The sequence below is a fragment of the Ochotona curzoniae genome, unplaced genomic scaffold, assembly GCF_017591425.1.
Source record: "Ochotona curzoniae isolate NIBS_2020 unplaced genomic scaffold, NIBS_Ocur_1.0 contig_2210, whole genome shotgun sequence".
NCBI lineage: Eukaryota > Metazoa > Chordata > Mammalia > Lagomorpha > Ochotonidae > Ochotona > Ochotona curzoniae.
In genome coordinates, this window is record NW_024465369.1 from 52,390,858 (window position 1) to 52,535,036 (window position 144,179).

The 144,179-nt window shown below is 40.3% G+C and overlaps 2 protein-coding genes and 1 pseudogene across 5 annotated transcripts in view; 1 reads left to right on the forward strand and 2 right to left on the reverse strand.

Moving 5' to 3' along the window:
- The first annotated feature begins 11,038 nt into the window (after positions 1-11,038).
- On the forward strand, positions 11,039-86,007 carry CCDC150 (coiled-coil domain containing 150). 3 transcript variants are annotated; one of them, XM_040971909.1, is made up of 26 exons: positions 11,039-11,196; positions 23,976-24,196; positions 24,327-24,505; positions 26,268-26,336; positions 33,283-33,399; positions 34,428-34,557; positions 34,985-35,028; positions 40,327-40,419; positions 45,563-45,670; positions 54,908-55,032; positions 55,260-55,437; positions 55,964-56,032; positions 61,755-61,868; positions 65,656-65,739; positions 68,446-68,553; positions 71,944-72,072; positions 72,681-72,850; positions 73,814-73,907; positions 74,752-74,921; positions 78,914-79,040; positions 81,610-81,804; positions 82,155-82,223; positions 82,314-82,475; positions 83,492-83,578; positions 85,220-85,339; positions 85,644-85,991. In XM_040971909.1, the coding sequence occupies exons 1-26, from the start codon at positions 11,039-11,041 to the stop codon at positions 85,758-85,760; spliced, it is 3,237 nt and encodes a 1,078-aa protein (XP_040827843.1). In that variant the 3' UTR covers positions 85,761-85,991. The 3 variants fall into 3 exon arrangements, with proteins under 3 accessions (XP_040827843.1, XP_040827845.1, XP_040827846.1); XM_040971911.1 differs by lacking the exons at positions 11,039-11,196; positions 23,976-24,196; positions 24,327-24,505; ... (11 more) ...; positions 68,446-68,553; positions 81,610-81,804 and adding an exon at positions 70,050-70,195 and having other exon boundaries at positions 71,944-72,076; positions 72,685-72,850; positions 85,644-86,007; XM_040971912.1 differs by lacking the exons at positions 11,039-11,196; positions 23,976-24,196; positions 24,327-24,505; ... (11 more) ...; positions 68,446-68,553; positions 81,610-81,804 and adding an exon at positions 70,106-70,195.
- Positions 86,008-98,780: 12,773 nt separating this feature from the next.
- Positions 98,781-144,179, reverse strand: part of GTF3C3 (general transcription factor IIIC subunit 3) — a 47,675-nt gene continuing 2,276 nt past the window's right edge. For both annotated transcript variants that reach the window (XM_040971913.1, XM_040971914.1), the window contains exons 3-18: positions 137,226-137,419; positions 136,104-136,227; positions 130,038-130,229; positions 129,400-129,565; positions 126,245-126,392; positions 125,750-125,822; positions 121,018-121,121; positions 119,972-120,143; positions 113,672-113,874; positions 113,301-113,402; positions 112,664-112,799; positions 111,074-111,311; positions 110,277-110,467; positions 108,507-108,631; positions 107,891-108,043; positions 98,781-101,654 (exon numbers count right to left, since the gene is read on the reverse strand). In XM_040971913.1, the coding sequence (XP_040827847.1) occupies positions 101,532-101,654; positions 107,891-108,043; positions 108,507-108,631; positions 110,277-110,467; positions 111,074-111,311; positions 112,664-112,799; positions 113,301-113,402; positions 113,672-113,874; positions 119,972-120,143; positions 121,018-121,121; positions 125,750-125,822; positions 126,245-126,392; positions 129,400-129,565; positions 130,038-130,229; positions 136,104-136,227; positions 137,226-137,419 (2,444 nt within the window). In that variant the 3' untranslated portion in view covers positions 98,781-101,531. The remainder of the gene's footprint in view (positions 101,655-107,890; positions 108,044-108,506; positions 108,632-110,276; positions 110,468-111,073; positions 111,312-112,663; positions 112,800-113,300; positions 113,403-113,671; positions 113,875-119,971; positions 120,144-121,017; positions 121,122-125,749; positions 125,823-126,244; positions 126,393-129,399; positions 129,566-130,037; positions 130,230-136,103; positions 136,228-137,225; positions 137,420-144,179) is intronic.
- Positions 105,815-105,950, reverse strand: LOC121150985 (annotated as a pseudogene).

Consider the following 144,179-nt stretch of genomic DNA (forward strand, 5'->3'; position numbering starts at 1 on the left):
TGAGTGCAGAGGAGGTTGCTGGGTTTACATGCATGTGTCAGCCATTGGTTCTTCCACATGTTCAATGGAAACCTTACAGTTCATTGCTGAAGGATGGTGTTCATAGTTTAATGTTGTTGCTGTTGTCGTTGTTGTTGTTGTTGTTGTTATTTTATGCTACAGTTCCATGGACTCTGGGAATTTCCATCCCCCTACTCAACTTTTTCCCCCTCCTACTGATTTCCCCTCTAGTATTACAGTGGGAAGTCCTTCATAAACAGTTGTAAGTCTATCCTTCTGCTGTTGAAGTGTTTCCCAACATTGTAGATACGACAATGTTAGAGAGTACAGTATCCTACTGTCAGTATACATTTAACAGTTTTACTGGGAGTCCATCTTTGGTCTGGATGCAGAAAGGCATACTATACTATCTCTCCACATTTGGATAGGTGTTCAGTAGTTTTAAGCAGAGGCCAAGGTAATCAGATATAGTTTTTAAGAAGTTTCCAGTAGTTGTATGAAGGCTGTATTGGAAAGGATGATAAAAACATAATTAAGAGACTGTTGTAGTGAGAAAGGTTATGGTTTCATGGAGTCTCCAGAACATCTATAGATTAAATGACTTGCTTTTCTGAACAGAACATTTTAAAATTACTCATCAGTTGAAAATCATGAAGGAAATCATTTTAAAAACATGTTTAGGTGCTTAAAATTATTAGACTTTGGATATAATAAATTTTCAGCTATTCAGACTAGTTCTCTGGTAGATGAATTAGTTTATTGGGAGATTTTAGTCTTTTTCTGACTTTGTAATTGGTTAATTTCTTACATTGGTTTTCCAGATTGCAGATAGGGGAAAAGAACTGAAAACCACCAAATACAGTAAATCTGGTTTTCCAGCTACTGTGTATCATAGGGATTTGAAAAGGTGAAAACCCTCATCATAGGTAGCACACAGCTCCTAATGCCACATGCAAATCAGGAGCGAATACAGGAAAGTGTGTGCAGACACAAAGGGCCTATTTGCTTGGGTTCTACCACTCATCAGCCTCATGAAGGAGTTCCTCAAAAGAAAGCTTATTAACTTGTGTTGAGTAACAAATAGTGGAGACACAAAACTCCTTAAGGACTTTACCTCCCGGAGAAGCAGTTTGCAAAGGCTTTCATCGCATCTCTCAGCAATGTGCAGGATGTGGGAATGATGCATGAAGGACCTTCCTGCTCAGCAGCATAGGTTTGTTGAAAATCTGAGTCAAGTTGGCTTCTTGCCTCTTTCCTTGTCTTGGTAGTTGGGTCCCCTCTGAGTATTGTGCTACAAGGTACGTTTTTCTGGAACTTTAAGAAACAAACTCATGTGAATAACCTGTTTGTTATTACCTGCCTCCTTTCATACATGCTTTCTTTCAAATCCTACACTCTTGGTTACAACAAAATAAAAACAACCGGAAACATTGAGTGTAATTGACTGTTTGCATTAATGCTTTAAGATACATTTCTACCTTTCCTATTCAAAGCATTTGCTGTTTTCAAGAGAATCGTGCAGCAGTTCACGTGTTCTTCATCAGGTCACTTATACTTTGATGAATGTATCTTACAGCTGTGGCTCAGCTAGCAGAAGCATCGGGATAGCCAGATCCCATGCAGTCAGGAATCGGCTCAGAAAATGAGGATCCACGTGCGGGCTCACTTGCAGGGCTGAAGGGGTTCCCAGCTGTGCCTCCTACATCGCCCTGGCAGTTAACTCCAGTCACCAAAACGCGGGGCCATGTTGTTTTTATCACAGAAAGCTTTTCATAAATGCAAATGCTCTTTAAGCCAAACTCACAAACGGCTGTAATTTTTGAAAATGATCTTTCTCATTTCATAGCTATTTCACTCAGATTTAGAAATGTCATTCACTGCAGTGGAGGAGCAAGAGCTCATTAAAGAAAGTGGATTTTGTGCTTTACTCTTCTTGTGTTCGTCGGGAATGACCAAGTGGTACTTGGTTTATCCTTTAGTGAGAAGAATGTTTGAGCTCTGTTTTGTTTGTTTGTTTGTTTGTTTGTTTTTACCATTGTTAAAGGATCATTAATAAAATCTGTTATTTTTCTGTTGTTTTCAAGTTACTGGATGCTTTAATCTTCTTACAGCTAAAAGACTTTCTAATCTTAGACTCTCACCGGCTGCAGGTGTTTGCCGAAACAAAAAACACCCCGGGGCCCGGCGCGGTGGCGCAAGTGGTTAAGTCCTCGCCTTGCACGCCCGGGATCCCATATGGGCGCCGGTTCTAGTCCCGGCAGCCCCGCTTCCCTTCCAGCTCCCTGCCTGTGGCCTGGGAAAGCAGTAAAGGACGGCCCGGGGCTTTGGGACCCTGCACCCGCGTGGGAGACCCGGAAGAGGCTCCTGGCTTCGGATCGGCATAGTATCGACCCGTTGCGGCTCACTTGGGGAGTGAATCATCGGATGGAGGATCTTCCTCTCTGTATCTCCTCTCTGTATATCCGCCTTTCCAATAAAAAATAATAAAAATAAATCTTTAAAAAAAAAAAAACACCCCGTTCTTTCAATAGGGAGAAATTGCTAAAATGAATATTACCGGGCTTCCAGCAGGTGAATATGCGGAAACTACAAATCCCGACGTGCCAAGCTCCAGAGCACAATGGAGAACTCTCGTTATCCGGGTCACTGGGGAGAACGCTTCAGCGAGTGGCTGGATTCCTGCTTGGATTTCCTTCTCCCTTAGCATCCTCGCCCCGCCCACCTCCAGGCACTTGGTCTGGGAAAACTTCAATTCCCAGCATGCCCTGCAGTGCTTGCGCCTGCGTACTGAAACGAACGCGCCAGGGAGCGGGTGGATTTGAAGCGCTGAAGCCAGCGGTCAGAGCCGCAGGCGGGTTGATGGACACTGGGGTGAGGCTGCTGGTCCCTGGTGGGTGCGCTGGGTGGAAGGCTTGGGGCAGAGTTGGTGGCTCAGGAGGGCCACCGTCAGGTGCCTCGGCCCCTTCTGTCTGTGGCGGAGCCCTGTCCGGCGCCCTGGACCTCGGGGCTCTGGGCTGGATGTCCTATTTGCATTGGTTTCTGGAGAAAGTCGTTTAGGAGCCTCGTTTACGGTGGCCTGACCTCACCTGGGCAGGGGAGGAGGGACGCTGGAGTTTCCCGATGAGCCCGGCACCATCTTTCTATGTTTGTACGTTTGGTTGGAAATGGTAGGTCCGTGGGGAGGCGGTTTGGGCGTTTTTATGTTTGTGTTTTTGTGCCGGCAGTTGTCCTCCCTGGGTTGCTTATTAGAAACATAACAACGAGCCGGCCTCCGCTGTTTCGCGGGACCTGGCGCCTGCATCCGCATGCAGTGTTGTTGAATGACCCGCGTTTGTTAGCCATCCTCGGGGCTCCGGGCTGCAGGTCTTTTAAATCTTTCTGTCCTTTGGTGTCTATCCTAATTGAAAACTCCAGAATGTGTGGCAACTGTCCACTTTCTTACCTGAACTCCATATTCACAAACTCAGTCGTGTGTTGGGCATCTCTCTCTCTCTTTTAAATTTAACACTGAAAACCGAAACAAAAACCTTTCAAACTATTCCTTGATGAGATTCTGCTGTCTCAATGATGGGACCACCTTCCTTGCAGTTGCTGAGGTCAGATGCCTTGGAATAATCCTGGCTGCTTCCCTTGAATCACATCACATTTAGCCCATCTATAAAGCGTACCTTTAAAATGTATCTGGACTTTGGCCTCTTACTGTTACATTGCCATCAGCCTGGATTTGTGTAGCGGCCCTCTCCCACTCCCCTCTTCCTTTTACCCTTGCCCTCATAGCCTCCGGGAGGAGGGGAGCTAGAGGTAAAAGGCAGGTTAGTACTCTTCAACTCTACACTTTGCAGTGACTGGGAGAAGAGCCAGATCTACACAGTGGTGCTTAAGGCGCCCTGTGATCTGTGCCGTTATGATCTCTGGTACCATCGCCCAGATGGTGTTTCTGCCTTCAATTGTTCAATTGTTTCTGCCTTCAATTGTTCCTTTCCACTCAAGCCAACCCGTTACTGTTCGTTCCCGTAAACATCAGGTGTTTTAGCTTAGGGTTTTGCCTCTGCTGTTAGCGCTTTCTGGAGCTTGCACCTGAGCTCTTTCGCGGACAAACCGTGGGTAACTCCGACTCTAACCACTCTTGAAAATGCAACCCTGTACCGGAGTCTCATGCCGTGCTGTTGGTCGTTTTGTTCTTTTCATGGCATCCGTGGATGGTGAAAAACACTAATTATACCTAAGGTTTCTCTTCAGCTGGAATAGTTCCGTGAGGGTAGTGAGTTTGGTCTGTTTGGTTCGCAGCTGTACTGCTCTCCAATCCCCAATAGTGTCTAGCTTGTGGTAAACGCTAAGGAAATGTTTTTGAAGTGAAGGTAGCATATAGACCAAACTATTTTTCTGGTATTTGTGATAAGCACTGTTGAATCTTTGCCCTTACTATTTTCAGAGTAATAGCATGTAGTTGTAACTGTTGCTGGATGTATAAATGGAGCAAGTGACCCATTCTCAAGGTCATAGGCTTTTATTAGCGTATTTCTTGTGACTTGGATCTTCCTCATGCTGTTTTCGTTAAGCTTCTGCCTGGAAAGTGTTGGAAAATTACCAGAAAATTGGATTTAGATTACTTTAATAGTGAAATATTTATGGAAATTAGTTGGTCATAATCTTTTTAAAAGATACAAATTTGTATCTTAGGAACTATGAAGATACAAATAATATCAAGCACCAGGACTTGGGTCCAAGGCAGCGTTCTGCGTTTGCTCCTTTATGCATACATCAAAACCACCCTGTCTGTGCTGGAGTCCTGGTCATTAGAGGCAGATTTCTTTCCTTGTGAGTCTAATACTTTGAATTCTTGAGCTGTGACTTGAGGAGAACTTGCCAAGTGGAATTGGTGGGGGGAGCACTGGGAGGATATTGATGTTTGTGTTACGCAGATGGGATGAGGCGCTTTTGACGTTGGGCCCTGTCTCAGCTGACTCATGCGGTTAACCCAAGTCCTTCCCTTGTACTTCTTTTAACATCTGTGTCAGTCCTCAGCGACTGTCTCTGGTGGCCAGTAGGACTATCTTCTTCACCACTGCTCTTGCTCTTGCTTTCCAGGACTCCCAGCCTTGCCTTTGCTGTCTGTCTTCTGTGATTGGGGTTAGGCAGGCAGGACTGGAGTTGGGATACAAGAGTGATTGTTTTATTTTGCGGTGGGAAACAGTTTTCACCTAATCCTGAGGTTTATTTTTAATACATTACACAAACTATTAGCATTCATGTCTGCTAACCATCAGCTTAAGGATGTGGCAGAGAAGCCATGATCTATTCACTTTCATGTTCTTAAAGGGGAAGACAGAGGTATGTATAGATATTAATGGGTGTCAGGATACACAAATTTGAGCAAGGGTCTTCTACATTTCTGGAGTAATGTCACTAATTGTATGGGTTGGGGAGAACACAAAGAGGTGAAAATGGAGAAATAGGTAACATAGGTTGACTCTGCATTCCATTTTATGTCACTTACTGTCACTGCTGACCTGGGAATAAACAGCCCTCGGTTGGGAAGAAAAAGGAAAATGTGAAGAGGGTCTGTGCAGGCCCCGACTCCTTTGTCTTCTGTCCAAGAGACTTTGAAAGCTCACATTGCAGTCTCCTTCATGGCTTGCACACCCATTTGACTCATCCTTGCCAACGAAGCTTTAGGCAAAAATTTGCAGAGACTTTTGACTGGATCTTGTTCTGATAATAGGAACAAAAGTGATTGCAGTGTCTTTTCCTACCCATTTCTCCAATACAGAAAGCTGACAGTTTGTGTCAGAAATGTAGTGATTCTGAGGAACATGAAAGACTTACTAATCAGAAGAACCATTATGTACATGAAAAAGAGAAGTCTGTTTTGGAGAAGTTAGAAGATTATTGTAATTCATTTTCCACTGCTATGGTTGTACCAGACTGGGTAATTTATAAAGAGTTTGGAGGCTTGTTTAGCTTACAGTTGAGAATGGAAGTTCTGAATCCATGGTATCAGGCCCCAGATAGGGCTTCATTGCTATTTCATTACGTGGCAGAGCATCACAGGGCAAGACAGAGCAAATTTGCTGGATCGGGTCTCATAAGATCAGGAGAGCCCACTTTGGGTCCTACCTGCTCCAGGCCTTGCTTTGAAATACTGTTAACATCTGATTTGGGGGAGTGAGTTTCCAGCATTTGAACTTGGGGGATGTCTTTAGCATATACCAAAAGTTAACTGAAGAGCTGTCTTAGGATAAAGAAGTGTCTTCAGTGAGTGAAACAGTATGTACTGACAAGAGGTTCAGTCTTTCCATACTGCCCATCTTGCTTTTTGCCCCGTTAAATCCTGCCACCAATCTTCCCACCTAATGATTTCTTGTTAAATTCTGCCAGTCCTTCCAATTTATGAGTTCCCGTTGGGTCCTAGGGACTAATTTCAGTGAGTTGGACTTGAGATAATCACCAATTTCGCTGGAAATTAACAGATAATTAGACACAAATGGATAGAAAGATGAATTCCTGACAAATCCCACTTCGGGTGTTTGTGAATACCCAATAGTTAATGTTTACAATTTGTGCACCAATGTCTAAATGGAATGGAGTTGCAGGAAATAAAGTTTTCCATCCTTGTCATTGAACATGATTGATTTTGCTGTTGAGGCCATTGTATAAGCTAAGTTTCCTTCTGTTGCTAATACCTTGAAAGAGTAGAATCACCATCATTATTTCTTTTTATCTACCATCATGATTTTATGTGGTATAGGTGACTTGAAAATAACTCATGTATTATGGAAGAGGATTATCAACTTCATTTTTGATGTGGTTTTTTTCCCTTTTAAAATTGACAATTGTACATACTTCAGAGTGCAATATGATAATGTGATACATTTATATAATGTACAATGTCCAAATCAGAATAATTAGCATTTCTATTCCCTAGGCATTTATCATTTTTTGTGTATTGACAGTCTTCAAAATCCTCTCCTAAAATACAGGTTTTGTGTATTATAGTCACTGTGCTGGAGAACTTCAGAATCTATTCTTGTAATGTACATGTAATTTCCTCAAACTTGTGGCCTAATATATGATCTGCTTTTGAAGAATGCACACTAAGCTGGTGAGGAGAATGTGTACTTGGCAACTGTTGGATGAAATGTTGTGTAAATGTCTGCTAGGTCTATTTGATTTTTTGTAACTACTTTTTTCTTTATACGAAGTGAGCAGATTTCATGTATTTCATGAACATAATGTTACTTCCAATGTTGCCTACCCCTGCTTGCATTCCCTACCCACCTGCCTCCTCTCATCCTTACCCCCTCCAATTTTGCAGTGAAATGCTTTCATTTCACTTCAGAATCACAGGCTTAATGCTCCATTAGGCAAAGATATTAACCCATTGCATGTAGAAAAAAAACCTACTATTAGGAGTAAGGCTATAAATAATAATCAGACCCTAGGGTGTAATTCCCACTTGTATATACTGCATTGTTTCTACACTCTGTATTAACACAGATAAGGCAAACGTGGTGTTTGTCATTTTTGGATTGGCTTATTCACTAAGCTGATGGTTTCCAGTTGAGTCTCTCTAGCTGCAGAAGAAAAGATTACATTCTTGTATTATGGTGCGGAATATTCGTGTGTGTTTGTGCCTGATCAGCAGATGATGAGCCTCTGGGTTGATCCCATACCTCAGCTCTTATGGCTGTGTTGCTATAGACATGGCAGTACTGATAAGTCTCTCATGAGCTTATTTCACTTGATTTGGATGAATTCCCAGGAGTGAGATGGCTGGGTCATATGGTAAATCTATTTTCAGATCTCTGAGAAGTCTCCACACTATCTTTCATAATGGTTGAACTGGTTTATATTCCAACTAACAGTGGAATAGGGTACCTTTCTCCTTACATCCTGGCCAGCATTTATTTTTTGATTTTGTGTGTAATAGTCATTTCAACTGGGGTGAGGCAAAACCTTACTATGGTTTTTATTTGAATTTTTATGATGGCTAGTAACCTGAGCATTTTTTTTTCATGTTTGTTAACCATTTGAATTTCATCCTTTGCAAAATACCTATTTATGTCCTTTGCCCATTTATTTGCTGGATTGTTCTGTTGTTGTTGAGTTTGTTGAGCTCTTTATATATCCTGAATATTAATTCTTTATCAGTTGAGAGTTTGCAAATATTTTTCTCCCATTTTCTTGTCTGCCTCTTTACTTTGTTGGTTTCCTTTGAAAAGTTTCTTAGCTTGATGTAATCACATTTGTTTATTTTTGCTTTTATTTCCTGTGCTTCTGGCATTTTTTCCAAGAAGTTTTTGTCTACACTTAAGTCTTGGTTTTCATTTATGATATCAGATTATAGATTTAGATCCTGTATCTATTTTAGAGTTGATTTTTCTTAATGAAGGGGTAAGATACTCATTCATCTTCATGTGTGTTTTTGTGCCAATTGTGGACTGTTATGATTATAGCTACCCTGAAATCTGGTATTATTACACCTCCAGGTTTGTTGTTATTGTTTAAGAAGATTGCTTCAGCTGTTGTTTCAAAATGAATTTTAGCACCATTTTATTTAGATCTGAGGAGAATGTCATATGTGCTTTTATTGGGATAGCAGTGAATCTAAATTGAATTTGGTACTGTTGTACCCAAGCAAGCTGATACAGAGGTGCTTGTTCACATCCTTTATTGCTATCTCTGGGTGCTCTGCCTTAGTAGCTCATAAGAGATAGGGGTGTTTACCACCCACTGCCAGGCCACCATTCTTGACTCAGTGTCAATGGGGAACATGTATTTAACCTTTCAACAAAACCACCAAATCGCTTGCACCTGCATGGAGCCAGATGTGTGTTGTGGCTACTGTAACCACTCAACCTTTGCTTATGCCAGTAATCATTCCTGGCACATGCACCATTCTCCAAATGGCAGCTTTTCCCACTGATCCAGGTATTTTGTAGATGGAAGAAGGGAGTGTGCTCCTCCCTGCAACTCCTCTCTCCCCCAGCACTCTGTCCTCTCTCTGGCTCATGTTCGGACTTAAGAGTTAGTGTGGCCACAGGTTTTACTAGAGATAGTGGCACCAGCATCTCTGGGCCCATGGTCTGGACCCACCTCTTTATCCAGATATGCTGTCTTCCCAGTCCCTGGCACGGTATCTTTCTTTAGGTGGTGAGTTGTGGCTCACTGATGACCGTTGGCTGCCCCTATGTGTGGCTGCAGGCACCATCTCAGCTCTGTCCTCTTATCCCATGAAGCTTTCACTGTTTTCTTTGCTTCTTCGCTGAAAGTTTCTGTCAGACTTCTGGAGATATGATCTTCCTTCATGCTTTTCACATCCCGGCACGGCTTAAATTGGCATGGCATCCCTGTAGTATATTTTACTCTGATGTTTCCTTGTTAATTTTGTTCACTGGTAAAACTAGACTTTGAAGTCCAGAAATATTGTTTGAAGTCTGTTCTTCAAGATCTAATAATGTTTGCTTTATATGGTTAGTTGTACTGGTGTTGGGTGCATATGTACAGGTATCTGAAAATAGATGTTTATGACCCTGCCATACCACTCTTGGGAATATATCCAAAATAAATGAAATCTGCATTACAAGAGTTACCTGTAATCTCATGTTTATAGCAACACAATTCACAATAGTCAGATAAGGAATCAAGCCAGCTGCCCATCAACAGATGAATGGGTCAATAGAATGTGGTACATTTACTTCGAGGAATATTATTCAGCCATGTAAAAGAATGAAATCTTACTGTTTCCAACAAAGTGGACCCAGATGAAAACTGTTATGCTTAGTGAAATAAGCCAGTCTCAAATATTGTAATTTCTGATATATGATGAGTAATACAGAGCATTAAAAAAGTAGAAATACTGTAAATTCTACAAAACAGATCAGCTTACTTGTATAACAATGAATACAGCTGAGTCCTAACTCTCAAGTAATAGTAGCATTCCCATTATTGTTTGTAATTATATTTTTATGTTATTTTCTTTTCCTATACTTGTCATTCCACGAACCTTTATAGATCAGCAAGTTAAACTTGTAACAGTGAAATGAATGATTGTGACATTGTTAAAACTAGGACAGTTTTTGGGAAAGGGTTAAAAAAAAGAGGGAGACATTTGTCCCATATTTTGAAGATCTGTATCATGGAAAAATAAATTGTTTTTAAACTGAAAATCCATTTAATCAGACTGAATCTTTGGGTAATTTAATATGTTAAATTAAAAAAAATTCTAATTATTACTGAAAAGGCAGATTTACAGAGAAGGAAAAACAGATCTTTCATCCATTGATTCACTTCCCAAGTGGCTGCAAGGGCCAGAGTTTTGCCAGCCCAAAGCCAGGAGCCAGAGTGCAGGGTCCCAAGACTTTGGGCCATCCTCTGCTGCTTTCCCAGGCCACAAACAGGGAACTAGATTGGAAGCACAGCGGCTGGGACACAAACCCTCTCCTCTGTGGGATCCCAGTGTTTGAAGGAGGAGGATTAGCCAGTAGAGCCACTGTTCTGGACCCTGATTAATTTTTGATTAATCTGGTGTGCTGAGGATAGGCACCTCTTGGTTTCTATAAGATGCACAGATGCCTTCTTGGTCATGAAAATGCCAGGAAATAAAAGAAGTAGTAACATCCTCATACAAATTGTAGGGCTTAGTATGTAGCAAATGGTAGCAAGTAGGGTAGTCTACATTATGATGCAATAAAAAACTACTCAACAATATCACTGACTTGCAAACTATGTTCATTACTCACTTATCCTATTCATATGTCACAGATGAGTCATGGCTCTATTACATGTCATCTTCATGTGGGACCCTGGCATATGGAGCAAACTGTACCTGAGTTGTAGTGGATCTCATGGAGAAGGGAAACAAATGATGAACAGGTTGGCACTTAAATCTTCCACCATTATTTAATTGACCAAAGCAGGACACATGACCATGCCTGAGTTCTACAGGGCTGTGATACATAGTCCTCACATTAGAAGGGACAAGGAATAATTTTGAACAACCTAGGACGTTCATTTTGTTGATTGATCTTAGGTGCTTATGGAAACTGCAGTGTGCAGACCAATCCTTTCTCCCACTCACATCAATGCTACAGCTTCTGAAGCATTCACGGTACTTCAGCAAAGGATGAGAATAGTGGAGGAACAGACCAGCTCTTTGAGGAATGATCTAATCATGTTGGACTATGATGACAAAAGGTAACAAAACTATAGTTTGAACATTTATTCTTTACTGCTTAATATAAGGAGTCAACAGTAGTTTAGCTGATGATACAGGTATTTATGAAAGAATTAAGCAGTTTCTATTTGAATGTTGATTAGTTAGAAAATATTTACAAGTTACAGTTGTCATATGTGGTATTTACCAGTGTTTTTACAAGCATGTAGTAACTGAAAGTACTGGAGTTCTTGTAAAATTAGTTAAGATGAAAAGAAACTGTTCCTTTATCATTGATTTGGCATTTGCAGTCTTCCCCCACATCCTTGCCAATATGTATTGTCTTTTGAATTCTGCATGATGGCCATTCTCATACAGAATGATGGAACCCTATTGTGGTTTTATTTACCTTTCCCAAATAGCTAGAGAACTTGAACATTTTTTCATGTCAGCTATTCAGATTTCACATTTTGAAAAGTCCCTGTCGATGTTGTTTTCCTGTTTAACTGGTTGGTTATTCTACTGTGTTTGAGTTTCTGGAGTTTTCTTTAGATCCTAAATGTGAGTCTTCTGTCTGTTGTGTAGTTCACTAGCATTTTCTCCCATTCTGTTGGCTGCTGCTTCACTTCATTGACAATTTCCTTTGCAATGCAGAAGCTGTCTATCTTGATGTAATCTCATTTGCTTACTTTTGTTTTAATTGCCTCAGGTTTTGGAGTCTTTCCATGAAGTCTGCCTGGGTCTGTGTCGTGCAGTGTTGTTGATCTTTTCCTCTAATAATTTGATGGTATTAAGTCATAGTTAGATACTTGATCCATTTAGAGTTGATTTTTGTGCAAGGTGAAAGGTGGGGATGTCTACATGTGTCTTCTGCACATGTAGATTCATTTTTTCCAGCACCGTTGGCTGAGGTGATTGTCCTTTCTCCCTGGATTGATTCTGATTTATTTTCAAAGAGAAATTGGTTGTAGATGTAGGGGTTCACTTCTGGGGTTTCTGTTCTGTTCTGTTCTGTTGATCATCATTTTTTTTTATGCCAGTATCAGGCTGTTTTGCTTGTCCTCTAGTACAAAGTCTGGTGTTGTGATGCCTTGACCTTTGTTTTTGTTATTAAACATTGCTTTAGTTACTCTTTGTGTCTCTTCTGTTTGCATATAAATTTTGGTATAGAACATCATAAGTGTTTTGGAATCTCACTTAATTGTGATTATTGTGCATAGTATGAACATTTTGATGGTACTGATTATGCTAATCCAGAAACATGTCAGGCTTTTCCATGCTTTGAAGTCTGTTTTTTAGTGTTTTGTAGTTTTCATATTAGAGATCCCTCACGTCCCTGGTTATGTTTCTTCTAAGATTTTGAAGTTTTTGCCACAGCTGTGAGTGGGACTGATCTGACAAGTTCTTTCTTGGCCATGGAGTTGTGTATACAAAAGCTGTTGATTTTTATGTGTTGATATTAAGTCCTGCAACCTTGCCAAACTCTACCATCAGTTCCAATAGTCTCTTGGTAGAATCTTTTGGTTCCCCTATATGAAGTATTATGTCATCTGTGAATAGGGATAACTTGACTTCCTCCTTTCCAATTTGTGTCCCTTTGATTTCTTGTCTAATCTCTGGTTAAAAATTCCAGGAATGTATTAAATATCAGTGGTGAGACTGGGCCACCTTTTTCCCATTCAGTGAGATGCTAGCATTGGGTTTTTCTTTGTGTTGAGGAACAATCCTTCCATTCCCAATTTGCTTTAAAATTTTTAGCATGAAAGCATGTTGTGTTTTATCAAATGTTTTCTCTGCATCTATGAGATAATGTTTTGTATTCCTCATTTTGCTAATGTGGATTATTATTTTTGTTCATTTACATATGTTGACCATGTTTACCAGGGATTAATCTCACCTGATCTGGGTTAATGATCTTTCTAATGCGTTGGATTTAATTAGCTAATACTTTGTTGAGCATTTTTGCATGCTTGTTCATCAGGAATAGTGACCAGTAATCCTCTTTTTTTGTATCTTTCTGACTTGAAATTAAGGTGATTGCCTCCCTTTCTATTTTGAATAGATTGTGAAGGATTTGGATTAGTTCTCCTTGAAAGGTTTGGTAGAATTTAGTGGTGAAGCCATCTGGTCCTGGAATTTTCTTAGTTAGAAAAAAATCTTTAATGTTGATTCAGTCTCTTTCCTAGCTAATTGTTTATTTAGGTTCTCAGTATTCTTTTGTCTCAGTTTTAGTAGATTGTGTGTATCCATAAATCCATTTGTTTTGGATTTTCTACCTTACTGGTGTTTGCAGTAATTTCTGACAATTCTTTGTATATATGTGCTATTAGTTATAGTTCCCTTTTCCTCTTGGATTTTATTGATGTTTGTATTTTTGTTGGGCCAAAGATGTATCAATTTTACTAATCTTTTCAAAAATTCAGCTCATTGATTCATTGATCTTATGTATCTTTTTTTGGTTTCAATTTTGTTCTCTATTTCTTATAATTTTGGGATTGTTTTGCTGTTGTATTTCTATTTCCTTGAGATATGATGATAGGTTGTTTATTTGATGTCTTTTCAGTTTCTTTATATAGCACGAATTGCTCTGAACCTCCCTCTTAGGACTACTACTGCTGTGTCCCATAAGTTTTGAGATGTTGTTTTGTCATCTTGATTTGTTTCTAGGAATTTTTCTATTTCCCTTCTGATTTCTTCTGTGATCCATTGTTTATTCAGAAGCATGTTGAATATTTTCTTCAGGGACACCTAAGATGTATAGGCTTGGTTGTTGGATGGTATCACGTAATTCTTGAACTTTGTTTTGTTTTACTCAATTATTCTTTTTGTCTGAGATTTTCCCCAGAATTATCTTCTAGCTCAAAGATTTTTTCTGCTTCAACTCAATCATTAAGGCTTTTCGCTGTATTTTTATTTGGAATACTGCCTTTTAAAAAAAATATTTCAGCTTGCTTTTTCTTCAGAATTTCAATCTCATACTAGAACATTTTATTCATGTTGTGTATAGGTTTTCTTAATTCCTGCGTCTGCTTCTCTTGGTTTTGAGTAGTCTATCATTTTAAAACTCATTTTCAGGAATTTCGTCAGTCTCTTCATATTGGCTTTAATATTGAGGGATTTTTATGCTCATTTTGGGGGAATCATAATGTCTTGTTTCTATGTTTATTTTTTGGTATCTCTGAAAATACTTGTTGGTTTTCTTCTCTGATGGTTTTATCATTAAGTTATAGTTCTGTGGTGGAGTGACCACTTTTTCGGTGAAAATCCAGAGAATCCAGGTTGAGGCTAGGGTATTCGTGCCAGTGCTCAAGTGTGGGATGAGAGCCCAGGGTGACATCTGGAGGGAGTGATCATGACTGTGAAGGTAGCCTCACCTCCTCTCGGTCCTGGTGATCAACACCCTGGGTCTCAGGCACATTGGGTGTCCAGAGACCCAGGTCATGCTGGAATTTCTGCAGACTTTGTGCTCCAGTCTCCTGGAGTCGCATGGAGAAGAGATGGCAATGTTTATTTTGATGCTCAGAGAGCAGAGCAATGTTTCTGGCACCAGCTTCTATGAGTGCTGTGCCTTGGGAAATTTCAACCCTAAGCCTATAGCAGTGTGAAGGGGTGTGTATACCTGCATCTCATGGATGTATAACCCTCAGCCAGTCTGCCAGCACAGAGTCTAAGTTCTCAGGGAGTGCCTTTTTGTCTATGAGAGAATTCCATAGTCACTTATATACACATATATTGGTGAGCACAACAGCCACCACTGACCTTCACTCATCTTTAGGTGACTTTAAAGCTCTGTTGGTCCATGAGGTTGGAGGGGAAGACAAAAGGGGTTCTCAGCCCCCCATGGTGATTTAGGAGCCCCTCACCTCCATCTAGCTGCCAGTCATGGGACCTTGAATTCTGTGATGGGCATTATTGCCTTCAGCACTGAAGATTGTGGTCGGCATGTGAAAATCTGCCATTCTGTCACTTGACTTGAAAATGGCACTGATTTCCTCCTTGGCCCAAGTGCTGAGGTTAGGCTTGCAGAAAGAGATGCTATTCCCTTGCCTCCCAAAGTTCTGGGTTGTTCTGCCACCTGCTGCCATGGCAGTAATCAAGCCAGAAGTTAGTGCTGTTTGCTAGATTCTATGCCAGAAAACATCTGGCCGAAACAACCTGTTCCCACCTGGCTCAGCAAGCTGCAGCCTCCCCCAGCTTTGCAGCGGGCAGCCCCCCAGGAGTTTGTGCTGTCTGCTGCATGACTGCTCTGTCCATATGTCTCCATGGTGTGACTCTGCTGTTGAAAATGTTTCCGCTGCTGGATTCTCCTGAATCTTTCCCTTGGAATGCACCTCCTCAGCCATTCTATCACCTGTTTTCCCTAGTCAATTTCTGCCTGTTTGCTCCCTGATCAGTCCTTTTGAAATTCCTCACACATGACCCTGTTAATTCTACCTAAATTTGTTTGGTACCCTTTAACCAGTTGCTCTGCTCCCCCATCCTTCACGCTTCTCAAACACTAGTGGTAATCTATTCAGAGTAACACTGACTTGCATATATGAGAGAGAAATGCAGTATTTGTTTCTGTCCCTGGTTTATTTCATTTAGCATAAAGGTCTCTACTCCACTAATTTTGTTGCAAATGTCAAGATTAGATGTCATTTTGAAAATTAATCCATTGTGTGAATGTGTGAATGTGTGTATGTGCATACCCCATACATACATAAATGTATACAACCGCGTATTTTCTTTATTCATTTGTTCATAAATGAACATCTAGGTTTTTCCATATCTTAACAGGCTGTGACTTGTAAATATAGGGGTATTAAGAATCTAATATATATGTATGTATATGTACATACATATACATTTATACATTTGGTATGCCCAGTGGGATAGCTGGTTTGTATGGTAGGTTCAGTATGGTAGTTTTCGATATTTTGAGAAATCTGTTTTACTACAGGCTGTACTAATTTGTATTCCCAGCAACAGTGTGTGCATAAGCATTTCATTTCTCCACATGCTCACCAGCATCTGTTATTTTTGTGTTTTTGGTTATAGCCATTCTAACTGTGGTTTGGAATTCCATTGTCTTGGTAGTGATATTGGCCACTTTTCATGTATTTCCTGTTTGTACTTCTACTTGAGAAATGTCTGTTGAGATATTATCCCATGATTTTTTCCTCAATACAGATTTATAAGCATAGAGAACCATCCCTCCCATTCCTGCTTTGCTATATCTGTCTCCTACTATTTGTTCCTAAGTTATTACAATGGTATAGTCATCCATTTCACCATTATAAGATTAACTCTGATATATAAGTGTATCATGATATGGCAAGTATAAGAAAAGGAAGAAAATAAAATAGCATGATATAAAAGTATAACTATAAATAATGGAATCCTACCATTATTCAGGAGTAAAGATATACGCTGTATATATCTATTATTTCCCAGTATGTTGATCACCCTTTTAGAGTGTTTTTCTTTTCTTGTGCTGTGTGCTGGTTATCACATATCAGAACATATGATATTGTCTTTCTGGGACTGACTTATTTCACTAAGCATTATTTGCAGCTTTGTCCATTTTGTTAAAAACCTTAAGATTTCATTCTTTCACATGGCTGAGTAATATTCCACAGAGTAAATGTCCTGCAATTTCTTTATCCATTCATCTGTTGATGGCATCTGGGTTGGTTTCATGTCTTACATATTATAAATTGTGCTGCTATAACTGTCGAGTATATAGCACATAACTGTTTCATATGCAGAAATCATTTGTTTTGGATATATTTCCAGGAGTGGGATGGCTGGGACACATGGTGGATATGGTTTCAGTTGTCTGAGGAATCTTATTCACTTCCATAAGTTTACATTCTCAGCAACAATGAATTAGGATACCTTTTCTCCTTACCATACTTGCCATTAATTATTGTTTATCAATTTCTGCATGTAGGCTGTTCTCACTGGAATTAAATGGAACCTCATTGTGTTTTTGTTCATGTTTCCCTGATAGCTAGGGAACGTGAGCATTTTTTGATGTCGGTTAGCCATTTGGATTTCTTATTTTGAAAAATATTTCATGTCATTTTCCAATTTCTTAACTGATTTCTTCTGCTGTTACTGGTTTCTGGAGTTCTTTATACATCTAGATATTACTCCCCTATCTGCTGTATAGTTTATAAATATTTTCTACCATTCTGTTGGTTGTCTTTTTAGTGACCATTTTTCTTACAGTAGAGAAGCGTCTTAGCTTGGGATTATCCCATTTGTTTTTGCTTTAATTGTTTGTGCTTTTGGTGCCTTTGTAAGAAGTCTGCCTACACCAATGTCTTGCAGAGTGTTCCCAGTGTTTTCCTCTAGTAATCTGATGGTGTTGGATAGCAGGTTTAGATCTTTGCTCCATTTAGAGATGATTTTCTATAAGGTAAAAGGTTTTGTGTTACTTCTGCAAGTATATAGCAAATCTTCCTGGCATCATTTGTAAAATGCACTATTCTTTCTCTGTGGGTTGATTTCAGTTTGCTTGTGAAAAATTAGCTGGCTGTGGATTTTTGGGTTCATTTCTGGGTTTTCTTTTCTGTTCTGTTGATCTTTGTATTTTTGTGCCAATATCAGGCTGTTCTGGTTACTTCTGCCATTTAGTATATCTTGAAATCTGGTGTAGTGATATCTCAGATGTTGTTTTCATTATTTAAAACTGCTTTAGTTCCCAGCGCAATAGCCTAGTGGCTAAATCCTTGCTTGCATGTGCTGATATCTGTATGTGGGTGCTGTACCACTTCTCATCCAGCTCTGTGCTTGTGGCCTGGAAAGCAATAGACAATAGCCCAAAGCCTTGGGACCTTGCACCCACTTGGGACACCCAGAGGAAGCTCCTGGCTCTTGGCTTTGGATCAGCTCAGCTCCAGCTGTTGTGGCCACTTGGGGAATGAATGAACCAGTAGGTGGAAGATCTTTCTGTCTTTCCTCTCTGTGTAGAGAGAATTAAAAACTGGTTTAGCTATTCAGGGTGTTTTGTGTTTCAATATGAATTTTAGCATTACTTTTCTTAGCTCTGAGAAGATTGTTGTTTAAATTTTGATTGGAATCCTGTTGAATTTGCAGATTACTTTCTATGATATGGATATTTTAATGATGTTTGTACCGGTCTACAAACTTGGCAGATTTCTTTTGGTGTTGAGAAGTCTTCTATTTATTTCTCAAATCTTTTGTAGTTTTTACTGTATAGATCCTGCACCTTCTTGGTTATGCTTATGCCAAGGTATTTAAGGTTATTTTTTCCTGCTATTGTGATTAGGCCTGATCTTAAGATATCTTTCTCAGCCATAGAATTATTGGTGATACTAAGGCCATTGATTTATGTGCCTTGAATTTTGTATCCTCGTTTTGAACTTGCCATGTTCTTTTAGGAGTTCAAGTAACCGCTTAGTAATTTTTCGATTCCCCTATGTAGAAAACCATGCCATGTGCAAGCAGGGATATTTTGACTTCTTCCTTTCCCATTTGTATTCTTCTGGTTTTTGTTCTGATAGCTCTGTCTAGGACTTCAGGTACTGTATTGAATAGCAGTGGTTAGAGTGACCGTCTTTGATTCCAAACCTAGTGGAAATGCCTCCAGCTTTCCCTCATTCAACATGATGCTGACATTGGCTTTTCCCTATTATTGCCTGGATTGTGTTGAGGAGTGATCCTTCTATGCATAATTTCCTTAGGGGTTTTAGCATGTTAGGATGTTGAATTTTTATGGAATGTTTTCTCTGCATCTACTGAGATAATCATGGTTTTTATTTATTTTGTTGATGTGGTGTTTCACATTTATTGATTTGCATGTGTTGGACCATCCCTGCATGCTTGGGCTACATGAATGATCTTTCTAGTATGTAAAATTCAGTTGACTAGTATTTTGTTCATTCTGAAGCATGCTCTTTAGTCGACCAAATGATTGTGTGTTTTCTGGTGTTTCTTGACTTGCTGGTTTCCAGCTTCATTCCTGGGTGATCTGAAAAGGCACCAAAAAAACAAAAACAAAAACAAAAAAAACAACAAAAAAAACCCTCTTTTTGAAGTGCTGAGGGTTATTTTATAGCCTTTTATGTGGACTATGCTGGAAAAACTTCCATGCACTGATGAAAAGAGTATTTTCTGTGTTTGTAAGATAAACTGTTCTGTAGATATTGATTGAATTAATTGGATCTATGGTGTAAGTTATCTCTATTGTTTGAGTTTCTGTCTGGTCAGTCTATCCGTTAACGATAGTAGTGTTGAGAACCCCCATCATTAGTGTATTTGAACAGTTGTCTCCTTTTAAATTCATTAATAATTGTTTTACAAGTGCCAAGTGTCCTGGCATTGGGTGCATATACATTTACAATAGGCATTTCTTCTTGTTTAATGTGTCCCTTGATCATTGTTGTGTCCTTACTAATTTCTTTTAATGCTTTTTGTGTTAAAGTCTAAATTATCCATTATTAGAGTGCTACAGCTGCTCATTTTTTCCTTTCAGTGGCCTGGGATATTCTTTTCCATCCTTTCACTTTCAGTCTATGTGTATCTTTGTCAGTGAGAGATATATTTCTTGTAGGCAGCAGATAGATTGATCTTGTTTTTTGACCCAGTTCACTAGTCTATCCTTTGCTTGGAGAGTTTTGACCACTTGCCTTCAGGGTTAGTATTAGAAGTTAGCCATTAGTCCTATCATTTTAACATAGATTTTTGCATTGTTTTACAATTCTTTTGCAGTTTTACTGAGATGCTCTCTACTTGTCTTCCTTAGTTAAGGTGGATGTCATTGTCATTTTCTATATGTAGCACAGCTTAAAGCATCATTTATTTATATGGCTGGTTGGTTAAAGGCCTATTCTTTCAATATCTGTTTTGGAAGGCCTTTATTTCTTTCTTATAAGAATGAAAGCTTTCTTGGGTTTGCGATTTCTTTGTTTTGAGACCTGGATTCTATCCCTCCATTTTCTCTGGCCTGTTGGATTTCTGTTGAAAGACCAGCTGGGAGTCAGATTGGAGATCCTCTCTGAGTTGTTGTTTCTAATGCACATTTAAGTATTTCACTGTAGAAAACTTGATATTTTTTACATCAAGTTGAGAGGATCATTTCTGGCTATGTCTGTTTGTGATTCTCTGCACTTCCTGTGTTTGGATACCCCTTTCTCCATATTATCATTTCATTGAATACACCTCCAAATCCAGTCTCTTTCCACATCTCCAGGAACTCCTAGGACATGTATATTTAGTCATTTGATGGGATCTTTTAATTTGTGAAGTATTTTTGTTTTAGTTTTACTTAATTCATTAGTTTTTTTTATCTAAGCTTTTTTTTTTTTCAAGAATTGCCTTCTAGATAAGAGATTCTTCTGCCTCACTTATTCTGTTAAGGCTTTCATTATATTTCTTATTTTTGATATTGAAATTGAATTCTTCATTTCTAATTTAGTTTGTGTTTATTTTGGTTTTCTTATTTTTGTGTGAGAGAGCATTCACTTCTTATGGATTTTCTTAATTCCTGCATCTGTTTCTCATTGTTTTTGAAAAGGTTTATAGTTTTTAAAATTACTTTTCTGGCATTTTCTCAATATCTTTATCTTCCTATTTCATGAGTGAAATAAGTTTTTGCTACTTTGGGGATGTTATGTTTACTTTCTTTTCCCTACTGTTTGTGTATCTTCTTTTACCTTGGACATCACAATACAGGTTAGTGGGTATTCTTAGGTTCATTTTATTTTTGAGCTACGTTGCTGTGATTCTAAGAGTAACTCATCCTTTAGAAGGGATATGGTGGTGGGTGCTTAGCGGGAACCTTGCAGTCGGGTTGGTTCTCTGAATGGTTCAAGTGCATGGGCGCCTATGTCCGTGTTGGAGACTCAGATGCAGTTCCTGACTCTGACTTCAATCTAACCCAGTCCGAGCCATTGCAGTTATCTGAGGAATGAGCCAGTGAATAAAAGATCTGTGTGTCTTCTTCAGTCTCTCTGTAACTACCTTTTTAAAGAATCTGTAAATATAAAAGGAATTCCCTAAAAGTGCCTTGTAACCTCTTCCTCTTGAAAATTTCATAATTCTTTATATTGTATTTTTGAGTGGGTGTAATGTGTTTTGGTGAAGATCTTCTCTGGTTATGTCTGCATGAGGTCATGTGGATCTCCTGGGATGTCCATTATTTCCTGCAAATTTGGGAAAAAATTTTAAGCTGGCTCCTAGTTTTGGTTTGGCCCTGCTCCAACTTCTGCAGCCACTTGGCAGTGAACCAGTGGCTGCATGATGTCTGTTTGTCCTCTCTTTGTAACTTTGCCTTTCAAATAAAAAAAAATCTTAAAGAATTTTCATTGTACAGATCTTCCTCATCATTAATTAGTTTCTAATATATTTTATGTGAATGTATGAGATAATTAATTTCCCTTGTTTTTCATTTTTTGAAAAACTACTAATTTGAAAGCCAGAGTTGGGCCCAGCAGCGTGGCCAAGCAGCTAAAGTCCTCACCTTAAACATGCCGGGATCCCATATGGGCGCCAGTTCTAATCCCGGCACTTTCGCTTCCCATCCAGCTCCCCACTGTGGCCTGGAAAAGCATTCAAGGATGGCCCAATGCTTTGGGATCCTGCACCTGTGTGGGAGACCTGGAGGAGGTTCCTGGCTCCTGGCTTTGGATCGGCGCAGCACCAACTGTCACACTCACTTGTGGAGTGAATCATCAAATGGAAAATCTTCCTCTCTTTCCTCCTTTCTATATATCTGCCTTTGTAATAAAAATAAATAAATCTTAAAAAAAAATTACAGAGAGGGCGAAAAAACCCACAAAGAGAGATTTTCCAAATACTTGTTCACTCTCCAGATAGGTGCATTGGCCAGACCCAGGCCAGGTTGAGTGAAAAAGCAAAGAATCAAGAGTCTCATCTGGATCTACCACATCAATTCAGAGTCCCAAGAACTTGGGCTATCCTCCATTGTTTTCCTAGGCCACTAGCAAGGGACTGTATTGGAAATGGAATAGCCAGAATCTGAATCTGTGCTCATATGGGATTGTCGCATCATAGGTGGTGGCTTTCTTATTTGCTGTGCTGTAGTACTTGTCCTATACATATAGCCTACAGTTGATAAAAGTTAATTTGTTCTTTTTTTCTTCATTTCTTTCTTTTTTGCTGCTTAACAAGCACAGCTGAGTGATGTGATGAGTATTGGCTTTTTATCCTGTGGCTTTACTAAATTTGTGCTAGTAGCTTTTAGTGGAGTCCTCAGGTTTTCTGTAAATTTATCTAGACAAGTGAGACAGTTGCATTTATTTAAATACATTCTTATTTCTTATATAATTGCTTAACTGAATGATGAGTGGAAGTAATGAGAGTAGTTATCTTTGCCTTGTTCCTAATCTTGCTGGAAAAGCTTTGATACTTTACCGTGGAATATGATAGTAGTTGTGGGCTTGTCACCTATGACCTTGATAGTTTTGAGGGACATTCCTTCTATATCTAATTTTAAAATTATTGTCATGAAAATTGTTGAATTTTTTCAAATTCATTTTCTGCTTTTGTTGAAACAATTGTATGTGTTTTACTTGTCAATGTTCTGAAGCAGATAAGATAGACAGCAGACTTTTAAATTGTGGTGTGGAGAGGTTGGGTTTTTAGATGTGTGTTTTGGTTCCTTCTATCCTCAGGATTAATCTAAGAGCAGGCATTTATTTCCTGCTGTCTTAGCACTAAGCCTGTACTTTGATTCATTCAGACTATACCTTCCTGGTGAAGGGGGCCAGGTGGAGGGACTGCTTGACTTTGTTTTCTGTGGTTCAGGGAGAGCAAAGAATGCAAAGCTCCATCAACATTAGAAGTGATTAAGTAAATATCCCTTTGCTTAGAACTACAAAAGTTGTGTCATTCCGTGTGTGGACAGACTTTTCAGGGAAGTTTTTTGGGACTGGAGCTATCACTGCAGTCAGCTACAGAAGGCCTGAGGAGTGCCTACCTCTCACCAGGCTGCTGAAGGTCTGTTGTTGCACCCAGTAACTGTTGTGCAAGAGAGTTCGAAGCCAGCATGTTAAAGAACCACTCAAGAATGTGTAGAAAAATCCCTTCAAGAGAGAATCTGGGTTGTGTGCAGTTTTAGCTGTTTCTCTGTACTGCCCCCCATGAGTGGAGTCACTGGAAATGCTTACACCTTTGGCTCAAGGGGTTAAGCCCCTGCTTGTGATGGGGTTTGAGTTGTGGCTCCGCTACTAATTTTAGCTTTCTGCTAATGTGTACCCTGAGAGGTAGCAGGTATTGGCTCCAGTAGTTGAGTCCATGCCACCCATGTGGGAGATGCAAGTTAAGTTTCTGGCTCCTGGTTTCAACCTGGTCCATCCCTGGCTGCTGTCAGCATTTAGGAAGGAAGCCAACAAATGGGAGATCTCTGTCTTTGTTTTTCAAATAAACGAAAGGGGAAAATCTACCATTTTGATCTGTGGTCTACAGAGATGCATATGCCTAATCCCTTTTACTCCTAGAGCTAGAGCTGGCATACTATTTGTACAGTCCAAACATTGTCTCAACCAGATGCCTAGTCTTGGGTTTCCTCCACAATTGTAGAGTTTAGTGCTTAGTGTGGAATATACCATATATGTTTCAGCTTTTCCTGCCATTTTGATGTAGGCTTTTGTTTCAGTTTTATGGTATGTTGACTTGTTTCTGACTTTGCCCTGGGGAATTGATTTGTGTGTTGGTAGTTATTTGCATTTGTTAGTGGAGGATTTTACTGATATCACTCCTCTAATTATTCTTATTAAGGTGAAATGGGTGAGATTGCCATAATGCAAGTCATATTGTGTAATATTTTTGTATTGGAATCTTTGTCTAGAGGCCAAATGGAAGCTCCAAGCTGTTCAGAAGACTCGACCAGCCAGAGAGTCATTACTCCTGTCCAGAACGAAGTAGTAAACTCAGGAAAAACAGATGTTTTATGGAAGAACTGTGAGTTTCTGGTCAATCGAATGTGTCATCTGGAAAGCCTCATCCAGTCCTTGAAGCTGAACATTTTTCGTATACAAACTGAAAAGGATTTAAATCCACAGAAAACAGGTACAGAGAGTACAGAATCATCATAAAGTTGGTTCTGTGGTACTGCTTCCTGAGCTTATGATTCTTTTTATTTCCTGACTACTTCCTCCCCACCCCCATCACTTGACACCGTTACTGTGTTGTCTGGCAGCTTTTCTGAAGGATCGATTAAATATAATACAGGAGGAGCATTCCAAAGACCTGAAGCTGTTGCATCTTGAAGTGATGAATTTGCGCCAGCAACTGAGAAGTGTGAAAGAAGAAGAAGACAAGGCACAAGATGAAGTACAGAGGTTGACTGCCACTCTGGAGATTGCCTCGGAAACAAAGGTTTGAGTCTAGAGTTCTGAAGTACAAACCCACTTGCTAGGTATTATTCAGCAGTTGTCAGATTGGGAAAAAACTGACTCTTGAAATGAGGTTATGTTGATGTGAGCAGTTTTGGAATTTGATATATATCTGTGTTAATAACCTATACTGCTGGATGCTATTAGAAGATTGCTTGGCCTGTATAAAGGATAAGGTTGCAGAGATATGAAATAGATCCCGGGCTCTCCAAGAGTTGATATGCTGAGAAATCAGGCTGTAGTTTGAGAAAAGAGGGGTGGGGGAAAGTAAGAGTATAGGAAATGTTGTAGGCTAATAAGAGAGTATTGCAGAGTAAGGGCTTTGTGTTCAGATGTATTTTGTGAGGGTGAGGATGCCAGCCAGTACAGATTTCATAGGCTTCAGTACATGTAAAAACAGATGAACTGACCTTTGAAAGGTGCAGTAGAGGGCTAAAAAAATTTTCAAGGAGGAGCCACAGAAGTGGCAAAGAAAGAATACGGGCTACTATAAAAGGAACTAACAATGTGGTTCTCCTTCTGTCAGCAAAACAGTGTATCAGGTGATTAAAGTAGGTTTCAAAAAATATCATTTGTTTTGAAGAAAGAGCCAGACAGACAAAATCTTCCATCTTCTGGTTCACTCCCCAAGGTCCAACGAGGGTTGGACAAGGCCAAAGCCAGGAGTTTGGAACTCAGGGTCTCCTACATGGATAGCAGATGCTCAAGTGCTTTCACCATCACCTGCTGCCTCCCAGGGTGTGCATTAACAGAAAGGTGGAATCAGCAGACTATCCAGAGCTCATACTAAGTGATTTTTTTAGTCTTTGTACCAAATGCTGAGCCACAAAGGGCTACTTTGCTTAATGATTGCAAAACCTATTAGGATATTATTGCCTCTATTTTTTAATTTATTTTTATTGAAAAGGCAAATTTACAGAGAAAAGGAGATACAGAAAGATCTTCTATCTGCTGGTTCACTTCGCAAGTGGCCACAAAAGCAGGAGCTGAGACAATCCAGATCCAGGAGCCAGGAGCTTCTTTAAGATCTCCCACATAGGATGCAGGACGGGCCATACTCTCCTGCTTTCCCAGGGGGGCTGGATGGTAAGTGAAGCAGCCAGGACATGAACTGATGCCCATGTGGGATCCTAGTGCATGCAAAGCAAGGATTTTGTCACTAGGTCATTGTGCTGGGCCCCTATTTTTAACAATAAAAGTACTGGGGCCAAAGAGAAAGTACTTCTCCTAGGTCACACTTGCCTGTCTTCTTCTATAACCAGGTTTGAACCTTGATATTTTCAGTAGGCATATTTGGAGCGAAAAGAAGACAAAAACAGCTCTAAGGTTTACATCTGGAATTATACCATTAATAATAAAAAATGTATTTTTCATCCTCAATCATGAATAATGAATGAAGGTAGCAGAAAAAAATAAAGTTCTTAGAAACATAGAAATGTACAAATAGTATAGGAACTATGTCTAATCCGTTACCAACTTGTCCTCTAGTTACTGCCTTATTTGGAAGCTGGTTGTGATTAATTACTGCACTATCTAAAACAAGTGATAGAAATCATGAATAAATGTAACACCTTTCTTTTAAATAAGTCAATGCAATAATTCTGTCAAACTCACTGTATGGATAACCTTATTAAAAACAGCATAAGTTCCCAGGGAAAAAAACCCAGATCTGAACTCATATGCCCATAGATAATATTTTCCTGTCATTTCAGATTATTTAGAACCTTTTCTCCTTCTACTTTTAGAAGAATGCAGCCATTATTGAAGAGGAACTAAAGACCACAAAACGTAAAATGAACTTTAAAATTCAAGAGGTAAGACCAAAAGGTGCTGGGAGATAAAGGAAGTATTAAAATTGTCGAGAGAAACTTTAATGGAGAATGAAAAACTTTGGGAAAATAAAATATGACTATACTAGGAAGACTTGAGACTGTGACATGTATGATTGAAATGATAGTGCTTGCCTTTATATGACACTTACCTGAAACTTCCCTTTGCTTCAATGCTGCTATAAAAATAGAAATAAAAATTAAAATCCTGTCTGAATCATGAAGGAAATGACTACCCTATGCTCTTGCTTGTATTCATGTGCTTACCTGTACTTCAGTTTCACACAAAGGCCTTTTCATCAGAAGCTGTGCTTTAAGGGACTGGCATAGTGATCAAGGCTGTGGCTAGGGTTCTCATATCCCATATTGGAGTGCCTGAGTTCGCAGCTTCTGCACCTGTTTCTGGCTTCATGCTAATATGGACCCTGGGAGGCAGTGATGATGGTTCAAGTGGTTGGGCCCCTACCTCTCCGGTAAGGGTACCTAAATTGAGTTTCAGTCTCCCAGCTTTGACCCACTAGCCCAACCTAAGGCCAGTGTGGGCATTTGGAGACTGAATTAGCGGATTGTAGTACATGCTATCTCTTCCTCTATGAAAAATAATTTTTAAAAAGGATTGGTTAAGTCTCCTAATATGATTGTACCTTAAAGCCTCACTTCCACCTAAGTTTTGCTAAAAGCCATTGGGCTAGAAATTTGCAGCTGGAAACTGGGCCAATCAAAAGAATTACTCAGTGTGTGCTTACCATGACGTAAAAATCTCAATATGCTTTGGCAGCATAGTAATAGACATTACTGCAAAATCAAAAGGATCAAATTGAATTTAAAATTGAGAAATGAACATGTTTTTAATGAAAACTATTACACCAACTGTTTTTAAAAATTGGTAAGCATAGCTACCTGGAAAATTCTGTTATGTGTAATGCTGTTTTTGTGAACAACTGCTGATAAAATCATGGTTGTTCATAGTAAGAATGTATGGTGCTTTAAAAAAAACTATTTTTAGAGCAGGTTTTACTTTACAGAAAAATTGCAGAAAACAGAATTACCTTATACCCACTCCACTCTCCCCATAATTTCTCTTATTACTAACATTTTGCATTAATGTACTTTTTTAACATCTAATGAGCCAATATTGATACATAATTTAAGTCCACAGGTTATACTAGGACTTACTCTTGTGCTGTGCCATCTTAAGGGTTTTTATATAAGCATCATGCCACATATCCAGCATTGCATAGGATCTACTGGAATAGCTTCTGTGCTTTAACAGTGCCTTGAACTCTGATTCTTATCCCTCCCTCCCTCTTGCCCTCATCCCTGACAACCACTGATCTTTTCATTGTCTTTGTTTTTTGTACTGAATGTATATTTTCAATTGTCTATATATTTGAGAATCAGAGACAGATCTCTCATCTGCAAGCTCACTTCCCAAACAGCTGACACTTCTGGAGATGGGCCCAAGGCGGGAACTCAATCCATGTCTCCCACATAACAGAATCCAACTACCTGGCCCTCTGGCTCCCGGGGTCCACATTACCAAGAATGTGGAGTCTGATGGTAGGGCTGGGTTTGATTCCAGTGCTTAAACAGAGATGTGGGCATCTAAAACACTAGACTAAATGCCAGCATCCTCACATATATTTCAAGTTCATGTGTTTTCATGACTTGATACCATGTATTTTGTTGCTAAATGAATTCGCATGGTATATGCAATAGTTTGTCTCTTCACTAAGAAGGGCATCTTGATTATGACTTTTGGCAGTTGTGAAGAAAGCTGTTAAGAATGTTCTGGCAGTTTTTTGTGTGGGCATATATTTTCAAATTGTAGGGAAAAAAAGACTAGAATTCCAATTGTTGGATCATACATCAAGCCAATTTTTAGCTTTGCAAGAAACTGCCAACCTGTTTTAGAAAATGACTGTGCAATTTTGCATTCCCGTCACAAGTTGTAAGAGTTCTTGTATATCCTCACCAACATGTGGTGTTTTCAGTGTTTTGAATTTTTGCTGTTCTAATGAGAGAAACCCACATAATCTAGATTTTCTCCTAAGTTGCCTTTCAGAAGTTTATAAAAACTATAAAATTCTGCATTTTTCATGCTCTTTGATCCACTTTGAGTTATTTTAACAAATGGTGGAATATTTTTCAAAATGTTCAGAGAAAATGGAAAATTTTTATGGATTTTTTTGCACAAAAATAGCTTTAAGTTGCGTTTTCCATGAACTTTAAAAAATAACCTCAGCGATGTAGTGATATGTTATTTAGTTTGCAGTTCAATAATGATGAATGACATTGATTATCTTTTTAAGACTTACTTTACTTGAAAGAAAGAGAAAAGGAAGTTACTGAAAGAGAGAAAGGGAGAAGGAGAGACTTTTCCATCCTTTGGTTCACTTCCCAAATGGCTGCAAGGATCAGAGCTGAGCCAGTCCAAGACTGGAAGCCAGGAGTATTTCTGGGCTTTCCAAGTAGGAGCATGGGCCCACGGATCTTGGCCATCCTCCACTGCTTTCCCTGGCCATCAGCAGAGAGCTGAATCGGAAGTGGAGCAGCCAGGACATGAACCTGATGTCATATGATATGCTGGTGCTGCAGGTGCAGAATTAGTCTTATACACAATTTTATTGGCCCCTGAGGATCTTTGCAAGTGCTTATCACCCTATGTGTATCTTGTGGTGCACTCTTAGATCTTTCGCTGTTTTATAGCTGGGTTGTTCAGTTTCATGCTGTTGAGTTTTAAGTATTCTTAATATATTTTGATTCTAGTAGTCCTTTATCAAATATGTGTTCTACACATTACAGATATTTTCTCCCATTCTGTGGCTTATCTTTTCATTGTCTTAACAGTATCTTTTGAAAATCAGAAGCTTTTAATTTTTATTTATGTGTTTGAAAAAGTGATGGAAAAATCAGTGTTCTTTCTGTTGGTTCATTCGTCATATGGCTGTGGCAGCTGGTGTTGAGCCAGGCCATAACTAGGAACGTGGAACTCCATCCTGGTCTGCCGTGTGGGTGGTAGGAGTGCAAATATTTGGGCCATCATCCACTGTCTTTCTAGATGTGTTAGAAGGAATTTGAACTGTCAATCGGTTACAGGCTGCAGACATAACAAGCGGTAGCTTAGCACGAATTTCAGTAAAGTCTGCTTTTTTTTCATGAATTATAATATTAATGTTAAAGGTGAAAACTCAACAAACTCAAGTAGCCTTATTTTTTTTTGTTAATTTTTGTTAATTTTATACTTACGTCTTTGAATGTTTCGAGTTAATTTTTATAAAAGGTGAGGAATTTTTGTGGGACTTTTTTGCATGTTGATTTCTAGTTCTAGTATTGTTTTAAAACACTATTTTTGTCATTGAACTACCATTCAGCATTATTTTTTGGGGGAAAATCTTGTTATTTAAATATTTCTTTATTGGAAAGGACAAAAAAGAGAAGAGGGGGAAAGATACTCTGTCCACTGGTTCCTGAACCATATGGCTGTGACAGTTTGAGCTACTCTGGGTCAATGTTGGCAGCTCAGAGCTCCATGTGGGTCTCCCAGATGGGATAGCTGCAGCCTAAGTACTTGGGACAGTTTGTGCTGCTCTCCCAGGTTCATTAGTAGCAAGCTGGATTGGAAGTGGAATAGCAGGGACTGCAGCAGTGAGTCCAGTATGGGATGTTGATGGTGCAGACAGTAGGTGTAGGTCACTGCACCACCATGCTGGCCCCTTTTTTCATAATTCTTTTTACGTGATATCTTGGGTTTTTACTGAGGCCTGTCAAGGTGCTGCAGATAGACTATATTTTTCAAGTGAACATTTGAGGGAATATGCAGCAAAAAGGATATTAATTGCTGAGCTGTTGTAACAAAGTCCTACATAGTGAGTGGCTTCAATGGAAATTTCTCAATATTCTGGATGCTAGGAAGTTCAGAATCCAAATGTTGGCAAATTGGAATTCTCCAGAGCGCTCTCCCCTTGGTCTGCTTGCAGAGGGTTGCCTTTCTGGTGTGTCCCCACATGTCTTTGCTCTGTGTATATGCATCTTTGTTGTCTCGGTAGAATGTCTTCTTAGAAGTATACCACGAACCAGATTGGATCAGGGCCTATCCAAATGGCCTCACTTGTACCTAAATAACCTTTTTGAGGTAAAGTGCTAAGTTTTAGGCTCCATGTAAGAATTTTAGGAGAACCCAATTAAGTTTGTAACAGAATTATACGTATAGTAGATATGGCAAGTAATTTCCTAAGAGATAAGAAATCTATACACTGACATATAAATTCTGATACATAATATATCAGAATGCATGTTTTTATATATCACACTAAATATGTCAGATTAGGAACAGATAAATCCAAAACAGATCAGTTACCCTGAATGCTTCAGAGATGACCATCTTATTGATAATGATTATCAAAAATTTCCTTTGGAAGTACTTTTGTACATTATATGTGTACCATTTATGAAAGAAACAATTGCTTCTTTATAAATATTAGCTAAATACTTTCAAACCCAAATAACCAAAATGGTAAAAACAGTTCAAAAGAGTGACAAATCTAATTCTAATTGACCTATAGATTAATTCACATTGGACAGTTGCAACTAAAATACAGATTAAGGGATTTCATGAGAAAGAACTCTGGAACTTCATAAACACAGTAATCTTAAACACATATTTTCATGCTGGGCTTAGAAAAGCATATAAAGCTACTGTATTTGATAGGATGATTATAATCTTAGATCTTGAAAAAAATACAAAAAATGAGAAATACGGTTTATTCTCTCACAATGCTTAGGGTATTTATGTTTGAACAGGAATAAAAGTATTAAAATTCAGATTTGACCACATAAAAATTTAAAACCTCTGTATGTAAAAATAATACTGAGTATCATAGAGAATTAGACAAAAGTCATTAATTTTTCCTTCATAAGGAACTTAGCTACACTTTTAAAAATAAAGGGAAAATGGTAATTACTGACAATTCTTTAAATACATTTATAAAAGGAGTCGACACAGTGATTCAGCTGGCTAATTCTCTGCCTGTAATCATTGGCATCCCATATGAGCAACTGGTTATTGTCCTGGCTGCTCCACTTTCAACCTAGCTCTCTGCTTATAGCCTGGGAAGGCAGTGGAAGATTGCCTGTAGCCTTGGGACCCTGCACCTGTGTGGGAGACCCGGAAGACATTTCAGGCTTTACATCTGCTTAGCTGCCACCATTGCAGTCATTTGGAAAGGGAACAGCGGATGGAAGATATTTCTGTCTCCCTTCTTTCTGTAAATCTTATTTTCCAATAAAAATAAATTTTTTGCTAAAGCAGTCTTTATAAACACTGTATTAGAAGATATTTGATTTCACTAATGACTAAAGGAATACAAAAAGTTATTTTTCATTTATTAAACTAGAAAGAGCTTAATACAGCATGATGCTGGTAAGAATTCTTCAGATACTTCTGATAGGATGAATACTGAAAGAAAAGTTGCAGTATGTATCAAAAGCTAAAAAATATATAATCTTTCATTTTATAGTAATATCTTTGAGGAGGCAGTTCTTTTATTCAAAAGCAGGATAGTAGAGATTGGCATAACAAGTTATTCCTCCTCTTATACTGCCAGCATCCTACATGGGCACCAGTTCCAGTCTTTGCTTCTGCACTCTGATCCATCTCCCTGCTAATGACCTGGAAAAGCAACTAAGGATGGCTCAAATCGTTGGGCCCCTGCACCCACATGGGAGACCTGGAAGAAGCTTCTGGTTTCTGATATGCTCAGCTTTGGAAAAAAAAAGAACAAGAAGCTCTACAAACCCTGTCCTTTTATGTTTTTTTGAATTGCTCATCACTTCGGCATGGTTGATTATATCATTGGCCGTTGGTGATCAGCTTAACTGCCAACCTGTGTCCCTTTCCTGGAGACTGGGAAACTGACAGTACCAGTCTTTTGATCACACCTTCTGCACCTGGGAACAGACTCTCATGTGTGGATTCCCAGCCCCTAGTACTCTAATTAGCATCTGAACATACTCTTAGGCGATCTGGGGATTTTAGTAACTACTTGCCAGGAACCAGGGATGGACATCAAACATATTTCTTATAATAACATGGTCCTTATATTCCTGAGAACATGTTTTATCACCTAATTACCAGTTATTTGTTTAAAGCTTTAAAACAGTTGAAAATCTTTTATGCTACAGTATCATAAAAATATTAAAACCACGAAATAAAAATAGGAAAGTAAGGTTGAAAAATAAAATTATATAATAAAAATTAAAATGTGATACAGGTGTTTTCATACTTGCTTTGCAGCAATCTGTTGTAAGACATATATTTTGCTCCGTCGTAAATATACACCAATATTTCATGAAGCAATACTTCGAGACCTTGCCACTTGCTATTATTTTCTTTGAATCCCATATTGTTTTTTTTAAAAGATTTATTTTTTATTATTTTTTTATTGGAAAGGCGGATATACAGAGAGGAGAGACAGAGAGGAAGATCTTCCATCCGAAGATTCACTCCCCAAGTGAGCTCAATGGCCGATGCTATGCCAATCCGAAGCCAGGAGGCTCTTCCGGGTCTCCCACGCGGGTGCAGGGTCCCAAAGCTTTGGGCCGTCCTCGACTGCTTTCCTGGGCCACAGGCAGGGAGCTGGAAGGGAAGCGGGGCTGCCGGGATAGAACCGGCGCCCATATGGGATCCCGGGCATGCAGAGGCGAGGACCTTAACCACTGCGCCACTGTGCCGGGCCCTAATCCCATATTGTTTTTCTAAGTGTTGCTTGCACATCCACTTTGGAAGTGACTTGAATGCAAGAAATTTGACTACATTTTATCTATCGGGGAGAATCACAATCATGTTTTATAAACTTGGTAGGACACTGGATCTTTATTAAACTTGTATGATCTTTAGCTGGTTTTGCCTAATCACAATGTTTCTCTGTAGCTAAGACGACAACTGGCTCAGGAGAAACACCTCAGGGAATCTCTAGAGAAATCTGGATCAGCCATGCTTCTCAAAATACAAGAAATGGGATCAACTGTGGAGGTGGAACGGAAACAGGTAGAAAGATTTCCTGTCCCAATTAAACCCTCAGAAGAAAAACTGATGCTTCATCTGTAGATTTATAATTTCCTCTATATTTACTATTTTATAATAACCTGTTCTAAGTATGTCTTCAATTTTCTTAAAATTTGTGGAAATAAGAACTAATGCCATTTGATCTAAGGGAGCTAAGGATCAGAGAGGTTCATTTTCCTCAGGTTTTTAAAGGTGAACTCTTAGTTCCCAGTATCATTCCCCAGCGGATGGAGAACATCCAGCCCAGGGACCACAGAAGGTCGCAGAACCGTCTCATCCAGCTTTGTCAAGGCAACCACAGGCAGGACTCAATTCAGCAAGTCTTGAGCAGGCTAGTTTTTAAATTGATCACTGTGTATGACTGTAAATGATATCAGTTTCCCTGCCCTGTACCAACTAACCTGTACTGTAGCACTGGTTTTGAAACCATTGCCTTGTTTTGTTCTGCATATTTTTAGAAAATAGAATTAAAGAGCTAGCATTTGAAAAAAGGAGTATCAGTAAGTTAATCATAAATAAGTTTGTACTATTGATCATTATTTTTGCGTTTATCATGGTTTTAATTTGAACAACCTGTATAAGGCAATTAGTTTCATTAATTTTAGTAACTGAATTGGATTACTTGACATAATTTTAACTAATGATTATCCTTAACAATATATAGAGGATCCAACCTATGAAATTTGTGAATGATCCCTTATTACTGTCTCTTATACTGCCAAAATATTAGCCATGATACATATAGCTTCTTAAATTAGTTTGAGTCTGTTTTTCCACTCACTCTCGTCACATCTCAAGTGGTTAGTAGCCACTTGTGCCCAGTGGCCATTATGTTGGAGAGTACACAGAAATATCTGATCAATAAAACTAACATAAGCATTCTGTTGATATTTTAAGTGTTACATTTTCCTCTTAGTTTTATTAAGACTGAAAATTGTGCCTATGAATGTCCTAAAAGTTAGTTTATTAAAAATCAATCTTACAGAAAAAATTTTCCTGTACAATTTCAGGTGCACATTTTGCAGCAAAACTGTATTGCCCTGCGCGGCTCCATACAGAACACCCAAGAACTACTGGTACAGGAGCAGCAAAAGAAAGGACAGTTGGAGTCTGCTACTTCGCAACTCAAGTTTGATATAAGTATGAAAAAAGATGCTAGGAATCACACTTGGTTAGTTTTTTGAGATTATGTATTAACTCTCTTTAAGTTCTCAAATCCCTCCATTTAACACATCAATTACTGCAGCAACTGCTAAAGAACCCTCCCTGCCTTCACAATCCAGTACCAGCCCAAAAATGCTTGTCTCTCACTGGTGTACAGTCCCTCAAGAAAGTCGTCAGCTGCATGTTGAGTTACATGTGACCTCATTTACGATTGCCAGTAACTGCAGGCTGGCTTCTTGATAATTCTGGAACTTAGTTTCAATCCATAAACATAGGATAGAAACATGTGAACCCTCCTTATTGCCACAGGTAGACTAAAAAGTCAAGCTTTCTCAGGGAAATCAATGCCAGGGATTTCAGTGTAGTAACTATTTTCATAGTTACGTGGACCTTTTGTTTTTAGTTTCCAGAGATGACCTCATTTCGAAGTTGGCTGAAGAAAATAAGGTAAGCTTTTAGGTTTGTAAAATACACAGGGGTCTGGCTACTAAATTGTGTTTCCTTGATCTTGATTTACTGTTGGATTTTTCCTAAAAACTTGATTTTAAAAAGTTTTGGTTAAATGAAAAACGAATGTGACCACATCAAACTAAAAAGCTTCTGTATATCAAAGAAAACAGCAAAGTAAAAAAGCAACCAGTGGAATGGGAGAAAATCTTTGCACACTACACAACTGATAGGAAACTACTATCCAGAATTTACAAAGAGCTTCAGAAACTCAATGGCAGCAAAACAACCCTGTGAAGAAATGGGTGATGGAAATGAACAGACATTTTTCAAGAACAAATTCAAATGGCTAGTAGACGTATGAAAAAATGCCCAGGCTCCTTAGCTGTCAGAGAAATACAAGTGCAAGCTACATTGAGGTTCCACCTAACTCCACTAAGACTGACCTACGTTCAGAACTCTAGTAGCAACACCTGCTGGCATGGATGTAAGGAGAAATCTACCCTCTTTAACTGTAGGGGGTGTAGGCTGCTAGTAGAACCACTATGGAAATCAGCATGGAGAGTGCGGAGTGATCCAGCTGTCCCACTTCTGGGAATATATTCAAAGCAAATGAGATCTGCATATGAGAAAGGGATTTGTGGTACTACCTTTACAGCTGTACAGTCTAATAGCAAAGACATGAAAAAAAAAAGCAGATATCCATCTAAAGAGGAGTAAAGAAACTGAACTTTTTAAAAGCCTTCTCAATTTATGGATGTTTATAATGTCCATAAAAATTTTTTTTAAATATTTATTTATTTATTGGAAAGTCAGATATACAGAGAGGAGGAGAGACAGATAGGAAGATCTTCCATCCGAAGATTCACTCCCCAAGTGAGTGCAATGGCTGGTGCTGTGCCGATCCAAAGCCAGGAGCCAAGAACTTTCTTCCAGGTCTCCTACACGGGAACAGGGTCCCAAGGCTTTGGGCTGTCCTCGACTGCTTTCCCAGGCCACAAGCAGAGAGCTGGATGGGAAGTGGAGCTGCCGGGATCAGAACCGGCGCCCATATGGGATCCCGGGGCGTTCAAGGCAAGGACTTTAGCCGCTAGGCCACACTGCCAGGCCCCATAAAATTTTTTTTTAAATCAGTTGTAGATTCAGGATATTAATGGCTATTAAGAACTAAGAAATGATTTCATACAGATCATTATAGTTTGAAAAAGGCAATTATACAAAAAAGCTCTATTTATGTGTTTGCATAAAATATATAATTTGTATTTATAAAGCTGAAAGCCATGCAGTTTTCTTATAATGTATATTATCCATAAACATTTTGAAGGCCTTTTTTATATCTTAAAAGAACAATCATCTTGTATTATGTGTCATCTGGATTCCATTTGGAATAATATTTCTTGATGCTGTCTCAATTCTATGTTGCATGTTTATTTTTCTTGAGTTGTGTTTTCTGAAAAATAGAAAAGTAGTTCTCTCCGAAGGAACACATTTGTATTTTGTCCTTCCCAGTTATCTTAAGGTGTACTTAGGAGAAAAAGGCCAAGCCATGACCCACATCTCTGGCACCTTCCTTCTCAGCGACAGTTGACTTTTCCCGCTTTTGAAAATAAAGAAGGAAACTTTCTGCTGACCCACCTCCAGGAACTTATTCATGAAAGTAGAGTCACTTCAAGCTGCAAAAATCCTTGAATGTGTTACTTTAAAACCAGGTGATCTAACAGCTAATAGGAAAAATGTGTATGCAATACAAGACAAAAGATACTTAAACTTATAATTTTCTTAAAATAATAATACTAGGTAAATGTTCAGGGTATGATTTTAGGCAGATGTTCCTAAGTTGGAATCCCAATATGAGACCAGATTTAATAAAGCACTTTTTTTAAAAACATAAGCTGCTTATTTTTCAGAGCAGTTTTAAGTTCACAGCAAGGTTGAACTGACAGTACCAAGACTTCCTGAATATAACCTACACTGTAGATGTATGGCCTCCCCGTTATCTGCATCCCCCACTACAGTGTTACATCATTTAGTTGATGAATCTACACTGGCACAGTAATATCACCATAGTTTCTCTATGGAATCACATTTTTATTCTAATTTTTAATTGATTTTTTGACAGAATCAATATGATTGTTTTTTGTTTATTTTAAAGATTTATTTTTGTTGGAAAGTCGGATATACAGCGAGGAGGAGAAACAGAGAGGAAGAACTTAAGTCTGTTGATTCACTCCCCAAACAGGCACAATGGCTAGAGCTGTGCCATCCAAAGCCAGGAGCCTCCTCTGAATTTCCCACACAGTCACAGGGTCCCAAGGCTTTGGGCCATCCTCGACTGCTTTCCCAGGCCACAAGCAGGAAACTGGGTGGGAAGTGGAGATGCCAGGATTAGATCCAGCACCTGTGTGGGACCCCAGTGTGTGCAAGCCACTAGGCTACTGCACTGGGCCCAGAATCAGTGTGATTTGTAGATACAAGTCTAACAACATGATATTCACTTAGTGATCACTTTTTGTGCTGTACATTCTATGGATTTGTACAAATGTGTAATTACCTGTGTCTACTATTTTCATTTCATACTCTATAGTTCGCCCTAAAATGCTCTTTGCTCCATCTGTTCATTTCTCTTTTCAACCAACCCTCTTTGCCCCGACCCATTGCCATCACTAATCTTTTAATTGCCTCCATTGATTTGCATTTTCCATTATAATATAGTCAAATCATGTATGTAGACTCTTCAAACTAATTTTAAGTTTGTTTTTTTTTAAATCTGAGAAGCAGGTTGACAGAGAAGGTCTTCCACCTTCCTCTCCCTAATGGCCACAATGGCCAGAGCTGATCTGATCTGAAACCAGGAGCTCCTTCTGTGTCTCCCAGGTGGGTGCAGGGGCACAAGGACTCGAGCCATCCTTTGCTACTTTCCACATCACAGGCAGGGAGCTGGATCAGAGGTGGAGCAGCTGGGACTCAAACTGGTGCCCATATGGGTACTGTTGCTGCAGGATGAGGATTATTGTGATAAGCCACTGTGCTGGTACCCAGACCAATTTCTCTTACTGAATAAGAACATTTAAGTTTCCTTCACATCTTTTCATCAATTTGTAGCTCATTTATATTTTAAATAGTATTTATCTGAATGCACCACTTCAGTTTATACATTAAGCTGTAGAAGGATTATCTTGATTGATTCTGAATTTAGAAATTATGGGAGAATCAAGATGGCAGAATAGGGTAAGGACACATTTAAACGGATGGAAAAACATTTAATGAGGATGAAGCAGAGAGGACATATTTCAGGAAATAGAAGAGGACAGAACAACAGCAGAGGGGTACCTGGAGACTGACAGACACAGGAAAGCAGTGGACACAATGGTGTTGTGTTGCAGTGACTGGTACTCCAACTCCGACTAACAGTGATCTGAACTCCACCAGCAACCAGGTGGAAAGGGACTTTCACTGGGAGCCTGGGAGGTGAACTCAAAGAACTGTCCATCCTGTTGGTCTGTTTGATTTTACCAGGAACAGAGACAGAGCAGCAGATCCCAGAGGGGCAGTGCGACAGCAGGGTGGATTTCACAGCCCAGTCAGCCCCCTAGAGCCAAATTGGCTGCCATTTTGCGTAAGAAGGCAAAGGCAAGGGAAAGGACAGAGCGTGCTCTGAGCTGGGAGTGAATTCATTTCTGACTCAGTGAACTGCAGCAAAGTGGGTAGCCCTCAGACCTGATGGCCAGTAGATCAAGAACTGTAGTAGTGGTACTCCAGGCACCATTTTGTACACTGTGGCAATAGCTTTAGGACTATAGGAGACAACCGTGACCTGCGCATGTGCTGAGCTTGCGAGAACTCGCTGAGTTCTGTGGATTCCACTGGTTCTGCAGGAAAATAATACCAACTATGGCATCACATTGGTCAAAATAGGTCCGTGTGGCACCCAGACCTAATGTCCAACAGGTTCTGAGAAGATCAGCACCACCAACAATCTAATTATATACGACACCTGGTATCTCTCAAATCCTGAGACCTGCTCCAACAGGAAGTGGGAAAAAGGCTGCAGAGACAATGGTGGAGCCTCAGCACAGTATCACAGGAGGTGGAGATTGGTGAACCAGGAGCTGGGGCTACAGAGACCATGGTGGAAATCTTACGTAAGAACCCAGACCTGGAGCTCGCTGGAGTTGTGGTACAAGTGGCTGCAAGCAAGAAGTTGTGCACTAACTGCAATAAGTAAAATCGCATTGTAGACCTGTGGATGACAGAGCTTAGAAACCTGCCCCAAGGAGAAGACTGCTAACCACAAGTAAAATGAGAAGAGCAAAAGAAGTGACAGAGGAATAATGAATATTACCTAAGATTCCTCTGCAAAAGAGCAAAACCCTTTGCCAACCTCAGAGTTAACTGAGGAAGACATCGAGAAAATGAGGGACACAGAATCCATACGACTCATTTTAAAGCTCCTGATCAACAATGAGAAGCAAATATAAGAGTTCGAAGAATTTAAGGAAGCAATAAGCCAAATGAAAGCTGATATATCAGAAATTAAGAACACAGTAGAGCAAATTAAAAGCACAGTGGAGAGTCTCCAAAATAGAATGAAGCAAGTAGAAGAAAGAATCTCAGAATTGGAAGGTATTTCCTGTCATCAGAGAGAAGCAAACAAAAAGCTGGAAGCAGAGCTGGATCAGGCCAAAAAAAAAAAAAATCAAGAATTGAAAGACACTATTAAGAGGCCAAATATAAGAGCTATTGGAGTCCCAGAAGGTGCAGAAAGAGAAGCTGAGTTTACAAATGTATTTAATGAAATAATTAAGGAAAATTTCCCTGAATTTTGGCAATTATGAATCAAACAGCTATAAACATGTGCATAGGTTTTTATGTGGACCTAATTGTTCTGCTATTTGGGGTAAACACTAGGGAATGTGATTTCTAGGGTTTTTGATAAGAATGTATGTAGTTTGCTAGGAACGTTCCCAGTTGCTTCCACAGAAATTATGCCATTTTACAGTTACACCAGCAGTGAACGAGAGCTCCTTTTGCTCCACATCCTTGTCAGCATTCAGTGTTACTGTTCTGGTTTTGGCCATTCTGCTTAATAATGGTTTGTTAATAAACAATTTTGATAGGTAATTTATAAGTGATTACATTGAAATAAAGTAGGAGACACTAAGGTTTTGAGCAGTTTTTCAGAAGATACTTGCGTATAATTGGCACTTATACTGGTGCTGGCAAAACTACAGAAAAATTATGTTTACAAAGATGAATGTTTGAAATAGGGAGTATACTTTTGTTTTTTTACCCCTACAGAATTTGCAGATGTCTTTAAACAAAGAACAGGAAGAAAATGCAAATTTGAGGTCTGAAATCATAACTCTTCAGGAACAATCAGAGAAGACACAGGTATATCTTTACCAATAATTTTTAGATTTTAGCTTTATTCTGTTAAAGAATCAAGATAAGTCTGGATCATATCAATTCATTCTATAGATTTTCCATCATTTTATTTGTATAAGATGAATTTTAGCTATGAAGCATTGATAAGGTGACTCCATTCCTCATTTCATCCTTCACACCCTGTAATGCCTAAGAATACAAGGCACACTATTACAGTTGCCTTTGCTGCCTTTCTAATCTACTCAAGAAATAGGCACTTTTTGCCCACCGCAAGCAGAATGATGGATTTACGGGAAATTCAATGGCAAAGGTCTTAGAGTTTCCTTTGTGTCTCCCATTGCCCATAGCACATTTTGATACTTAATAAATTCTTTCTGCATTCTAAAATTAGATATAACCATTTTCTATGTGATGGTAATTTCCCAGGCTAATTTTTTTTGCTGATATATTAAAAGTCAGCAAATAGGCAAAGTAGCATTATTTATCACAGGGTTTCATGAAATGTTTATCTTCTAATATAATTTGGTACATTTTGATTAGATCAACATTAAAATTTTACCATTATGCTGACTAATGCTAAATAAAATGCAAATGTCAGTTCTTCTACAAAATAGTTCCTACTACTCTTCCTATACTAACAATAGTTAAGGTTTTTAATGAGCCCATTCCACGTTCCAGGCACTATTCTCAGCACTTACAGTAGTAGCAGATGGCAATTCTCACAATAACTCTATGAAATGGAAAGTTTGCACATTGTTAAGGAAGTTGATAAAAAGGTTTAATAATACATATAAGTGGCAAAGATAGTTTGAGCTCAAGAATTAAGCTCCAAAAAATGAGGTTTTAAATTTTTTATTCAAATGCAAATTTAGAAAGGAGAGACAGAAAGTGAGAGAGATCCTCCTTCTGCTGGTTCACTCCTAAATGGCTGCAATGGCCAGAGCTTGGATTACCCAAAGCCAGGAGCCTGGAGTTTGCACCATGTGGCTGCAGGGGCACAAGGACTTGAGCCGTCCTGGTTGCTTTCCCAGGTATTAGTAGGGAGCAGGATCAGAAGAGGGACATGAAGAAACACCTGTGTTAGATGCTAGCACTGAAAGCTAAAGCTTAGCTTACTATGCCATGATGTTGGCTCCTCACTGCTTCTTTCTAAAGGGGCAAGGATTCTCTTAGTTTGTATGTCTGGTTAGGAATTCACATGGCTCTGAAGGTCTTCTTAACCACCTTAGCATACACACTGCTTATAATACTTACCAGATACTCTCATCTGTTTTTCTATCTTATTTTATGCTTCTGTCCTATTTCTTCTTTGGAGTTTTGTCTTACATAATTTGTTTATTAAAATGTAAGATTCTTGCCAAATGTGTCTTACAAAAATAACTGAAATATTTTTATATGTAAGCTCTAAAATATCAAGACAAGAAAATTACTAATGGACATATGATAGATCTTAGGAATAAGGTTTCTGTTTTAAACTGAGAGATTGATGGCAAAATTCCTATTTTACCTTTGTACATTTTATAGTTGGTGGTGAAGAAGCTTAGACATTTTGTATTACCATTTAAGTAATCTTAAAATTTCATATAATTAAGATATTTTATTTCTGAAATGATAGCCTGCCCTTTACATTGCAAATTACATTTTGGACATATCTTACTCTAGTTGAGAAATGTATAAAGAAGATCAAATAAGAACAAATGCCTTGTTGCTTCACCAAGTCAAAAATACATATATATCTAAATAGGGACCATCAAGATTGGGGAATCGGGTAAAGACACATTTAAACAGACAGATTAGCCAATATGAAGCAAAGAGGGAACATTCCAGGAAATAGAAGAGGACAGAACAACAGAAGAGGGGTACCTGAAGACTGACAGACACAGGAAAGCAGTGGACACAACGGTGTGGAGTTGCAATAACTGATACCCCAACATCATTCAGTAAATGGTGATCTGAACTTCACCTGCAGCCAAAACTCTGAGAGCTCTGGAGATGAACCCAGACAAAGAATTGCCTGTCCTACTGGTCTGTTTGATTTGATAAGGAACAGAGACAGAGCAGCAGGTTCCATAAGGGCGGTGGAGGAACAGAGTGAATTTCATAACCCAGTCTGCCCCATCGAGGTGAATTAGGCACCATTTTGTTTAAGGAGGCAAGGGCAGTGGGGCAGGATTGCGCATTCACTGAGCTGGGAATGAACTCATTTCAGGTTCAGCAAACTGCAAAAACATGGCATCTGCAGGTTCTACCCAAGATATGTCCAGGTAGCCCTCACACCTGATAGCCAGCAGATCAAGAACACTAGTAGTGGCACATCAGGCGCCATTTTGTACATGTGGCAAAGAATTTAAGACTGCAGGGGACAACAGTGAGCTGTGCATGCGCTGAGCCTGGAGTACTGAACTCCGTGGATTGCACTGGTCCCACAGGAAACTAATACTGACTGTGGCATTATACGGGTCAAAATAGGTCCATGTGGCCCTCAGACCTAACAACCAACAGGTTCTGGCAAGATTACCACAACCAACAACCTAGCTATAGAGGACAACTGGTGTCTCCCTAATCCTGGGACCTGCTCCAACCAAAAGTGGGACAAAGGTTGTATGGACAATGGTGCAGCCTAAGCACGGTATCACAGAGATGGAAACTGGTGAGCCAGGGGCTGGGGCTACAGAGACCATGGCAGAAGTCTAAGAACCCAGACCTGGAACTCACTGGAAGAAGTGGCACAACTGACTGCCACAAAGAGCCGTGTGCCAACCACAGTAAGTAAAATCGAACTGTAGACCTGTGGGTAACAGAGCTTAGAAACCTGCCCTAAGGAGAAGAATCTGATAACCAGAAGTACAATGAGAAGAACAAAAGAAGAGACAGAGAAATAATGAATATTACTGAAGATTCCTCTGTAAAGGAACAAAACCCTTTGCCAACATCAGAGTTCACTGAGGAAAAGACACTGAGAAAATGAGGGATACAGAACTCAAAACACTTGTTATAAAACTTTGTAACAATGAGAAGCATTTAAAGTAGGTATTCAAGGAATATGTCACACTGGAAAAGAATCAAATGAAAGCTGATATATCAGAAATGAATAATATAGTAGAGCAAATTAAAAGTACAGTGGAAAGTCTCCAAAATAGAATGATGGAGGCAGAAGAAAGAATCTCAGAACTGGAAGAAATTTCCTGTCATCAGAGAGAAGCAAACAAAAAGCTGGAAGCAGAGCTGGATCAGGCCAAAAAAAGAATTTAAGAATTGAAAGACACTATTAAGAGGCCAAATGTAAGAGTTATAGGAGTTGCAGAAGGTGCAGAAAGAAAAGCTTGTTTTAAAAATGTATTTAATGAAATAATAAGGAAAATTTCCCTAATCTAGAGAAAGAATTGGGAAACAACATCCAGGAGGGGCACAGAACTCATAACAAGGTTGACCAAAAATGATCTTCACCACGACACATGATCATCAAGCTCTGTTCAATGTAACATATGGAAAAGGTCCTTAAATGTGCATATGAAAAAAATCAACTGACAGGGCCCGGCACAGTGGCGCAAGTGGTTAAAGGTCCTCGCCTTGCATGCCCGGGATCCCATATGGGCGCCGGTTCTAATCCCGGCAGCCCCGCTTCCCTTCCAGCTCCCTGCTTGTGGCCTGGGAAAGCAGTCGAGGACGGCCCAAAGCTTTGGGAACCTGCACCCGCGTGGGAGACCCGGAAGAGGCTCCTGGCTTCGGATCGGCATAGTATCGGCCCGTTGCGCTCACTTGGGGAGTGAATCTTCGGATGGAAGATCTTCCTCTCTGTCTCTCCTCTCTGTATATCCGCCTTTCCAATGAAAAAATAATAAAAATAAATCTTAAAAAAAAAATCAACTGACATATTAAGGAATGCCAATTAACCTGACAGGAGACTTCTCACAAACTCTACAGGCAAGAAGAGAATGGAGTGACATATTCCAGATTCTAAAAGAAAAAAATTGTCGGCCTAGGAAAACATACCCAGCAAAGCTTTCTTTTGTCCTCAAAATGAAATAAAATTCTTTCACAGTAAAGAAAAGTTGAAAGAATTTGCCTCTTCCAAACCTGCCCTACTAATGATACTTCAAGATGTTCTTTTGACAGAGAAAAGGAATAGTGCCCACCAAAACCAAAGGCAAGTGTGGAAGAACATCCCAGTAAAATGACAACAGAAGACTAAACCAATGAACAACCTATTGCTAAAATGACAGAACTAAATTACCACCCATTCATATATTAACCCTTAATGTGAATGGCTTAAATTCATCAATCAACTGTCTTGGAATAGTAGACTTGATTGAAAAACAAAACCCATCACTTTGTTTTCTACAGGAGACCTATTTCACCAGCAAAGATCAGCGGAAACTGTCTCATGGATTTTTATTTTCTTTTGTTACTTTCACCTCTTCTAAACACTTTCTTATTAAATTCTTCACTGACTCACCGATCACACAGAAGCATTTTCTTCAAGAAGGTTCTTGATTTTCATTTCTTCAGCGACACGTTAGTAATTCAATAGCTTGTTCAACTTCACAGTGTTAATTTCTTATTTTTTTTTCCTGTTGTTGATGGTGTTTTGTGGCTTTTCATTTAAGGGGATGTATAGTAACTGTGTGTGGAGACTGTCATATCCAGATATGAGGACACAATGCAATATGCATCTCTACTTCCAGACAAAGATGGACTCCCAATAAAACTCTTTACTATATCTTGACAACTATACTCTTGACAGCTTTATCTTGACTTTACTATATCCTGGACTCTCTGCCATTGTCCATGACTGCCATGATGGATATGATTGTCTATTGAGAATTATACTATAGTAATTATATAGGGGAACTCAGTGAGGGGGGCGGAATTAGGGAGGTGATAAGGAAAATCCCAGGGCCTATGGAACTGTATCATATAATGATAACAATAAAAAGTAAAATAAAAAAATACATCTAAATAATTTAGAATTATTTGGGAATTAACTTCAAATATTTGAAAGTATTAATACACTAAGGAAATGTCCATTGGAGATGGCAGAAATCCTTGGGCACATGCATAGTGACATATTACGCATTCGTTAAAAATATTATGTAAGTCAAAGTCCTTCACTGGAGAGACCGTTGATCTGCTGTTTATGTTTTCTTAGGTTTTGAATGACCAACTGAGTAGAAAGTGTTCAGAATTAAACATCATGCTTCAGACTGTCAGTATGGAAAATGCCAGAATCATTGCTGACCATCAAGCCATCCTACAGGTAATCATCTAACACTAGCAAACTGATTTATCAAGACTTACTTATATATTGGTCTAGTCATTTGACAAGCAGAGCCACACAAAACAAGGAGGGACAAAGTGAGAGATCTTTGATCTGCTAATTGACTCACCAAATGACCATTTCAGCTGGCTTGGGACCAGAATAAAACCAAGAACCAGGAACTCCATCCTGATCCATATTCTTTCCTTCCCAGAGTGTTAGCAAGAAACTAGATCAAAACTAGAACAGCTAGGACTTGAACTCGCACTCCAGCATGAGGTGGAGTTATAAGTAGTGACGTAGACTTCTACATCACAACACTAGCCACAAATGCTAGCAAACCCCAAGAGAGTCCAAGGAAAGTCAGCCTTGCTGAGAGATTGACTCTTACGTGTGCTAACTGGATAAAAAGACTATTTTAACAATCAGTTTCAGGAAAGTTACTGGCTTATTTGTTTGTTAGTGCCTTTGTTTTCATCAGAGGAGTGATTTGGTCTTAGCTTACTGCTTCGTAATAGTGTCTTCGGAAGTGTCATTAAAATTATGACAGTGAAAATTGTCAGTGAAAAAAAAAGTGTCAGTGAAAATTATGTAGCTATCTATAGAATTATGAGTACCTAAGACAAATCCCAAAGGATATACCTTTTCACTGAGCAGTCTGAAAACACCATATTATCCTTAGGCCATTCCCCATGCTGATAATGCTCTTCATCTCAGCTCTTTCAAGAATTGTTTTTGATATATTTTGATTGGAATGAGCTTTATTGCTCCAATAAAGAAGGCATGAGTTTTCCCTTAGAACTTTTATCCCTAGAACACTATGCAAGCTATTATATAACTATTGTGTTTTTCTTTTAGCATATATCCACCAGTGTATTGAGGAATTTATATACTTTACCTATTTTACTTGTAGCAGCTGTTAATATAATGTACCTAATTGTATACATAAGAGAAATGGAATTGGGAGCAGCATTGTAGCACAGCTGACTTAATTGCCACTTGTGACACTGACATTTCATTTAAAAATGCCAGTTCTGGTTCCTGCTGCCCTGCTTCCAGCTAATGCACCTGTAAAGGCAGTAGAAGATGGTTCAAGTGTTTGGATCACTGGCATACATATGGGAGACCAGAATATGGGATTATGAGTCTTCTCTCCTGTTTTCATCCTAGCACTGACTTGGCTGTTAGGCCTTTTGTGGGGTAAGCTGGAGGGTGGAAGATCAATAGATCAATAGGTCTGTCTCTCCCTCTCCTTTTCCTCTTTGTTTCCCTCCCATTCTCCCTCCCTCTCCCCTTCCCTGCTTCTCTTCCTACCATATCAATTTGCCTTTCAAATAAATCTTTCTTTTTTAAGAAAAATGAAGTTTGTAGAAATCAGTTAATTTGCCCAAAGTCACCTAACTAGTTGGGAGCAAAGTTAAGTTAAAAAAAAAAAAAAACAGCTCAGACTGCAGCATTAGTTTTTCTGGTCATTAAATTATGCTGGCTGCCTTGTCTATATTCTCTAGGAGTGATTTATGTACATGGTTTATTTCCTGTTACATTGTGAGCTTCCGGGAAGTAGGGATAGTATATGTGTATCTGTTATTTCCCATACTGCTAAAAAAGCTTTAGACATAGTAAATATTCAATAATTTTTTTATTAATTCAATATACATTCTGTGCGAATATAGTGATAAATCTATTCAGAATTATAGAATTGAGGAGTAGGATCTGTGGTATATCAAGTTAAGCCTCTGCCTGGAACACTGGCATCCCATATGGGCTCCTGCTTAAGTTGTGGCTTCTCTACTTCCAGTCCATCTCCCTGCTAATATGCCTAAGAAGGCAGCAGAGGATTGTAGAAGTGTTCGGTGCACCCATGTTTGAGACCCAGAAGAAGCTCCTGGCTTTGGCTGGCCCAGCTCTGATGGATGCAGTCCTCTGGGGAGTAAGCCAGTGAATGGAAGATTCTCTCTGTGTCTCCTCTCCCTGTGACTCTTTCAAATAAAAATAAACCCTTTTAAAAAAAAAAATTCGCTATATGACACATTTCTTAGGCTCTGAGATTCCCCCAACCCCTTCCTGTACCCTCCCCCCATGTTGTTTTCCTCCACATTGTTGCAGTAGTACAGTTCATATGGTCATGATTCCTTCATTGTGGGCATGGATCATGCAGAGAGTCTGGCATCTTATTCAACAGTTTCCTTTGGAGACCATCCGTAGTCTGAAAGTAGAGCTGGCAGAATATCAGCCCCTCCAATGAAAAGCTGCAACATAACATCAACAACATTATGGAGTTAACTGATATGGTGTTGATTAACCAATATGTTAGAAAATGCAAGTTCTTAACCACATCCTGTGACTACTTCATTGATTTTTCAATTTTAATTAATACACAACCGGCTGCTATACACCTTAGTATGGTTATAGGGTACTATTCAGCTGTCTCATGTCTATTTTCATTTTTATATTTAGCAGTTTATAGTATTGAAGCATAATTTTTACTGAGCTTGGTAAATTTAGGATAGTCCAAACCTACGTATAACTCTAACAAGGCATATGTTAACAACTGAGATTGTCAAAAATATAATTTAAAAAATGGGAAAAAAAACTACAATTGAGGTACAGAACAGTTTTAGGAGGGGTGTACAGAGAAATCTTCAGTACTTTAGTGAGGAGTAACTAATCTTTGTGTCCTACCTAGTAAGGTATATGTGAGTCCACTTTCCTTATTGGTCTCTGTCTATCTAATTAATCTGGGGGGGAGTTGGGGGGACTCCGGAGCTACCCTGGTGGTCATTGCAAGAGAGGGTAGGGATCCAAAGTTGGAACTAAGGACGAACCAGAGAAAGCTCCTCTCCCGAGTCTCAAAGGAAGTTTACTGTTCTGTTTCTGAGAACTACTCAGGGCTCCTGTTGTTCCGATGACATTAGATCCTGTGAGGAAAGATCTGGGCTTCTTCCATCCCATGTGGTAGATCCAAGAGGGAATGGATGATCTCAGAGTTCTCGGCCTACGAGGGCACTCCAATTCCCTGTGATCTCCTTGGCAGTTGGGATATAGTCCTTGGTGCCCATGCTGATAGTCCTTGGTGAGTCTCCGGCGTTAGGATACAAGCCTCCTCCTGTCTTCCTGTTCCACTCTGGGGTCACCCCACCTGTTCTGTGCATATGACCTCCTGTTAAGAGGCAGTAAGGATCGCTCTTGGATCCCACTGTGTGTCTTTATAGTTTTTGCTAATGTCTAATGCAGATTCAAGTCTGCTATCTATAAGTTACCTGTTATAATCTTGACAGATATACTTAACATCTCTGCTCTCCTGACCCATTGCAGAATAACATGGGGTATTAAAAGCATATAAGGCTTTTCAGTTCTTTGATGTAGATCCTAAGCAGTCTGTCTCTCGTTGATAATTGGTTACATCATAATATCTTACTGTGTGTGATACAGGCCGTTTGATGGTATAATAATATTACAGTTTACAGGAATTATTTTTAGGATTGACATCATTTCATCTTAAATTAAGGCAAACATGTGGTATCTAACCTTTTGGGATTGGCTTGTTTCCCTTAGCATAATGGTTTCCAGTTGGGCCCATTTGGCCACAAAGAACTGCGTTTCATTTTTTTTTTTTTAATAGCTGAGTAGTATTCCATGGAGTAGATGAACCATAGCTTTCTTATCCAATCTTCTGTTGATGGGCATTTCAGCTGCTTCCAAGTTTTTGCAATTATTGATTGTGCTGCTATGAACATAAGAGTGCATTTCTGGTTTCTGGTGTAACAGGTGTTTGGATATATTTCTAGAAGTGCTATTGCTGGATCATATGATATGCACATTTTCAATTCTTTGAGTGTTCTCCATACTGATTTCCATAGAGGCTGTACCAACCTGCAGTCCCACCAACAGTGGTGTAGGGTTCTCTTTTTCCCACATCCTCGCCAGCAAATGTTGTTTGTGGTTTTTTGTTTGTGAGCCATTCTTACTGGCGTTAGGTGGTACCTCATTGATGTCTTAATTTGGATTTCCCTTAATGCCAGGGAACTTGAGCATTTTTTCATATGTTTATTTGCCATTTGGGTTTGTTCCTTTGTGAAATGTCTGCCTATTTCCTGTGTCCATTTCTTGAGTGGTTTGTTTGTCTTGGTGTTTTTATTTTTCTGGAGATCTTCGTATGTTCTGGAGATTAGCCCCCTATCACTTATATAGTATGCAAAGATCTCCCATTCTGTGGGTTGCTTTTTTACTTTGTTGATTGATTGTTTTGCTGTACAGAAGCTTCCTAGTTTGATGTAGTCCCATTTGTTTATTTTGGTCTTGACTGCTATTGCTTTTGGTGATTTTTTTTAGGAAGTCAGGACCTACACCTGAATCTTGCAGGTGTTTCCAACATTTTCTTCCAAAAGTTTGAAGGTTTCTGGATCTAGGTTTAGATCTTTTATCCATTTATATTTGATCTTAGTGTATGGTGAAAGATGTGGATCTATCTTCTTGTTTCTGCAGGCTATCAACCAGTTGTCCCAACAGCATTTATTCAAGAGACCTTCCCATTTGCCTGGATTATCGTCTGTTTTTAGTCAAAGATTATTTGGCTATATCTGTGTGGGTTCCCTTCTATTGCTTCTATTCTACTCCATTGATCCTCCTCTCTATCTTTGTGCCAGTACCAGGCTGAATAAACCTTTTAAAATAAATAAACAAACAAATAAATAAACCTAATTATAATAGTGAGAAAACAAAATATCTGCTTTCAAAAACTTAGTTTATTAAGATAGAAAAGTTGTAATACTGTTGGAAATCTTTAACAGTTTTGAAATGCAACATGGATAATGCACCCATTATACCCATTTGTAATGGGTGTGTATTAAAGGTATACTTTACAGTCAATTATTATTAAAACAAAGTTTCAAAAATGTTACAAACTTAATTGTTATCATGTACTGTAAAGAACTCTGGGGAGGCTGATGGGATGGGAGATGCTGTGGTATCATAGTCTAAGGCTTTGCCTGCAGCATCTCATGGGCTCCAGTTCAAGTCCTGGTTGTTCCATTTCTAATCTAGCTTCATGCTTATGGCCTGTACCCACAGGAGAGACTCAGACGATGCTCCTGCATTTGGACTAGCCCAACACAAGTCATTGTAGCCTTTTGGGGAGTAAACCAGGGAGGGGAAGAGCTCTATTTCTGTCTTTTATCTCTATAACTCGGCCTTTCCAAAAAAAAAAAAAAGAAAGTAAACTTTCTGTATTATAGGTGGGAGTATGTATTACATGTTAAGTTTGAGGGTAGTTGTTGTGTTGTAGTAGGTTAAACTGCTCCTTGGAACGCCCCCACCCATACTAAATGCCAGTTCAGTTGTGAATCCTTACTCTGCTGCTTATAATCCAGGCTGCTCATGAGTTAAACTGGAAGGCAGCAAATGATGACTGAAGTACATGGTGGCTGAAGCTACCCATGGAAAGACTGATGGAGTGCAGGGCTCCTTGCTTTAACCGGTCCAGTCTCGCTGTTACAGTCACTTGGGGAACCTCTCCCTGTATTACTTTGCCTATCAAATGACTAGATGGGGATTTTGATTTTATTTTTTTTTTTACAGGAAAGTGGTAAGACTATTATTTTTCCCATATTGTTTCCTTCATGTTTAAAGGGGGGCCTTAAGGGAGAAGGCCCACCCAGTTTCCCACCCTCCCCAGGTCCAGGATGTAGGGTATGCTCCGAGGTTCTTGCTCAAGTGGTTTTGATAGTTCAACAGTTAGGAATCACTGCCAATCTTGCCACTCCAAGCACTATGAGGTCTTTGAAGAACCACATAGTCCATCATAGAGTCCCTGCCCTGTATTTTGCTGCCAAGATATAGCTGGGATGGTTGGTTGACCTGTTCTGTTTTCTGTCTTGTCTTGGTTAGGGTTCTGAGTCCAGCATTTCAATTGTGGAGATCCCCAAAGAAACTTTGTCTGCGGTGTTCGCAGACCACATTCTTGTATGTACTAGCAAGTACAGGGCCCAGCACATTCCATCGCCCCAATTAGCTGGTGGTTGCAATTGCTATGTTGGTTCTGTTTCCACTCCCGACTTCCACTGGAACCAATGGGTGTTACAATCCAGCCTGGTTCTGCTCAGCACAGACTCAGTCCTCACATAAACCAGTGGGAGCTGCAGCCTAGTCGGATCAGCCCACAATAACCCCCACCAGGCCCGCCCCCTACCCTGGTTAGCCAGTATGTATAGCAGTAGTCCAGTCTGTCCCACAACCCATTCCACCCCAGCTGCTGTCCTAGTTTTATGCCCTCCCGTGGAAGTGGTAACCCAAGAGGGAGGAGCCCACTGTTTCCCTCCTAGGCCTCTCCCACTCCCAGCTGATGCACTCTCCAGATAGTTCTGTGGTTTGACTTGACAGAACTAGCCCCCAGTGCCAGCTTCTGGCAACTGAAGCCGTGGCTAAGCCCAAACAACCCTCACCCACTCTAATTTTGCTTGCACCAGTAGGAATAATCAGCCCAGCCTGGCTTTTCCCTGATCTAGTCCACATGAGGCCCGAGGTGTTGTAGCCCTGCCTAGTCTGGTCTGCCCCCATCCCAGTCCACGCTCTGCTGCGGGAGTAGCTGTCCAGTAAAGGAACCCTCCCTTATTCCCCTGCTGGCTCCGCCCCCTCCTTTCCTTGTTCTCACGCATGCTGGTTGGGCACTGCAGTCACATCCAGTACAGGCAACCTCACCTTGGCATTCCTTATTGTGCACTAGTCTTTGTTGCGACCAAACCTGGCTCGACCCACACTGTTCTGGTGCTTTGATTTGCCAGTGGAATACGTAGACAGAGTCAGCCTGGTTGGCCCCCGACCCATGCCAATTCCATGGCCTGTTCTGGGCTGTTTCCTATCATGCTTCTTGTGCTTACCTGCCAGGTCTGTGTCCTGCCAGAGGAGTTGCCCAGGCTCCTCCATCAGAACCTCTCCCAACGCCAGGTTTCACGCTTACCAGTGGGTCCATGAGCCAGCCCTACTCAGTCCACCTCCTGTCAGCAGGAATAGTGGCTTTTCCTGTCTGGCCTTCAACCCAAACTGGTTCTTGCTATTGGATGTTTCAGCCCAGCCATGGTTTGTCCATACCCACATATGGCTCACACATGGCTCAGTAGGGGGTTAAGACCTTGCCTAGTCCATCGCACATCTGCCCTTGTCCTCCAGGACACCAGAGGGTGTTGGGGTCTGGCCCGGTTCGGTGGATCCAATCCCAGTCCACACTGTGCCAAGGGAGACTACAACCATTTCCAGATCAGAATGCAGCCCCATTCCAGCTCACACACCCCTTGGTGGGAACCTCAACCCAGCTAGGGTTGTCCCCTTAGCTCCCCAACTGGGCCTGTTCCCAGCCATAGATCTCATACATGCCAGTGGTTGCTTTGACTCAGCTTGGCACAACCCCTCACCTGTCCTGACCTCTGCCTTAGACACTGTGGCTTAGCGTTCCTGGCTCACGCAGATCAGTAGGAGCAAGAGCCTAGCTCGGAATGACCTGTGCTCCATCCTGGTCTCTAGTTTTGCTTGGGGGGTAAGGTTTGCTCAGTCTGTCTGATCTACCCTGTTCCATTACCAATTTACACATTAGCCAGCTGTTGGAGCTACTTTTCCCAGCTTGTCTGACCCCCAGGTCTGGACCACATGTTCACCAGCGGTACCTATGACTCGCCAAGGGAGTTTCCCAAGTTCCTCCATTTGATCCACTCCCAGACCCAGTTCTCAAACATGCCATTAGGTTTAGGCCAGTGCCCGGCACAGTCTGGCCTTCCATTTGGCCTTGTATGAGCTGATGAACGTTGCAGCCCGGCCCACCCCACATCCTAATCAGGATGCACATTCAGGTGCTGCTGCCCTGTCCAGTCCATACTATTGGGGGTTCCTTTACTGGTGAGTGATGGCAGGCTCGTGGGTCACACCTAGCTTAGTCCATCACCACCCCAACTCGTCAGCAAACCAGTGGGGCTAGAATTTCCACAGGGTTTGGCCCACACATCCCTCACAGTATTTACCCCGGTTATGGTTTTTGAGTGCTAGTTAATGTAATGGCTTGCTTAATGTGACCCGTCTCCTGATCCATCATCATGTCAGGTAACATGATATAATTCTCCAGGACAAGCCCTAAGCCATAGCTTTTGCATGGACTGGTATTTGATGGTCAGCATTGTTCAGTGATTACAAGTTTTACAAAGGAAGAGTTACTGCCAATGGGAATCTTTACGAATGCTTCACATCCTAAAAGCACAATGGGTTCAGCCTGGAGCTAACTAAGCAGCGATTCAAAGAAACAAAACCCCAGCACTCCCCAGCCGGGTGGCCAGCAGGCAGAGCCTGGCACCAAATGGCGCACTGGCTGCCTATGGACAGCTCACCATGTGCACGTGGTGGCTGTCATCTGGGATCCATGCATGAGATGCCCTGTCCTGAGACCCACCAGCAGCTGGGAGGGGAATTTTTTTTAATGTTATGTTTTAATTCTAAAACTGTGAGCTGGGGAAAATAATTTTTGCAGGACAATAACAGTATCTGAACACAGTTTAAGATTCTCAAAGAGTGGGATTTTTTAGAGATGAAGGAACCTTTTCATTTTATATGCCTTTATATTGCTTTCCTTTTAAAATATACCAAGGGCCTGGTGTAGTGGCTCATTGGCTAAATCCTCACCTTGCAAGCGCTTGGATTCCATATGGATTTCAGTTTGTTTCCAGGCAGATCCACTTCCATCCAGCTCCTTGCTTATGGCCAGGGAAAGCAGTAGAGGACAGCCCAAAGCCTTGGGACTTTGTACCAACACAAGTGCAAAGTCTTCTTGCAGACTTGGAGAAAGCTCCTGGCTCCTGGCTTTGGTTTGCCTCAACTCCAGCCATTACCAGTGAATTCAAGGTCACCTCTGTCTCTCCTTCTGTCTATAAATCTTATCCGCCTTTCCAATAGACATAAATGAATCTTTTAAAAGATACCATACTGAAATTTAGAAGTACCAGAGTATTCTTAATGTAATCTGTTTTCCTTAAAAATATGTTAGAATTAAAAATTTCAGATACTCCAGCATGCTGGGTAAATAATGCATGCTGAATAGGACTCGGGGAAAGCTGGCCATTAAATTATTTGGAAAGGAAGTGCTCTTCGTGTAGATGGACTTACCTTTTTAAAGTTAATTCAGTATCTTTTGTTAGTTACTCCAAGTAATACCCTCTCCTATGACTTACTGCCAACTCAAGTTCTTAATATTACTCCTAACAGGTAGGACAGAAAATGATGACTCAGACATTTCAGGAACAAAGCCTAATACTGAGTGCAGCTCATGCCACCATCACCAGTGAGCTACAGACAGTAGAGAATGAGAAAACCCAACTCCAAGAACATCTGTAAGTAAATAACAAATAGCAACTTGGGTGTTTCTTCTTGCAGCTTTATCTTTTTTTTATGATTAATGAAATTGTTTAAGTCTACATTTGCCGGGCTGACTCAAGACTCTGCCTTCAAGGAGCTAATTTGGTTCAAAAACTGGTGACTGCTCATCTGAGAGAGCTGTGCTGTGCGAACATTCAGTCATTCATTCTGTAACAATAGAGATTTTGCTTTCTATCTGCAGGGACCATTTAATCCTTGAGCATAATCAGTGTGTACACAAAGCACAGGAGGCTGAGAATAGGGCAGCTTTGCAAAAAGAACTTCTGGAATCAACTATTGCTAGGCTGAGAGGTGAATTGGAAGTGTCAATTCAAGAGAATAAGTGTCTACTGGAAGAGAAAGAAAGATTTCAGAGAGAGGTAGGTGAAAAGGTTGATACTAGTGCCTACTTCGGATGTGATGATGTTGCTTTGAAGCACAAAAGAACAGAAACAAAACGCAGAAGTGGTTTGCCTGAATTGCTTGGTAAATCTCTAGGTGTTCTAATCTATGCATTTTAGCATGTGTGATAATCTAAGGCAGACAGTATGGTGTTCCCTAACAGAACACTGATGACTGTCCAAAAATAATTCTTATGTCCTCGTGTTAGTTAAGGGGTCTGATTTTTTCAAATGACTTCTCCTGAAGGAGTGGGAGAAAGGAGGCTACAAAGCAGCCCTGCCTTCCTACTTGAGAAGGACCCAGCAGAGTCTGGCATGCAGGCGTGCCTCGCTGATTTCAGGGCTGTTTGTAAAGTCAGCTCTGCTTCTGACTCCCTGATTGGCCCCTTCTCTAAGAGGCTTTGCAGTGTAGGTGTTAATTGACCTACAGGATGTATCTTAACATGGAGCCTGTCAGCTGCAGTAAAATTGACCCATTTCTTATTTTTTCCCCTCCTTTGGGCAGATTAATAAAACAGAAAAAGAAACAAAACAAGAGAAACACAATATGGAAACGGAATTAGCTAAAAACAAGGTATTGCACATTTTGTTGGTGTTCTACTGTATTTTATTTCCATTTATTGCTATTTACGTAGCAGCTTAATATGATAAGGAGCTGGATAATTTTAACACATCCTAAGATATTTGGGTGTTAGGGGTGTGAGGATAACAAGGCCATTGCCACTCAGAACATCTTACTGTCTCTGGAGACATTTGCTCCTTGAGCCTGTGGGGTTCACCAGTGAGTCATCACTGCCTCTGGCCTTGGTGTTTACTGAATACTTTAACCATGTGGTCCCCAGAGAGGGAGCTGAAGGGCCCAGGAGAGGCACAAGGATGCTTGCTGACAAGGCTGTTTTGTTTTTAAGCCTGTCTAGGCTTCTTATTTACCTGTTAGCACCTGCACTTTTTGAGATATCTTTTTCTGGGTTCTGAAAAAGTAAGTGGTCAAAGAAGCAAACAGACTCTCATTAAAACAGTCAATTTTTTCAATATTGCTGTTATCTCAGAACCAAGGGATTTGATTATGTATCACTGTCATCTAGAGAATGTATCATGCATAAGGAATGTTAGCTTATTCCGGACAAAAATTCCAGCAATAGGTGTTGTGGGATAGAATCATCAAACCTTCATTATTTATTTCTTGGCTTCTTGTTGGTCCAGATATCATTCTGTATATGTTTATAAGAAATTCTAACAATTGGGAAAAGAAGAAAAAGCAAACTTTTCAGCATAAACTCAAATATACTAACCATTAAACTGGCACGAGCTCCTTCTATGATTCATACCTAAAATTTTCCCTAATAATCCTTGAATTAAGATGACTTCCTGGGCACCAGAAAAGTACCTGTTTGCTCAAATGTACTTTTATTTTAAAAAATTTATTTGGGGCCCGGCGCGGTGGCGCAAGTGGTTAAACGTCCTCGCCTTGCACGCCCGGGATCCCATATGGGCGCCGGTTCTAATCCCGGCAGCCCCGCTTCCCTTCCAGCTCCCTGCCTGTGGCCTGGGAAAGCAGTGGAGGACGGCCCAAAGCTTTGGGAACCTGCACCCGCGTGGGAGACCCGGAAGAGGCTCCTGGCTTCGGATCGGCATAGTATCGGCCCGTTGCGCTCACTTGGGGAGTGAATCATCGGACGGAAGATCTTCCTCTCTGTCTCTCCTCTCTGTATATCCGCCTTTCCAATAAAAAAATAATAAAAATAAATCTTTAAAAAAAAAATTTATTTGAAAGGCAAATTAACAGACAAGGAGAGACAGACCTTCCGGCCACTGGTTCACTTTCAAATGGCCACAGCAGCCACAGCTGAGCAAACCCAAGGACAGAAGCTAGTAGCTTTTTTTTTTTTTGTTAGGTTTCCCACATGGGGGCAGAGTACCAAGGAATTGGGCCATCCTCCACTGCTTCCCTGTTAACAAACCCAGAGCTGGATGGGAAGTAGAGCAGCCAGGATACAAACCGGCACTCATTTGGGATGCAGATAAATGAAGGTGGAGGATTAGCTTGTTAAGCTACAACGCCAGCTCCTCAAATGTACATTTCAAAGTTGGTCAAATTGATGGTTACTCATTTTTTGCTCAAGAAATACTAATGTTACCTGGCTAAGGTAATTGCTGTGAAGAAGTTTATGATAAAAATATAGCATCATAATTTTGCTTGTGTGATTTCATTTGTCCTTTTTAAAAATTTTACTATTGTTATTATTTTATGATACAGCTCCATATTCCCTTATCCCCTCCCTAATACCCTCCGCCCCCCATCTAGTTCCTCTATATCATTACTAACATATAGTTTGTCATACTCAGTCATATGTCCATCATTGCGGGCATGGACAATGGCAGAGAGTCCAGCATCCTATTGTCAAGACATAGCGAACTGTTTCATTGTAAGTCCAGCTTTGTCTGGAAGCAGAAATACATACCACAGTGCATCCTCACATCTGAATGTTAGTCTCCATTTCACAGCTATTGTACATCCCCTTAAATGAAAAGTCATGATGCAAAATCAACAATACAAAGAAAAATACAAATTTACAATGCCATGAAGTTAAATGACATGTTACTAGATATGACAGTCTCCATTACACAGCTACTACACATCCCCTTAAATTAAGAGCCACAAAACAAACTCAACATCCAGGAGAAAAAAGAAATTAACAATCCCAAGAAGTTAAATAACATGCTATTAAATGTCTAATGTGTAGCTGAAGAAGTGAAAATCAAGAACCTTCTTGAAGAAAATGATGCCACTGCATGATCTACGAGTCATTGAATGATTTAATCAGAACAAAGTGTTTTGAAGAGATGACACTAACAGAAAACAACAAATCCCATGCAATATAGTTTCTGCTGATCTTTGTTGAACTGTGTCTCCTACAGGCAATGAACAGATGAGTTTTGTTTTTTTAATCCAGTCAGTCTACTAATCTATGATGTTTGATTGAGCTTAAGCCATTTATATTCAGAGTTAAACATACATGGGTGGTACTTTGGTCCTGTGATTTTAGGAATGGGTTGTTCATTGGTTTAGTCTTCTGTTGTCATTTTACTGGGATGTTCTTCCCATTTGCCTATGGTTTTGTTTTGTGTCTTGAAGTATCCTTTGTAGGGCAGGTTTGGAAGAGGCAAATTCTTTCGAATTTTCTTTACTCTGGAAGAATTTTATTTCATTTTCGAGGACAAAAGAAAGCTTTGCTGAATATATTCTCCTAGGCCGACAATATTTTTCTTTTAGAATCTGGAATATGTCACTCCATTCTCTTCTTGCCTGTAGAGTTTCCTGTGAGAGATCTCCTGTGAGTTTCATTGGCATTCCTTTATATGTCAATTGATTTTTTTCACGTGCACATTTAAGGATCTTTTCCTTATGTTCAAGTGAAGATAGCTTGATGATCATGTGTGTTGATGAAGATTGCTTTTGAGAGTTCTGTGTCCCTCCTGGATGTTGTTTCCCAATTCTTTCTCCAGACTAGGGAAATTTTCCTTAATTATTTCATTAAATACATTTGCAAACTCAGCTTCTCTTTCTGCACCTTCTGTGACTCCCATAACTCTTTCATTTGACCTCGTAATAGTGTCTCTCAATTCTTGAATTCTTTTTTTGGCTGGATCCAGCTCTGCCTCCAGCTTTTTGTTTGCTTCTCTCTGATGACAGGAAATACCTTCCAATTCTGAGATTCTCCCTTCTGCTTGCTTCATTCTATTTTGGAGACTCCACTGTACTTTTAATTTGCTCTACTGTGTTCTTAATTTCTGATATATCAGCTTTCGTTTGGCTTATTGCTTCCTTAAATTCTTCGAACTCTTATATTTGCTTCTCATTGTTGATCAGGAGCTTTAAAATGAGTCTTATGGATTCTGTGTCCCCCATTTTCTCGATGTCTTCCTCAGTTAACTCTGAGATTGGCAAAGGGTTTTGCTGCTTGGCAGGGGAGTTTTCTGTAATATTCATTGTGCCTTTGTCTCTTCTTTTGCTCTTGGTCACTCTACTTCTGGTTAACAGAGTCTTCTCCTTGAGGCAGGTTACTAAGCTGTGTCACCCACAGGTCTACAATGTGATTTTACCTATTGCAGTTAGTGCACAACTTCTTGCTTGCAGCCACTTGTGCCACAATTCCAGCGAGTTCCAGGTCTGGGTTCTTATGTCAGATTTCCACCATGGTCTCTGTAGCCCCAGCTCCTGGTTCACCAATCTCCACCTCCTGTGATACCATGCTGAGGCTGCACTGTTGTCTCTGCAACCTTTTTCCCACTTTCGGTTGGAGCAGGTCTCAGGATTTGAGAGATACCAGGTGTTGTATATAATTAGATTGTTGGTGGTGCTGATCTTCTCAGAACCTGTTGGATGTTAGGTCTGGGTGCCACACGGACCTATTTTGACCAGTATCATGCCATAGTTGGTATTATTTTCCTGCGGGACCTCAGCGAGTTCTCGTGAGCTCAGCACATGCACACTTCACTGTTGTCCCTGCAGTCCTAAAGCTATTGCCACAGTGTACAAAATGGTGCCTGGAGTACCACTACTACAGTTCTTGATCTACTGGCCATCAGATCCGAGGGCTACCCAGTCCTGCCCTAGGTGGAACCCGTAAAATGCCACGTCATTGCAGTTCACCGAGTCAGAAATAAGTTCACTCCCCGCTCAGAGCATGCTCTGTCCTTTCCCTTGCCCTTTGCCTCCTCATGCAAAATGGCGCCCAATTCAGCTCTAGGGGGCTGACTGAGCTGTGAAATCCACTCTGTCTCACACATTCCCCGTCTGAGATTTGCTTCTCTGTCTCTGCTCCTGGTAAAATCAAACTGACCAGCTGGACCCAGTTCTTTGTCTGGCTTCACCTCCCAGGCTCCCAGTGAAAGCCCCTTTCCACCTGGTTGCTGGTGGAGTTCCAGCTGCTGGTGGAGTTCAGATCGGCATGCTGGAGTATCAGTCACTGCAACACCACACTGCTGTTTCCGCTGCTTTCCTGTGTCTGTCAGTCTCCAGGTTCCCCTCTGCTGTTGTTCTGTCCTTTCCTATTTCCTGAAATACGTCCTCTCTGCTTTATCCTCATTAAATGTTCTTCCATCCGTTTAAACATGTCCTACCGTATTCTGCCATCTTGATTCTCTTATTTTTCTTAATGTTGCTCAACTGTAAATATATGGAATTGAAAGATACTTGCTCATTTAAGTTTTATCAAGCCAGTTGCATACAATACATACATACAATTCTGTCTTTAAGTGTGTATTCTTGAATGGCTGTTTAAAAGTTAGGCTTATTTTAATGTACCATAACACTGTATAAAAATCATCCTTTTCAATGTATGTACAATTAATGAGTTTGACTAACACATTATTCTGTAACTGCTAACACAATCGGGATATAAAACATTTCTATAAATTCTATAATTATATAGATATAATATAATTCTATAATTCTATAATTCAAGAAAGTTCTCTTGTGCCCTTTTTTAAATCAATTCCTTCCTCTGCTCCCTTCTTCTGTAAGTCACTGGTTATTTTTCCTGTCCCTGCAATTACATCTTTTCTAGATTGTCATGCAAGTGTCATCATACAGTATGTGCAGCAGTCCACATGCTGTATGTTCCATTCAGAGTCAGTAAACCACAGAGAATGAAGGTAGAACAGTGATTGCGTTGGGTTGGGAAATGCAACAAATAGGCAGTAAGTTCGAAGGCATACAAATTTTGATTTAGGGGAGCAGGGATAATGAAAATGTTCTAAGATTGTGATGTGTGTGTGTGTGCGCGTGCCCATGCACGCATATGTAGGTGTAATAGATTTTATGGTGTATCTTTCAACTATGATAAATCACTTGATTCTAGTTTCATTTTTCGTAAATTTGTTGCAATTTTATATGTAAACAGTCATGTCTGTTTTGACAGTTTTATGAAAGCAGTTAAGGTTTTTGTATATTGCTGCATCTGCTTTACCAATATTTTGCGGAGAATTTTTCATATATATTCATAAGTTTGAATTAATATTTAAGTGAATATGTACTAGCAAGGCTTCCACTTTACCTACGTGAACTGTGTAAGTTGCAGCAACCCTGCAGCTGAACACAAGAAAAAAAATGAAGAAATGGAAAAGAAAGGTTTTTAAACATCCTACAGTTGTCAGTCTGACTGGTCAATTCACCAGATATAGATGGAGGGTCGTGTGTGTTAGGTGTCTACATTTTATTGTTAAAAATGTCATTTTAAAAGTAAGATTGTAAATCAAGCATAAGTGATTTATTTTTGTTTTATTTTTCAAAGGCAGACATAAATACATTAAATGAAAACCTGCAGACTCTATTGGAAGAAAATAAAAACCTGGCAAATCAAATGGCTTCCCTAGACGTTCAGCAAGTCACTTCGGATTACCATGGGGTGGGTATAAAAAGGTCAGTCTAAAGTAGGAAGTAAGGATTCATGAGAAAAAATGTTTAGTCAGAAGATGGGTTTTCTTTGTATTGTAATGATTTTCAGGACTCAGAATAAATATGAGCAAAACTCCTGCATTATTCAAAAAATAAAAAATTTACAAAGCCAAGAATTTGAGGCATTTGCCTACACAGAACATCTTTAAAGCTGGAAAGTGCAACTATATCTGATGTTTTAAACTCTTCTTCCATGCAGTATGAGGAATAATTTTACAAGTTTCCTCCTGACAGTGCCCTCAGTTAGGTAGATGATAGATTTCTAGAAGTTGCTTGACAAGACCTGTGCATGCTACATAAATGGCAGAGTTCTTACGATGTCCCTCCAGGAAAGAGGATTTAACACGATGATCATTCTGCTAAGAAGCTAATAATTACTCTACTTGCTTTTGAATATTTAAAAAAGAATCACTGTAGCATCCACATAATCTGAAAGTTAATACATATGTTTCCTAATCTGAAGTAGAGTCTAATTTTCTCATAAATTGCTTATTACTTTCAGTATGAAAAATTAGACTTGGCCAAATCATGGTACATTTTTAGAACTTTTGAGCCAGGCTTTTAAGGTTTCAATTTTGGCCATGACCTTGGGAAGGATCTTTGACTTCTCTAAGCCCCATATTCTTAGTCCAGGTGAGGCTAATAATACTATTTCTGTGAGTAATTTGAAGATTAATACATGAAAACCATATATCTACAATTCATTGAATTCTAATTATCTGAACCTTCCCAGGAAAAAAGAGCCTATTAGAATGATGTGATCTTATTAATTGGAGTTCTTAGTATTAACGTCAGATCAGCCCTCCCAGGATGAAAGAATAGGCCTTGTTCTTTGCTTGTTGTTTATCTGGGCTTATCCAACTTTTCAGTTTGGATCCCTCTGGAAGATCAGATCCAGTTATTTCCTGAACCCACTGCCAGTGAGGAGGTCTAACAAACTACACTGTTAGTGATATTGACAGAACTTGCCAATGTTCCTTTTTTGCTTTCTGATCTCATGTCTATTGTCCGATATATATTTTTTACTTCATCATCTTAATTTTATTTTTAAAAATATTTATTCTTTTAAACAGATTCAATATGCTTCATAAATACAATTCTGAGAATATAATGATATTCCCTTTCTCCTTCCTTCATTCTTACTTTGTTCCTCCCACACTTTTTTCTGCTTTCCTCTTTAATTTTTTAAAGATTTATTTATTTTTATTGGAAAGGCAGATATACAAAGAGGAGGAGACACAAAGAGGAAGATCTTCCTTCCGATGGCTTACTCCCCAAGCGGCCTCAACAGCTAGAGCTGAGCCAATCCGAAGCCAGGAGCCTCTTTTGGGTCTCACGCAGGTGCAGGGTCCCAAGGCTTTGGGCCATCCTCGACTGCTTTCCCAGGCCACAAGCAGGGAGCTGGATTGGAAGTGGAGCTGCCAGGATTAGAATCAGAGCCCTGGGCCTGGAGGCATGGCCTAGCAGCTAAAGTCCTCGCCTTGAACGTGCCAGATCCCATATGGGTGCTGATTCTAATCCCGGCAACTCCACTTCCCGTCCAGCTCCCTGCTTGTGGCCTGGGAAAGCAGTTGAGGATGGCCCAAAGCCTTGGGTTCCTGCACCGGTGTGGGAGACTTGGAGGAGGTTCCTGACCCCTGGCTCCAGATCAACACAGCACTGGCTGTTACACTCATTTGGGGAGTGAATCATTGGATGCAAGATCTTCCTCTCTATCTCTCTTCCTCTCTGTATATCTGACTTTGTAATAAAATAAATGCATCTAAAAAAAAGAAAAAGAACCAGGGCTCCTATGGAATCCCAGCACATTCAAGGCAAGGACATTAACTGCTACTCTGTTGAGCCAGGCCCTCTAAGATGATATATTTTAGTTTTCTGTGACAGTAAAAAGGCTTAGTACTTCACACAATAAGAAGTTTAACAAGTATAAAACAAAAGACCTAAGTTTAGTGGGATTATAGAAAATGGCTAGAAACAATTGAATGGAAAAATAATTTCACTCATATATGAAAAATTTTAAAGTAATCATAGGTTATTAAAACTATAGTATTATATTTTTAACCCTTGTTTTAGCAAAGGTATAAGACAAAGTTTTAAAAAATGTTTTATTTTTTTGATTTTATGGTACAATTGCATAGGGTCTGGGATTTCCCTACCCACTCCCCGAATCCCCAACCCCCAACTGACTTTCCCCATATTATTACAGTAGTGTAGTCCTTCATAAGCAGTTATGTCCATCAGTCTGTTATTTGTGTCCTGATATTCCTGATACAGACAATGCCAGATAGTCCAGCATCCTGTTATTAAGATATATCCAACAGTTTCATTTGGAGTATTTTGAGCATCATAGTAGTTAATGCCCTGTTATTGAGTCTGAGTTTTTATGCTGAATGTACATGGTTTTAAAAGGGTAGGTGATGCACAAAAGGAACTCACTCTTCATGCTATTTCCATAGTTGATAAATCTAGAATGTCTAAAATCCCAGTTCTTCTCATTAAGGCAGCTAGCAAGTGCAAAACAATGTTCCAGGCTTGAATGCCTTCTAGCGTCTGTAAATATTTTGAAGACATAAAAATGACTTTCATTTATATAAAATCTTGTTTTGGATGTGTTTTTGCTTTTATTTAGAAATAGATGTATTGGTGTCAAAACACTTAAAATGAAGTAAAGTACACTACAGAATGAATAAATGCGCTGTAGAGTGTTGCTGTAATAACTGATGATGTTGGAGACGCTGAGGAACATCTGTGTGAATCAATGCCCCTACACACATGGCTTCCTTGGTACCAGTCTGCTCAAAGCTGAACTTAAAAGTCTGAATTTTTTTACTTGAAGTAGTTAAATGAGCAATAGAATGGTTTTTCTTTTTATTAAGAAGATATAAGCCTGAAGTACCGAATTATGTTAGTATGTACTAATTGACTAAGAAGTACTGAAGTACTTCTAATTGACTAAGAATTTGTACTCAAGATTAACTGCAGATAATCCATAATGCAGCTGGCAGCCGGTGACTGATTAAAATTTTGTGAAGATCATTTTGACAGAAAACACTGGTTATTTCCAGTTAAGATACAACATTGACATTGCTTTTGGAAAGCGAAAATTTCTATATTCCATCACTAATACTAGTCATTGTGTTTTATAAGGCATGACTAAAACTGAGAATTTAAGTAGATATTTTTCTGACAGTCTTAAATAACATGAAACTTTTCTTAAGTTTTGAATCGTGAATATGTCCTTGCATTAAATGTAGAACTTTCAGTAATCTTTTTGCTCAGATAACACTTTGTTGAGTGCTTAATCTGCTGATGAATTTGAATCTCCAATAAGCATTTGAGGTTTCTTTGGAGATTTGTTTTTTGCTGCTCTTTATTGCTATAACTGAAGTGCTCTTTGTTAGTAGTTGTCATTTGCACTTCTTGTTTCCTGAAAGAACTGAATAGTGCTTTCAAACTTTCTGATGCAATTACACCATGTCAGAGTTGGATCACAACTACAAAGGAATAACCAATATAAAATAAAAAATCAACACGAAGAACAACAAACCCTGGTAATCTTATAGCTTTCTACATTTATTAGCAGTCTGCACTAGCTCTGTGTTAGCAAGCTGATCAGCTATTCAGGAAAAGCAGCAATAGCAAACACAAATCTTAATGTTATTACTACAAAATGTAGATTTTAAAAAGGACAATGATTATATGTCAAGAGGTACTGACATCTATGTTTGCTTTATCAGCTTGCCCACCAGAAGGTAGAAAAAGTCTTGGGAAAAATTACGGAGAGTAAAAACAAACTGGCTTATGAAAAGGGAAAGCTCCAGGTAGGAGATTTATTCTTTGATTTTTGTTGTCTAATTTTTCTTTTTTCTTAAAATTTGTATTTAAAAGGCAGAGAAAGAAAAGTGAGTCTGCCCACTGGTTCATTCCTCAATTTCCCATAAAGAGCCAGGGCTGACCTGGGCCAAAGGAAGGAGCCTAGAACCCCATCCATGCCTCTCATGTCAAGTATCAGGGACCTAAGTGTTTGAACCACTGCTGCCTCACAGGATTACAATAGCAGGAAGCTGAATGGGATAGCCGAGAAGCAGGAATTTGAACCAAGCACTTAGATGTGGGATGATGGCTTAATGTGCCATACCTAAAAGACTGCCCGTGTTGGTGGTGACCAGGTCCGTGAGACCCAGGGTGGTAGGTCTGGCAGGTCCGAAGTGGCATGGCCTGGAGCCTTGGACCTGCCTGTGCAGTGGATGCTGTATCTGTGAACCTCAGGGGTGGGGAGTCCAGCCTGGCCCTGGGTCTCTTGGCCTAAGTCCTAGGGCACACCTACATGATAGGTATCGGGTCTGTGAGCCCTGGGGGAGGGGGAGTCAAGTGGGGCCTTGGTCTTTTGGCCCTGGTCCTTGGACCTGCCTGTTTGGTAGGTGCTGGATCTGTGAGCCCCAAGAGTTGGGGGGCCTGGAGAGGCCTGGGTCTCCTGACCCAGGTTGCTAAGCCCACCTCCGTGGTAGGGCCAGGTCTGTAAGCCCCAGGGGCAGGGGCCCAGTAGGTCCTGGGTCACATAGCCTGGGGCCTTGGGCTTACCTACAAGGTGGGCACTGGATCTGTGAACCCAAGAGATTGAGGGATCTGCCTTGGCCCAGGGCCCCTGGCTCAGGACTATGAACCCACCTAAGAGAACTGATCCTCCTCAGTGTAGAGGATGGAGTGCTGAATGGTAGATCATGGTGCACTTGGAGGACATGGTAGCTCACTGGGACCTGCAGAGGACATCCAGCACCATAGCAAAGAATGGAGAATAGAACATACAGACAACTACCTCAGCCAAACAAGGATAGCAAATATCTGGGTGAAAGGAGACTCTAAGGGCGACTGTGTCATCTAATGGACATTGGAAGGGATTCTTCATCCATACATCAGCAAGATCAATAGTGTTTCTGAACTATCACATCCACCTGGGCAGAACTTTTGGAGCATGCACCACATTGTGACCCTGGGCTGATATCAGGTGGCCTTTCCCCATCCTTGGGTCCTGGCATGGTTGGGAGGCTCGTTATGGCCTATCCCCTGTCTCTCCCCTCTCCCCCAGAAATGGGAAGAAGAAATGGAAAGTTGGAAACAATGATCACAACCCACTTCTCCCTAACCGTGGATTCTTCCCACCCTGATTGACTATGCAAACATCATCTAAAATTTAAAAATATATATATATATCCATCTTAAAAAAATGTGTGATAAGAGGCAAATGTGAAAGTCTTCACAGTCAAATACGGTCTGCTTTCTCTTGAGCTATATGGGTTAATAGCAGTTTGTTTATGTTTAAAATGAGGGTAATTATGGAACCAATAACTCCTTTAATGACAGCCATTTTAATGAGAACCATGATTGTTCCTGATGGCTTAGGAGAGGTGTACACGCAGTTTTTGATGTACACCGTGGAGAAGCAGAAACAAGCTGGCAGAAGTCAAAGCAGCAGCCTGCTAATGGACAGGGAAGATCTCACCTGAACAACGCAGCCTTTCCAAAAAAAACTTGATCTTAGTACTCAAATTTTAAAAGCTCCTAAAAAAATGTTAAGTATGTATAGCCAGAAAAGTATTTCCTGCCAAAGAAAGATAGGAAATAGGATATTGCAAGAAGAAAAAAAATTTAAGATGAAATTTTGGATGGAAATTTTACTGATAGCTTCATAACATTGTTTTATATGAGAAAATTGGGTCTGTGAGATATATGGAAAAACAATTTGAACACCTGAAAGTCTGTGAGGGATATTTTTAAAGTGAATGGAAAATGCGTATTTTGTAAAGCCTGTGCATAGATTTAAAAATATTTTGTACCAAAACAAACATCCCTTAATTCTATATTTCCACAAACTTTGTGGAGTATTCCTGAATTAGTGATTTTTTTTTTCACTCTGCAAAGTGATTGTGTTTTTTTTCCTTTTTTTTATTGTTATTAACATTGTATTATGTGATACAGTTTTATAGGCACTGGGGATTCTCCCCACCCCTCCCATACCCCTCCCCCCATGGTGGATTCCTCCACCTTGCTGCATAACCACAGTTCAAGTTCAGTTGAGATTCCTTCCTTGCAAATGTCTCAATTTAAACCAACATGTAAAAGTTCCATTTTCCATGTGAAAACTTTTCTGATTTTCTTTCAGTAAAACACAAGATTCTCTGTGATTCTTGCCTGCTAACAATTTTAATCTCTATATTCAAATAGTTTTTGACTGTTAGGTTCCACAGTTTATTTAAAGTTAAATATAACAGCCACAAATTTCATTGTTACATTCATGAAGCATATCTATTTGAAGTTTCCCCTAAACAGTACCAATCAAATAAGCTATTTGAGCCGGTACAGCCAGCCTACTTTTGGCTGTGCCCTGATATAGTATCCTTTACATGGTTAGAAAACCTTTGGATTATTTGTTACAAGTTATGTTGCATAACTATTTTGCAACACTCCTGACTTTTTCTCCTTTTGGAGTATATTTGTCTTATTTTGTTATCTTTCTGTTTTCTCCCTAGATAAAAGTTAAACAGCTTGAACAACAACTACATGCTTTTACTGAAACCAACCAACAGAATGACCACCTATGCAAGCTGAATAAGGCTCTAGAGGCCAAATATGACCAGGTATGTTTAATATCTACAAGAGCACATTGCAGTTACATTGTTCAGGGTTTGTTTTTAAGATTTATTCATTTTTTAAAAAAATTTTATTGACTTATTTGAAAGAATAACAAAAAGGGAGAGACCCAGACCATAGCCAGGAGTGGGCCAGGCTGAAACCAGGAGCCAGGTACTCCATCCTGGTCTTCCACATTGGTGTCAGGAGTCAGAATATTTGAGCTAGCTTGTGCTTCCTAGGTGTGAGCAGGAGCCTGGAGGATTTGGGATGTGAACTAGAGTATGCAGGGAGTAACTTAACACCCTACAATTCAATGCCAGGTCATTTGTATTTCCTAAGAAACTTTTTGATTTTTGTCAGCATACATGCAGTCCTACAAAAATGAGTGTGCTCTTATTTGTTTCAGTTTAACAAATATTTTTTAAGCACTTACTATGTACAAGGATTTGATAAACCATAGGGAAATTTACCTGGAGCAACATTACTGTGTACAACTTCTAAAAGGATGTATAGGAATACATTCCAATTTTTTTCATCGAATAGAAAATTAATAATTTCAGAAAATGATGATATCAGTAAACATTCATAAGGACACATTGTTAAAATTAGAAGCACATTCATGGAGGAAGTAGCTTTTAATTTAAGCCTTAAAGGTATTGGCAGACATTATCTTTTGAATTAGAGGTAAATTCGAATTCAGATTTCAGTGCCAACAAAATATTTTTATAACAGATATTCTCCTAAAAGAAGTATTAGTTGTAAAGATGTTTGCTTATCAGCCTGGTGGCCACTAAGGTAGATCACATATTTTAACAGACTGAGAAAAATTGAACAAGCAATGGATATAAAACATTTAGTGAAAAACTTAACCTGGAAATCTGTTACCACAAGAAAACGATTCATTTTAATCATTTGTAAATTTATGATATATATCATTAGCTTAAGTTATTTTTTAACTTTAATGTGTCTGCTGTTGATGTATATCTACCCCTAGTAACCAAGACACTGGAATATGTCTTTAAGTGGAATATTCCCAGTGTTCTAACCACCTTGACTCCACTGGTGGGTGATGAGGTCATAAAGTTAGTAAAGGGGACATCATTAGGTATGCTCTCCTACAGCGACTTTGGTCTAAGGTCCTTTTCTTCTGTAGGTTATATGGTACAGTGTGATCTTTTCCTTCTGAAAGCAAAGGAACACACTTTCAAATGTATTTTTCACTGTGACTTCTTTCAAAAGAGCCTGTGTTGTTTTTCTTGGTACAGTGAATACTTCTTGAGAAGTAACTTGAGGTTTAGTTGAGTTTACTGTTTTTAACTGGTGATGCCTCCAAGAAAAAAGAAATCTCCAGAGAGGCCTGCATCTTCAAAATCCCTGGAAAGCTCTAGGCCCTATGTATATAATGCTAAGGAAAGAGCATCAGTTGGTTTTCCTAGTGTTATTCCAAATTCAACACGTCGTGTGACCTTTGCACCTACCTTGCCTTCTGTGAGAATGTCTCAGGAGATTGGAGACTCCAGAATCTCTCTGAAGACTCTTCTGAATGCTATCAAAACCATGGAGGGAAGACTAGAAGGCAAAATAGACATTCTTGCTTCAAGACCGTTACTGAGTGATGAGTCACCAAATTTTCTTAAACGAGAGTCGGTAAGTTAAGACCAAACTAAGTCTTAAGGAAATTTAATATCTAGACAAGAATGGAGGTAAGCAGCAACAGTCCAGAAAGATGATTCCTGAGGATAAGAGTAAGAAGAAAATTTCGTTCTCTACAGATGGGAAGAACTGATGATGGGTGATGCAGGCATGGATGGTAGATGAGCACTTGGCAGATATCAAACTTCAGTGATTAGAGAAATGCAAATAAAACCACAGTAATGTACTCCCATGTATCAATTAAAATGTCTGAATTTTATAAACCGTTCATAATAGGGATCAGTGATGACATAAGGCAACTGGGTCTCACTACTGAGGAGAATGTAAAATAGCACAACTACTTTGGAAGGTAGTTTGATAGTTTATTTAAAACTAATATATACTACCTCCATATGATCCAGCCAGTTCACTATTGAAGTATTTGCCAAAGATAATGAAAGCATATGTACCCAAAGACTTAGCCACAGTGTTCACAGCAGCTAGACTTATAAAAGCTTCAATCTGGGAACTACTCAAGTGAGCAACAGGTGAATAGATCAGTTAATTGTGATATATCAAGGTAGTAGAATATTAAGCAACAGAAGTGAGAACTGTGGACACTTGCACCAGATTGAATTAATCTCAGTGATAAAAAAAGTCACTTAGAAAGTGCATGCAGTATGCTTCCATTTGCATTAAATGCTAGAAAATGAAGACTATCACAAGACCAGTGATTGTTTTGGGTTTAGGTGTGCAAACAGGGAGCCCCTGAGCTGGGGGAACACTGGAAAGCAACATTAGGAAACTAGTGTTAATGGAAATATTCCCTGTCCTATGCTTTCAGGGGTCTTTATGTACTTCAAAACTTACCAAATTGCCCACTTTTAGGTCTGTGCCTCTGTTATCAGTTATATATAAGTAAAACTATCAAAAAATGAAATGCACCTGTTAAACTTCCACTGACATGTTTAACATTCTTGAAGGGGAAAAAGCATGACAGAGAATGAATGATCGTTGAAGGGTGGGATGGATTTAGAGGGAGTGTGAATAGGAAGAGGAGCACCTTTGTGAGGAATAGTTGTGTATCTTGACTATAATAGTGGTCATGTACTTGGGATCTAATTACATAGAACCATATATGCATGCCCCTCAGCCCATACCCAGCTATCCGAGCTCACACAGGATGATTGAACAGGGGAAAACTGAAATCTATAATGTAGTTCACACTGATGTATCTGGTTTTGATGTTGAACAACAATAATCAGATGTTATTAGAAGTAGGATGAAGGATATTGTACTATATTTTCTACAGTATATGAATATATATCTTCAAAATAAGTTTAATATTTTAATAAGTTGAAATGTATCTGAAATTACTGTGTAGCTCCGATTAAGAATGTCAGACTTAAAATTCTGATACCTCCAGTTACGATTTTTTTTCTCTTGGAGCATTTTATAGATATTTAGTAAGTATCCTTGCTTTTGTTAACTTGGGTGTTTTCCAAAGGAGACGTTCAACAATAATTTCTTGTCATTTTATCTTTCAGCTTCATGGATAGGCTTATTCTCCCTGTTCTTGCAGTTTCCTTTAAAGGGATAAGCTGCAAATAAAGATGGAATTGTTTATAGTAGTAGGTAAACATGCATTTAAACATTTCAGGCTTACCTTCTGGATGGCTGTGTCTTCTGCATTTGCCTTTTACATCGCTGTGTCTTTTTCACTGTTGTTTGTATTTTAGAAAATTTTTATTTTTTCTACTAAGGTGAAATCTATTCTTGAAAAAAATGAAGAGGAGCTGTGCCAAGCAGTGAAGTCTCGCGATGAGGCACTAAAAGAGAGTCAGAGGCTCAAGGGCAACCTGGAGGCTTTGGAGGACAGAGAAAGCAAGAAGGTGGGTGGCAGCCTGGCTCGGCATGTGCTGTGGACACGAAGCACTTCTCAGCTTTCAGGAGCCAGTCCTTCATTGCTTGTTTCAAGTAGTAGAGAATGGGCAGTCATCAAAGGAATATTTCTTTTTCTAGAAAAATGATAGTCTCAGAAAGTTTTTAAAATATTTCTCTTAAAGATACATTATATGTGTAACTCCAAGTGTGGAGTATTTTTTAGGCGTGGGGGGGTACTATCTTAAAATACTCAAAATATTTTTTAAAAGTTACAATTTTTTCTTAAAGTCACACCTGATCTTGATAGTAATGACATTCACAATTACGTTTTTGTTAAGCTAGTAGACACCTCTGTGATGCTTTCTTCTTGATGAATATGTGTGCTGTGGCCTTGACAGTGATTGGAAGAGAAAAGTTCACAGGATGTGGGGAGCTTTTTATCTGTTTTTAAAAAGGCACAGTAACTTCTGAAACAAAAATAAAATATCCCTTAATATTCCTCTTAGCATTTAACTGTGTCTGCTTACATGCTCTTTCCTAGGAGTCATGGAATGAAAAAATTGCAGAGTAATCTGAAAGGACCAAATATCTTTGTCTTGTTTCATTTCTTTAACAGGTAGGAAATTTCCAGCGACAATTGGCAGAGGCTAAAGAAGACAACTGCAAAGTTACCATCATGTTGGAGAATGTGCTGGCTTCTCACAGTAAGATGCAAGGTGCTCTGGAAAAAGTACAGATAGAGCTCGGGCGCAGGGACTCGGAGATTGCAGGCCTCAAGAAAGAAAGGTGCCTGGATTCATTTTCAGTTCTTTATGTTATGCTAGCAAGCAGTGTGGAAATGAAGGCACTTTATATCCCTTCCATTGGGACAGGCTGTTAAATCACTTTTCAAATAACAAGTTAGGGAAGACCTGGAGTTAGAAATGAACCTGATTTCAAATTCTCCAGTTGTGTCATAATGAGAAAGGGTATCTGAAATTCTTGTGCTTAGGACTGTTTAATCTTGATTGTTAATAAAATTGAAGTTAAATATATGCTTAAGTTAGAATTATTCATTTATTACTATCCTGTTTCAAGATCAGTAACAATTTTAGGTAAAATCACTGTGAGAACTACTGGTTATGTTTTATAAGTAAATTTCTTTGTTTCAAAAATTACATAAATTTTTATGCTTAAGTTAAAGAATAACCTAAATTTAATTTGAGCCGCTTAAATATATTGTGTGTCATGGTGCTGCAAATTGCCTCTGTGTTATGAGAGAACAATTGAATTTTGTTTCTTCATTATACTTCTCTTTATTTCTATGTTTTATAACAGTATAATCTATTAAGAGTCAAGAGAATGGGATTAAAAACTATTGGTTATCATTCATAATGACCTTTAGGGATCTCATTTATTTAGAAGCAAATTTCCAGAGCAAACATATACTTATATACATGTATTTTTTAAGCCAGTGATATGTAAAATTACCGACGTGTGACTTAATCAGAAACATGTACTGATAGCCTAATGTATCAAGCCAAATTTTACTGTTAATGGGACAAGTTAATTTCTAGCAGTTTTAGTTTCTTCACCTGAAGTTTAGGCTACTGATTGCTGTCCAGCAGTCTCAGACATGTGAAGCATCCATGGCTTATTGTATGTGATGCTATCTTAGCTTTTGGAAGAAGAGTCTCCTGCAACTCCCAAGGATTATCATTCCTAGGCGATTCTTTCCAACAATCATTCTGTTTTGCTTTCTGATTTTAGAGCTCTAAATCAACAACGGGTACAGAAACTCGAAGCCGAAGTGGATCAGTGGCAGGCTAGAATGCTTGTTGTGGATGCCCAGCATAGCAGTGAGGTAAAGGCTGGCTTTTCATGGATAAGAACATTGATACTTTTAGTTTCTTTAGGATATTAATGTTTTAGAAAAATGAAGTGAAATAATGGAGGCGTGTCTTTTTCATTCACATCTGGGTTTTAGATGGTGGCACATTAACAAATGACACATGAACTTAGGGTCTTAGATTAAGTCATTCAGTTCATTGGCAAGCTGAGATCATCTTCCTCATTCTCATACATTCTCTTTGTCCTCATTTTCATTTGTTCATGTGCAGGTGACTTCAGGAGTTAAAAGGCTTAGAAGGTAATTTATGATCTCAACCAGAAGTAGCTAAACCAATCCGTCTATGAATAAAGAGACACATTTACCTAAGTAAAGGCACAAAATGCATATGTATTTGTGTAGATACTTAGGCATATGTATGTGTACAATATGCACAGCTATTTCATATAAGTAAGCTTTGTTGAGAAGAATGTAAAAGGAAAATTGTCAATTTCATATCTCTGTGGCGTTGAGACCAAAAGATAATAGAAGGTTAAGAATGGAAATTTAAATAGTTGTTTTTTCTTAACTAGTTGTTTTTTCTGAAATTAAGATAAATCAAACTGGCTATGTTTTCCAAAGCTCTGTTGTGCATAATGGAACATGTCTCTCCTATTGCCGCCTTAAAGCCTGCTGTGCAATTTATAATAATTTCTTGTGTATATATTCTAGGCACCTGGAATCTTTGCTTGTGTTTCCAACTAATCATTGCTTCAGTGTTTTCAGTGGCATTTGATGATGTAGTATAAGGAGTACATATACAGGGATATGGAATTTTTGAAATCCATTACAGCGAATTAAAACTACTCCTCTCTTTCAGATGGAGCCACTACAGAAGGCTCTGGATACAGCTAGAGAAGACAATAGGAAACTGGCTATGAGCTTGGAGCAAGCTCTCCAGACAAATAATAACCTGCAAACAAAACTAGATCACATTCAAGAGAAATTGGAAAACAAAGAACTTGAGCGGCAGAATTTGGAAACCTTCAAGTAAGGGTAGTTTTATCATAGTGAAATAAATGAAGACCTTTTGAATGGGTAAATCTGATTCATTCATATAAATCAGTTAAATCCTTTTCTCCTTTTTTAAAATGGTACTTCCAGCAGAGCTAGGCTAGGCAATCATCAGAGCTGAATATCAGGAGATATTGGCAACTGGAGGATACTTATGATAGCTCTCCTTTTCCACTCTTCCATACACATCGTTAAGCTACTTTACATGAAGATTAATCAATTATATAAAAAATACTGGTTGCAAGGCAGATGCCCAGGTTTCTGCAAAGCTTGTGTGTCCTGCAAAAGCATGATTTGGGGGTGGGCATTTGGTGCAGCATTTCAGTTGCTCCTTGGGACACTTCATCTCTTGTCAGAGTGCTTGTTTCAAGTCCTGCTTTCCCAGCTTCCATTCCAGCTTCCTGGCCATGTATACCTTGGGTGGCAGCAGGTGATGGCTCCAGAACTTGGGTCCCTGCCTCCCACGTGGGAGACGTGAATTGAGTTCCAGGTTTTTGCCTCTTGCCTGTCCCAGTCCTGACTGGGCATTTGGAGAGTGAACCAACAGATGAAAGTTTTTCTGTCTTTGGCTATCTCAGAAGAATGAAAATCAATTTAAAAAACAAAATCCCTTTGATATGATCTGAACAAGGAGTGACAGCAGGATGGGTGAGAATAGTCTACCCAGGAACGGATGAATGCATGTGAGCAAATGTTGTCATGAAATATTTTCAGTTTCGGCTTGAGGTTAATTAGGTTAGTCAAGTTCAGGTCAAACCACTAAAATTTTGTCTCAGGCAGTATTGAAGTAAATATGACTTTGCTATTGATAGCAAAATCTATACTCAACAAAAATTTAATGTACATGTAATCTTTATTCCTTTAAGCTAGTGAATATCTTAGTAATAGAAAAAAGTATAAACTGGAATAGAGAAGGGGATTTTCACATATGACACCAGTGAATGTTTTCTATTTTGATGAAACGTCACTACCTTGAGAGTATTCACTGTTGGTTAAAATGACATCGTGTGTGTAGTGATTGCTAGCATGATTTAAAACCCTTTAATATCAGTTCAAGTAGGTATGGTTTAAATGATTCATAGTTCCAAGCCATGCAAATTCTGCAAGTTATTTAGGTTGATATAAAATGTAGTCAACTCCCACTACTGCTTAAAAATGTAGTGGCTTGGCATTTGCAGGAAAAAAATGATACCTTGTTGGAACATTGTTTCTGTATTTACCTTTATGCCACTACTTATAGTAGTTTGTTTTTTCATTAATTATGAATGAGGCTTCAAATGAGTTAAATGAGCCTCCTGAAGTTACTTGCAAAAATTGTACATCCAAGGTAGAATTATTTAGACTTAGAAATGTAGGCTCACATCTGAAAAGAGGTTGTAAGTCACAGTTCATCTCTGCACAAAGATGAGTGTTAAATGCTTAGGGTAAGGGTAACTGTCAGGGGAGAAGTATATAAAGGACAGAATCAACATCATAACTTGGGGATCTACCCCATTTCAGGGGAATGGAAAAGAGGCTAGAGAGGGAGCATTTAGAGAAGGAAAAAGTCAAGAGGATGCACTATATCAAAGGCAGAGTTAGTGAGTTGGGGGATGTTGCACCGTCAAAGAGAATGAGTTGTAAGAAAATGGTATTGGGGCTTTGCAACTAGTATTTACCAATCTTCCAGATGAATAATTTCTGTAGATATAAAATATTTAATTTCAAAGTAAATGACTGAAGAGGAAAGAGGCAGACAAGGTGGTTGGTTGGTAGAAAGGAAGAAATCAGGCAGCACCTCAAGGTTTAAAAAAAAAATTACTTTGCTGTCTTGTTTTCAGGTTGGGAGGAACCTGGACCATGATGAAAAAGTATGGGGAAAGAACCCAGTAGACCTGGGGAAAGTCAAAAGTGAGAGAACAGTAGAGGAAAGAAGATGGGTGACTACCCAGAGGATTCTTCAGGAACCAGTATTCAGTAGTCTGATATTTCCCTTAAAAGAAAATAAGAGTAGGATGAATTCTTAACATTTATGGCATAATACAGTACCCACAGTGGCAATATTGTGTTGTATACTTTAAAATATTGAAAGGATATATCTCATGTTAAGTGCTTCTGCCATAATGAAAAAAAGAATGGAACTTGAAATGATAGTTTATATGGAATATAAGCAGAAGTAGCAACTTGAGGTATAGAAGGAAGTTAATTCAAAGTTAGGATCTAATTTAAAAAGTCAGAATTTGAACTTTGGGGACAAAATGGTGATGCCAACAAGGATGATGATATAAGAACAATTAACACTATTTGTATAACATGTTTCAGGTAGTAAATTGAACATTCAGACACATTATCTTCAATAATAAGAACACTCTGATGGTAGATATTTGTTCCCATTTTACAGATAATGAAATAGGCATGGGAAGATATGTTGTCTCATACCCATAATGAGGATATCTTGTTAGTTCTGGGAGTTGTATCCAGATTGCAATAGGCTAAAGGTAAAACCCATACTTGCAGTCACTTTGCTGTAATAAGCATAGCAAATTTAAAGGGAATTTAGAAAGCTGTTCTTTCAAGGAAATTAAAGTGTAGTGCTGTAGAGATAATGATTTTGTTCCATCTATTATTGTCCATTTTTCAGATAGTGGCTATGACAAGAATGTAGGAATATATAATAAATAAATTTTTAAAACATAAGTGTATTTAGTGACTTCAAGATCTTTCATGTGTTTAGGCTATGCCTTTAGGACAGGTGTTGGTGAGTTTTAGAAGTGGTGTACCAAGGATGATCCACTTATGGGCCAGGGAGGGGAAGGAGGAAGGGACAGGAAGTTGTACCTGTTGGAGCCATCTGTGACCCCAAATGGACAAGCTGAGTTCAGTACTGAGGGAGCATTCAGAGACACATGGACAACCAAGGTGTGTAATCTTCCTTAAAGAGATTGTGAGGAGAAAAAAAGGGAGAAGGAAGATTGCGTGTCATAGTAGGCTTTTCCTAAGAATATGTGTGCATGGATTTCAGTTTTTTTGTGCCAAAGTAAACTTTTAAATTCTGTTTTCAACAAACTTCTTAAAGTATTCTTGTACTAGTAACTCAAAATAATTATACTTTAATAAGTCCATTGAGGTTTTAACAACTGTTTACTTATCAACACACAACATTTTGTCTCTTACTTCAAGGGATTCAGCTTCCTCAAAAGCTTAGGCTTGAAAAAAATGGAAATCAAAAAACCTCCTTATAAGAATAAAAAAAAAAACAAAACAACCAACCAACCAAAAAAACTTAGGCATGGTTCTTGAGCAAGGAACCCAAGTTAAGAACACTAATTTAATTGCTTCTCAGCCTTTTGGCTAAAATCAATGGAATAACACTAATAATATAAGGATTTAGCTTTTTAAGAAACACATTGATTTATTTTCATTTTGTTTGAAAGGCAGAGAGGAAAAGGTGTGTCTTTCATCCACTTGTTCACTCCCTAAATGTCTACAACAGTCGGGGTTGGAGGAGGGTGAAGCCTTGGAGCCAGGAAATCCATTCTGACCTGCACGGTTTGGAGGCTCTCACTTTAAGGATAAAGAAACAAAAAACATATATACATATATAAAAAAAAAAGATAAAGAAACAATAAGAAGCCTAAAGTTAAGGAGTGCATAGCTGACAGCAAAAAGAATGGCAAAAGAACCAAATACCTCTTTTTTTTTTTTAATATGATTGCTTCCTCTAATATTTTTCCTAGATCTAAGTTTTTACTGCTTGAGTTGGATCTCTTTATGGAAAAACGACTTTTTGCTATCTTTATGCTGCAGGTGAATGTCCTGCTTTTTTCTTATTAATGAGCTCTAGATCCATGGGGTTCATCTAATGATTAATCCACCACTTTGCAACTCATTTTTTCCACTCTTATGCAGTGGTTCACATTCCTCTCCAAATCTTCTTACCACTTAGGATGAGTTCTAAAGGTGATTATTAATGATCTTCTTCAAAACAGAGAACGGATGACTGAAGAATCCAAAGTGGAAGCAGAAATGCATGCTGAACGCATAGAAGCTCTAAGAAAGCAGTTTCAAACAGAGAGAGAAACTACAAAGAAGGCAGCACAACGGGAGGTTGCTGAGGTAAGAAGTCCAAAGGGACTGTGGAGGATGTTTACTGATGTTCTCTGACTCTTCGGATTCTCCTTTGATCAGCAGGTTGGGCAGTCTGTGCTGTTTGTAAAGCAGTACGCAGGACGCTTCTCATGTACAGTCCCTGTGCCCACAAGAAAGGCCTTGATGAGAGCTTTTGCATCCCCGAGAGATAATTGTGGGATAGAGGACTAAGGAGACTTCCATCTGACAGTCATCTGTCTCATCAATTCATTTAACGTCCGTTATCTGTCATTCTTTTTCTGAGAGGCATTCAAGGACATCAGCAGAAGACCAGGCTCTCATGTGTGCTAAATGACACTTGTTTTCTATAATCTCCACTATAGGCAAAACATCAGAAAACATTTTGTGGGTAGCTAAAATCTGTGTACAAATTGGAAAGAATTCAGAGTAAGGCAATGCTTACTAAAAGGTTTATTGGGCAATAGAAGGACAGTAATGAAAGCACAGGGTTGTGTGTTACATAGATGGCAGCGCCAGGCACCCATGTAAGCACATGGACAAAGCTTAGAAAGAAACAGGCAGTGTGAACAAATGAACAATGTTGTCTTGATCAGAGACATTGGAAAATGTCAGAAAGAGCAGTTGCATTGATGAGGCTGGCTGGTGAATGCCCTGCCTACTGACTGGTGGGAATGGCATGTCAGGTCCCAGAAGAACACAATTGGTTTCTGGGCAGAGGGTGATAACAGTGACCGCAGTGGGAAGCAGAGAAGAATGAAGAGAAACTGGTGGTATGGAGGCTCTTAAAAGTTCTCACAGTTAATTTGGATATTAGCTCATTAAAGTCAAGCAAAGTACTGGTATTGACAATAGAGAATTTTTAAATGGAAGAGGCATGTTAATATAAGTCGTGAAACAGACATTCATTGTTACATTGTGAACAAAGTAGAAGGAAATAAGTAATTCCAAGACAGGGTTGGGGTGACTGCTCTATTTTGCAAAATTTGTTGCTTTTAGTAATTTCAGTTAATAGATACCATTCACCAAATGAAACTTACATGATAGAAGATAATTCTGTGAGTTGTGAGGCACTGTATTAATATAAGTGTTATAAAAGTAAAATTCTGTGGGGAACTGAAAATGTACCTTAAACGTAAAAATGTACCTTTAGTCAAAGCATTGTTCAGAATACTTATAAATCTGAAAGCTATTTTGTAAGAACTATCAAAGATGAAGAATTTGAGGGGATACCCACAGAAGGGTGAGTGTTGAGTGACTAGTAAACAGCTTCCATGGGCTCTTGGAGTTGCCCGAGTTCCAGCCCTGCCTCTGGCTTTACTGTCTAAATATAAGTCATAACCTCTGAATCTGAATTTCCTTAATCATGAAACAGAAATCATCACTACTTTCCAGGTCTGTTGCAACATATTTGTAGGGAAATGATCACTGTGTCTAAACGTAAGTGTCAGAGCGGTGATTAGCAGTGTATTAATCTAACAGGTTAGCCGGGTGGTCATACAGATTGATGTAAAGTCGCGGTCTGGGAGCCAGTTCCTCTTGCAACTCTGGCATCACGTATCAGGGTCCCAGTTTAAGCCCTCTCTGCTAAGGTGCTTGGGAAAGAAGCAAGACACACAAATGCTAGGATCCTGCCACCAATGTAGGAGATCTGGAAGGAGTTCCAAAATGTCTGCTTTGTTAAATTGCTTAAGGACAGAGCCTGGTGCAATAGCCTAGTGGCTAAAGTCCTCGCCTTGCATGAACCAGGATCCAATATGGGCGCCAATTCTAATCCTGGCAGCCCCACTTCCTATCCAATTCCCTGCTTGTGACCTGGGAAAGCAGTTGAAGACGGCCCAAAGCCTTGGGACCCTGCAACCATAAAGGAGACCTGGAAGAAGCTCCTGACTTCAGGTGGGGAAGTGAATCAGCAGACGGAACCTCTTCCTCTCTGTCTCCTCTATGTATATCTCACCAATAAAAATAAATAAATCTTTTTAAAAATTGTTTAAGGACAAAAAGCAATAAAAAAATCTCAGTGATATTAAATAAGTAGCTGTCAAGCATTTAAATGGACTACAATGCAATTCATTTTTTCTTGTCTACACATGAGATTGCAAGTGACAGGAAAGGATTCAAGCATGGTAATAACTCCTGAGCAGTGACCGCGCCAGGCCCCACCCCCTCCTCTGTTATCTCTCTGTTGTGTATTCTATGAGGTAGGCCATCGTCATCTTCAAAACAGAACAGATGACTGAAGAATCCAAAGCAGAAGCAGAAAGGCATGCTGAACGTGGGAAAGCTGCAACCTGAGTTTAGGTCTGACTCCCAAGCTGTGCTCTTAAAAGTCAAATCACACACAGAGATACGGGTGTACACATGCATATGATCTTTATCCATTCTAAGATATTTTTTTTAGTGTTAAAAATTTGAAAATCACCTGATCTGTTCTGTGCATTGGTTTAATCCGACATTAATGCCTTACCGACTCTTTTTGAAAGAAATATCCAAAGAGAACAAACACAGGGAGAAAATGAAGCAAGCTTTTCTACCTGGAGGGTAAAAATAGTCCAATTTGTTTCCTTTGTGTTCCAAGCTGAAGAAAGCCCTTGATGAAGCCAACTTCAGATCCGTGGAAGTGTCTCGGACCAACCGGGAGCTGCGGCAGAAAATTACAGAACTAGAAAAAGTGCTAAACAGTAACAAGGAGAAAATAAAGAATCAGAAAGCCCAGATTAAGCTCTACTTGTCAGCTAAAGCGAATAATGTTCAGAACGTCGAGAGGATGAAGGTTGTATGAGAGACCCCCAGCCTCCCCTCACTCACTCACCCTGTGCAGGCCTGGCCAGCTGATGCTGAGGGAGGCAGGTAGCAGAACCTTGATGATGGTCACACCTGGACGGCAGGCAGACACCTCAGGGGTTGGTCTCTTTTTCGGTGGAGGGGCTGCTGTGTTAACGTCGGTGTTGACTGTAGTGGACTTTGCTCTTTGGGAATCGGGAGGGCCACGTGGGCAGAGAGCCCAGTAGGAACTGATACCTTCGGGTCTTACATGGGACTCTGTCATCCTATAGCCAAAAAAGAGCAAGTCATTTTTTTCCACTTATCATCTTTTAATATCATTTCCATATTTACTTTCAGCAAATAGAAACAGAATTGAGGCAAATGGAGCTCATTAAGGACCAATATCAGAAAAAAAACTTTGAGCAGGTAGATGATTTTCACAAAGTCTTGTTTTCACCGTTCGTGCAAAATCCTGAACTTGGCCAGCCTCAACAAATGCCTCCCTCTTTGTTCCAGTCATTGAGCATCCAGAGATTTGTTTCGGAAATGAGTAACCTGCAGAAGGAGATGCAGCTGTTGGCCAAGAGTCAGTACGATACCTCAGCACGGAATAAACAGCAAGAGCTGCGACTGGAGACAGAGAGGAAAATAAGACAGGAATTAGAGAATCGATGTCGGGTAAAAACATTTCTTAAGTTCCATCCCAAAGATTTTCAACAAATGGCATATACCAAAGCTCAGCATTAGAACACTGAGCTTTTCAAAAATTCTAACAGGTACAAGTTGTTCATCTTAACCAACTCCTTAGAATAACAGTACCTAGAAAGAACTCTGTAGCCCCGAATATCACAAATGTTCTTCATTGTCAGTTTAATAAAAGTTACACTCATTTCTATGTATACATGTGTGTATTTGGAAGTCAGAGTTAGAATGAGAGCGAGCTCACTCCCCAGATGGCACAACAGCCAGGGTTGATCCAGGCTGAAACCAGGAACCAAGATTTTCATCCGAGTCTCCCGTGTGAGTGAAGGGACCCAAACACATGCACGCTCTCTCACTTTTCCCAGGCCGTTAGCAGGGAGCTGCCTCAGAGGTAGAGCACCGTTAGTATCAACTGGCCCCCATTGAGAGGCCAGCAGTGCCAGTGGCAGCTATACCTACCATGCCACAACACAACACAACACAACACAACACAACACAACACAACACGTGGCACCCCGTGTTATATTCATTTTGATGAATAGCTAGAGCTTTCAAATACGATACCAGATCCTAAGGAAAACTGCTGGATTGGATTGCATAGCATTGTAACAACTTTGTACTCCTTGGTTCTGTCCTACAGCAAAATGCAGTTGCTCTTATGAAGACCCCTGGCTGTTCCCAGCCTGATAACATATCTGTGTTAAGAAACCTTAAGAGATCATTGGGTTCTATTGATAGGAGTTCTCTACAAGGAAAAATGTCCCTCAGGCTCTGAAGAAACATGTTCATCACTTTCACCCTATCAAAATCAAAGTATGGAATGATAGCTATAAGTTAAACTGAAAGTGGTGATTTTTATTTTGTATATTGATAATGTCTAAAGTTAGAAAGTACCTCATCCCACTTGCCTGATTCTCCATTTATTACAATAGGAAGCTTTGTGGTTCTTGATACTTTGGAAGTTCATAAAAGTCTTCCTATTGCATTTTCAGGAATTGGAAGATACTGTCAGACACCTGAGGAAATGTAAAGAGGCAACAGAGAATAAGCTGAAGGAAGCCAGTGTGGAATCGGAACAGGTGAGCTGCACTTGGAGGACACAAAGACACGGGTCGGTGGGAGGTCTTTCACTAACATGGTTGTCAGGAAAGCAACTGCAGACCCAGTAATTTTTAAGCATAATACCTGTGGTAAAGAATAAGTCATTTAAATTGAGACTGTGCTTCCTTGGGCTGGTGTGGTAGCATAGCAAGTTGATCCTCTTTTAGCAGCACTTGCATCCCGTATGGGTGCCTGTTTGAGTCGCTGCTGCCCACTAATGCACTTTAGAAAGCATTGGAGGATGACCCAAGTCCTTGGGCCCCTGTACCCACTGGGGAAACCCAGAAGAAACTCATGGTCCCAGCTTTGAACCACTCTGGCCACTATGACCATCTGATGAGTGAACCAGGGAGTGGAGGATATCTCTTCTCCTTTCCCTTTCTGTCTCTTACTCAAGTAAAATAAATAAATCTTTAAAAGAACAAAAAAAGATCCTGTGTCCTCATAACAGAATGTTAATTAAACCTGAAGTACACGTTCTTGCCTCAAGTATAAGAGAAAACCAGCACATGCATGTGGATTTTAATGAATTATTTTTGGCATGAACTGTTAGAAGTAGCAGCTTTTTGTTGAATCAATACTGAAGTGTGAAGTAGGATCTATTTAATTAATTTGAGGATATGCTTTCTCTGTTTTAAACTTAAACTGGTCTTATTTTAAGATCATCAGCCAATTAACTCCCTAAATGCTCATGATGGGCAGGAGCACAGTCTAGGTGTTCCACATGGATGGCAGGAATGCAGTAGTTGAACACTCACCACTGCCTCTCTGGGTCTGCATTAGCATGGACCTGGGAATCAATGTCACACAGGTCCAGTATGGGACATAGGTGTCATAACCATGAAGCTAGGTGCTGGCTCCCAAAATGGGCCTGTCAAAAAGAAAAGTTGATTTGAAAAATAAAATTAGAGATGCCTTCCATCCTCTATTTCACTCCCGAAATGACCAAACCAGAACCTACAGCTCTGTGCAGGTCTCTCACATGAGTACAGGGGTGCAAGCACATGAGCCATCTCCCACTGCTTTTCCAGGTGCATCAGGAGCGAGCTGGAGTGGAGAAGGGGCAGCCGGGGTAAGAATGGGTGCTCGAACTGAATGTCATCCTGACATGCAGCAGCTTAACCCCGCGCACCAACAATGCCACTCCCAAAATTAGCATTTAGGAATTTAAGTCATACATTTTGAGCTATAAAGAACCTTTGAGATCATTAGTCTATCACAGTCACCTTGTTTTCCAGATAAGAATACAGAAACTCATGGGACCAGTGTTATAAGAGCCCTGCAGGAAGCCTTGGTCAGAAATTAAAAACATGAGTCTGGCTATCAAATGCAAAGAGCTCTTCATGTCTGTGCTTTGCTTTCCAATACCAACATGTGCTGTGATTCCTACTTTTGTTGTGGTTCTCTTATTAGTTCCATTTGACCAAGACACATTAACCAGTGTCTGAAAAGCAGCAACACTGAACGTGTTAATCCTTTACTCAGAGGTTTTAGTGGGTTCTTCAGATAACTTATTTGAGTCTTTTACCATATAGGTAAAAAAATCTTTTGAACTAATTCACCAAGACATTTGTAACTTTCTTTGTAGTAGATTTTAATGATAGCATTCACATGTTCAGATAACAGCTAACCTGGAAGAAGCTCACCGCTGGTTTAAGTGCAGATTTGATGGCCTACAACTTGAGCTGACAAAGAACCGGCTACAAAGGCTTCCCCGGGAAGACAGGTGGCAGGAAGAGGTAAGGCTGCAACTTGACTGTCATAAACAATTTTAGATTTATTTCTTCTCAGATTTCCAGTTACAGAAGTTCTCTCGTCATCTAGCTACCATCTCCACTAATCCTTAAGTTTCTTTAACCTTAAATTTCTACTGCTAGGAGACCAGGGGACTGAATTTTGTTCTTAAAAATTCTTCCTCTACCAAACTGTCTTGATTAAAACCACTCATCTCAATGATTAAATGGCACTGTTAAGAGACAAACAGTTTCTAACCAGTGCAGTTAGTTTTGAACAGTTAGTGTAGTTGTGTTTTCTTTCCAACAGGACCAAGATAAAAGGCACAATAACATGCCCTTCCAGTCTGCTCTGCAACGATGGGAGACTAAACAGAATCTTAGGCTTATGCCCAAGAAGTATCATTCTGACATAGAGAGGAAGTGATGTCCTTGACAAAGGAGCTTCTTCATGTATTGCCACACCTCCACGATTTCACCAGCCCAACAACTGGGGCTGGCCTGTTTCTACAATCATAAGAACGTGACGTTTTTGATGTGGGCTAAAGATTTTGAGCCGTAGTTTATCCTTCTATGAACTCTTTTATATCAATACTGAACCACCCCATCTTTATTGTCCTTTTCCCTGTTTTCCACTCAATAAATTTATATTAATTTGTTGTATGATAGGAGATACTATTGCCTGCTACATCTTGTTTTTCAGTTATTTTGAAAATGAAATGCATGCATGAGTCTTCAGAAAGGTCATGGAAAGCCTGTATTGTGGAAAAATGTGTCTTTTCATGAGGATAAATTCCATTTTTCCATGAACTTTATTGAAATATTCTTCATGCATATCAAGTGCTGGGTAATAACTAGCAGAACTTTCTAATTTTTTTTTTACTTTCTAACCTTGAGAGGCAGAGATAAGAATAAGATACTCCCCTCCCCCCAACACCTCATAGGCTCACAGTGGAGCTGTACACTCAGCCAAGGTCTGTCTTGTAGATGGAAGCATCTAAATACTTAAGCCATTACTTGTTGCTTCCCAGATGCACCTTAACAGGAAGCTAGAATTGTAAGCAGACCCAAGGAACCCAAGTACCCAATATGAAGTGCAGGCTTTCCAACTGGAATCTTCACTTCTAACTCAAATTCTAACTTTGATAAAACTAGCATCTCTGTCCTTAAAAAAAATAAATAAAAATGTTTCAAAAGCAGAAACAGGGCTGCTGCCATGGTATAGTAAGTTAAACCTTTCCTATTAGTGCTGGTTCAAGTCCTGGATGGCTGCTCTGCTTCAGATCCTGCTCCTTGTTAACGTGCCTGGGAAGCAGCAAAAGATAGCCCAAATGCTTGGCCCTTGCACCCAATATAGGAGACCCAGAAGAAGCTCCAGGCTCCTGGCTTCAAACCAGCCCAGCTCTGGCCTACTGGGGCAAGAACCAGCAGATGAAAGATCTCTATCTATCTCTGTCTCCTCCTCTCTCCCTGTGAAATCTGCTTTTCAAATAAAAATAAGTAAATTTAAAAAAAGGCATTGGAAGGGAGTAGGATGGAAAAAAAGAGATCTTCCATCCTGTGGTTTACTCAACAAATGCCCAGAATAGCCCGGGCTGTGCCACACTGTGGCCAGGAGTCTCAAAGTAATTCCAGATCTCCCACATGGCTGGCAAGAACCCAGTGGTCAGGGTCTTCCCAGTGACTTTCTCCTGATGGTTTGGAGCTGCTAGTGCAGCATATAGTTTGAGACAGATAAGTGATCGGGTGGAGGTGCTTGGTTTATGAGTGTTGCTTCTGTCCTGTCTGATGTAGTCTTATCAAGTAAACATTAAGAAATTGAAAAGAATACCAGATAGAATCTTGGAGAAGTTGATGCGCCCTGCACTATGAATCTGAAAAACAGACAAAACCATGTTTGTGGCCTGCCTTGCAGAAGGTCTGAGATGTTCAAGCCTAGTCCCCCTTGAGGAGAACAGACTAGTATTGATCCCACGGAGGAGGGGATTGAGAAGGCATGGAAATCAAGGATTGGAAGAAGTTCAAGACCTTTCGTGGGGTGTAGAATAGTTGCTTGGGTAAGATGGTTGTGGCTCATTGATTGCAGAGGCTTATTGGAACGGGTCCATTGTCCTTTGACTTTCAGCAGTGAGGCCCTGTCATTGATGGGTGTCAAAGCATATACACTGGAGCAAGTTTCCTTCATCTGGTGTGTAAATGTAAAACAACTGTTTGTTCCCGTGACTTCAGAACCTCCTATTCCTGTGAGGGTAGGAAGATTTTAGGCTTTGTGCCCTCTGTTGGCCGTCATGGGTGGTGTTAACAAGATTCTCTCTGGAAGTGTTGAAGACTGAACAGCAGACTTAGGTGCAGTAGGTTAAGTCACTTCTTGCAATGCTGGCATCCAGTATAAAAACACTGGTTCAAATCCCAATTGCTCTGTTTTTCGATGTAGGTCTGGGAAAGCTGTGGAAGGTTGCCCAAGTACCTGGGCCCCTTCTGCCCATGTAAAGCAAGCCTGCATGAGCTCCTGGCTTCCACCTGGAGTGGTTGAGCCATTTGGTCAGTTATCTAGCAGATGGAAGATTTCTTTCCTGTTTCTCTGTCACTCTGGCTTTCAACTAAACAAAATAAAACTTAACAAGAAAATACAGCAGTAGACATCAGGCAACTATCTTGTTCAAGCTAGATGCAATATGAAGTGTCAGTGTTAATGCAGATACTTCACTAAATAGAAAAGCCTATCACCCACAACTACTTTGATGCTGTAGTTTGAATGGGTCCCCTCCAAACTTTGTTTTGAAACTTAATTCCTTTCTTAAGCGGTGGAACCTCAGGATGGGCATTGTGGCGCAGCAGGTAAAGCTGCTGCTTAGGCCGATGCATCCTTCAAGTCCTCGCAGTTCTGCCTTTGGTCCTATTTCCTGCTGGTGCATCCCGGGAGGCAGCAGGTGATGCCTAAGTGGTTGAGTCCCTGACACCACTGTGGAGGACCAAATTGAGCTCCAGACTCCTGGCTGGAGCCTGGCCCAACTATATCCCTTGCAGGCACTTGGGAAGTCAACCAGTGGGTGGAAGGAGTGTCCCCACCCCCTTTTCTCTGCCTTTCATAGACACAAAGTTAAATAAATTAACTTTAATAAAAAAAAAAAAAGAGGCCTGTGAGGAAGTTGAGTCATGAAGCAGTGCTTTCAGGAATGGATGAGTGCATTATGAGAGGAGTGGAGGGAGCTGGCTTCAGCACTTTGCCCTTGACCTGTGAGGATGGCATCCAGCCCCTCCAGAGGATGTGGCAAATATGTTGTCCTCTTGAAAGCAGGGAACATTGTTCTCACCAGACATGGAAGATGCCAAGACCTTAATCCTGTACTTAGCCTCTAGAAGTGGGAGAAATAAGTTTCTGCAAACCAGACCTAGTACATTTGGTTAAGAAATTTACCTGTTTACTTTGTCAGCCAAGGTGACAGAATACCTTTTTGATGATCACAAGTGGCCTAAGTGCTGTAAGATAGGACACTATTTTTAGGAGTCTTTTTTAAAATGCGATTTGTTCTTTTGGATCCTTTATAAAGAAATGGTTAATTGAAGTATTGGGGAAACAGTTTGACAGTAGCCCTCAGAATAATTAACTTTGGTTCTGGGTTGGCACAGGAAAGCCTGTGTCCTCAATTCCATATTGGAAAAAAGAGTGTAGTTACTACACAAAAGAGATGACCATGATAATGGATTGTAAATGTGTTGCCTCTGATTGTTGTCCTACCAGGCAAAGGGAATGTATATCCTCTTGATTGAGAACAAAGACATTTTCTTTACTTACAACTTGTCCCCAAAGGGCATCATTATTGATAAAGCTAAAGCATCATGCTTCTTCATTGGTTTTTGGTCTTGTTACACCAGCTTGCGAGGAGAGAATCAGACTTAGACTGATGATCATTTCTAATAAAGCTTATAATTATTAGTCAGAATAAAACCAGTAAAGAATATGGCCAAAGGAGTGACAGAGAAGAGTATGCAAAGGGCGGAGTGTGATGGAAGAATCTGGTGTGATGCTTGGGAGCTGAAGCCACCTGTTTAGTGCGGCCACCTTGTTCACGGGCTCTAGAGTTATTAATCAACTTCTGTAGATCACCTGCTTCTAAAAGTGCTCTAGCAAACATTGGCATCTCTTCCATTTCCCCAGGGGATTGAAAGTAAAAGGGGACATAAGGAGACAGATTAAAAGGAAAAACTTGTATAATTCAAACCATGAATAACTTTTTTGTGCTGGTTGCATAAATTGTCTTTGTGTAGACTTTCATTAGAATAGCCTGTTTGATGTGATGATTTGGTTATATATTTTGGTATTTTTAAGCATTTCTATAATAGATGTATAGTATCTGAATTTTGAGTCTATACTTCTCTTATAGCAGTGGTATGTCAAAAATACTGAGAATAATTTTGAGGCATCAAGTAGCTCATGTTTGTTGTTTCTTAAAAAAATGATTGGGCTGGGCATTCGGTACAGCAGTTGAGGTACTACTTGGGAGAACGTGCATCTTAGAATGCTGGTTAGCATCTCAGCTGCTCTGCAGCTTATCCAGTTTCCTCCTTGTGTACACTCCAGGAAACAGCAAATGACTTCAGTAAGTAGATCCCAGCCACACACGTGGAAGACCTGCACTGAGGTCTTAGCTCATGGTTTCAGCCTGACGTCCAGCCCTGGTTGTAGCAAAGGTGTAAGTTAACTATCTCCAACTCTCAAATAAAAAATGAAAATATATTAAAAAATTATTTGAGAGTGAAAGAGATGAATAGAGAGAAAGAGAACTCCATCTGCTGGTTCACTGCCATGAATGCCAAAGCCAGAAACTTGAACCATGAACCCAGTTACTTGGTCTAGCACCTCTGACCTGCAGTCTGTGTTAGCAGGAGGTTGCAGGCAGGAGCCACAGCCAGGAATCAAATGTAGGGACTCCAGCATGGAATGGGGTGTCCTAATTGCTAGACTAACTACCTGCCCCTGGTGTTCATTGAAATACATAGGAGATTAAGAAATGCCTTTGTTTTCGATAGTATTTCTAAGAAGTGAGTTGTTCCAAAAATATTGCAGCTACAAATGTGTCGATTGATTCTGCTTTCCATATTTTTTTAAGCCCCACAGGAGTTATTTGAACAGTTAGGCCTCTGGTGAAGAACTCATTTTTTTAGACACTTGATGACATTATGTAACCAACCTGACTGTCCTTTTCCATTGTTTATTTTCATTTTATTTGAAAAACAGATAGATAGATCTGCTATCTGCTGGTTTTCTCCCCAGATGTCCAGAGCTGCCAGAGCCAGGCCAAAGCCAGGAGCCTGCAACTTCCAGTGGGTCTCAGAGAGGCAGGAAGGGACTCAGGTTTCCAGTGTGTGCATTAGCAAGAAGTTGAATGGAAGGCAAAGCAGCTAGGACCAGGAAATGTATTATATCAATGACAAACACAAAAAGTTGTCAGAAGTGCCAGTCCCCAAGTCCTTTACATAAGATGGCATTGGGATCAGGTGCCAGATGGCTTCAGCACAGATAACATAATATCCTGTCTGACAGAGACAGTGCAATGCTGCAGCAAGATTTTATGGCCTGCCGGTGCACCAACACTTCACGGCTCATCAGAACCAGAGAGCTGGTATGAAACGGTCTCATGCCAACTGCCTTGGATGTTGGGAAGCAAGTTAGATATGGCCCTGAAGCAGTTCCTCACGTCCCTTGCTTGTCCTCCTGTTCCAGGATGACCACAAAAAGGCATGCCAGATTTACATCAGCTAAGATTCAGGCCCTGCTGGTGTGGCTCATGTGGTGTGTGCAAGGTCAGGGGTGCTGGCTAGAGTTGTTCTCCAAAGCAAAAAAAATTGAAAACTACAGGGGTTGCAAGACAGCAGAATCTGGGGCTCATTGATAGGTGTGTGCTTGACAGTTTTGCTTTTTTATTTTTGTAACTGTCATGCCCTTTGTATGAATTTAGGTTTTAGCATTAAAAACTCTCCTGCTTAGTCATATTTAATGTGTGTGGGTTTAAATCCTGCCCTTTAGGCCTAATTTGGTCCATGCTGATTTCTGTTTAAGAGTAATTTAATTGGAAGGGAGAGACACAGATCTTCTATCCACTGGTTCATTTCTCAAATGCAGTGGCTGGAGCTCGGCCAGCTATAGCCAAGATCTCCAAAATAAAATTCATAGCATGAAATACTTTTATGAGTAAAAAATTAAAAATGAAAAATTAAGTCCCCATCTCAGAGTAAAAAAAAAAGTACAAAGAAGGAAATTATAAAGGCAGACACTGATGTGGTAGAGTTAGGAAAACAACAGAGCTAGCTAATAAATGAAAATCCTGCTTAAAACATTAAAGCAAGCACAACTATGCAGGGAAATGACAGCATGAAAGTAACAATTCAGTTGAGGAACTTTTTAAAAATCACAAGATACCTTTTTGCACCCCTCTCTGTAAAAACTAGGGTGAAAGGGACAATTCCCTAGGAAAATCCATATAACCAAAATTGACCCCTTTGGTGTTAAATTCTTAAATAGACCAGTTTTCATTGAAGAAATATTCTGGAACACTGCAATAAAGGAAAACTCTTCCTTTTATGAGGCAAGTGTAACACTGATGTCTAAACCACGTAAATACAAGACATTACTGCCCTCTTTTAAGAGGTTTCACTGTGTGGTTTCAAGTACCCACAGTCAACTCTGGTCTGAAAATATTAAATGGAAAATTCTAGAAATAATTCATAGGTTTTAAATATGTGCCATTGTGTCTAGTGTAATGAAATCCTGCACTATTCCTCTCCATCCCACTTAAGACATGAGGCATCCCTTGGTCCAGCATGTCCTGGACCTGCCCTTTTGTCTCCTAGCAGCTATCTTGGTTATCGATAGTTGTGATATCTCAGAATTTGTGTTCAAGTACCCCTTATTTATTTAATAATGGCCCCAAAGCCCATGGATGCTAGGAATTTTATTATAGTACATTGTTAATAGTGTTTGTTTTAGTGTTGGCTGTTTTTATGAATTCAACCATCATAGGTGTTTATGTTGATAAAAATGCAATATGTAAATAGGGTCCAGTAGTAACCCCAATTCAGGCATGCATAAGGCATCTTTGAACATACCTCCTTCAGATGCAGAGGGACTGCTGTGCAAAGAATACCACAGACCAACTGCATGGGAAAACAAACCATACCTAAGGGAGATTTATTCAGGAACGTAAGGTTGACGCAATATTAGACTATCTTTTACAGAGAAGGAGAACAAAGAGAGAAAGTCTTCCATTTGCTGGCTTGCTCCCCAGGCAGCCACAGTGGTAAGAGCTGAGCTGATCCACAGCTGAGACTTAGGAGCTTCTTCGGGCTCCTACACAGATACAAGGTCCCAAGGACTTGGGCCATCCTCTACTGTTTTCCCAGGTTATAAACAGGGAACTGGATCAGATTTGTGCAATAGCCAGTACAGAAACCAGCATCCATATGAGATGTCGGTACCCAGGGCAGTGGGATAGCCTGATGCACCACCACACTGGCCCCTATAATATATATATGTATTTTTTAGGTTTTATTTACTTTTATGGGAAAGGCAAATATATAGAGAGGAGGAGACACAGAGAGGAAGATCTTCCATCTGATGATTCACTCCCCAAGTGGCCACAACGGCCAGAGCTGAGCCAATCTGAAGACAGGAGCTCTTCCAGGTCTCCCATGTGGGTGCAGGGTCCCAAGGCTTTGGGCCGTCCTCGACTGCTTTCCCAGGCCACAAGCAGGGGGCTGGATGGGAAGTGGGGCTGCCAGGGTTAAAACCAGCACCCACATGGGATCCTGGTGTGTTCAAGGCGAGGAGTTTAACTGCCACACTAGCACACCAGGCCCCCTATAATATCTTAAAACATATACCACACTAAAAATTGAAAGAAAAAATTATCTCCATTGGTGTTGGAAAATCCTCTGATAAGTTTGCCCATGAATAACAAAAATAATAAAATAGGAGTTGACATACTTTGTTACACACAAAATGAAGACACTTCAAAAACGTTCATGGAAAAATATTTTACTTTGCTCAAAAGTATCTTAAGCCTCAAACATAATTTTCCATAATATGCATTTTCATAAAATTTATGAAAGTTTTTTACAAATCCTATTTTACATGAACTTTCCATTACACACACATAAAAGCACACAACTACTTTAGAAACTTCATAGCATTTTTAGACAAATGAACTCACATTTTCTGTTAGCTTTTTGGAATCTTCAGCATCATGTTTTAGACGTGTCAACACCTGTTCCTGAACCCCAGGTAAGGATGGCCACTGATTGGAAGCACTGTACCGTTGCAGGAATTAAGTGATTAAATGAAGGCAAAAGAATATTTTGTGGTTGTTGTTAAGAACAGATTTTATTATGTGTGTTTTTAAGTGAAAATATCTGTTTACATATGACATCATAGCATACTTGGAAAGCCCCAGGAAGTTAACAACAACCCTGAGCCAAACCACCACACTTAAGTAAATTAGCAGAATATAAAGTGGACATTAAAAATCAGCACTTTTTGTAGGTTTAATGAAGAAAGTAGAAACACTGAGTTCACTGAGTAAGAACTGAGAATCCACACAGTGGTATGAGAAGGGCACGCGGCCGAGCTCCAGGGGGAGTCTGAAGGGCACAGGAGGTGTCTCACCAGCCCCCTAACACTGACGTGCTTGCAGGAGAACCCAGGGTGTGTGTACTGGGGGAGAGGGGCTGTCAGTGTGGTTCTCCTGCCACTGCAGCAGCCCAGGGGAGCTGAGGGAAAGCTGCCACCCATCTGGGAGGGCTGTTCTGCTGGGGGCCAAGGAAGCTGGCAGTGAGGAGCGTGTAGGGACCCAGGAGTACTCATATCTAGCCACCTTCATCATCACCTAGGGGGCAACTCTGTCCTCCCAGTCTCATGCCAGCTCCTCTGGCCAACCCTAACACAGATACACACAAAGAAAGAAGAGGCCACATAGGGAAAGGTGCTCTGGGGTCCATCAGGCCCACTGGAACTAGCCTGGCACAGTTCAGCTGCACAAAGGGCACGATAGCTGGCAGGGGGTTAAGGTAGCCTGTAGGAGAACCAGGAACGTGACTGTGCTTGCTACTTTGCACAAAGAAAATAAACATTGTAAAAGTTAAAATGATTCAAATAATCTGATACTGCCTCAGAAATAAACAGATTTGATGGAACAAAATAGAATGTCCAAACATAGTCACCACTGGAATTTTTGGGAATGATGTTGTAATAACAAAACCTTCTCTCATTTTCAAAGAGGAAAAGCCCTTGGGTTTACTATCTCCCAGCATATTTGTCTGCATATCCAATAGTGTGACTGTCAGCTGTGTTTTCTGGCAACGTTGCTTATAGTAAAACTGACCCCTGGTGAGTAAACTGCCCATAGGCTGGGAGGATAGATCTGGGCAGCCTGCTGGGAGGCAGTGCTCCTGGCTTCCCTCTGCAGGCTGACTCTGGCAGCCGAACCCATCCTTCCCCACAGGGCCCTGGAAGAGGCGTTCATGGCTCCTTTGGAAGCCGTGTTGGGCCCAGCAGTGGTCTTGGCTCCTCTTGTCTTGTTCCTTAGACCTGCACTGCTGAGAATGCCCTGGCCATGACACAGCTGAATCTCTTGAGCTGACTCCTGTCATTCCTGTCCTGTGTCTGTAGACCTGAGTCCCACTGTTGCTAGGTGTGCCCATCTGGTCTTGTGAGGGTCCTGCTGACCCGAGACCACTGCTCCCATTGAGCAGAGTGGACATTGCAGGTGACACTGCCAGCACTGCCTAGTGGCAGGAGATTGCTCGGTAAAGTCCATGAGACAGCAGGCTAATCAGTTGATCTTTAGAATTAGAAAAACAACATGAGTTTCCACCCCATCCTACCATATGTCCATAGGGATTACATGAGGGGTCCTCAAAAAGTTCATGGAAAATACATACTACAGTACTGCATGGATTATTAAGTGTTTTTTTTTTTTTGCCAAAACTTTTGATTCCATTTTCTATTCATTTTGGAAACACCCCACTATATAAGCCCTTCGCTTCTCCTGGCAGAGACAAGGGGGGAAACTTGGGCTTTGTGAAGTGCAGGGTGAAGCCAGCCTGCTGGAGAGCACTCAGGCCTACAGGCCGGGTACTCCCCTGTGTCTGATCCTTGCAGCACGCCCCTGCCTTGTCTGTCTCCACACACCCCTGCCCCCACTAGCCTTCGCTTTCTGCCTGCTGAACTTGTTTGCCTTCTGCACTGGTTATCCCAGCGGTCTGTCTGCTCCCAGCTTCCTGTCCGGGTGGAGGTAGGGCTGACCTCCTTTCTGCTTTGCTCCTCCTCAGAAAGAACACTTGATTTTCCCAGATCTTCCTGTCTTTCCTAAGCACAACCCAACTTTATTTTAAAGCTTCATGTTGGCCATAAAGGAAAACAAAATATTGATTACACCAAAGTGTAAGATGAATTTACCAACACCATATAAAGTAAAAAGAAAAGTGGCAAAGGCCTAATTCTATCTTCAAAATGCTGACAATTCAGTAAGAAACCTAAGACACAAGTTTGTAAAAGGTATGCCAAGAATACTACAAAAGCAGTTCAGAAAATAAAATAATCCACAGTTAGTATATGAAAAGATAGACCTCAGCCCTACCAGTCTGAATTTTTCATCTGAATTGAGAGGAAATACCAAGTTTAAAGCAGCTGTCGGATGCTGGGGTCCTCCCCCATCTGGTAGAGACCTTTGGGGGCGACTCCTCAGTGTGCGTTAGGACAGGTGTACCCTACAGTCCGCAAACGCCACGTGTACAGTTCTTCCCAGTTCCTAAAAGGGCAGGGCGTCCTTGGAGGAAAACTTTAGACGTCTCCACGTGAATCCTCTGCGGGACACAAACCTGAACTGTTAAACTAACCAACACTGAGAACGGCACTTCTGCGTGTTAACATGTCCCCGTGTCTCTTTTTTCTCAGGCTTACCAAAGAGATCCTCTAGAAAATGAGTGGGTATGGGAAGAGAAGAGAAGAGATTAAAGAGAGGGGAAAACAGTTACCCTGTCATTTAACTCTGATGAATTCATCAGGATATTTTTAGGCTTGGATAATCTCCGTGAAATACAGAGTCAATGTAAATGGTTCATCACCCATTCCAAAGCTGGCTTTATCTGCGACTCGAAGGTAATGCTTTCCAACCTTTCTCATGTCAGGACACACAGACACACAGCACCATTTGTGGAGCACAGCGGGGTGAATAGTACAGGCTGCTGTGAGACGGGCTGGCCTCCCCAGGGTCTGGCAGGTACACCAGATGTGCCCAGCGGGAAGCCTTTGAGCACTGGAGTTCTGTGTGTGTTGCACTCCCCCTGGCGGTCAGTTTCACGTCCTTTCGCTTCCTTCTTTGCTCAAGTTACTAGTCCTAAAACAAAATAATAATGTCTCAGGGCTTAACTCATACTACAAAATATACCAAGCATCTCCATACAAACCAAAACAAATATTCCATAAGTATGTTATTGGAAACACTTCTTCCACCTGTCTGAGGTGTGTTTAAGAAACCTGTTGCATGCAGTGACTGCTTTGCAGGAAACAGCAGGCAGCCTCGACTGGAGACTCGACCCGGGGCAGTGCCAGCCTCCTCCTGTCCTCGCCTATGCCGGAGCAGACCACTGAGCCCGAGGTACCGTTTATTGGCTTGCTCGTTCTTCTGTCCCCTTGCTAGACTCCATTCTGGGGATCTGATCACCTGACTGTCCTTACTGAAGAGCCAAGTGGCTATGCTAATTTCATTCTCCCATTAGCTTGCCGTCACCTTGTGTCTATAAGATGGCTTTGAAGTCAGAGCTTCAGCACTGTGAGTGCATGTCTCATGAGTGGTGTGGTTACTTTGATAGCTGCTCAGCAGTTTTTGGGTCTTGGCCACAAACCTGGGCAGAAGGAACTGTGTTAGGGCTTCAGGTTCTCTCCATGCAAGCGCTAAGTGGTAAAAGGGGACAGAGTGATTTACAGATGGTTGCTGAAATAGGGAGGGAATGTTGAAATTTTTTCCATCCATATAATAAACAGACTTAATGTTTTTTATTAGAAATTCCTAAAGTGTATTAAAAGCAATGAGTTGTGAAATCTAATTTTAAATTCATGGAAGTGTGCTGCCATCTTGTGCCTATAAAAATTATTGCAGGAGTTATGCTCCTCCCCCAAGAATTATTATACTCAAGTAGACACCTTAAAGCATAAATGAATCTCTAAGACATGGTAGCTGCCAGAAAGACTTCATAATTTATTTTTCATTTTCTCCTTTTGAATTCTATTTTCCGAAATGCTGTATGAACTTTGGCAGTTAAAGTTTTTTAACCTCATAAAACCCTCATTGTTTGAAATCATTCCTTTTTATAGCATCTTTACTCCATGTATGCAAGATTTTCTCGCCTTGAGGGATTACTTCTATTTTATTCATAACATGTATTTTTGTATGAGTTGTGGGAGTGGGGTATGAGTAGAGATCCTCTGTCCACTGGTTAACTCCCCAAATCACAACAAAAGCCAGGCCTGACCCAGCCCAAAGCTGGGATGCAGGAATCCACCCCAGTTTCTCAAAGTAGCAGACACCCAAGTACGTGGGCCATTTTTTGATGTTTTCCCAGACAATTTGGAGGGAACTGATTTGGAAGTGGAGCAGCCAATACTCGTGAGAAGTTGGTATCACAGGCAGCTTAATATGCTGTGCCACAACACCAGCCCCTCTGTGGTGTTGTCTCACATTTCAGAGGTTCTGCCCAGGTGTCTGCCTCTGAGGTGACCTTCATACTAATGGCAAGGTGCCAGGCACATGGGCTTTGGCGCTTCCTTGGCCAGCATGGGCTAAATCTTTGGAAACCCCCAACTTCAGCCCCTGTAGGAACTTCCAGGAGATAGGATTCTCCTCCGAGGTGACCCTTTCCCTCCTTGCCTAGGGGAATGAAAGTGGTGCCCGTTGCCACAGATGTGAGATTGGGGTAGCCTCGATCTGAGTGAGATGGCATTTCTTTAATGATAAGCCCAGCCAGAATCAAGAGTAAACTCTCAGGTGCCTTCCCGTGACTATGAATAGACAGGACCTGTATGTTCCTCTTCAGGTCTTGTTTTGGGGCTAATATCCTAATTTCCTTCTAGTTTTAACTTTCTCATTTGCCCTTTTCTGAAGAGACTCAATTGGAGTGAAGAACTCCGACTTTCCTGCACTTTCATCAAAGTTGGTCAAAGCACTTCCTTTGATAGAGACAGCCCCTTGTCAGATCACATTGAGGCTGCTGTTAGATAAAGTCCCCAAGCAACTGGCGGGCTAGTTACCATCTATATTTTTACAATTTATTTTTTAAAACTGTTTAGACTTAGCAGCTCAAGAGCAAGCTAGATTTCTTTCCAAACCCAATCTTTTTCACTCTTGATTAATCAGTACTGGTACGTATTACTTCTAGTTTTCTAACATGCAAATCTGACAGCCTCTTATATTTCACCTAAACTGTTGTTGTAAATGAACATGGTAGCATATTGTTCTCAGTTTCTTTCCAGTTGCATCAATCCAACATTCATTCTTTGGGTTTGATTATCTGAATGAGTCGCAGAACATTTTGTCTTTGATTCCACAGCAAATCATGGACAACTTTCCCAGTCTCTCTGAAATCCAGAAACATTAAAAAAAACAGGAGTTCCCTGAGCTTCCAATCTAGTATTTTTTTGTAGGAACAAAGAGCGAGTCCTGTAAGGAGCACAGCTGGTCCCACCTACTAATTGATGAGAACCAAGCCAGGACCAGCATGCTCAGGTGCTCTCCAGAATGCACCTCTGTCCACTTCAAGTACTTACTTGATCATCTTCTCTAGATTGCCCTGAAAATTACTTCCCAATTCATGACAATGGTTGGCTTGAGGCTGTGGGCCCAGTTGGTAGTCTCCGTTAGCACATCCTTACCTGTCAGGGGCAGTAAGCCGTACGTGCTTTTCTCTCCTGTTTAGTATTTATTGTGCTGTTCACAGCATTAGCCTGTGCTCTGATACTAACTTGTGGTACTGACTACTGCAAGGAGCACCACAGTCTTGATTACATCACCAAAAAGTAGACACAGTCCTACTTTCCGTGAACACTTTCCAAAGCCCTGTGGCACTACTTACAATTAAACAATAAATTATATGTACCTGTCCTGGTGAAAAAGCTATGAAACAATACTAAATGAAAAGGAAGACAGAATAGTAGTAGGTCAGTTGGGATTTTTTTGGTACTGACAGAAAAATTCAAGGCTATTGTAAACATTAAAATGGATGCTATCATAACATCAAGAATATCTTAAAGAATGAACCTTAGGGTACAAATGAACTTGGCCTTACAAAGGATGGAACTGAAAGCTGGAAAAATTTGAGAATCCGGAGTAGTTGTCCCTAGCTCTCATCTTCATTTCTTTTCATGCATAAGCCTCACTATTCTGTCTCCAAGGAGTTGGCTAACTGTTCTGAGTTTCCAGCCCCCAGAAAGATTGTCTCAATTCAGAAGTTCCTGGAGTAGAGGGGAAACGCTGGGTCGGTCCAGCTTGGCTCAGGAGCTGAGGCAGAATTCACCTCAGGGTCCCACTGCTGAGACCAGAAAGGCACCTAGGAGAGTGGATAGGAGTTTTGAAAAAATTCCTCCACAGATGTTTTCTAAGAGACTTGTAACAGCCAGTTTTCCTGCTCTAAGACAAACTTATGTCCAGTTTTTATCTGCAGGGAACGTCTGAGAGCAGGAAGTGGCACGCTATCCACGTTATTTATCCTCCAGACAAGCTCAAGGTAACAAAGCAGCCATAGTAACACCTAAAGATATCAATGCTGTATTTACCAGCAAATGCAGGAAGCATGATGAACAACCTAGGCAGTGTAGCCTTCTGTTCCACTGGAAGGCTGCTAGAACGTGTCTCCAGGCTTGGGGAGATGCTAGACTCACTACAGCGAGTGTAATTGAGGAGAGAAATTCTTGAACACAGAATTCTAATAAATCCAACAAATCTATTACAGTTAGCTTGATTACCTACAAAAGGCATGAAATAAATACAAACAGGTGAAGCAATCTTGATTATAAAAATAAAATTTACATTTACTTATTACATACAAATTTTGCTTTTCCACCAGTAAGTTACATATAAAGTGGTAAGAATTCTTAAAAACTCACATTGTATTCCTATCATCTTAAGTCTCTTATTTCCCTCCCACAGTTGGACTGGATCTTACAATGCATATGCACATTGATTAAATATTTGCTTCCCCTAAAAGGCTGTTACAGATTATCTTAAATTCAAGACATAAAGTATGTCAGATGAATAACGCTGTGTGTTTGCTGTATCAGCAATGCTTTGTTCCACACAGTTCTCCCAGTCTTGCCTACATGCCTGGTGACCTTGAAATCAAAACCATGTTGTATTCCTGAGCATGATACCCCTTTCCACTGCTGTTAAAATACATTTTTGAATTGGCCTCAGCAAAGTATATTTTGAATGAAGCCCAGCCTCCCAAGGCTCACGGCCTATGTAGCTATGTGCAAGCGAAAACTAAATGATTAAATCAATTGTCCTGCCGCCCTCTAGCCAGTTTAAATAATTAACAGGTAATTGTCTTGCCCTGCTAGAGTTTCAATGTGTTTTTCCTTTAGTGAGCAGTCACCTGTGCCACACTGACGAGATGTTTCCTGTAACTGGGCTCCATGAAAGGATGACTGACAGCAATGAAGCAGGTTGTAGAAATGCCGTACACATCCCAAGCGAGTAAACATGTTTGTGTATGTAAAAAATTTACATGGGGTGGTAAATTATTGCCAAGTCAGTAATGTATTTTTAAGTACTAAAGACAAGACCTATCTGTCGTACTGCCATCATTCCACCACCTGTCAAACTGCCTAGTACATTGTAGGTATTTAACAGAGTATTAAACGCAGATGAGTAAATATTAAACAGTGGCATTTTCAACATCAAGGTGGGCCAAAGACTAAAACTGTCCATTTCAGTACAGGGGGCAATGTTACCATAAGATGCACGTTCTTGTAGGAATGACAGTTTGAACATCAGGCAAACACCACTATCACATAGAAAAAATGAAGTACAGTTAGCAAACACTGCAGGTTGTCTCCCTTTTGGAGACAATAAGACTCCTAAGCCCTGAGACAGAAGACACTGGTCCACCTCCAGCAGCTGCCAAATGTTCCTTTTCCAGCCGAGGGTCTTCATATAGAACAGTAAGTGTACAAAAGCTTCTGAGCCATCGCAGTGTTCCCGCTGCTCTGGTAAATAAGGGACAGGTTGTAGGCAATGTCTCTCCGTAAGTCTAACTGGTCAGCTTCTATGCCCTGGAGAACAACACAAATATTTTTACATTTTTAAACTGCCAAAAGAGCAATTTTATACCAAATAGTTTCAGTATGGGCTTACAAAACTCTTCATGTAATAGTGAAGCAAAGTGTACCATGAAACAAGGAGCTCATTCAGTTAGTGACAGTAACATCAAATATCTGTAAATATCTAACCAGTAAGCCATAGGATAAGACCTGCTGACAATCCACAGAATAATAAACCTAAGAGGAAGTCTGACGTAAGAGCGGGGTCTGCGGGGTACAGCAGGTTTGGCCACCTGTGACACCTGCTGCCTCCACAGCTGCTGCTAGTCCAGCTCCTCCAAATCCCCTGGCAGAGCAACCAAAATGGCCAAGCATTTAGTTGTCCGTTGTGCTATAGGAAATCAGATGTTATTCCCCTTGCACAGCTGTACCCTCTGCACTAGCCATGCCTCACTCCTCTCCCCCGGCTCTGATGCCCACTATTCTCTTGTTGTTTGAGATCAAATTTATCCTCCCACATACAAGTGGAAATAAGTGGTGCCTGGCTTAATTCACATTATATAATATCCTCCAGTTGTGTCCATGTTGTTGCAAATAATTGAATTTCATTGGTTTTATGGCTGATATGTGTGGTTTAAAATGTTTCTGAGCGAACAATTTAGAGAGAAACTCATTTTGGCACGAAAGCTGTTTTGAGATCCATATACAGCTTTTTCATAATACTCATTTCCCCATGAATTGCTGAAGACCACTGTTTGCATCAATTGCACAAATTTCTGGCACCAAAATTTTTAAATTGTGAACATAGCCATGGCACATTTTCTTAGTCCCTGCACCTGTCAATGGACACAAGTTGGTATCATATCTCGGATATTGTGAATAGTGCCACAGTAGGCATGTTAGTGTAGATGGCTTTACGTCTCCTTTTCTTTGGGTATATATCCTGTAGTTGGATTGCGAGATTAGATGGTAACCCTGGTGCCCTGGGGAACTGCCATACAGTTGTCCTGATTGGCTGTACTCTTCTACCTTTCTAGCAACAGTCTAGTTGAGTTGCCCTTTCTCTGCACCCTTGCTAACAGGTAGCTTTGCTTTTTTCCTTGCTGATAACAGCTGTTCTGACTACGATGAGTTGGTATCTCCTACCGGTTTTGATTTGCCTTTCCCTGATTAGTGACGTTAAACATTTTTATGTATTTGCTGGTCATTTGTGTAACTCGTCTGGAGGTCTGTTCAGATCATTTGCCCAATTTTACCTGAGTTATTTGGTGAGTATTTTTGTTGTTGCCAAGTTATTAAGAGTTCTTTATGAATCCTGGAAATGCTGTTGAATGAGTAATTGAAAAATGTCTCATTCTGTAGGTTGCCTCTTCACTCCTATTTCATTCTTGTTTCGTTTGCTCTACAAAAGCCACTTAGTTTGGTGCAATCCCAATTTTTGCTTTTCTTACCACTACTCTGAAGTTTACATACAAAAATATTAGCCTAGACTAACGAACGTTCTGTAGTCTTCCCTCTAGTGGCTTCCAAGTAGCAGGTGTAAACACTGAAGTGTTGGCGTTGATTCTGCATGTGGGGACATGCAGAGTGGGGAGACGGATCCAGTTTTTTTTTTAAGATTTATTTTTATTGGAGAGGCATAAATACAGAGAGGAGAGACAGAAAGATCTTCCGCCCGATGGTTCATTCCCCAAGTGAGTGCAACGGCCGGAGCTGACCCAATCCGAAGCCAGGAGCCAGGAGCTCTTCCAGGTCTCTCACGCAGGTACAGGGTCCCAAGGCTTTGGGCTGTCCTTGACTGCTTTCCCAGGCCACAAGCAGGGAGCTGGATGGGAAGTGGAGCTGCCAGGATTAGAACCAGTGCCCACATGGGATCCTGGCGTGTGCAAGGTGAGGACTTTAGCCACTATGCTATTGTGCTAGGCCCAGGGGATCCAGTTTTCTAAGCATTATGTATTGAAGAAATTTTCCTTTCTCCTATGTATTTCTTGCTTTTGTTAAAAATCGGTTGACTGTAAATAGATGGATTTGTGTTTTCTATTCTGGTTGGTCTGTTTTAATGTCAGTAGCATGCTAATTAGACTACTATATAATATTGCAGTATTTGTCATGTATTATATCTCCAAGCTTTGTTGATTTTGTATAGGAATGCTTTTGTTGCTGAAGTGTGATTCCATTTACTTTTAGGATTTTTTTTCCTACTTCCTATGAAGAATGTCACTGATATGCCAATAGCAATTATGCTAAATCTGTAGTTAGCCTGACATTATATGGAAGTTGTAATAATATTATTACAGTGAACATAGAAGGTATTTCCATCTTCCTGTATCCTCTTTCATCAGTGTTTATAATATTCATACTAGAGATAATTTATTTCTTGGTTAAATATAATCCTAGGTAATTATTCACTTGTAGCTATTCTAAATGATACTGCTTTTAGTTTCTCCCTTTGAATTTTCAACGTTTGATATATACAAAACCTGAGGGCTTTTGTATCCTGGGACTATTGAATTTTTCGTTCCTAATGGAGTCTTGAGGTGCTGATTATATACATTTATATAATTATATATAATCATTTATTTTATAGACAAAAGATAATTTGACCTTTCCTGTTTGTGCACCTTTTATCTCATCCTCTTTAACTACTATGGTCAAGATTTCCAATACTCACGGAGAGTGGCTATCCATTACTAATTTGAGGACTACCATGAAGAGATAATAGTTTTACCAAGTGCTTTTTCTTCATCATTCTGTTGATATGATTTACGTATCAGTTTCTGTATATTGAACCTTCCTTGCATCCCTGGGATTAATATCACTTGATTGTGGTGTATAATTTTTGTGTTGTTAGACTCCATGAGAAATTTTGCCTTGCTATTCATCAGGTTATGTTGCTGTGTCCTTGTCTGGTTGTGCCATGAGGATAACAAGAAGAATGCTGGCCTTATACAAGGTCTCCTTCCTGTTCAGTACTTTTTTTAGCAATCTGAGAGGAAGTGGCATTGATTCTTTAAAATTTAACAATAAAGCTATCAAATTCTAACTTTATCTGGGCTTTTTGCTGGGAGACTTGATAAGTGGTTGAATCTCATTACCTGTTACTGGTCTGTTCAGGCTTTCTATGTCCTTATATGAAAGGACTTCAAAAATCCATAGAAAATAGAAGATGTTGATTTGGTGTCAATTATTGAAAGAATTCCACATTATGGTGTAAGTCAACAGACTGCTGGTTCACAAACTAATGTGGCAATCAAAATTAGAATTCCAGTAAATTCTGTAGATGAGGGAAGCTAAGGCATGTTTCATTAAAGCCTGTGTTGTTAAGAGAAATCTGACTAAAAACTAAGGTGGTGGAATAAAAAGGGAATTTTAAGTTTTCCTAAAAATTGAGCATTATTATCAGAAGCACACTGATCCAAAATCAGTAATTTTGTGTTATTCAAATAGTTTTCTTGAAGAGCTAATCTGTTCTTTGAAGGGCAGAGAAAGAGGCTTTTTGTCTGCTGCTTAAATCCCCAGAGATTGCCATCAGCTAGGATCGGGCTGGCCCCAGGAATGTCCCACACGGATGGCAGGAACTCGGGTATTTGGGCTGTCTTTCACCGACTCCTCAGGTAAATTAGCAGGGAGCTGGGTCAGAAACAGGATTCCAACAAGCACTGTGACAGGATGCCAGTGTGGCAAGCAGCAGCTTAAAATGCTGTGCCCGTAACAGCAGCCCTAGTGATCTGTCCTTAAAGGAGAACCTTACAGCATCCTGGTAAGTACCGTGCACGCTTTGTGCCGTTTTGTTTTTACTTCATGATGATGTGTGATGTTTTAGTAGCTCTTGGTTTTTCATACAAAGCAACCAAATTACACATATCAGGCTTCTCTTGATTTGTTCAATTGTATGTGAAATCTCTTTAACAATTTCCTAGAAATGTTCTAGATCCCAATTACAGTAATTTTTAACATATCACATTCTTTTGCAACAATTTTTAAGTCTTGCTCACAGTAAAAAATGCTGTTTTGGGAAGTTTTTCAAATAACTATAGCATAAAATCTGCACCGTCAAGTCCATGTTTCTGGAAGCGCTAAGTGCCATTGGATTAGTTAAGAATTCCAGTGGAAAAACTGACTCAAAGTCATTCCTAACATCACAAGTAAGTTTTATGTGGTTGTATTGTTTAAATTTCCTTAAATATGAAAAATAGGATAGTGATTTTATTTTTACCAAAGTTAACTGCAGTTTTGTAAACAAAATGGATACATTCACTTTTTCTCAGGATGTTACACTTGATCTTAGCCAAAAGGCCGAGAAGCGATTTTTTTTCTCAGGATCTTATTCCTCCAGAATTTGGAAACTTTTTGTAAGTATCCTATTTTAAGATGGTTAGTTGCATAAAGTAGATAAAATTGTGTCTTTTTATAACATGATTCAATTTGCAATATTAGACTTGACTAGTGAATTTAAAAATTAACCAGTTTTTGGGCGCAGCGCGATAGCTTAGTGGTTAAAGTCCTTGCCTTGCACATGCTGGGATTCCTGCTTGTGGCCTGGGAAAGCAGTCAAGGATGGCCCAAAGCCTTGGGATCCTGCACCCGTGTGGGAGGCCTGGAAGAGTTCCTGGCTTCAGATTGGCTCAGCTCCGGCCGTTGCACTCACTTGGGGAGTGAACCATCAGGTGGAAGATCTTTCTCACTGTCTCTCCTCTCTGTATATCCGCCTCTCCAATAAAAATAAATCTTTAAAAAAAATTAACTAGTTTTTAAGATCTGCCATTTTCTGGCAGGGAACATTAAGCTGTGGGGAATGCTCCAATTGCTACCTGCCATCTAAATGCAGAGGAATACATACAACTGCTATTGTCATAGGTGAGTACACTGGATATTAGGGCTAAGTTCTCTGATCTATATTTGGTTAGATTCATAAGGACCCAAATTAAGGAGCACACTCCAAACTCCTGGACTACCATATCCTCCCAGAAGCCTTTAGATGCATGTGCATCCAGATGTTTGTTCAACATCAGACAGTCTGCACTTGGCTGGAAGGATCATGTTGTAAACATGCAGACACCAGAAGCCTAAAATGAAGGGAAGTGTAACTAGTTTTGGTCACTAGCTAACCTCACCTGAAGGAGAGAGGGCCCAGGGTAAGGACTGTTACCATGACGGGAGCCCACTGTTTTGGACTTAGTTCCTGCACTGGGCTCCAACAGACCAGCCTAAAAGAAATGCAGTTATGCTGTATTTCCAAGTCTCCAGAATAAATTTCAGCACTCTGAATTACTATCTAATTCTAGGAGTGCTGTGATAAAGAAAAGTCAGTTTGTTGAAGGAGTTCATTAACTAATCTACATTGTTGGGAGAGAACAATACAGCAATGTTTCTGTTGTAACTTTTCTGCTTGGTTCATAAAGATCCATAAGATCTTTAAAAATGTAAAAGGATGGGCCCGGCTCAATGGCATAGTGGTTAAGGTCCTCGCCTTGCACACGCAAGGATCCCATATGAGCGCCAGTTCTAATCCCAGTGGCCCTGCTTCCCATCCAGCTCCCTGCCTGTGGCCTGGGAAAGCCTTGAGACCCTGCACCCATGTGGGAGATCTGGAAGAGCTCCTGGCTTCAGATTGGCTCAGCTCTGGCCGTTGCACTCACTTGGGGAGTGAACGATCGGATAGAAGATCTTCCTCTCTGTCTCTGTATATCTATCTGCCTTTCCAATGGAAATAAATAAATCTTAAAAAAAAAACTACAAAAGGGAAGATTGGTAATTTCAGTAAACAGGGAGAAAGTTATTCTGTGTCACAGAAGGCATACGCCAATGAACAGATTTTTATACATATAATATTTTTGGCATATTTAAGTTTAATGATAATGTATAAAACTCAAATTTTTATGGTACTATATATACACACACACATTTTCAGGCTTTAAAACTAAAATATCACAGGATAATACTTAACTTTCAAGCATAAAGTTTCTTTAAGATAGGGTAAGCAGTGATATTACTCAAGCTTCCTGTCCCTCCCCTCCGGTGTGCTGCGCACAGGGACTCTCCTGGGGTAAGTGAAATGGTCTTAAGCACAAGCTGTTCATGGTCACATGACTGCCCAGGTTATCAAAGGTGCTGACAAGTTATATTTGTCTTGTGTTTTCACCACAATCTATATTTTGCTTTCTACATTGCAATACTTAGCTTCGTTTGTAAATAATGGCATTTAGGTAAGTACTAATTCCTCAGTTTTAAAAAGACATGTACAATACCTCGACCACAAGCGGAGGGAGCTCCAGGGCCCTCTGGTAGTAGTGGATTGCAAGATGCATCAGCCCCAGTTGATGAAGGCCACGGCCTAAATTGTAGAACGATTCTTGGCAGGGTCCACGGATACTGAGGTAACGGTTAAGAAAGGAAAACCCCTGCCAAAGAGAAAAGATCGATTATTTATATATTTGTATGAAGAACATGTGCCAGTACATAAACACATGAAGAGCATCATGCAGGTTGTAATGAAAACAAAGTTGAAGATGCAGCAGTGATAGCCACGATCTCTTACCTTATCTAGTTTATATTCTTACTAAATAGCTATTAAAAATGTATACAAGAATAACTTACTGGTAATAGTGGAAGGAAACACCAGCATTCACTATTGGAAAAAATTGAGTTTTTAGGACCTGGTGCTACACAGGCTAAGGGAGCCTGCACATGTGTCCTTCTATAACCCCACTAAAATTATGTATAGTAAGACTGAACCATGAGCGCAACTGAATGGTAAGTCCAGCGCCCCCACAGCATGGACACTAAATAGGTGCTGATTTTGAGATAAGATTTTTGAAACTCATTAAGTACATTCACTTTCAAGGGACATGAAAAATGCATTACCTGCACAATCAGAGCATGCCGTCTTAACACACACTTCTGAGATGCCATATGGATGAAGGTTAGGCCTATGCAAAGGCTATACAGAGGTTCATTGGGATCGGTGCGAAAAGCCTGCGCGTACTGTCCTGGAAAAAGAATGCAGGGAAATAGCACCTTTCTCCTTTACATCTATTCAAGCAGAATTTTAAAGCTAAACAAACATCGATTTTAACATCCAACAATCTCCTTTGTTACATATTGCTTTAAAATTAAAAATAGTATTCATCTGAGTATAGCATACAATTTCCCCACAAATGTAGTTTGACAAAGATAACAGTAGCTCTTTTTGAGGCATAACTAGGCATTTCCTGTAGAGCACTATTTCCAAAATTATCAACTATGATCCTGGATCCAATAATAACATTATTTTAAAACACTGGGGAAATGGGCTTTTGGTGAATTCTTTTGTAAAATTAACCTGTTATAAATTTCAGTTTGGATTAGGGAAAGTTAGAAATCTAACTCTAATTTTTTAGATTATGATTTGTTTTTCTAAACCTAATAAAAACTAAATAATAATACAGTAACTTGGGGCTTCATGAACCCTATGTATTCCATTTATACCATTATATCAGAAGCCTACTTATGAAGTAAAAGTTTTATTTCCTTAAGGAATTAATGTGTTATATCACTATTTCAATATAGACTTCTGGCTTCTATTCTGGAAATACGTCACAATCTTTAGCAGCAAAAATTACTGTAGTTTATTATTTTCTACCATAATAGGAACATTTATAGAAAGTGAAAATTCTTCTCCATCTCAGTTTACTATTAAATAATTGAAAAACAAGTATTCACACTAGAGGAAGCACCCACAGCTATTGTTTGAGGTGAAATTATAAAAGCACCATCAGGGGCCAGCCAAGCAGCCTGTCAGGCTAATGTGCTTATGGTTCAGGCAGCTCATACTGGCTCCAGATCCTGTCCTGGCTGCTCTGCTAATCCAGCTCCCTGCCCTTGGCCTGGGAACGCTGTGGACGCTGGCCCAAGTGCTTGGGTCTCTGCATCCAAATGGAAGACATGCAAGAAGCTCCCAGCCCTGGCCATCACTACCACATGGGGCGTTAACCAGTGGATGAAAGCTCGCTCTCTTACTTACAAGTAAAATACATAAAAGTAAAAGTAAAATCTTTTTAAACAAAACAAAGCACTATACACAAAAAACATGAAAGCCTGAAATAGCTGGAAGACAATACCACTAATATTCAGGCAGCATGAGATATATTCCTAATTTTTGAGCTTAGTTTGCCGTTGATGCCTCATTATAGAAACTTGCTGCAAATGATTAAGAATTTTCTTTGAGCTTAATTAGAATTTGTAAGCACTTTGTAAGTAAATCTTAATTTCTTTAAGGGGACAAGTTGGAATCAGCTATCTGCAAGCTTTAAATTCTTTATTGCACTATAGCAAACTACACTCAGGTAGCAGAAGCATCCATATTTAATGAAAAATATTTTAAAAACAAGCCTAGGCAGACAAAATTTCTGACCTTTAAAATGGATCGTAAGACCACTTCCACTTTAATGTTAATAAGCTTTAGATTTTAATCATTACTATTAACACAAGGTGTTAGGCATACTTTTAAGAATTTTATATTAACATGCACAAAAACATACAAGGTAGACCAAGTTCTCTCCATTTTAGAACTAAGGCAGTGAAATAAAATAGGTGAGGGAATAACCTAAGCCCTCTCCTCCACACACTGACCAAGGCTTGTGCTGAGACACTTACCAAGTGCATGCTTAAAGCTTCCAGACACAAATGCATTGTGCCCATTTAAGACACACAGGGCATGATTATCTGGGTTTTTCAACATTAAACGGAGACAGAAGCGATGATGCCGTACATCTTGGGAGTGCATGGTAACTTGATTAAATATGTTCCAGAGCTGGGGCTTATTAACATTTTCCATTACCATTATCCTATAATTTATTGAGAAGGGGAAATAATGTGAAAAGAAAATCCTCTGGATTTCTAAGAATAAAACATCTTAGCATAGTCTTAACACTAACCAGTAACATCCTCATTAGAAAAAAAGCACTACCACAGTCTAGGCAAAAGCTCATGAAGTATTTTTCCCAGAAAAGGCTGCTTAACATTTCTACACATCTTGTTTCTGATTTTGTAAAAACCTCTATATAGACCATCCTCCACAATGGCCCTGGGTTGACTTGGACCCCTGCACCCACTTGGAAAATCTGACTCCCAACTTTGCCCCAGCTCAGCTCTAGGCAGTGCTGCCTTTTGAGTAGTAAGCCAATGGATTTTCTTACTATAAAGTCAAAACTAAATATTGAATAAAAAGGGGGGGCAGGGGTTGGGCACAAGAACTCAAGTACCTGACCAACTCGCCCCCCCGCCGTTAAACCTCCTGGATTTAAATCTCAAACCAGTTAATTCTTAGATATTACCTGTGAGAATCACCATAGAACTAAATTAGTCAGTAAGTAATAGAATTCAAACTAACTCTAGTATGGGAATAAAATATATATATATTTTTATCCATTTAAAATACATTTTAAAATTACCTGATATAGTTGTATGCTTTTCTGAAATTTTTGTCCAGAATTGCAGCAGATAGACCAAAATATTCTAGTTCTTTGCGTTTTTGCCTGTCATCATAAAATGAATAATATTCCAATGAAGAATCTACAAGTAACTCAGCCTCTTGAAATCGGGATAGGTCACATAAGGAGTATATGGCCTTCAACAAAAGGTTCCACCAGTCATCTTTTGTCAAGACGTTTGTGAGTACAGCAAATATTGCTACGAGACCAATGAAAATAAGTTAACAAACAGCATTTCCAGAAATAGCAGTATTTTAAAATTCTCATCAACTTTAGGATAAATTTAACAACTCTAGTCCTATAGACCTGAATTCTTGCTAACACCCTCCTGAGAAGGAATGAAAAGGGGAATAGTTGCTTATTTATACTACACTACTGCCTGCTTAACAACCCACAAGCCCAAGTAGATCTCTGGTATGTTTTTTTCACAAACCATTTGCATTCCTCAGTGCTAGCTGGGACAAGACAGAAAAATGTCCCTTCTATATCCTTTTTATGACCACGGTCATGCAAGATTCTGCGCTTACACAGCACTCAAGGATCTGCTCACATCAGAGTCTCTGGGCTTGGTATCTGTTTCTGGATCCCGACCACAACTTCCTGCTACTGCAGACCCGGGGAAGCAGCTGTTTCGGCCTAACTACTCAAGCTGTTCCCTGGAGATCTGCACTGAGGTCCAGGCCACCCACGTTGGTACCCAGCACTGGGCCTTTACTAGACACTTGGGGAATGAAGTAATGAATGGGCAGGAGGGGAGTTTCAGTTCATCCCTTCCTCCCTCCCTCCACCCATGCCTCTCATTTTAAAATTATTGAGCAAATTCAAATTATTCTTGTTTTTTTCTAATTTCAAGTTTTTCTGCCTTCAAAACTTTCTACAAGCGTCCTTACCTGGACGCCTCTCTCATAATCCTTTAAAAAAATCTTAAAATTTTACTCTTCTGGTGCAAGAATTCTTTGGAAATATAATAATAAAATACACAAAAATATATAAAACTCTTAGCACGTAGCTTATAAAATTTTCAGAAGCATATATCAAAAAAGAGTGGATTTCATTTTTTAAGCATCATTACTAAAAAAATACAACATGACAAACTGTTAAGTGAAAAAAATCAGAGTAGAAAGTTGCAGGTATTGGAACCAGTCTTGTGGCAGAGCAAGTAAAGCCGCATCTGTGAAACTGGCATCCCAAATGTCCTGGGAAGCCAACTTGGGCCCCTCCCACCCAGGTACACTAAAGAGAAAGTCTGGCCAGGCCAAGTCTTTGCAACTGTGGCAATCTGGGGAATAAATAAAAGGATGGAAGATCTGTCTCTGTAATTCTTTCAAACGAATTCTTCAAAGATTGCTTTTTCTGCAATTATTTCAAATGAATAATCCTTTTTAAAAAGTTGCATATATCCAGACTGGCACAAAATGGCATATTAAGCGTCTGCTTTCACTGCCAGCATCTCATATGGGCACTGGTTGGAGTCCTTCAGCCCTGACAATACACCTGGAAAAGCAGTGGGAGATGGCAAGTGTTTTTGCTCCTGCCAAGGGAAATGGTTACCTTTTGCATCGCAGTTGGCAGTCTCTTGCTCGTTGCTGTCTGATATTTTGTCTCTCGATACTTTAATGAGGTAGAGATGCCTCTCTCCAGATTTGGAACTTGATATCAAGCAGACCTGAGCTCTATTCATTGCTACCTAAGAAAGAGTAATTTGAGATATCTTAGTATTTTTTTTTTAAAGAAACCAACAAACCACAAATACCACAAGCTTTAAGTGAGGAGAAACGTCAAATTACTTCCTGGGGAAAAAAAAATAGCTAAATGAAAATTGTTTTTATCTTACCAAAGAAAGTTTAGGTGACACTGCTCACCTTAGGAAAAATAAGGTAATTCACATTAATTTGATAACATGTATACACACACACACCCTTTCCTACAGAAAAGCCAAACAATGATATCAGATCTGGAAAACATTTTTACAAAGTGAACAATCTTGGCCATTAACTGAAAAATACAGCAGGAAAGGTTTCCATTCACTCAATGTACAATAAAGTATACGGTATCATGCAGAACTTTCATTACAAACTTCTAATCCAAAATCTTAAGATGAAACCCAGTTTAAGTAGTCTAAGTTTTAGCAGAGTAGAATATTACAGAACATGCCAAAACACAACAAGGCTAATAAAAAAATCATTACCTTTAAAAGCATGGCCAACATGGTAAGTAAGGCATCCACATAACCATATATTTTGCCTTGTGAAAACAACAGAGTAGAACGATGAAGCAATAATTTCAGCTCCTAAGTAAATAAGCACAAAACTGAGTTCAAGATTCTTTTCTTGGAAGTTGTATTATTTACAAAAAAACAGGTAAATATCTATGAATTTTGACAATTATAACCCAATACTTTAGAAGCTATAACTTATAATGTCTATTAAGGAACTAAAACTAATTACTGTTTTTTCAGAAATTTAGTACACTGTAGTACAATGTAGAATATAACCTATAAAGATATCCCTGAGGAAAAAGCTCTAAAATGAATTCACGAGAAAGTGTTGCATGGCTTACCTGCTGTGCAGCATTTGCATCCTGTGCTAAAGTATCTGGATCATACATTGGTTCCAAAGCTTCTAGAGCTTTCTCAGGACGGCCCAGCTGCTGCTGAAGGGTAGAAAGTGAGATTCTTGCATCCAAATGGAGGGGAGCCAGATCAACGACTTTACCATAGCTTTCGGCAGCACGTTCCATGTAACCCAAAGCCTTTAAACATTCTACAAGGATATTAAAGCATAAATGTGAAATACAGATTTCCAAATATCCAAAACTATTTTTCCATCGTAAAAGATACAGTGATATAGAAACACTAATGCGTATTTCTGGTACTTTAAAAGTCATCCTTTATAACGTCACTGATTGGTCATCTATCAACCTAATTCAGACTGCTGCAAGGATATAACTAGCATAAGCAGACAAACGGGAACTCTGTTTTACTTAATAAGTACTGTGCTTCAGCATTTCCCCATGTCTTCATTGGCATTTTGAATGGTTATTTATATAATATTGCTTACTTACCTAACCATAATTTTGACAGATCTCTAATTTTTACTCTAGTGAAGCCACAGAAAATATTTTCATGTACATAAGCCAGAGTTTAAAATTAGCATACCAATTTAACCCATAGTTATTCCTGTTAAGGGTCAATGCTTTGCAAAAAATTTTAACACTTATTTGTTTTTTTTTTTTAAGAATTATTATTTTTTTATTGGAAAGGCAGATATACAGAGAAGAGAGATAGAGAGGAAGATCTTCCGTCCAATGATTCACTCCCCAAGTGAGCGCAACGGCCGATACCATGCCCATCCGAAGCCAGGAGCCTCTTCCGGGCCTCCCACGCGGGTGCAGGGTCCCAAAGCTTTGGGCCGTCCTCGACTGCTTTCCCGGGCCACAGGCAGGGAGCTGGAAGGGAAGCGGGGCTGTCGGGATAGAACCGGCGCCCATATGGGATCCCGGGTGTGCAAGGTGAGGACCTTTAACCACTTGTGCCACTGTGCCGGGCCTGACACTTATTTGTTTTAATGTTTATTTTCATCTACATAAAAGGCAGAGCAACAGACACACAGAGAGTTCTTCCCAAAGCCAGCAGCCCAGCAATGCAGCCACCATCTCCAGCCTCCCGAGATGCAACAACAGAAAGCTGGTCCAGAAGTGTAGGACCTGGGACTCCAACCAGCACTCTGACATAGGATGCAGGCCTCCTAGGTGGTGGCTTAACCAGCTGCACCAAATGCCCATGCCTTAGAAAAACTAATTACTTAGTTTTAAATAGAGTTGTTTGTCCGTTTGTTTTTAAATCAGGGATACTGGAATCTTTAGAAAAATCTGGATTTGGGCAACAGTGTAATGCTGCCAGTCTCACAGGGCCCAGCAGGCCCTCCGATTAAATCATTCCCAAAGGCTCTGCAGCTCCCATCCATCTCTCATTCTCATTTGCCCAATTCACTCATTCTTGTGCTACCTGAGAGGTCCCAATTTTTATGGTCCTCATATAGTACCTAGTCCTCATACAGTACCTCATACAGTACCTAGTTCCTCAGGATAACTTCTCAAAGCTAACGGAGTTCTGTTCCTCTGTCCAATCACCAGGTCACACAGTCTCACACTCACACTTGTCATTGTTAAGATTTTCTTCTCTCGGGCCTGGCGCGAGGTGCAGGTGGTTAAAGTCCTCACCTTGCACGCCCAGGGTCCCATATGGGCGCCAGTTCTATCCCGGCAGCCCCACTTCCCTTCCAGCTCCCTGCCTGTGGCCCGGGAAAGCAGTCGAGGACGGCCCAAAGCTTTGGGACCCTGCACCCGCGTGGGAGTCCTGGAAGAGGCTCCTGGCTTCGGACCGGCATAGCATCGGCCGATTGCACTCACTTGGGGAGTGAATCATCGGACAGAAGATCTTCCTCTCTGTCTCTCCTCTCTGTATATCCGCCTTTCCAATAAAAAAATAATAAAAATAAATCTTAAAAAAAAAAAGATTTTCTTCTCTCCACACTAATACCCGTTATATTACTCGGGACCCTTTGCATAGCCTTTTTTTTGGAGGGGTGGGGAAGGGGAGATATTCATTTTTATTTATTTGAAATTCAGAGTTAGGGTCTGGCACAATAGCACAGTGGTTAAAGTCCTTGCCTTGAACACACCGGGATCCCATATGGGTGCTGGTTCTAATCCCTGTGGCCCCACTTCCCATCTAGCTCCCTGCCTGTGGCCTGGGAAAGCAGTCGAGGACGGCCCAAGGCCTTGGGACCCTGCACCTGCATGGGAGACCTGGAAGAGCGCTCTTGGCTCCTGGCTTCGGATTGGGTCATCTCCAGCTGTTGCAGCTGCCTGAGGAGTGAATCATCCGATGGAAGATCTTCCTCTCTGTCCCTCCTCTGTATATCCGACTTTCCATTTTAAAATAAATAAATCTTAAGAAAAAAAAATGCAGAGTTAGGAGACACAGAAAGAAAGAAATCTTTTTTTAAAGATTTATTTTTATTGGAAAGTCAGATATACAGAGAGGAGGAGAGACGGAGAGAAAGATCTTCCGTCCAATGATTCACTCCCCAAGTGAGCACAACGGCTGGTGTTGTGCCGATCCAAAGCCAGGAGCCAGAAATCTCCTCCAGGACTCCCACACGGGTGCAGAGTCCCAAGGCTTTGGGCCGTCCTCAACTGCCTTCCCAGGCCACAAGCAGGCAGCTGGATGGGAAGTGGAACTGCCGGGATTAGAACCAGCACCCATATGGGATCCCGGTGCGTTCAAGGTGAGGACTTTAGCCACTAGGCCACCACGCTGGGCCCTAACCTGTTGGTGTGCTATTCAAATGACTGCCCGGGCTGGGTCAAGCTGAAGCCAGGAGCTTCATCCAGGTCTGCCATGTGGATATAAGAGCCCAAGCACGAACATCTTCCTTTGCTTTCCCAGCTACATTAGCAGGAAGCTGGATCAGAAATGGACAGCTGCAACACAAACTAGTACCCAGATGGATGCCAGCACTACAGGTGGTAACTCAACCTGCACCAGCACCCATTAGATTTGCTTTTCCACTAGGGTTACATATTGACATTCTGCTTCAAACCATTTTCTTAAATTTCTCCCAAGATTTTTAGGTTCAATTTTGATGATAAAGGAAGAATACTAATGTGAATGGATTTACCATTCGTAATATTTTTTCTTTTTTTTTTTTAAAGATTTATTTATTTTTATTACAAAGTCAGATATACACAGAGGAGAGACAGAGAGGAAGATCTTCCATCCGATGATTCACTCCCCAAGTGAGCACAACAGCCGGTGCTGTGCCAATCTGAAGTCAGGAACCTGGAACCTCTTCCGGGTCTCCTACACGGATGCAGGGTCCCAAAGCATTGGGCCATCCTCGACTGCTTTCCCAGGCCACAAGCATGGAGCTGGATGGGAAGTGGAGCTGCCAGGATTAGGACTGGTGCCCATATAGAATCCCGGTGTGTTCAAAGCGAGGACTTTAACCGCTAGGCCACGCCACCGGGCCCTCTAATATTTTTTAATCCCTAAGGATACTTTGTTATCCTCCAAGTACTAAATTTCTCTAATGATCTTTCTTATACACTGAACTCAAATTTATAAATTTTAGACAACAGGGAGGTTTTATCTTCCACTCATCTCTAGTTATACAGACTCAAAATTGAAACAGCATTTATCATAATCATGATAATTAAAAAGGATTTTGAAAATATCTCCAAGGTGGGCTGTTAGCCTAGTGGTTGACATGGGTTATAATGCCACATCCCACATCAGAGCATCTGGATGCAATACCTGGCCCCAGCATCTGACACCACTTCCTGCTGGTGCAGACACTGGAAGACAGTTGCAATAGTTCAAGTAACTGAATCCTAGGCACCTATAGGGGAGACCTACATTGGGTTCCCAGCTCCTGGCCTCCCTTGCACCATTAGAATGAGCCAGCAGATGAGAATTTTGTTTCTCAAATAAATTTGAAATTTACTGTTAATGACACTGGAGCAGTTTCAATTTCACAGCATCAGCAGGACAATTAAAGGGGCCACATTTTCTTTTGAAAAATAAGAGCAGCTTGCAATGGCTTCTGACTCAGCCCAACTGACTCAACCTGGTCTCCAACTCCAATACCCATGGCCAGCGGAGGTTTGGCCATTTAGCTTCTCTGAGGCCTGGAATGATGGCAACCTAACAGGACTGCTAGGTGTGTATTGTTATTGACACCTACCTTATTCAACACACAGGGAAAATTACTCCCGAGAGTAAAAGCTCTGTTCCTAAACAGCTTATATTCTAGTAAGACAACAATTATAAAGAAAAATTGATGGTAATCCTCCATCTCCAAGCACTGGCACTGTAGTATGGGCACCAGTTCATGTCCAGCTGCTTTGCTTCCAATCCAGCTCCCTGCTTATGGCCTGGGAAAGTGATGAAAAATGCCCCAAAGCTTTGGGACCCTGCACCCATGTGCAGGACCTGGAAGAGGCTCCAGGCTCCTGCCTTCAGATCACCTCAGCTTTGGCCACTGCAGCCATTTGGAGTGAACCAGCACATGGAAAATCTTTGTCTCTCCTTCTCTCTGCAAACTGGCCTTACCAATAAAATAAATTAAAAAGAAAAAAAGGCAATTAAAAACTCATGCCTTTAAAATTCAAATCCCACAAATATAACATTTAACAATGTTAAATTTGTATTCATGCCACTCACCTATATAAGTCCTCTTTCTAGTTCTTGTCAGTGATGTTAAGTGATCAAACTATACTGAAATGTCAACCAATGCTGCTTTAGTTACAGAGAACATTCTGCCTCCTTATAATATTTAAAGTAATTACAACTTTGCTGGGGCTGATGCGATGGCTCCATTGACTAATCTTCTACCTCCAAGAGCTGCCATGCCATATGGGCACTGGTTTCTATCTGGATGCCCCACTTTCCATCCAGCTCCCTGCCTGTGGCCTGGAAGAACAGCGGAGGATGGCCCAAAGCCTTGGAACCCTGCCCCTTTGTGAAGTACTGGAAGACCCTCCTGGCTTTACACTGTTCATGGGTGATTGTTGTGGGCATTTGGGCATAAACTACTGGATAGAAGATCTATTTCTCCTTTCTATAAATCTTCTTTTCCCATAAAAATAAATGAATATTTTAAAAAATTCTGCTGTTATGGAATATTTTAGTCATTTATTTATTTTAAAATTTTTTTTAATTTTTATTGTAAAGTCAGATGTACAGAGAGGAGAAGAGACAGAGAGGAAGATCTTCTGTTCGTTGATTCACTTCCCAAGTGGACACAATGGCCGGAGCTGCACCAATCTGAAGCCAGGAGCCCAGAGGCTCCTTTGGGTCTCCCCTGTGGGTGCAAAGTCCCAAGTCCTTGGCCATCCTTGACTGTACTCCCAGGCCACAAGCAGGGAGCTCAATGGGAAGCAGGGCCACTGGGATCAGAATGTGTGTCCATATGGGATCCCAGCGTATGCAAGGTGAGAACTTTAGCTGCTAGGCTAACGCTCTAGGCCCATAATATGGACTATTTTAAGCCATAACTGTTCAATTTTTAATTTTGGTGTACCTTTTATAGTAATACGAAATATCAGAATATTTTTGTTAAATTTCTGTAACATTTGTGTGTTTTTTTAGATCTATTTATTTGAAAGAATTACAGGGGCCCTGGCGCGGTGGCACAAGTGGTTAAGGTCCTCGCCTTGCACACCCGGGATCCCATATGGGCGCCAGTTCTATCCCGGCAGCCCCACTTCCCTTCCAGCTCCCTGCCTGTGGCCCGGGAAGGCAGTTGAGGACGGCCCAAAGCTTTGGGACCCTGCACCCGCGTGGGAGTCCTGGAAGAGGCTCCTGGCTTCGGATGGGCATAGCATCGGCCTTTGCGCTCACTTGGGGAGTGAATCATTGGACAGAAGATCTTCCTCTCTGTCTCTCCTCTCTGTATATCCGCCTTTCCAATAAAAAAATAATAAAATAAATCTTAAAAAAAAAAAAAAGAAAGAATTACAGATACAGGAGGAAAGACAGAGTCCTTCCATGCTGGGTTCTCAAGAGTTAGATTTTACCCAAATCTGAGAATACATTACTGGAAACTCGAGTCTGCTTCATTCCGTGAACATTACATGAATTATTCCTTCCAATCATCAACGAGAGGAGAAACCACTTAGTAACCCAGCAGGACAACTCGAAAAACTATAATTCAAAATATAACCGACTCAAAAACAAAACTATACTGAACTGAACTATTGGCACTAAGATATTAATGTAATAATTATTACAACCTTAGAAAAATAAATTTTATGATTATATGATTAAATAAATAGAAAAATGAAAAGGATTACCTGCATGCCGAAGCCAAACCACGGCAAGATTGTATCTTTCAGAGCAAACTAGTGCACTGAGGAGAGGCAGGGCAGAATTGTATTCACCCACGTCCAGAAAGGCTTCAGCAACATCTAGATACAGGTCTCCCATATCTTCAGGATTCTGTTCCACCAGGGTTGTCAGGAGCGGCTAGACCCGAAATAAAAGCCTGAAGTCAAAGACCATTTCCAATGTGCACACTGTATGGGGCACCTTTTTATTCTTAACCTAATCTATCAGTTATGTGAAGCAAAAAAAAAGAAGAAGTATTGTTTCAGTTGTATTTCCCTATTTAATAGAAGTCATAGTTCATGAACTGCTGAGCCACTCTGTGTTAAAAGCAAGCACTGCAGTAAGAGGACGCTAATCTGCTGTACAATTCCTGCAAGCATACTGAGCCTCAGGGCATCCGTCTGTGATGTTTCTGGAAAGCTCTGCCCTATGAATTCCCAAGGCTTAACTTCCAGTTTATGTCATTATTCAAATAACTTCTTTTCAGGGAGGCCTTTCCTGACTACCAGTTGAAAACTGCAACATTTCTCCACCCCCAATTCTGCCTATTTTTTCCCTTGCTTAGAGTACTTATCCACTAATCAGTGTCCTATATATTTTATATATTTCCCATTAGAACAAAAGAACCATGAGGCTAAGGATGTGGGTTTTCAATACTTTTTCCTAATGTCAATGGAGCAGATGCCTTATTTTCCATTCAATAAAATACTTGGCCCAAAGCTGGTTAAAACAAACAAACAAATAAATAAAGATAAAAATGGTGAATTACTGCCAACTGCCTTACAGCCAAATTTCAAATTCTGATCTCTAGGCTGTTCTCATTGTAAGAAAAAAATTGTTATAATCACAATTCCAAAACACTTTGAGATTTCTCACACATTCATATTTAAGTGCTTCCTGTCATTCCCCGCCTATTAGGAAACGGGAAAAGCTAGGGTCAAGAAATGTTTTCACTAAGGAAAATGGATTATGAATTTGATATATCTCAAGTACAGATCTTAATGCTACTTACATTAAGTGGTTCAAAGATATTGAGATGCACAAGGCAGACCATCAGCTTCACTGTGATGTCTATTGGCACACTATCAGGTATAGTGTAGATAACACTCTCACCATCTGAGGAACAGATAAAGAAGCAGTTCGTACATGTAAGCCTACAATGTGTAACATACTGTAGTTCCTATTTCATTTACTTCATTCAAAGCAAAAAATTCTATGATTCATTCGAATTATGGCCAACTCTTAGTAGGTCTCTAGTCTGTCCATAAGGTACAATTTATGCATTTCCCTAATACATTTTGTACTTAATCTGATATCAGATCTAGAGAGAACTAAAAAACAAAATCTCTTTTTCCTCTTGAATTCAAAAACCTCTTTATAAGTGTTTACTACAAAGAGGCTAAAAAAGGGATAATATTGTGTTATTTTGCAAGTCTTCATTATAACAAAACCATTTATGAAGTTCTGGAGATTAAAGAAATATTACCAACAATTATAGCATTTTTTACTTCTTTAATCTAGCAAATTCCAAATAAGTGTATCTGTATTTCTGAAAAACGAACATAGGACTTTGGAGGTGTATCTTAAATAGTTAAATTTTAAGTTGCTCTTGAAATTACTTTCATCTGTTTTACAAAACCTGTCATATATAGAAATTGTAGTGCTACTTAAAATTACCAATCAAAGGAAAATAAATTCAATTAAGAAAATGTTTATCACTGAGTTCCAAGATAGCAATTATTACTGGAAATACGCCTTAGATAATTGTTCTGCTTCATAAGAAAGAATTTAACTGCCTTGAAAACTTACTCATATTACACAAGTCCCATAGAGACCACACCAATAGCACATTCTTCTGTAAATGGAAACCATGGTCACCCGTCTCAATGAAGGCTCACCAAATGCAGTTAGCTTACTTTACGAAACTGGAATTCTACTTGTATTTTTATATGGGTTCTAAAATGTAAACTCTATAATCTTGGTTTTCCTTCTAGAAATACGACTGGTATACCCCCACATAATTCCTAACTTGAAACTTGACCCTCAATATGATGACTTTTTTTTTTAAGATTTATTTTTATGACAAAGTCAGATATACAGAGAGGAGGAGAGACAGAAAGATCTTCCATCCGATGATTCACTCCCCAAATGACTGCAACAGCCGCTGCTATGCCGATCCAAAGCCAGGAGCCAGGAACTTCTCCCAGGTCTCCCACACGGGTGCAGAGTCTCAAGGCTTTGGGACGTTCTTGACTGCTTTCCCAGGCCACAAGCAGGCAGCTGGTTGGGAGGTGGAGCTGCCGGGATTAGAACCAGCACCCATATGCGATCCCAGTGCGTTCAAGGTGAGGACTTTAGCCGCTAGGCCACGCTGCAGGGCCCAATATGATGACTAAAAGGGTTCTGTGCACTTCTAGGAATTTATCCAAATGAAATGAAATCAGCATATGCCCCCATGTTAATAGCAGCTCCATTCACATTAGCTAAGACATGGAATCAACCCTGATAAGTGGTAAAGAAGAAAATACTACACTATATAATGCTACTCAGGTATAAAAAAGAAATCATGTCTTCCATAATTAACTGGATTCAACTGGAAACTATGATTAGTGAAACAGGCCCCGGTGTGGTGGCCTAGCGGCTAAAGTCCTCACCTTGAACGTGCTGGGATCCCATGTGGGCACTGGTTCTAATCCCGGCAGCTCCACTTCCCATCCAACTCCCTGCTTGTGTCCTGGAAAAGCAGTCAAGGACAGCCCAAAGCTTTGGGACCCAGCACCTGCATGGGAGACCCGGGAGAAGCTCCTGGTTCCTGGCTTCAGATCAGCGCAGCACCCACCATTGCAGTCACTTGGGGAGTGAACCATCAGATGGAAGATCTTCCTCTCTGTGTATCTGACTTTGTAATAAAACTAAATAAATCTTTTTTTAAAAAATAGTGAAATAAACCAATCCCAAAAAGTTAAATTTCATAAAAGTTTTCCCTAATCTGTGATAATACAGAGAGTACAAAAAATATACTCTAAATGAGTGAGGTTAACAGTCTAAAATTTGATTATGCTTTGTCTATACTCCTGAGGAATAGTAGGGCTTGTTTTTATTATCTGTTCTGCTATGTGCTGTTATCTTTATTGAATGGACTGTTTAGCCTGCGATTATAAAGTGAAATGAAAGAATGCCATTGTAAAAATCAGGTAAAAAAAACTAACAAGGAGGAAAAGAGTAGATGGAAATTGTGGCTAGGAGGGAAGGGTGGGAAGTATGAGTATGCTCCTAAATCTACATTGTGACAATATGAAATATGTTTATGTTATATAAATAACAAATACATTCAAAAAGAGGGGTCTTTGGAGAGGACTAGTCTTGAGGGCAGCTCCCTCCTGAGTGGGATTCCATCCTTGATAGAGGCCTGAAAGTCGGCTGTACACCTTCCTCAGGTGAGGCAGTGGCAGGAAGCGGCCGTCAACAAAGAGGGCCCTGCCTTGCCGCACACCAGGGTGGCCGGTACCTTGATCTAAACCTTCCCAGCCTCTAAGAACTGGCAGCTGTATATTTCCATTGTTTACAAACTACCCAGCCTAAAGTACCGTTAGAGCAACCTACAAGGACGAACTCAGACACTGTTAAGAAAATGTATGTTGTTTAGAGCAAGGGAGTTATACAGGACCTGAAATAATCTCAGCAGAACCATTAAAGACACACTGTAAAATATAAGAAAAATGACTGATTACAGCTATATTTAAATCTTGAGGGCCTGGTGTGGTGGTGTAGTGGCTAAAGTCCTCGCCTTGACTGTGCCAGAATCCCATATGGGCACTATTCTAATCCCGGCAGCTCTACTTCCCATCCAGCTCCCTGCTTGTGGCCTGGGAGGGCAGTCAAGGATGGCCCAAGGCCTTGGGATCCTGCATCTGCGTGGGAGACCTGAAAGAGCTCCTGGCTCCTGGCTTCGGATCGACGCAGTACTGTAGTACTGGCTGTTGCGCTCACTTGGGGAATGAATCATCGGACGGAAAATATTTCTGTCTCTCCTCTCTGCTTATCTAACTTTGCAATAAAAATAAATCTTAAACACTTGAGCATAACTATTTCCTTAATACTTCCTGAAACAAAGGACAGCAATAATTTTAAATGAAAACAATTTTTTTTCAGAGAAAAAAAAAACAAAAAACTGAAATTACAGCTACAAATTAAGAACTAGGCTGAATCTCTAACCTAGACTAGATCCAAATAAAGCAAAAACATAGCTCCAAAAGCTCACAGAAAAACAGATTTATGAAATAAGGCTTTTCCATGCAAAAAAAAATTTTTAAATCCATGCATAATGGTTATAGTAAGCATTTTCCATGAACTTTTTGAAGACCCTCCATATGCAGAGATTTCAATTATTTCACACCAAAAACAAACTTATCTTCATTCCATTTTCCATGAAGTTTTACAAATACTCATAAAAAACTTAGAGAGCCCTTCAGTTACCCAAATCCATACTTCCACAGCACTACAGTCCCGACTGCTCCGTCTACTCGTTCACAGCACCCTGATGACACAAGGCAAACACAGATGCTCGCTGAGCCTGCCAATGCCACGCAATGTTCCCACAACCTGGAGTCAGTCTGGATTACTCTCCATAGATGTCCACTTAAATTTCATCTGTCAACAGCCTCTCAACCTTAGTAACCTGCCTTACTAGATTTCCCTGTAACATCAACTTCATTACAGAAAGTATCAAACCCTGCTATAACTGGATTGTATACATTTGAGGACAAAAAAATGTACACTTGGCCCAATTGTGTATATTCTCCACACACTCTGCAAAATTCCATATGAGAAACATTTTTCAAAGTGGGTGTCCCTTGAACTTTCCACTTTGAAACTGCTTCTTTCAGCCTTTCTTGGGCCTTGCTCTCTAATGAGGTAGCACAAATTAATGGACCTCAGCTTAATTCAAATGAATTAAATTTTATGTACGTATGTTTGGTTTTGAGTTACCCAGTTACTACATAATGATGGAATTTCTAGGCATCATGGTAGGTCAAAGAGAGCGCTATTATGATGTACTCAGTACCAACCCACTTCTCCCACCCTGACACCATCAAAATCCTTACTAAGTAGGAGTGAAAGGTATTAAATAGGAATTCTACTAAGGACAGGAACACTGTTGAGCACCTAAAGACCAATCATTACAAACTTAGATGGGACTCTGTTAGGATTTTTGCTGAACATGCAATGGGTTTGGCACAAAGAGGCCAGAGCTGAAAGAGACCCTGAGAAGCCATACTCCAGATAAGAATTTTTATCCAGGTCTCTATACATTTTGAGTTTTCAAACAGTATAGTATAATCATATATGTTTTTGAGTTGTAAACAATAAGGTAATCTCACTGGTTTCTTTTTATGTGAAAGCTTAACCTTGAATAATTTGACAGAACTTTAAGTCCTTATTAAAAGGTAAAATGATATACAGTTATGAAAGTTTTTGATAAACAGCTCAGAAATGCATTTTCATCTTGAAAGAATGAATAAAGAAGATCCAGGATTAATGAGAAATGCCATGGTAAAATGGACACGAGAGATAAAGGTCTCCTATTTTTAAAAGGCTATTTTCAAATGAACAGTTATAACAAAAAGGTATGAAATTTGAGGGGGAAAAAAAATGTCTCAGAAATACTTGTTAGAACATTATCAACTCAAAATGCCATGAGACAGAGGTTTATATACATGATATGACACAAAGGAAACTACAACCTTTATTCTCTTCCAAGGTGCCATCTTCTGCAATTTTCTTTTCCAGCGTAATTCCAGAAAAATCGGTAATGACCTGAAAGAATTGGGGGAATAAGGAAATATAAGTTATATATTTTAACAATGCAAAAAATTTATACAGTTAATTCAAATAATCCTTACAACAAAAAAAATGGGCCATAAAATAATGGTACATCTTTTTATAATAATATCATTAAAATAATACTAACTAAAGGTAATTCTTTCTCTAACAAAGTACCCTAATTTCCCCCCAGAGAATTTAAGAACTGAGTCATAGGAATTGGTCTGACTATTTTGTTTACCATGAAATAAGGCATACTTGGCTCCAGAGACACCAGCAATCTTGATATGAAAAAACTACATTTTATATTTCCTATAGAGTTACTATGCAGTCTAGAAATCCCCATTCCTATAACCTAATAAACAAAATGAGGAATAGTTTTTAAGAATTTGAAGAACACAGAAACAGATTCCTACCTCTAATGCTTTGTCATACTGCTTGTTAGAAATATACAGTTCAGCTGCTATGTTAACATCTTCCATGGAGACAAGCCCCTGGTGTTTTGAGAAAGCTTCTTCAATTACATTAATAGCCGAAGTAACATCATTAGCTTCATAGTAACTCCTAAAAAGGCAATGGCAAAATGCATGCTTAAATCCAGTCATGAAATTCATTTCCTTGCCTAGATCCTTTAACATTTAACTATGATTTTCAGTTACACATTAACACACTTAAATTTTTCACTTATTAAGTTCATTTGCAGGGCAGAGAAAGATCTTCCATTGCTGGCTTGCTTCCCAAATACCTGTAACAGTGTGAGCTGGCCCAGGCTAACTCCAGGAGCCTGAACCTGAACTGGGGCTCCACATGCACTTGAGCCATCACTTGCTGCCTCCCAAGATATGTGTAGATCAGACACTGAGTAACAAGATCTTGAATGAGTCACTCTGACATAAGATGAGGGAATTCAAAGCAGCAATTGAACTGCTAAGCCAAATACCCATCTCAGTATTTAAAAACTGGGGGAAATAATTTAAAAACGTAATCAGACTTCATCTAGAAAATGTGATGTCAGTGCAGTAATGCCATTTTTTAAGACTCATTTTATTTACTTGAAAGGCAAAGTGACTGAGAGATAGTGATGTGCCATATACTGGTTTCCTCCCCAAGTGGCAACAATGGCCAGAGCTAGGCCAGGCTGGAGCCAGAAGCAAGGCACTCCATCTGGGACTCCCACATGGGTAGCAACAATCCAAGCACTTGGCTCATCTGCTGCTGCTTTCCCACAAACATTAGCAGAGAGCTGAACTGCAACAGCAGCCAGGCTTTGAACATTCCACACACACCCTTCACAGTAACCTCCTCTGCTTTCCCCTTTACCAAAGAGGAATAATCAGTATAATCAAAACCAACCTCCAGCTACTTCCCATTCTCCTAATCTAATTACAGATACTGCTCAAGAAATTTTGCTTTATCTTGAGACTCTTCATTATGTCCCTCAACTTTGGGTTATCCCCACCTAAATACAAATATATCACAATTTTCCTCCATCTAAAGAAATCTTACCTCATCAAGCCACTCATGTTCTGCTGTAAGACCCTCCCAAATTGTTACCTGTCTCAACCCTATCTCTAATGCTTAGCTCCAAGCCACTCGCCGTTAAACTAATCAAACCAATTGCCTCCTTTTTGCTCGGCTAAGACTTCTGATCCCCATGGTGTTAGTTTTCAATGCCAATTCTCAGTCTTTGTTTTACTGTTGTATGTTACTTGGATGACCATGCCACCCCACCTCACTGAAGTGCTTCAATAAAATTATGACGTAATTTTCTTAGTTTATTTCTGTTTTTTATGCCTTTGATTGTCCCTTCTGTTTCTTCCTTTTGTCCAGACTTGTAAACCCTGCAGCTCCTCTCAGGTTTCAGTCCTCGGAACTCTTGTCTCTTTCTCTCTTCCCCTTACTCCCACAGTCCGTGCAAGTGCACATAAGCACATCCCCTCCTCGTATCCAATACAGAAAGTCTTCAGAGTTCAGTCTTCAGATTACAGCATGTAATTTGTTACCACCATCTCCTGCTGTCTCTAGCTACCTAGTATTTTCCCTTCCAAGTATTCTAACAATTTCCCAACTGATCTTATCTTCCCACTCCTCGTTCTAATGTCAAAACAACAGTCAAAATTGATGCCTTTAAAACATAAATTTCATGTCATTGTTCAGCTCAAAACCCTTTGTTTCTAAACTCAGAATAAAAGCCAACACCCTTCTATTATCTATCAGGAATGCTGTCTTAGTCCTTAAATTTCTGTGCTATTTCCCGAACATACCTGACACTTGAAATTTACTTTGCCTATAATACTCTTCCCTAATTATCTGTTCCCTTCAACACTTTGGCCACAACACCAGAAATTCAGTGATTCTCATCACCCTATTCTAAAATAAACAATCCATATATGTAATTCCTATTCCCTTCCCCTGCTTTAATTCTTCATTAGCACTTATCAAAATCTGACATACCCTTTAGATTTAGTTGTTAATCCCTGTTTGCTATACTATCAGGTATACTGCACAAGAGCTAGGACTTATATTCTCTACAGTACATCTCTCAGCTCCTTACAGCATACCTAGTGCACAGGACACATTCAATAAATACTTACAAACGGGAAAATGAGGGAGAAAGCTTCACAAATCAGAAGCGATAGTAATGGAATTCTATGCAAGAAAGACTTCCACAGCAATGGCAGAAGTGGTCATTACTACTCAGCCCCAACAAAAAATGTTATATATAACATATACAAAACAAATTTACTAATATACAAAACAAGTTAACAATCCATTAAGTTAAAGCCTACTGGCTACTTGGACAGCTAGAAGTTTAACTAAGGACACACAACTGGGAAGATCCTCAGAGATCATACTACTATCAGGCATCACCGTAGGGTTGCTCTGCCTCAGCAATATTTCCTAAAAATACTCCTAGCATTTCTCTCTATTCCATCCCTAGAAGTATAGAGGGCAATTTCACAGCAAGAATCAATCCAATAGAAGTCCTGGAATTAAAACAATGAACCTTAATGTGCCAGATCAAAATAGTTAATCCTAAACTGAAATACTAAATAAATATTCCTAGAATTTTTAGAGCTCCCTGAGGCACTGTTCAGACAATTTTTCCTACTTTGTTTTGCTGCGTAGCATATCAGAAAAGCAAATATGGTAGTGCACAGCACAGTAACATATGCCAACTCTAAGAGAAAAGTTCCATTCTTAAGAGATTATTCTAGCACTGGTCCAGATAGATTAGACTTTGGATCACAAACATTTCATACACAATCAACTAAGTTGTAGAAAGGCAAAAAATCATCTTTCCAGAACATGTCTTTTAAAGCCTGAGCATTCGAAATTTAACTTTACATACAAAAATTCCTAAATAATCACAGCTTACTGGAAAACAGAAAAGTATTGGGGGAAGGTAGAAACAGATGGGGAACCACTTGTATTATTAGACCGAATATAACATACAAAAGCCAAATGTATTCTTGAACCTCAATGAAAACTATAGTCTATTTCAAATATATGCTTTTATTTTACAGAGCAAATAATAAGACTATTTATAAGTAGTTGAGTCGAAACTTACTTTGCCATATCTCTAGCCAATTGCATAAAACGCTCTCCATCCGATGGAGACAAAAGATTTAAAATACGCCTATAGCCATCCATGGCCATTTTATGATCACCCATCTGTTCATAAAGACTTGATCGCTCCCACAGGTAACGGATATTAGTAGGGTCATATTTAAGAGCTGAAAAGAAAGCAGTACCAATTACATATCACAAAAGGTGGCACCTAGTACCTCAATGTAAACTGTCACAATGTCAGAATACTTAATAAGCACTCTAATTTTCCAGTTGAATCAAGGGAATTTTCCTGGAATAAAACTATTTTCAAAGGAACTCACATTGGTTTGATTTAAAACTACATAAAAATCTCTAATCTTCATTACTCTAGTCTGCTAGTCTGAAGTTAACACAAAGAACAGCCGAGAACCAACACTGATCTCAGTGAGTAACAAAGTACCAGTCACCTACCAACTTCTGTCCACACAGGAGCTTATTAGCTGTAAAGTCCCTCACAACAGATCTCAAATACTAATCTCAGGTGTCACAGAATAAAAAGAACAGATATATTTTACCTAACATCAACCCAGGGCAGCAAACACAATTAACAAAAAAGTCCATTATATAACATATAAGCGAAGAAAAGTATTTTCTTACCTTTTGTATAGCAAAAACTAGCCTGCTTGATATTGTCTCGTTCCAGAGACATTTCTGCCAATCTAACCCATTCCTCTGTGTCGCTGGGATTTAAATGTGCAGCAATCAACTCAAACTGCAGTGATCTGTCCATGTCACCTTGGTCTTCATATATCATGGCAAGAGTAGAAAATGGCTCATAAGCTAGAGGAGCTGCAAGAATTTTAATAAATAAATTACATTTACTGAGGGAAGAGATCTGAGCTGATGTTAACCATATGGTTCATACTGGATTCTTTTAATATCTAAATTTTTTTTAAAGATTTATTTATTTTTATTGGAAAGGCAGATATGCAGAGGAGCAGAAACAGAGAGGAAGATCTTTGGTCCAATGGTTCACTCCCCAAGCAGCCGCAACCGCTGCAGCTGAGCCAATCCAAAGCTAGGAGCCAGGAACTCTTCCGGGTCTCCCACACGGGAACAGGGTCCCAAGGCTTTGGGCTGTCCTTGACTGCTTTCCCAGGCCACAAGCAGGGAGCTGGATAGGAAGTGGTGCCGCCAGGATTAGAAGCAGCACCCATATGGGATCCGGTGTGTTCAAGGCAAGGACTTTAACCACTATGCTACTGTGCTGGGCCCTAATATCTAAATTCTATATGTACAAACTAAATGAGTTTAAAATGAATACTGTATTTGCACACACAATTTTCTATAAGCAAAATATAATTTCATCAAAAAATTACTTTCAACAGCCCCCCTTCACTAATAGCTAAACATGGTTTAGTAACTCCGAGGTTTGTTCCTCTTGACATAAGCCACATTTCGGGGTTCACAGGTCTGGATCTGGCTCCCACAGCAGGGTGGAGGAGATGAATAAAGAGAAGGCCCAAAGCAGGACAGCAACCCAGAACAGTCAATTGAATGGTGAATCTACATTTCTGAAACTATCTCCAAAACAAAATGTAAAGGTTGTTAGGGATTACAGCCTCAAATACCATCAAAACTAAAAAACAAAACTGAAACAAAGGAACAGTTAATATTGGAAAGCAGGACAAAATATCCTGAAGGAAAATGGTTTACTAATCCTATTTCTGGGAATACAAAAAGTAGCAGTCTCAAAGTACACCGCCAAATAAGTCAGGAAATTAGCGTAAGATTTCTAAAAGGACTCTAACTAAAATCCTGTTTGCTGGCTGTCACTTGGCAACACTTTAGGAAAACAAAAATAAGTAATTAATCACAAAAATCTCCTGAAAATATCCTTCAGTACACCATAGATGTGCTGTTGAATACGGAGGTTAGATATGAAGTTTAAAGTAAATCTTCAGAGGCCAGAATGTGGCACAGGGGGTGAAGCTGTTGACTACACCACCAGGATCCCATTTGAGTCCCAGTTGCAACACTTTAAATCCAGCTCCCTGCTGGTATGTCTGGCAAAGTAGCACAGGATGACTCAGACACTTGGCCCTTGACACCCAAATGGGAGACCCAAATTTTAGGCACCTGCTTTTGGCCTGTCCCAGCCCTGACTGTTGCAGCCATTTAGGAATTGAACAAGCAAATGCAAGATCTGTCTCTTCTTTAATTCTGCCTTTCAAATGAATAAATCTTCTTTTAATTTTAAAAGTATGAGGTCCTGTTTCCCAAAAAAAGAAAAATCAAATATACATGCACATATTTAATATTTGATACGTATACATCAAAAGAAAAAATCATCTAGCACTAAACTAAAAAAAAAAAAAAAAAGATTACTCTTCTACCTCCAAGCATCAGCATTTGAGTATCGCCACCGGTTCTAATCCCGGTGGCTCCACTTCCCACCCAGCTTCCCACTGTAGCCTGGGAAAGCAGGAGAGGACGGCCCAAAACCTTGGGACCCTGCACCTGTGTGGGAGACTTAGAAAAAGCTCTTGGCTCCTGGCTTCAGTTGGCTCAGCTCCAGACGTTGAAGCAATTTGGACGGTGAACCAGCGGATGGAAATCTATCTCTCATTCTCTCTGTAAATCTGCCTTTCCAAAATCTTTTTTTAAAAATTAGAAAATATTTTATGAGATCTGTATTTACATAATCTCAAAATTTCTCCCTCCTTCACAGTTTTTAAAAGTGGCAGCAATTAACTTTAGGGTAGAGAAACCTAGAGAACAAAACCAACCCAATTGTCAAACATAAAGTCACCAGTAACGGGAAGAAGGAAGTGCTGCTGAGTGAATACTGAAAGGCAGGTTTGCTTATGCCTCATTCCTACAGAAATCTTGCAGCCTAATCATGAGGAAACTGAAAAAGAATCCAAACTGGGGCAGCATTTTACAAATTAACTGGCTTGTTCCCTTCACATGAACATAAAGGGAAGACAGAGCAACATTCCTAAGAAATGAGACATAAAAGGACATATTTTAGGCCAACTGGAGAACTGAACTATGGACTTTATCAAATTTCATTTTTAGTATTGTGGTTTTAAGAGAATGTCATTTTATGTAAGCAATGTACCAAATAGAGGGTAAAGGCCCATGTTATCTCAATTTCTTTCTGATCACATGTGTGCATACATGTGTGAGTATATAAGTGCAGGAGAAACCTCATGTATGGTATGTGTGAGAATGGGATGGAGACAGCGGTACGGACCAAATGAGACAAAGTATCAAAGAACAGTCAATCTGAGTAAAAGACATACAGTTCTTCTTTGTCACATTCTTGCAACTTTAGGTAAGTCTGAAGTAAGTTTAATATAAAAATGTAAGGAAAAAAATAATCTAGTAGTGCCTGATTTGGAAAACAGAATAAGAACACCTTTCAAGGGGTTTTAACACAGTATGTCTGCTGAGGAGAATCAAGATGGCCGAATAGGGTAAGGACACATTTAAACAGAGAAACATTTAATCAGGATGAAGCAGAGAGGACACATTTCAGGAAATAGGAGAGGACAGAACAACAGCAGAGGAGTATTTGGAGACTGACAGACACAGGAAAGCAACGGACACAACGGTGTGGTGTTGCAGTGACTGGTACTGCAGAGGCATTCAGCTAACAGCAATCTGAACTCCACCAGCAGCTGGAACTCCGCCAGCAACCAGGTGGGAAGGGACTTCACTGGGAGCCTGGGAGGTGAACCCACAAAAAGAACTGGGTCCGTCCTGCTGGTCTGTTTAATTTGACCAGGAGCAGAGACAGAGCAGCAGATCCCAGAGGGGCAGTGCGAGAACAGGGTGGATTTCATAGCCCAGTCAGCCCCCTAGAGCTGAATTGGGCACCATTTTGCATGAGGAGGCAAAGGCAAGGGAAAGGATGGAGCATGCGCTGAGCTGAGAGTGAACTCATTTCTGACTCAGTGAATTGCATCAATGTGGCATTCTACAGGTTCCACCCAAGACAGGTCTGGGTAGCGCTCAGACCTGATGGCCAGCAGATCCAGAATTTGAGCAGTGGTACATCAGGCACCATTTTGTACACAGTGGCAGTAGCTTTAGGACTTCAGGGGATAACAGTGAACTGCGCATGCGCTGATCTCATGAAAACGCGCTGAGTTCAGCAAATTGCACTGGTCCTGCAAGAAAATAATACCAACTGTGCCACTGTACCGGTCAAAATAGGTCCGTATGGACCTAATGTCCAACAGGTTCCAACAAGATCAGCACCACCAACAACCTAATTAGATAGGACACCTGGTGTCTCTCTAATCCTGGGACCTGCTCCAACCAAAAGTGGGAGAAATTTCAGTTGCAGAGTCAACGGTGCAGCCTCAGCAAAATATCACAGGAAGAGGAGAGTGGTGAGCCAGGAGCTGGGGCTGTGGAGACAATGGTGGAAATCTGACATAAGAACCCAGACCTGAAACTTGCTGGAGATTGTGCACTAACTGCAATAAGTAAAATCGCATTGTAGACCTGTGGATGACACAGCTTAGAAACCTGTCCCAAGGAGAAGACTCTGATAACCAGAAGTGCAATGACCAAGAGCAAAAGAAGAGACAAAGGCACAATGAATATTACGGAAAACTCCCCTGCAAATGAACAAAACCCTTTGCCAACCTCAGAGTTAACTGAGGAAGACATCGAGAAAATAGGGCATACAGAATCCATAAGACTCATTTTAAAGCTTCTGATCAAAAATGAGAAACACATACTGAGTTCAAAGAATTTAAGGAAGCAATGTATCAAATCAAGGCTGATATATCAGAAATTAAGAACACAGTAGAGCAAATTAAAAGTACAGTGGAGTCTCCAAAATAGAATGAAGCAAGCAGAAGGGAGAATCTCAGAATTGGAAGATATTTCCTGTCATCAGAGAGAAGCAAACAAAAAGCTGGAAGCAGAGCTGGATCAGGCCAAAAAAAAAAAATTCACGTATTGAAAGACATTATTAAGAGGCCAAATATAAGAGTATGGGAGTCCCAGAAGGTGCAGAAAGAGAAGCAGAGTTTGCAAATGTATTTAATGAAATAATTAAGGAAAATTTCCCTAATCTAGAGAAAGAATTGGGAAACAACATCCAGGAGGGGCACAGAACTCCCAACAGGCTTGATCACAAGCGATCTTCACCAACACACATGATCATCAAGCTCTCTTCACTTGAACATAAGGAAAAGATCCTTAAATGTGCACGTGAAAAAAATCAATTGACATATAAAGGAATGCCAATGAAACTCACAGGAGATCTCTCTCAGGAAACTCTACAGGCAAGAAGAGAATGGAGTGACATATTCCAGATTCTAAAAGAAAAAATTTGTCGGCCTAGGAGAACATATCCAGCAAAGCTTTCTTTTGTCCTCGAAAATGAAATAAAATTCTTCCAGAGTAAAGAAAATTTGAAAGAATTTGCCTCTGCCAAACCTACCCTACTAATGTTACTTCAAGATGTTCTCTTGGCAGAGAAGAGGAATATCACCTACCAAAACCAAACGCAAATGGGAAGAACATCCCAGTAAAATGAAAACAGAAGACTAAACCAATGAACAACCCATCCTAAATTGACAGGACCAAAGTACCACCTATGCATACATGTTAAACTCTGAATGTAAATGGCTTAAGCTCAATCAAACATCATAGATTAACAGACTGGATTAAAAAACAACACAACATCTATTTATTGTCTAGAAGAGACACAGTTCAACAAAAATCAGCGGAAACTATATTGCATGGATTTTGTTGTTTTCTGTTAGTTTCATGTCTTCAAAACACTTTCTTGTGATTAAATCATTCAATGACTCATAGATCATACAGCAGCATCATTTTCTCCACGAAGGTTCTGATTTTCATTTCTTCAGCTACACGTTAGGCATTTTGTAGCATGTTATTTTACTTCATGGTGTGGTTGATTTTTTTTTTTCTCTCATGTTGATTTTGTTTTGTGGCTCTTCATTTAAGGGGATGTGTAGTAGCTGTGTAATGGAGACTGTCATATCTAGTAACATGTCATTTAACTTCATGGTGCTGTAAATTTCTATTTTTCTTTGTATTGTTTTTGTATTATGACTTCTCATTTAAGGAGATGTACAGTAGCTGTAAAATAGAGACTAACATCCAGATGTGAGGATACAATGTAGTATGCATTTCTACTTCCAACAAAGATGGACCTGCAATGAAACTGTGTGCTGTATCTTGACAATAGGATGGTGGACTCTCTGCCATTGTCCCTGCCCGCAATGATGGACATATGATTGTGTATAAAGAACTATATCCTAGCAATGATATAGAGGAACTAGGGGGGGAGGGTATTAGGGAGGGGGTAAGGTAAATGCCAGGAGCCTATGGAACTGTATCATAAAATGATAACAATAATAAAATCTTTTAAAAAAAACACAGTATGCCTGCATATTTAAAAAAGAGTAACAGTGTAGAAGTCTAAAACCCTTGCTGTTAATACACAAAAAAAACCTATCAAAACTTCAATAAATATTAATATTTCATTAATTCAGCCTGTGTGATTTTCATTTTCTTGGTAATAATTCCTCTTCAATGTAAAAACTAGCGTATTACTATTAATACAATCACCTGCAGGTTTCTGAATGTGTCTTCCAATTAGTAGAGTTTTCTTTTATAAAAGTCAGACTCTTAAACTGCTGTTATCAGGGAGGCCCCTACAGAAAATACCTTGTCTTATGATTTCCATGCACATCAACACTGCCTCCTGATGCTCTCCTCGAGCAAAGCGGATATTGGCTTCTCCCATGAGACCTCTCAGAGCTCTGGGAAGTTTACTCCGAGGTCTTTTCTCCTGTGTAGAAGAAAAACAACATTTCAGTGAAAATATAATGCAATCAAGAATTCAACTCTAGTCATATTAATACAGAACATACTAGACCTAAAAATGTCCTTTGAAAAATATCCTTAAATCTTCTAAACATAGAACTAGGAACTACATGGCAATAATTCTGAGTTTAAGAATAAAATCTACATTACAGGAAAAGTCTAAAAGTCAACTGCAGTAAACAACAGAGTAAATCTCAAAAAAAAAAAGCATTGTGGTAAAAGTTCAAAGCATAGTAAAGCATACAAAGAATTACAAAGGTACTAGGGCAGAATAAATTGTGTCATAAAATGAATTTATATATGATAACTTATTATGTAAACAATCTACTAGAGACACTTCTTTCAAATTTACAAAAGTTGAAAATTTGGTTAAGGGCCCAGCTCGGTAGCCTAGCAGCTAAAGTACTCACCTTACCTGCACCAGGATCCCATATGGACGCCGGTTCTAATCCCAGCAGCCCCACTTCCCACTGAGCTCCCTACTTGTGGCCATGGCACAGTAAGCTAACCCTCCACCTGAGGAACCAGCATTCCATATGGGCAGTTTGTGTCCTGGCTGCTCCATTTCCTGATCCAGATATCTGCTTATGGCCTGAGAAAGCAGAAGATAGCTCAAGACCTCGTATCCCTGCACCCATGTAGGAGACCCATGTGGCTCCTGGTTCCAGATCAGCTCAGCTCCAGCCATTGTGGCCATTGGAGAAGTGAACCAATGAACCTTTAAATCTTTCAAATAAATAATAAATTAAGAAGTTACAGATTTTTAACTTAAAAATTACAGAACAGTTTAACAGATGCAATCTTTGAGGTTTTACATAAAAATTCTCCAAAAGGAAATATACAAATAACAAAATTTCCTTTCTTATATTTCACATTGCTTCCCAGAAGCAACTTAAAGATCTTTCTCAATATATATAATCTTCCTACACTCTGTGTATAAAGATAAAGTGAATAACAACTTACTTTCATCATTTTCTTGGTTTCACGATTCAGAACCATCTCCAACACAAATACATCGCCTGCTGTGGGTTGCTCAGGTGTTTCTTCCTCCTCCTCCTCTTCCTCCTCCTCCTCTTCCTCTTCCTCATCTTCATTCTCTCCAAGCATGGAAGCAAAGACCTTGTGAACTGATTTACTCACTCCATCTGATGTTTCCCCTAAGGAAAGACACAAGCAGATTGGTGGGGGCAGGAGAATGCATTTTTGGAGAATAAATTTCTACCCCAGCAACATTAAATTATACAGTAGTAAATGAATACTTCCAAAAAACTCAAAGAATAAAACTGTGACAACTCATGTATTTTCTCTGTAGGAATGGCTTATTCAGGGCAGTTATCTGGCCTTACATGTGGGACACTTGTTTCCCTTATCAAAATGCTTGGGTTGAAATCTTGGCTCTGCTCCCAATTCCAGCTCCTTGCTAAAGCACGCCCTTAAAAGTATCTGCTGATTATGCTAATACTTGGGTCCTTTAACCCTTATTGGAGATCCAGATGGAATTCTTAGCTCCCAATTTTATCCCAGCCAAGTCTTGGCTGATGTATCATCTAGGGAGTGATTCAGTGGATGGGAGTTTGCTTGCTGTGTCTCAAATAAGTATTAACAAGAGGAGGAGAGGGCAGTGGGGGTGGGTGGATAGCATTGTGATATAGTGGCTAAAACCGCCACCTGCTGCTCCAGCATCCCACATGAGCACTGCTTCAAGTCCCAGCTGTTCCAATTCTGATCCAACTCTCTGCTAATGCATCTACCAAAGAGCCCCTGTGCTTAGGCCTCTATGCTCACGTGTGAGACACAGAAGAAGCCCAGTGGTTTCAGATCAGCCCAGTTCCAGTCCTTACAGTCATCTGGGGAGTGAACCAGCAGATAGAAGCTCGCTCACCCGCCCGCCCTCCCTCCCTCTCAGTAAATCTGCCTTTCAAAAACATCTGAAAAGAGGGGAGGGAGGGAAAAAAAAGAATGAGTCATACTTCAGACCTCAATCATATGGAAAAGCAAAATTAAGTGGAAAATTAGAAACATAAGCTTTAATAGTCAAAACAGATAAAAATAAAAGAATTATAGCCCGCCATGTCAGCCATTAGGAAGTGGAAGCTCTGCACTTGCCCATGCTCAGAGGCCTCACCAAAGGCCACAAAATAACCAAAAAGGAGGAGCAGGTCAAAGTACAACCACGGGCCCGGCGCAGTGGCGCAAGTGGCTAAGTCCTCGCCTTGCACGCCCGGGATCCCATATGGGCGCCGGTTCTAATCCCGGCAGCCCCGCTTCCCTTCCAGCTCCCTGCCTGTGGCCTGGGAAAGCAGTCGAGGACGGCCCAAAGCTTTGGGACCCTGCACCCGCGCGGGAGACCCGGAAGAGGCTCCTGGCTTCGGATCGGCATAGTATCGGCCCGTTGCGCTCACTTGGGGAGTGAATCATCGGACGGAAGATCTTCCTCTCTGTCTCTCCTCTCTGTATATCCGCCTTTCCAATGAAAAAAATAATAAAAAAATAAATCTTAAAAAAAAAAAAAAAAAAAAAAAAAAAAAAAAAAGTACAACCACGACCACTGGTGCCTTCCCAGCTGCACCAAGTCTGTGCAGGACCCCATCCAGGAGGTGTGTGGCTTTGACCCATACAAACACTATGCCACGCAGCTGCTCAGGTCTCCAAGGACAAATGAATCCTGAACTTCATCAAGAATAGAGCGGGGACACATCCCTGTGTCAAGAGGCAGGGGAAGGGGCAGAGCTGTGTCCTGGCTCCAACAGGAAAGCAAGTAGCTGCCAAGGAGGACTGGTGCCTCTCTCCTTGCATAACAAACCTGTCCAGGTCCTCTCCTAGGCAGTGGAGAGAAGGGCAGGACACTGAAGCAAGCAGTCAATGATACTGGAAATGGCTTTCAATCATAATTAAACAGTTCACAAGCACCTCCCCAACCCCAAATTATAAAACAAAACCGTAAGAATCCAACAAGCCTTATGGCAGAAACCATATACTATAGCACAGTGGTTAAATGTAGGATGGGCTATTGGATCCCTGACACCAGCCACCACATGCTTGTAGTGAGCTGTCCCCGGGCCTGCCTGGGCTCCGGGGCCTGCTCCCTTCAGGGTAGTACACCAAGGGGGAAGTCTCCTGGGCTGGACTGGATGGATCCCAGGACCTGGGGCCCACCCTCCCACCCTCATTGAGCAGTGGACAGGATTGGGGAGGGGCACAACCTTGGGCTTGGGGGTTTAAACTTCCTGCAGCCTCTCAGCTGTTGGTGGGTCTCAGGCCAGGGCATCTCATACCCATCACTCGTGCACATGGTGAGCTGTCCCCGGGCTGGCTGCCCCAGCCAGAAACACTGGGGTTTTAGTTCTTTGAATCGCTGCTTAAGTAGCTCCAGGTTGAACACATTGTACTTCTGGGATATGAATTAAACCTAAAGATTCCCAATGACAGTAACTCTTCCTTTGAAAAACTTGTAATCACTGGACAATGCTGAGCACCGAACACCAGTCCATGCCAAAGCTAAGGCTGGGGGTTTGTCCAACAGAATATCTTATTACCTGACATGATGATGGATCAGGAGACAGGTCACATTAGGCAGGGCCATGACATTAACTAGCACTCAAGAACCATATCTGGGGGTAGATTCTGTGGGGGATGTGAGGGCCAAACCCTGTGGAAATTCTAGCCCCACTGGTTAGCTCAAGAATTGGGGTGGTGATGGACTAAGCTAGGTGTGACCAAGGAGCCTGCCATCAATCACTGGTAAAGGAACTGAAAACAGTCTGGAATGGTCAAGGCACCAGCACCTGAATGTGCATCCTGAATAGGGGTGGAGTGGGCTGCAACGTTCATCAGCTCATACAAGGCCAAATGGAAGGCCAGACTTCGCCGGGCACTGGCCTAAACCCAATGGCATGTATGAGAACTGGGTCTGGGAGTGGATTAAGTGGAGGAACTTGGGAAACTCCCCTGGCAAGTCATAGCCTCCACTGGTGAACATGTGGTCCAGACCTGGGGGTTGGACAACCTGGGAAAAGTAGCTCCAACACCTGGCTAATGTGTGAATTGGTAATGGAACAGCGTATACTTGGCAGGACTGAGCAAACCTTACCCCCCAAGCAAAACTAGAAACCAGGAGGGAGCACAGCTCATGCTGAGCTAGGCTCTTGCTCCTACTGGTCTGCATGAGCCAGGGACGCTAAGCCACAGTGTCTAAGGCAGAAGTCGGGACAAGCGAGGAGCTGAGCCAAGCTGAGTCAGAGCAACCACTGGCATGCGTGTGATCTATGGCTGGGAACAGGCCTGGTTGGGGAGCTAAGGGGACAACCCTAGCTGGGTTGAGGTTCCCACCAAGGGGCATGTAGGCTGGAATGGGGCTGCATTCTGATCTGGAAACAGTTGTAGTCTCCCTTGGCACAAGTGTGGACTGGGACTGGATGTACCAGGCTGGGCCAGACCCCAACACCCTCTGGTGTCCTGGAGGACCAGGGTAGATGTATGACGCACTAGGCAAGGTCTCAACCCCCTACTGAGCAATGTGTGAGCCATATGTGGGTATGGACTAGATGCGGCTGGGCTGAAACATCCAACAGCAAGGACCAGTTTGGGTTGAAGGCCAGTCAGAAAAAGCCACTGTTTCTGCTAGGACCGGAGGTGAACTGAGTAGGGCTGGCTCATGGTTTCCCTGGTATGCACAAAATCTGGCATTGGGAGAGGTTCTGATGGAGGAGCCTGGGCAACTCCTCTGGCAGGACACAGACCTGGCACGTTAGCGCAAGAAGCATGATAGGAAACAGCCCAGAACAGGCCATGGAAAGTTTCCGACTGGCATACATTTGGCATGGGTCGGGGGAAGACCAGGCTGAATCTGTCCACGTCATCCACTGGCAAATCTGAGCACCAGAACAGAGTGTGGGCCAAGCCGGGTTCGGTCACAACAGAAGCTAGTGCACAATAAGGAATGCCAAGGTGAGGTTGCCTGTACTGGATGTGACTGCAGCGCCCAACCAGCATGCGTGAGAAGCAGGAAGGGAGGGGGCAGAGCTGGCAAGGGGAATAAGGGTGCGGGTCCCCTTCCAGGACAGCTACTCCCACTGGAGAGCGTGGGCTGGGATGGGGACAGACCAGACGAAGCAGGGCTACAACACCTGTGTGCCTCATGTGGACTAGATCAGGGAAAAGCCAGGCTGGGCTGATTATTTCTAACTGGTACAAACAAAACTAGGGTGGGTGAGGGTTGTTTGGGCTTATCTGTAGCATTTGCTGGCAGAAGCCGGCACTGGGGGCTAATTCTGTCAAGTCAAACCATAGAACCACCTGGAGAGTGCATAATCCAGGAGTGGCCTAGAAGGGAAATAGTGGGTTCCTCCCTCTTGAGTTATCATGCCCACAGGAGAGCACAAAAACTAGGACAGGGGCTGGGATGGCTAGACAAAGAGGCACTCAACAGCATCTGTGTGGGCTGCATACTTGAACTGGTTAGACGGAACTAAGCTTCAATACCCATCTACATGCATGAGAGCCGAATGGGATGTAGGACAGATTGGACTAGTCTGCTACACATACCTGCAAACAAGGGTGGGGGGGTGGGCCCGGTGGGGGTGCTTAAGGGGTCTCTGACTAGGTTGCAGCTCCCACTGGTTTATGCGAGGGCCAAGTATGTGCTGGGCAGAACCAGACTGGACTGCAACACCTATTGGTTCCAGTGGAAGTCGGGGCTGAAAACAGAACCCAGCAATGGCAACCACCAGCTGATCGGGGCGATGGATTGTGCCAGGCCCTGTACTTGCTAGTACATACAAGAATGTACTAACAGTACAGTGTGGCCTAGCGGCTAAAGTCCTCGCCATGAAAGCGCTGGGATCCCATATGGGCACCGGTTCTAATTCCATCAGCTCCACTTCCCTTCCAGCTCCCTGCTTGTGGCCTGGGAAAGCCATCGAGGACGGCCCAAAGCCTTGGGACCCTGCACCCGTGTGGGAGATCCGGAAGAAGTTCCTGTCTCCTGGCTTCAGATCAGCATAGCATCGGCCATTGCGCTCACTTGGGGAGTGAATCATCGCACGGAAGATCTTCCTCTTTCTCCTCCTCTCTGTATATCTGACTTTCCAATAAAATAAATAAATCTTTTTTTAAAAAAAAAAAAAAACAACAAGAATCTGGTCTGGAAACACCTCAGACAAGGTTTCTCTGGGGATCTCCCCAATTGAAATGCTAGACTCAGAACCCTAACCAAGAAGAGAAAGACAGAACAGGTCAATCAACTACCTCAGCTATACACTGGGCAAACGGAGACTCAAAGACGGACTATGCCAATCAGTGGATTCTTCAACAACCTCATCGTGCTTGGAATGGCGAGACTGGCAGCGATTCATAACTGGTGAACTATCAAAACCACTTGAGCAAGTATCTCAGAGCATGTACCACATCTGGGACCTGGGGTGGGTAGGAGACTGGGTGGGCTTCTCCCTCAATATCCCCCTTTACCTCAGATACATGAAGGAAACAATATGGAAATAATAGTCTTACCCACTTTCCTATAGCCCTTGAATCCTTTTATCCTAATTAACTACGTAGATTGTCAAAAATATAACAACAAAAATGGGGAAAAAAAAAAAAGTAGGATGAGCTATCAAGAAAAATGCAGTTTATGAAATAAATGCATGGATTTCATAGTTGTCTGTGCCAAATAAATGTATCTTTTAATTCCATTTTCTCTACAAACCTCATATGCAATCAGAAATACCCATCATAAACCAGGTGTTTGGTAGCAATTAAGTTGCCACTTGGGACACCTACAGCCATATTAGAATGCTTTGCTTGTGCCCTGGCTACTGCACTTCAATCCTAGCTTCCTGCCAATTCACACTTTAAGGGCAGGAGACAAGGTTCAAGTATGTGGGTCCCTGCCAGCCACCTGGGAGGCCTGGATTGAGTTCTAGGATACTGGTTGTTGAGGCCCATCCTCAGCTGTTGTGAGCACTTGGGGACTAACAAGCAACATCTCTGACTCTCCCTAATTCTGCTTTGCAAACAATTAAGCAAAACTGCATGTTCTGAGTAACATATCATTATTATGAAATCAGAGGGGTCATATTTAAGAAGCTCAACCACTAAGGTTGAAAAAAATGTGTAAAATTTATGAAACAGAAACAAATGAGAAAAATCATAATTATTTTGACACTAAGAAACACTTGATTAAATCTAATATTGATACCCAATTTTAAAAACTTCACTATAAATGAAAAGGAATATTTGTAACTTAATGAATATTGTCTAAAAAGTTTTCCACCAACAATTCTGAATTACTAAAGTTACAGGGAATGAGATAAAAATGCCTGCTATCAACAACTTCGTTTCAATGAAGGTCTGAGTCAATGCAACTAAAAAAAAAATTCATGAAAGATACAAAAATAGTAAATTAATGTCACAGATACATATAGAAGATCCAAAAGAACCTAACGGACTACATGAATTTTGTGAAGTTGCTTGAAATAAGGTCAGTATGCAAAAATTTATTTATTAGCAACAATGGATCAAAAGTCAATGATCCTCTACATAATGTGTAGGGAAGTCACTTAAGGGCAAGAATTTGGCAGTAGTATTCACCAATGCCCTAGAGGAAAAGTTAAATTGCTCCTACTAGCCACTTATCTCTATTAGCAGACTTCAATACCTGCTCCTAGTTGCCCCCTCTCCTGCCCTGAATACACACTCACACATGAGAACTTGATGGAGTTACGGAACTCCTTCCAGGAAAACTGGGAGCTTCCTATCTCAACAGGACTGACAGGCTCGTGAGAGCCTAGGCCTGACCACTGCGGCTGAGCCCGAGTGGACTCGGCCCGCCAGCCAGCGCCTAGGTGCAGCTTGCAGCACTGACTGGCAGGCACCCACTAGCACCTGCTGCTGTAACTGCACCACAGAATCCTGATTATC

What these genes read in the sequence shown, in the direction of transcription:
- CCDC150 (XM_040971909.1), top strand. Translation starts at nt 11,039, where the DNA reads ATGGAAACTGCAGTGTGCAGACCAATCCTTTCTCCCACTCACATCAAT. An exon ending in TGAACTTTAAAATTCAAGAG is followed by an intron (nt 26,337 to 33,282) that starts GTAAGACCAAAA and finishes GTTTCTCTGTAG; the next exon opens with CTAAGACGACAACTGGCTCA. An exon ending in AAGACAGGTGGCAGGAAGAG is followed by an intron (nt 85,340 to 85,643) that starts GTAAGGCTGCAA and finishes TCTTTCCAACAG; the next exon opens with GACCAAGATAAAAGGCACAA.